This window comes from Aquarana catesbeiana, linkage group LG03 (assembly GCF_042186555.1).
Source record: "Aquarana catesbeiana isolate 2022-GZ linkage group LG03, ASM4218655v1, whole genome shotgun sequence".
NCBI lineage: Eukaryota > Metazoa > Chordata > Amphibia > Anura > Ranidae > Aquarana > Aquarana catesbeiana.
In genome coordinates, this window is record NC_133326.1 from 120,700,857 (window position 1) to 120,810,585 (window position 109,729).

At 43.1% G+C, this 109,729-nt stretch overlaps 1 protein-coding gene across 1 annotated transcript; it reads right to left on the minus strand.

The window, feature by feature from the left end:
- Positions 1-19,740: 19,740 nt before the first annotated feature.
- BBS4 (Bardet-Biedl syndrome 4) lies at positions 19,741-90,605 on the minus strand. The gene is made up of 16 exons (XM_073619097.1): positions 90,467-90,605; positions 75,322-75,361; positions 62,715-62,794; positions 62,428-62,491; positions 60,124-60,235; positions 58,772-58,844; positions 58,373-58,426; positions 58,084-58,211; positions 57,072-57,126; positions 56,015-56,083; positions 54,558-54,710; positions 42,103-42,274; positions 41,940-42,009; positions 27,634-27,772; positions 20,661-20,865; positions 19,741-20,580 (listed from the first exon to the last, which is right to left on the minus strand). Exons 1-16 carry the CDS (start codon positions 90,491-90,493, stop codon positions 20,480-20,482), a joined length of 1,542 nt encoding a protein of 513 aa, XP_073475198.1. The 5' UTR covers positions 90,494-90,605; the 3' UTR covers positions 19,741-20,479.
- Positions 90,606-109,729: the final 19,124 nt, after the last annotated feature.

Below are 109,729 nucleotides of genomic sequence, written 5' to 3' on the forward strand. Positions count from 1 at the left end.
TCTTTAGCTACAGTCATCACAAAATATACTACCACTCTGTTGCTACACCCTAATGCATGTCCAAACTACGGCCCTCCAGCTGTTGCGGAACTACACTTCCCACGAGGCATTGTAAAACTCTGACATTCACAGACATGACTAGGCATGATGGGAGTTGTAGTTCCTTAACAACTGGAGGGCCATAGTTTGGACACCACTGCGGATACTTCAACTGCCAGTGAAGACCATCAAATCAGCAACAGAGACATTCTGTCATTGCTACTTAAAGGGCCCTTACACCTTCCATGTTTAGCTGCATCTCTCATTAGGATCAGAGATTAAACAGGCTTCTCTTTCTAGAACTACTGTCTGTTTTGCTGCTTAACTTGTTTATTCTTTCAGATTATGTGCAGGTGGTATTCTACTGTACATAGGTGTATATAATATTCTGTTGTTGCCTCCTGTGTCAACTGACATTTTCTAAGTGGTCATTCGGCCGAGTTTGTGCTGTTATCCCAAACTCAGTTGGACCCCTTTTCTCTTTGTACAACCACATCTTAACTGAAGTATTCAAGTAAACATTAATAGAATATAAATGCATTGAGAGTTGTCTTATTACTTAAAGGTATTGCAATGATGTCTGAACCCAGAGTGTCAGGTGGGTTGGAAGGTTCACAGAGTCATGGCAATGCAGATGAATCCAAGCAGTCCCCTAGGGGGCCGTGCTACATTTGGGGACTCGTCCGGGATGCTATCTGCAGTGGCCAACCTAGACCAGAGCCACAGTCCGCGTGGGAGGCCGCCTCTGAATCTGCGTTTGCTTGGGGCAGAAATCAGCTCAAATGGAGAGAAGCCTTGTCCTAGAGATCTCGGGAAGTGAACAGAGAGATTAGGAGGTGGGTGAGAGCTCTGGCCCCAGAACACTGGGCTTATATTGTAGACACAGAAGTTGAGTACGACTTGGATCAAGTCTGGGTACTACTGGAGTGGCAAGAAGAGATGTGTCTAGCCAAAGGAGTGACTGCCAGAGTGATCCCACTTCAAGTGGGGGGAGAGTCTGCTGAGTGGCAGTCCCTGCCAAGGGCTCAGGAGAAGGGGCCTGCATCGGGCCGGCTAGGTGGCAGTTTAGTGAAGAATGGCACTGGAAATACCAACCAGAGTTATAGGAGACTCAGGTTTTTCTCTGGGCAGTTACCAACGCCTGTAGGGGAAGATGAGTTTGAAACCTGGATGAGTCAAGCTTTACAGGCCATGGAAGAATGGAGTGTTCCAGAGGCTGTGAAATGACAATGGCTCAGTGAGAGTCTTCGGGGCCCGGCGGCTGATGTGATCTGTAATGTGAAGATGGGAAAGAAAACTTGTGTCGCTATAGACTACATAGACACCCTGTATGCTGTATCTGGAATCACAGTCATCAGCAGAGAGGGGAGAGCCTGTCTGAGTACATATCTTGAGTAGACAGAATGTGGGGTATTGATCCCAAAGATGCTGACCAAGCTCGTCTAGTTTGGGTTCTGCAAGGAACTAGGCCAAACCACCTGATTGTATTAACTGCTTCCTGACCGGCTGCTCCTGTACATATATACGGCGGCAGGATGGCTCTCCTGCGCAAATCGCCATCTATATACGATGGTTCCTTTAAGAGCCATAACAGGCGCACGCGCTGCACAGCGGGGGACCCGATGCGCGTGGCCAGAGGGTGTGATCGCCGCCGGCCACCCGCGGGCACGTAAGCCAGAACGAGGATTTTTGTGTGTAAACACACAAATCCCTCTTCTGACAGGGATTTGTGTCTCACATGTGGTATCCCCGTACTCAGGAGAAGCAGCAGAATGTATTTTTGGGGTGTAATTTCACATATGCCCATGGCATGTTTGAGCAATAGATCATTTAGTGACAACTTTGTGCAAAAAAAAATGTCATTTTCCTGCAACTTGTGGCAAAATATCAAATATACCATGGACTCAACATGCCTATCTGCAAATAGCTTGGGGTGTCTACTTTCCAAAATGGGGTCATTTGGGGGGGGGGGGGTTGTGCTATCTTGGCATTTTATCGCCTTCATAACTGATAGGTACTCAGGAGAAGCAGCAGAATGTATTTCGGGGTGTAATTCCACATATAACCATGGCATGTGTGAGCAATATATCATTTAGTGACAACTTTGTGTACATTTTTTTTTTTTGTCATTTTTCAATCACTTGTGACAAAAAAATAAAATATTCAATGGGCTCAACATGCCTCTCAGCAATTTCCTTGGGGTGTCTACTTTCCAAAATGGTGTCAATTGGGGGTGGGGGGGGGGGTTGTACTGCCCTGTCATTTTAGCACCTCAAGAAATGAGATAGGTTAGTCATAATCTAAAATCTGTGCAAATTCCACAAAATGTACCCTAGTTTGTAGACGCTATAACTTTCGCGCAAACCAATAAATATACGCTTATTGACATTTTTTTTTTTTTTACCAAAGACATGCGGCTGAATAAATTTTGGCCTAAATGTATGACTAAAATTTTTATAACAAAATATCATTTTTTTTCCCCCAAATTTTCGGTCTTTTTCCGTTTTATATCGCAAAAAATAAAAATCACAGAGGCAATCAAATATCATCAAAAGAAAGCTCTATTTGTGAGAAAAAAAATGCAAATTTTGTTTGGGTACAGTATTGCATGACCGCACGATTACCAGTTAAAGCAGAGCAGTGCCAAATTGTAAAAAGTGCTCCGGTCATTGAGTAGCCAAATCCTCCGGGCTGAAGTAGTTAAGGAGTGCTCCCAGACACAACATAAATGCCTGTACAACACATCCAAATGCTCATTAACACTACAGGTGTGTTAATTTGATTTAAAGGGTAAGTTAACCTTTAAAGAGAAATCTGTAAGGTGAACTTACACAGGACCCCCCCCGCTGCCCGCGACCACCCCCCCACGGTTCCGCTGACCTGGACCGCGCAGCAATCTGCCGTTCTGAACCCCGGTATATCCACATCAGGAGGCCGGGCCTTAGAAATGCCTTCGGCATCCACGCAGCATCTTCCCAGCTGACGGGACGGGCAATGCCACTTCTGATTGGTCGGCGCTAACCAATTAGAATGCTCCGAAACATCCCTCCTGACAGAGTACGATTTGGACATTCAGCTGCGGGGATTTCTAAGCTCCAGACTTCGGATGCGGATATACCGGGGCTCAGGAACAGGAGATTGCCGCGGTCCAGGTCAGCGGAACCGGGGGGGGGGGGGGGAGAGGGTGGCGAGGGGGAGGTCCTGTGTAAATTCACCTTACAGATTTTTCTGTAAAGGTGAACTTACCCTTTAAAGCACATTAACATACCTATAGTGTTTAATGAGCATTTTGGATGTGTTGTACAGGCATTTATGTTGTATCTGGCAGCACTCCTTAAAGTGATAGTAAAAGCTTGTGTTTTTTTTTTTTTTTTTTTTTTTAAATAACAAACATGTTATACTTACCAATTCTGTGCAGTTGGTGTTGGACAGAGCAGCCCCAATCCTCCTCTTCTCGGGTCCCTCTTTGCTGCTCCTGGCCGCTCCCTCCTATAGAGTGCCCCCTCAGCCAGCAGCTCTCTATGGGGTCACCCAAGCTGAGTCAGAGCTCCTTGTATTCATTCAGACACTTAACCTGCGACCTGGCCCTGCCCCCTCTCTCCCCTGATTGGCTGACTGACAGCCACGGGAGCCAGTGGTACCACTGCTGTCTCAGCCAATCAGGAGTGTCCCAGATGGCTTAGACACTCGTGGACATTGCTGGAGAGAGATGGGGCTCAGGTAAGTAATTGAGGGGTGCTGGGGTGGCTGCTACACACAAAAGATTTATTATCTTAATGCAGTCCATGGGTTTTTTTATTTTTATTTTATCGTTTTTTTTCCTCTTATTTTTTTATCGTTATCATTTTTCTATTTTTTTCTTTATCTGTTTTTTATCTGTTATCTTGTTTTTCCTTCTGTTTTAAAATAAAAATGCCAGAATAGTACAAAAACCCTCAAAATTCGGGCTGAAATCGGACATGAAACAGTGAACCAGGACACACCGGACCCCTGCTGTGAGCCGCATGCTGTTCATATGTGAACCCAGCCTAAGGGAATGCTCTCACAGCAACCTAAGGCTTTTTCCCCATGTGAATATCCAAAATTGTTAACGGAAAATGTGATTGGTTGTAATAGATCAACACCATCTGTCTAAGACTAATCCTTCCTAAAGTGAAAGTTAGAGTGTATGGTGTAATTTTTTTATTTACATTTTGGACAGAGCAAGGAAGGGTTATAACCCCTGTCATCTTTTTTTCTGCTCTCTGTCTCCCATTGGGGACCAGAACTAGTGTCCCTGTTGGAATATTCCCCCTTTATGTTATTGTGACAACCCAAAATTTGGGATCTTTTCATTTTTACTCTAAGCGATAATGGTAAACAGAGCAAAAGGATAACTCTCCCTAATGGGGCACAGACAACGATAAAAAACCTGATAGGTGTTTAATTCCTTCTCTATATCCAAAGCTAAAGTATAATTATACTTGTACTTTAAAACTTGTATTTCCTAGATTGAATAATTGCCCTTCATTACCTATACTGACAGAGCTAGGTTTAAATTGTAATGCTACTTTAAGACCCCTTTCACACTGAGGTGCTTTTCAGGTGCTTGCACGATAAAAAAAAAGCGAATGAAAAGCTCACGAAAACTTATTTCCATTAAAATCAATGACTGCTTTCACACAGAAGCAGACAGCCCCTTTCTTGGCCCGTCCGTGAATACAGTGAGCCTGACCTCCAAACAGACTCAGTGGCTGGCAAATACATCCAAATCCCCCCAAAACACATCCAGGGTAGATAAGGCAAATTCCTTGGGATGTGCTGACCAGGGACACAAGAAAGACAACCCAATGTCCTTATTTAAATAGAAATCCAAGGACGGAACTATGTAAAAAGGGCGAAACACGACCTTAACCTGGGTAAAGTGAACAACAAGATAACGCCACCATTTTTGACACCCTGCGAGCAGAGGTGATAGGCCACCTTCTGAGACAGAGTAAACAGTGGAACCTCCCGAATATTTTGAGAGAGAGAGGGGCGTTTGGAGAACCAAAATCACCAAGTTCAGATCCCACGGCGGTAGAAGAAACCGCACCGCAGGAAACAGACGTCTAACCCCTTGAACAAAAAGGTACCCACCAGGGAGTGCGAGACCAGGGGACGATGAAGAAGCACACCCAGGCTGACACCTGCTCTATGGTACTCAAGGCCTATTCCTGCTCATCCCCCCCGTAAATGGAGGTCAGAATCAGAGCCACCTAGAAAGAACGAGGATGAATGCCCGGTGACTCATATCAGGATATATGTGTTTTCCACATCCAGAGGTAAAATCTAGAAGGTAGACTCCCTAGCCATCAGTAGTGTTCGAACTGCAGCACCTGGCTCATCACAGCCCGACCGTTAAAACAAGCAACTCTAAAGTAGGATGGAAGGAACAGGCCCTTGGGACAGGAGGTCCTCCCTGAGAGGCAGTCGCCAAGGAAACGTCGGCGTACCCAGACCGACGGGACCCATCCAGAGACAAAAGAATGACCAGAATCCCCGCCCGCCCCGGAGAAGGACATAAGCCACCGCTGTTGCCTTGTCCGACTGGATCCGTACAGGAAGCCCCCGAAGTCGAACCGCCCATGATCCTGATCGATTGAAGTTCAAGGATATTACTCAGTAGTCCGGATTCCACCAACGTCCAACAACCCTGAGCAGAGCTCAGTCCCAGGACATCTCCCCACCCAGACGGACTGGCATTGGTGGTCACCCTGTTCAATACAAGAGGAGAAAGGATATTTCCCCGCTGAAGAACCGGAGAGCGAAGCCACCAGACTAGGGAACCTCTGGTTTCCTGACTCAGCTGAATCCGATTGTACAGAGACCTTGGGCATCTGTCCCATTATGCCAGGATCTCCCCGAAGGAAGCTTGTATGGAACTGTGCAAATGGAATCGCCTCAAAAAAGGTAGATACCATCAGACCCAACACCCACATGCAGATCCACAGAGGAGCCCACCTGCAGGACAGTAAATGAAAAACGCAGCATGCAACTTCTGTAGTTTGTCCAGGGGAAGAAACACGCTGACCAGAGTCATCCAATGTTTTGGCAGGGACAAAGCAGACTTCCGATAGTATAGACGCCAACTGAAATCAGTGAAGGTCTGTATAGGAACTACATTACTCCTCGGGGTAATCGAGAAGTCGGAGAAGAAGATCATCCAGGCAGCCCAGGACCGCCACCCCCACTGACGTAACCATGCCAGATCCGGGGCCAACACCTCGTGAACATCCGAGGAGTGGTGGCCAGATCAAAGGGAAACCTCACGCGCTGATAATGTTCCGCATCCACAGCAAAACGGAGGAAGTGCTAAAGTCGGGCACATAACAGAATGCGTAAGTAAGCTTTCCTGATGTCGTAGCAGTCAGAAAATGATGAAGGAGTGCCACCGCCGCACAGACGGACTCAATCCTGAACTTATGTACCCACCAGGGGCGTAACTAGAAATAGCAAAATGTTGTATGGGGCCCCCCTGCAAACAGCCCACCCACAGCTGCCCTAGTGTCAATGCAGCGTGACCTGTGCCCAATGCCGCGTGACCTGTGCCCCATGCCGCGTGACCTGTGCCCCATGCAGCGTTGCCCGTGCCCAATACAACCTGGTCTGCCTGTGCCCAATACAGCCTGGTCTGCCTGTGCCCAATACAGCCTGGTCTGCCTGTGCCCAATACAGCCTGGTCTGCCTGTGCCCAATACAGCCTGGTCTGCCTGTGCCCCATACAGCCTGGTCTGCCTGTGCCCCATACAGCCTGGTCTGCCTGTGCCCCATACAGCCTCACCTGTGCAGAGGAAGAGGCAAGCCACTCGGATCAGCAGAGAGCGTGATTGCCCGCTGTAATAGCTTTCATTTGAATTTCCCGTCTTCCCAGGGCTCATTGTCACATAGCCCCACCTCTTGGCCTGACGCCTTTGATGATGTCACACGTCCCACATTGGATTGGCGTTCTGTCTATCAAAGGCGCCGGGCCAAGTGGTGGGAGTTCTAATGAAAGCTATTACATCGGGCAATTCAGCTCTCTGCTGATACGGACAGCTTGCCTCTTCCTCTCCTCTCTCTTCCCCTGGCTGGGAGAATGTGCCGGCGGTGCTCTCATCCTCACCGGGCCCCACTCGGCTGCGGGCCCCATAGCGCCCGCATGGGTCGCTATGGTGGTAGTTCCGCCCCTGGTACCCACACAAGGCAGGTCAGGGCCTTGAGGTCCAGAATAAGCTGTACCATGCCCTCCATCTTTTAGACTGTGAACAGATTTGAATAAAACCCCTGAAACTGTTTCCCGCACTGGAACCGGAACAGGAACAATCAAACTCTGCAGCAATAGGGCTTGCACAGCCCCCCTGTGGAGAACAGCAAGCAGTCTGGCGACAGACGCCCATTGGAAGCAAAAAACAAACTTTTTGGAGGAACACAGCCGGAAAATTATCTTGTAACTGGACAAACTCAAGACGTGACATGATGTCATTCAGAGTAGCCCCCCAAAATACATGTCTAAGCACCACTGAGGAAACAGAGACTCAGCAACCAGGGATACTGCGGCCAAGAGGTATAGCGGACAAACCGCAGCGCCTAGACCAATAGGTCCACCAAAGCAGCAAAGGCAGGGGAATTCTGCTCCTCCTCTAGGTATGTCAGCTGGACTCTTAGAAGCCAGAGATTCCTCTATTGGAGCCATGGTTGCCTTAAGCATCCTAGCGACAGGGGGGTTCACTACTGGTAGAAAAGTCCCCTTCTGAAGGAGAGACTCCCCAAAGTGTTACCTTACAGCAAGCGTTTTTGGAAACACAAAAGGCACTTTGGACACTCCCAGTCTTCCTGGACAAATTTGTCAAAATAAGATGGAGAAGGGAACACTTTCGCCGTGCAAGACGGCTTATCCAAAAGTGTACCAGCCCTCCACCGCAGCCACCTCTGCATCCCCCATCTTGAAGGGTTCCCGCACAGATGTAATAATTGCGACAACCAGCGCCCCTTCGTGCACTTCTGCTGTCATCCTCACTCCCTGACAGGATAGGGAGTGTGGCCACCAGCCCGCAAGGTGGGCCACGTTCGTGGCGGCAGAGCCAGATAGGATTGTTCGACAGAGGAGGTAGGGGAGGGCAGGGGTGCCTTATACAAGGCTATCTGCCTAAGCGCTACCCCAAAAAACTTGGGGGGATGGGTTTGGGCCCACCAACCGGGATCCCCCCACGGTCCACATAGGGAATGTCGACCAAGGTCCCACACAGGGGGCACCACCTAGGCCCCTCACAGGGGGCACAGACCGCCTCACGGGGGCGCCGACCCTCACAGTGCCTAGGGGCGGCCACAAGGCCTAGCAGGACGCAGAAGCTGCGGCTCAATAGGCCGCCGCAAAAGCCACAGGCTAAATTTTTTGGGGGAACCGGACCGATTCTGAGCCCTGAACAGACACTCCGAGCCCTGAACGGACACTCAGACGCCAGGCCGTAAAGCCGCAGCCTAAATTTTCGGATGCCGGCTGCAGTGCGTGGCCCGTGGGGGGGGGGACCAGACCGTTCCGAGCCGGTAGCCCGAAAAGCCACGGCCTAAAATTTCAGCCGCGGCCCGCAGGGGGACCGGACCAATTCTAGCTGGTAGGCCGCAAAGCCGCGGCCTAAATTACGGGAGCAGGACACCCGATCACCCGCCTCCTAGGCCCAACCACCAGATACAACCCCGAGGGTGGAAAAAAGGGGGACAGGGTGTCCAAAAAGCCCCTAGGCCAGAAGCCTGTGCCTCACCCGGGAAGGCGGAGAGCGGAGTAGGAGGGGGGTTTAACTTCAGCGATGTTAACTGGGAGGGCCTCCGACTTAGCCATGCTTATTTTATATCTCGCTCAAGTTCAGCATGCAGGTTCGGTAGGGAGATCCTAGCGTGGGTTAGAGTGAGGGTAATATCATCCACAAACAAGGAAATTTTAAATTCCCTCCCTCTAACCAATGTGCCCCGAATGTCCGAACTACTGTAGATAGATGCAGCTAAGGGTTCAACACACAATGCAAATAATAATAGGGGAGAGAGCAGACAGCCCTGTCGGTTGCATTAGCAACTTGAAAGGAGGAGGAAAGGGCATGAGCGTTTTTTACCTGGGATGTTGGGTTGGTATAGAGATGTTGAACGACGACAATCAGAACTAGGACGCAATGCACCAAACACAAAAGGCCAGCCAAGGCGGTAAGAAGCCTTTTCTGCGTCCAGACCAAGGATGCCGAGCCCTCCCTATTCGCCACATCAACTAAGTCTATGAGCTTTCTAGTACTGTCCCTGGCCTGACGGAGGGGGGGCAAAGCCTACCTGGTCTCTATGGATCAGGGAGGGGAGAACAGCGTTCAGACGGACAGAGAGAAGTTTGGTAAAAGAAGGGTCTTTATCTGGTTTAGGAATCAAAATGTTAAAAGATCCCTGCATATCTGGTGGGATAGGAATGTCCTGAAGAAAAGCATTAGAGTCTGCACATATGGGGAAGCAACAGAGAAGAAAGTTCTTATACTACTCATATGGGAAGCCTTCCGGGCCAGGTGCCTTATGAGTAGGTAATGATTTAATAGTTAACTCCATTTCCTCCTCAGTGATAGGTGCATTAAGGGATGAGAGGTCCGAGGATTGGAGGAGTCGGGAAATCCCACTCTGCGCAAATAATTGATGCATACGTTCCAGTAAGTCGCGAGAGGGAGGGTCATGAGGGATACCTAGGTCATTGTATAAATCAGTATAGAATTCCTTAAAGGACTGAATGACATCTTGAGGGTGAGAAAACTAGATAACCTGACCTGTTCTTAATTTGGTACAGAGCTGTCAGATGGGTTTTGTCACACAATTTTCTAGCTAGGAGAGAGTGGGCCTTGTTAACTTTGTCATTAATGGTTTTTATGCACAGCTGCACCACATTTTGCACTCTCCAGTTTTAGTAAATTAAACCCTGGTCCTGTGTAAAGTCCTGGAGCGTTTTGACATGCAATCTGACATTTCAAATCGGTGGCAATTGCCGTCAATGGCACCGTCCTAATTGGTGTGGCGCTGCACCAATTTAAGAAAGTAGTTTCTGTACTACTTTATGCAATTTCTGGCTGCGATTTACATTGACATCTGTGCAGAAACTTGCACAGAGGTTTCTGAAATCGCGGCCAAAATCAGGACTGACATGCGGGAGTGAAATTGTGGGAATTCAGCTGAACTCGCACACAGCTTCATTCCTGCAGCTCAGTGAGAACCTGGGCTTAGTGTCAGTTTTGTGTTTTCAACAGAAAATCAAGTGAAACATCTGATTGGTTGCTGTGGGGCAGACAGCAGAAAAAGATGACAGGGGTTAAAAAAAAAACTAAAAAAATTTCCCTTTGCACTAGTTTTTTTTATAAATGGTCCAAACTGATGGTCTCTAAAGGTATGCTCTCAGACTGTTTGTTTTATAACCCCTGTCATCTTTTTCTGCTGTCTGCCCCCTACTGCGGACCAGAACTAGTGTCCCAGTTGGAATATTTCCTCTTTATTTTTGTTATTGTGACAGCCCAAAATTTGGGATTTTTTCATTTTTTACTCTAAGCAATAATGGTAAACAGAGCAAAAAGGATAACTCTCCCTTATGGGGCACAGACAGCAATACAAACCTGATAGGTGTTTAATTCCTTCTCCTCTATATCCAAAACTAAGGTATAATTTTATTTGTACTTTAAAACTTATATTTTGTATATTGAATAATTGCCCTTCATTCCCTATCCTATACTGACAGAGCTAGGTTTAAATTGTAATGCTACTTTAATAGTAGATGTGCCAGCAACTGATAGTATGGTCAAGCTTTTTTTTCCTTTTCTTTTTTTTTTTTGCAGTAATGCATAGGATAATGCTTCCTGTTCTTTGCCTTTTTGCTGGTACTAGCTCCACAGTTTGTAGACTATTTAAACATACACCTTTTTCTATTGGAAAAATGTCCTTAAAATACAGAATTTAGTACACAAAGCTTCCAGCAAGAGATTATCTTTTTATCATGGACTTTTTTTTTTCCCTTTCTAGTTTTTTTAGTTCTTTCTGGGCTGCAAATGATGGAGGGATTATCCCAGGAGGCCAGAGACAACCGCTTGCATGAGGCCCTTTTAGCACTGTATTCATTCCAGTTGAGATTATTTCTGATAACCGTGTACAAGATCAGACACCTGGTGGTTGATTTACTAAAACTAGAGCACCACCGGGGGCTGGCAAGAGCACGTACCTGATTCCATGCTTGTCAGTCTTGCTCTGTGTCACAAACTGCACGCTTCTTCCAGCCCAAGCTCCAGGTAAGACCTGGGAAGGCGTTTTTTTCCTCCTTGGAATGTCCCCCCACCTGGATAGCTTCACTCCAGGAGGCAGAGGGAGCATGGCGTCAATCGGCGGTGTGCCATGCCACTCCCGCCGCCATTCCAACGGTTCTCATCAGCAGCTTTCCTCCACCCTAGCCCTCCTCCATGCGATCCGGTCAGATCGGAGCCCGCTCGTGCGGGAAACCGATCTATTTTGAAATAGATGGGGGCACGGTGGGTGGTTGGAGGAACGGGGAGGGGCTTAGCGGCGTTGGTGTGCTTCAGTGTCCACAACGCGTGCTGTGTAGCTATAGAATGCACCTTTTTTGAGGTGCATACAGCTGAAGGAAGGACACAAAGCAGACGGGTGGCATGTGAGTGTGGGTGACACAGGCATTCCCAGGCACGTTTACTTAAAGTGGAGTTCCACCCACTTTTACAACTCTTTAGCATCCCTCACTAAACTGTGCACTGTAAACGAATTGGATATTTAAAAAAAAATTTCCTCAGCACCTACTGTATATCTGCTGTATTCATTTTTCACTTCCTCCTCCCTGGCGTGGCCCATCGCATCATTTCCTGTTTGCAATGCCTTCTGGGAAGGGGCGGCAACTTCTTCTGACACTGCCGTTGCTATGGAAACCTGACCTGAAACCTATTACACTGCTTGTGCTGCACTGAGCATGTGCGAGATCTGCAAGGATGAGATCCAGGAAGAAATACAGTCTGGCTTCAGATGCCCACACTTAAGATGGCCACGGCCTGCTGTAAGTTTGTTATTTTATAAACTACTGCTATAAACTAACAAAACAGACCTTAGTTTACAGACTAACTTTACTAGAATACATTAAGCTTGTGTATTATAGGGGTATTTTTATTTCAAAAGTATAATTTCGGCCGGAACACCACTTTAAGCATCAGGCTGAGCTTAATAGCAGCGGCAGTTGTTGGACTATTGCTCAGCAGTGGGTGCATTTTTTTGGTAGTACCTCTGCATTTGTGCTTAGCACTATGACCAGAGGGGGTGGTACAAATACCACCAAAACCAAGGGCACAAAGGGGTCACCCTCTGGCCCTAAGGACCCTCCCTCTGCAACACCATCCCGACGAAAGACCTAGGGAGGCTGGTCAGAGTGAGCCATCGGGGTCATCAGAGGCTGCAATTGCTTCTGACACTTCAGCCCCTGTCTATATAACTGAGCAGGTTTTCTCCTCAGCTGAGTGGATTGGAGGAAAGATTAGTGGCTTTAATCGCATCTTCACAGAGTGGAAGAAAATGCATTAGGTCCCCTTCTACCACCCAGGATCCTCAAACAGAGGAACAGTGGGAGGGGGAAGATAAATCTCTCTTCCGAGGGATCAAGTGGGGAAGGACCTTCTTCGGCTTCACATGCTGAGAAGTTGCTGGTGCATTCTCTTACTGAAATGGTCTGCACCATATTTAAGCTACCCTTGAAGGAAACGGTTGAAGAGCCCACTTCCTGTTTGGGTTCACTAAAGTCTCCTCAAGCCTTGCGTGCCTTTCCTGTCCATTCATTACTAGAAAAGCTTATGTATTCTGAGTTGGATCACCCAGATAAGCATTTTTTCCCTCCTAAAAAACACTTTACTCTATGGAGGAAAAATTTACTAAGATGTGGAGTATACCAGCAATTGGCGCTGCTATATCCTCTGTGAATAAAAGTTTGAATTGTCCGGTTGACAATACGCAAATGCTTATGGATCCAACTGATAAAAAAACTGTAATTCCTGTTAAAAAACATTTTCTCCTTGGCAGGTTCAGTGGCTCAACCTGCAGAGGTGGCAATTGGGGTATGTCAATCCTTGAGAGACCATTTGAAACAGGTGCTTAAGGTGTTCCCTGAACAGCAGGCCCAGGAGTCAGCCTAGCTGCCAGCGGCTTTGTGTTTTGCAATTGATGCAATCAGAGATTCTATTCTTCAAACCTCTCGCCTTATGCTTGGGTTGGTACATATGCATAAATTAGCTCTTTTCGCAATCAATTCAATCAGTAGTCTCTATCCTAAAAGGAGGAGAACTTCTGGCATCAATCGACGTCAAGGATGCATACCTGCATGTACCTATTTTCCCTGCTCACCAGAAGTATCTCTGCGTTTCGAAGTAGATAAACTTCATTTTCAGTTTGTAGCCTTGCCTTTCGGTCGAGCTACTGCACCTCGAGTGTTTACAAAACTTCTGGCCCTTCCTCTGGCCAGATTAAGGACTCAAGGTATAACAATAATAGCATACCTGGATGACCTGCTCTTGATAGACCAGTCGGTAGCCCGCTTGGACCAAAGCATGGTTACCACAGTCAACTACCTGGAATACCTAGGTTGGGTCCTCAACCTAGAGAAATCTTCTCTAAAGCCAGTAAGAAGATTAGAGTACTTGGGTCTGGTTATAGATACAGCACAGAAGAAGGTGTTTTTACCCCAGGCAAAGATCAGCGCCATAAAGGAGCTGGTTCAGGTGGTCAGGGCAAAGAAGGGTCCTTCCATTCGCCTTTGTATGAGGTTGTTGGGGAAGATGGTGGCTTCATTCAAAGCAGTTCCCTATGCTCAGTTTCATTCAAGACTGCTGCAAAACAGTATCCTATCGGCCTGGAACAAGAAGGTTCAAGCACTAGATTTTCCAATGCGTTTGTCGCCAAAAGTGCGCCAGAGCCTCAGTTGGTGGAGGATATCCAAAAATCTGCAGAAGGGGAAATCCTTCTTGCCGGTTACCTGGAAGGTGGTAACAACAGATGCCAGCCTTTCAGGTTGGGCAGCTGTCCTGGAAGAGGAGTCTGTCCAGGGGAAATGGTCCAGAACCGAAAGGACCTTGCCCATCAACATTCTAGAGATTCGGGCAGCGCGTCTAGTCCTAAGGGCCTGGACATTCAGGTTGCAGAACTCTATCAGGATTCAATCCGACAATGCCACAGCAGTGGCTTATATCAGTCACCAAGAGGGCACCAGAAGTCAGGCAGCCCAGGGAGAGGTAAACCATATCCTAAGCTGCGCAGAAAAGCATGTGCCGTGCATATTAGCAATCTTTATTCCAGGGGTAGAGAATTGGCAGGCAGACTACTTAAGTCGCCAGCAGTTGTTCCCGGGGGAATGGTCCCTTCACCCTGACATCTTCCTGGCTACATGCCAAAGATGGGGGATCCCAGATGTAGATCTGTTTGCGTCCAGGTTCAACAACAAAGTCGACAACTTTGTGTCAAGAACAAGGGATCCACTCGCATGCGGAACAGATGTGTTGGTGACCTCGTGGGATCACTTCTCACTGATTTATTCATTCCCTCCTATTCTGCTGCTACCTCGACTTCTTCGCAGGATCATGTGGGAAAGGAAGTCGGTAGTTGTGGCCCCAGCGTGGCCCAGAAGATCTTGGTATGTAGAAATAGTAAAGATGGTGGTAGGGGCCCCATGGCCCCTACCACCACGTCCAGACCTGCTATTGCAAGGACCATTGTTCCATCCTACTTTACAAATGCTAACATTAACGGTTTGGCTATTAAAACCCACATTCTGAAGAATCATGGGCTTTCAGGCTCAGTGATATCTACCTTGATTAATGCAAGGAAGCCAGTTTCCAGAGTTATTTAATATAGAGTCTGGAAGGCATATGTTTCCTGGTGTGAATCTAGGGGTTGGCATCCTGGGAAGTATGTCACAGGTAGAATTCTTGCCTTTCTGCAAATGGGGCTAAAGATGAAACTGGCCTTGAGTACCATTAAGGGCCAGGTCTCGACCTTATCAGTATTGTTTCAACGTCCGTTTGCTTCGCATTCTTTGGTCCGAAGCTTTATACAGGGGGTAACGCGTCTTAATCCACCGGTTAGAGCACCCCTGAACCCTTGGGACTTGAATTTAGTTCTGTTGGGGCATTACAGAAACAGCCTTTTGAGCCGATACAACATATTCCTTTGGTCCTTTTGACAAGGAAGCTAGTTTTTCTCGTAGCCATTTCTTCTGCAAGAAAGGTATCAGAGTTGGCGGCTCTTTCTTGTAAGGAGCCATATTTAATCATTCACAAAAGATAGGAGTAGTTTTGCGTCCTCATCCTAGCTTTCTGCCAAAGGTGGTTTCAGGTTTTCACCCAAACCAGGATATTGTTTTACCTTCATTTTTTCCAGAACCCTGTTCTAAGGAAGAAAAGTCACCACATTCTTTGGATGTAGTGAGAGCAGTCAAAATCTATTTGAAGGCTACTGCTCAGATTTGAAAACAGATGTTTTGTTTGTGTTGCCTGGGCCTAGGAAAGGACAGGCAGCACCGAAATCTACTATTGCCAAATAGATTTGGCAAGTAATTATTCAAGCTTATGGCTTGAAGAGGAAGGTTCCAACTTTTCAAATCAAAGCGCACTCCACCAGGGCTGTTAGTGTTTCGTGGGCAGTGCATCACCAAGCCTCCATGGCTCAAATCTGCAAGGCCGCAACCTGGTCTTCAGTCCATACATTCACCAGATTCTATCAGGTGGATGTGAGAAGGCATGAGGATACCGTCTTTGGGCACAGTATACTGCAGGCGGCAGTATAGGTCCTCAGGTCTGATTGCACCCTACTTTTGTTTGTGTCCCCTCAGGTGGCATTGCTCTGGGACATCCCATAAGTTATTACTGTGGCTCTGTGTCCCGTGATGTATGATAAAGAAAATAGGATTTTTATAACAGCTTACCTGTAAAATCCTTTTCTTGGAGTACATCACGGGACACAGAGGTCCCTCCCCTCTTTCTGGTTACACGTGTATTGCTTTGCTACAAAACTGAGGTACTCCCGGTAAGGGGAGGGGTTATATGGGGAATTGAACTTTCTGTTTAGGGTGTGCCAGTGTCCATCACCTGAAGGTGCCATATAACCCATACAGTTATTACTGTGGCTCTGTGTCCTGTGATGTACTCCAAGAAAATGACTTTACAGGTAAGCTGTTATAAAAATCCTATTTTTCCTTTCCTTTTTTGCATTAATACATAGGATAATGCTTCCTGTTCTTTCCCTTTCTGCTGGTACTAGTTCCACACTTTGTAGGTGATTTAAATATACCCCTCTTTCTATTGAAAACATTTCCTAAAATATAGACTTTAGTACACAAAGCTCCAGCAAGAGATTTTCTTTTTTTCATAGACCTTTTTTCTTGTTTTTTTCTTCTTGTTTTTTTCCCACGCTGTGACATCGGGTCACCCCTTCACTAGTCAGGGGATTTGAAATCCCTGCGGCTTAATCTCCTAAATGTACCACGTAAAAAGTACTTATAGGAGGCATTGTAATTGGCCAATCAGGACCCGCCTAGCCCGTCCTGTCAGCGCTGGAGAAGAGGAGAGAAAGCCGCTGGGAATTCAAATCCCTGGACCGGTAAAGCGGCGACTTGATGTGTCACAGCGGGTGATTGCAGGACTCCAGGCAGATCAGCGGGTAGGGGATCCAGTGTAAGTTCACCTTACAGATTTTCTGTAAAGGTGAACTTACACTTTAAAGGGTTTTGTAAAGTCACTATGTAACTTTCCATGTATCCCCTCCAGAGTATGCTGCCATTAACAATAGTGTAAGTGTTTTTTTTTTTTGTGTCTTTTAAATGACTGGGCTAAATACCTTTTCTAACACCACAGCTGTTATGTCATGTGATGGCAAACACTTTAACCTTATCTTAAAAATTACAAGGTACCTTTTTAGATATTTTTAGTAATGGCATTCTACAGATAACTTATAGATAATTGCAGGCCTTTTTATTCCTCTTTCTCCCCATTAATTGCACAGTGGCCTTTTTCACTAAGGGCAGAGGAATCCACCTCACTTACTTCCCAAAACCCTGCGACAGTGTACATCACTGGAGAGGGAAGGCATCCACAATGCATGCGTGAGGCCCTGGTTACATCACCAATGCTTCAAGCAACCAAGTCATGGAAAAATGGTAGTTATAAGTAAAAGCAAAACAATGTTTTTTTACCTAACCGATGTAAGATGATTTCACATCCACATGATGAAGCAGCATGCTGATGTGATTTTCAGTGAAAGGTCTGCTTTAAGCATGGATCAAACCATGAACACACTGGTAGGCCATGTGCTTCCTGTGTCACATGTAACCTGTCACTGCATGTCTCTGTAGAATATACACATGCTCATATGCTGTTGCTTGGACACAGCGCGACCCTGATCTCTGTAAAGAGCCGATGATGCGGCTCTTTAACCATGTGATCGGCTGTGTCCAATCACAACCGGTCACATGTAAACACGGAAGTGCCAGTAATCGGCTCTCATCGCCTCACACTGACAGAGTGTGTGGGGAGGAGAGCTGATCAGCAGCATATCCTCACAGGGGACAGCAAAACAGGTAATCGGGGCACTGATCATCAGTCTCCTGATTACAATACAGTGCCAACAATCAGTTCCCACCAGTGCAAGCAATTAGTAGCCATTAGAATGCCAGTCAGTGCTGCCCATCAGTGCTGCATATCTGTGCCATAAATGCCACCTCATCAGCGCACACCAGTGAAGGAGAAAAATGACTAATTCACAAAATTTACTGAGAGAAACTAAGAAACTTTTTTTTTTCAAAATTTTCGATTTTTTTTTTTTAATAAAAAAAATTAAAAAAAAACAGCAGTGATTGAATACCACCAAAAGAAAGCTCTATTTGTGTGAAAAAAATATAAAAATGTCATATGGGTACAGTGTAGCATGACCACTCAACTTTCATTCAAAGTGTGACAGCGCTGAAAGCTTAAAAATGGCCTGGGCAGGAAGGGGGTGAAAGTGTTTTGTATTGAGGTGGTTACCCACTTAAGGACCGGAAGGATTTGCTCCCTTAATGACCAGGCTATTTTTTGTGATACGGCACTGCGTCGCTTTAACTGACAATTGCGCGGTCGTGCGACGCTGTACCCAAACAAAATTTATGTTGTGTTTTTTTCCCTACAAATAGAGTTTACTTTTGGTGGTATTTGATCACCTCTGCGTTTTTTTTTTGCTTTATAAACGAAAAAAAAAAAACACTACGATTTCACAAAAAATTATTTTTTTTTTACTTTTTGCTATAATATAGCAATCCATCCATTGCTATAATAAATATCCAAAAAAATGTAAAAAAACTCAATTTCTTTATCAGTTTAGGCCAATATGTATTCATCTACATATTTTTGGTAAAAAAAAAAAAAAAAAAAAAATTAAAATCGCAATAAAGTGTATATTGATTGGTTTGCACAAAAGTTATAGCGTCCACAAAATAGGGGATAGATTGATGACCTTTTTATTATTATTATTATTTTTTTTGCTAGTAATGGTGGTGATTAGCGATTTTTAGCGGGACTGCGACATTACGGCGGGCAGATCGGACATTTTTTTGGGACCACTGACATTTATACAACAATCAGTGCAAAAAATAGCCACGAGTACTGTATAAATGTCACTGGCAGGGAAGTAGGTTAAGTGTTTCCTAGGGAGTTATTTCTAACTGTGGGGGCAGTGTAGTGACTAGAGGAGGAGACAGATCGCTGTTCCTAATCACTAGGAACAGCAGATCTGTCTATCCTCCCCTGACAGAACGGGGATCTGTCTGTTTACATTGACAGATCCCCATTCTGTCACTCTCAGGAGCAATTGCGGGTGCCCGGCGGACCTCGCGGCCGTGCGCATCGGGTCCGGCATCGCTCTTGCGCGCCCCCTAGTGGTCCTAAAGCGGCTGACGTACAATGACGGCGGTTCACCCAGGAGAGCCAACCTGCCACAGTACAACCACGGCAGCTAGTCTTTAAGTGGTTAAGCTAACATCAGCAGTTTCTGTATTGCTCAGCTGCAGCAGGCATACACAACAGGGAAAATGGTTATGCATTTACAAACTGGTAATTCACAGAGTGTTAGGAATTTGCTGACAAACAGAGCAACCTACAACCACCTGTACACAAAAGATCCCTATTTGCATATTCTCATAATGTAAAAAAAGTTATACCCACACCTACTGAACTTTGACTGGAACATGCCTACACTGTGGACAGCACAAAACGATTGTTTAAAGTGGAACTGAATGCAGAAAGTTCAGATCTGGTATGTTATAGGGAAAATATAAAAATGTTGGTTGTGCATAAGTTGGATCCTGAAAATAGTATCTTTTGTATGGCACTGAAAAATAGCAGCACGTCCTGGTATGTCAGAGTGCCCACAGCCTCAGAGCTGTTTATCTTATAAATAAGAGTAAGGCATTACTCCCTATGATCTTGCAAATCTTGCAAGATTTGATGATATCACTAGTGTGCTACTCGCTGTTTTCCTTGCTGAAGGTTTTGACATGAGGAAACAAAGCCCTGCCTTTAACAAGATGCCCATCTTTACGCAGAGAAAATGTGCAGGTAAGTCATGCATGGTAAGTCAGTAATGGGGAAAGATCAACTGCAGGGAAACCTCAGGTAACAATAGTCATTTGCCCTCTGCTGCTTTATAACATTTTTATTTTAAATATACAGATAACAGTGAAAAAAAAAAGTCTGCTGTATCTGGGTATATCATCTGCATAAACTGACGGTATACAGGGCATATCATTATTTCTACCACAAATACAACACAGTAGAATAATCTGAAGCTGACCTTCTATGCAAAATGGAAGGTTTGCCCCCCTTCCTCCTCACCCCTAGCACAAATGGCTTTAAAAGCTCATCTGCAAACAGTTTGCTCCCCCCCCCAAAAAAAATAAAAAAATATTGCCTTGGCCTCCATGAAGCACTGGTGATGTCACTCTCTGGCAGAGGTGGGAGCTCAAATTCCCATTAGAATGCACTCTTTGAATGGGCTTGGGTGCACTCTTGCAGGATTTAGATCTGCAAGATCTGACATCACCAGAATGTGTATGTAATATATATATATATATTTTATTTTTATTTTTTTACAGTTTAATAATGGTTGGGGGCAGGGAGCTACTGAAAAAGCATTTGGCATGGAAGGCCTGCTTTAAAGAGGATTACAAAATGACATAAATACCAACTAAATGCCTTATTGCGTCTATATATACAATGTATAGTTTTTTGCCTCCCATAAAGGCAGCGTAATCTGTACATATATTCAACATTGTAACAGATCTAAAATCAGTTAAGTTCAGCTATGTCTTATAAAAGCATAGAGAGATCTTTTTTAGACAATCTATTTAAGCAGAATAATCACATATAAATTACAATTAGCTGGCACCCCTCTTGAAGTCTGTTGCTGAACCTGAGCTTGTAGGGTCCTCGGGCTCCAGTGGTAGGGATGGAGGTTTGGAGACAGGCGCATTGGATCCTAAAAAAATGTACGTTATGGATTTTGATTTTAGCTGTGCAGAGAGTAAAGGGTTCAGATTATTTTTCAGTGGGTCTTACCTGCTGGAAGGGCAGCCTTACTGTATCCAGCAGCAGAAGACATTGCTCTACCCAGAGCCTGATTTGACCCCAGCGGAGTCTGTTCTGTTCCTGGTCCTTTCACTCCTGCTTTCTGCTTAGCTTTTTGGTCTTTAGTCTGTTTTGTCCACACAAGACTTTCACCAACCTGCAGGGCTGCCCCTAACTTCTGAGCCATATCCACCATCTAAAGAGTCAGAAAAAGACCATGAAAAACTTGATGGTTAAATAGAGACTGTCCAGACCAATAGCACATGTATTCCTAATGCCCTGTACACACGACCGTTTTTCCCTTCGGAATAAACTCTGAAGCTTTTTCCGACGGAGTTCTGACGGAATTCCGCTCAAGCGGTCTTGCATACACACGGTCACCCCAATTCCGACCGTCTAGAACGTGGTGATGTACAACACGTACGATGGGACTAGAAAACAGAGGTTCAATAGCCAATAGCTTCCATCTCGTACTTGCTTCAGACATGCGTCATTTTTGGTACGTCGGAACAGCATACAGACGAGCGGTTTTCAGGATAGGAATTGGTTTAGTCAGAAAAATTTAGAACATGTTCTCTTTCTAGGTCTGTCAGAATTTTCGACGTAAAAAGTCCGATGGGGCATACACACGATCGGAATATACGATGAAAAGCTCCAGTTGGACTTTTTCTGTCCGACATTCCGCTCCTGTGTACACGGCATAAGTGTTCTTCTAACAGGTTAATTAGTTACTTTTAATACTTATAAAAGTTTTTTATTTCATATTTTTAGATCAGCTATTTGGATCACGTGGTAATTCCACTAACAATCAACCCCAAATGCTTTTTTTTTCATGTTACAGGATTTCAGCTGAAGTCAATGGATCCAACTCATAACTCAAGTGTGAAAAGCCAGGAAAGTAAATCACTGGAGGAGCTTAAGTGAACCTGTAGCCAGACTTTGGACATTCAAGTATTTATATAATCCTAACAATCTGTATATAAGCTTTCAAAAAACAGGCCCACACTGGCCTGTGTAACTGCAGAAAGTGTGGAGCAATTCCTCCTCAAATTTTACAGCAGAAGTAGTGATGTCATTCAAGATTCAGCAGAATAATGAACATTGTCAGTATCTCTACCTCTTTCCAACAGGTGCAGAAATAGTATTAAAAACCTGTCAAAAGTTCTAACCTTTTGCCATTAAATCCAATAAAATTACAGTGGCTATAAAAAGTCTACACACCCCTGTTAAAATGTCAGGTTTCTGTGATGTAAAAAAAAAAATATATATATATATGAGACAAAGATTAATCAATTCAGAACTTTTTCCACCTTTAATGTGACCTATAAACTGTACAACTCAGTTGAACAACAAACTTAAATCTTTTAGGTGGAGGGAAGTAAAAATAAAAAACTAAAATATGGTTGTATAAGTGTGCACACCCTTAAACTAATATTTGTTGAAATAACTTTTCATTTTATTAACCGATTCCCAACCAGCCACCGCAGTTTTACTGCGGCAGAATAGGTAAGTGTCCAATTAGGTAAGTGTCCAATTATTAAAAGTCAGCAGCTGCAGTATTTGTAGCTGCTGACTTTTATTTTTTTATTTTTTTTATTTAGTCAGAACTCTGCTTTAAATTCCAGGAAGAGATCATCACAGCCCTTCTGTTTACAGACAGTGATGTGGCCCAACTTCCCAATCCAAATGCAGTGAGCCGGCTGCATGAGAGGCATTTTCCGCATGTCCTCCCTGGTACCCCTACCCAAAGAAATCCCCAAAGAAGATGTTGTGTCTGCAGAAAACGCGGATATAGGCATGACACCCATTTTTATTGTCCCTCCTGTCCTGACCAACCTAATCTTTGCATTGGTGAATGTTTCCAACGCTACCACACACTAGTGGAGTATTACCGTAGGGTACAGCATTGCACAGTCCTAGGGCACACTTACACAGGGCCTCCAAAGATGAGATGGCCATCACATTTTGAGAGACCCTAATTTGGAACATTTACAGTTTATATAAAAGTGCAAAAAAAACAAAAAAATAAATAAAATAGTTGTGGTTTTATTTTTCTTCTCTCTCTATTTTTCTGTCTCTTATGTTCACTCTATTGTTCTCTCTCTTATGTTCTATAACTATTGTTCCTGTATTTTAGAACTGTAATTTTTTTTTACGATGTTTTATTGTATTTGCTTTGCAGGTATGGTATGTCTTACTGTTATACTGTAATGTTACTTTGTTTTATTGTTAACCATCATTTGCTTTGCAGGTACGCTATTCAGCTGCAGCACGGGCTTATTTATTCTGACAGCAACAGCATTTGCTCCCACGATACGTAAAGCCGTGACTCCAGCGCTGTAGGAGTGATTTCACCACCACAGTTAAAAAAAAGAGCATATATGCCAAAGCATGGGGGCAGGGGTGGAGGAGCGATTTGCTCCTAACATTAGTAGCGGATTGCCCCCATGCTCCGGCATATATTTTTTTTAGGCACAGATTGCGTTAAAAAAATCAAGTTGTTTTACTGAGTTAATGTTTTATCGTTACCATTGTTTGCTTTTCAGGTACGCCATTTAGCTGCAGCACTCATTTATTTATCTTGACAGCGTTTGCTCTCACGATATAAAAATTAGCGACCCTGGTGCTGTGGGAGGTGATTTCACCACCACAGAAAATGGTGCATGTATGCCCATCATTATAAGTGGGTGGATGAAGGGCGGTATTCTAATGGTGGGAATACCCACAGATTAATCTCTTTTTTTTCATGCAGCCCACAGGCTGCATGAAAAAAATAACATTACAATATATGCCCAACAAGGACCAGCAACGTACTGGTATGTTGCTGGACTTTGGTTATACCAGAATGATGCCTGCAGGTTTAGGTATCATTCTTTTCAGCCAGCAGTCGGCGTTCATGTAAAAGCAATCCTAGTGGCTAATTAGCCTCTAGAATGCTTTTACATGCAGTGGGAACGTCCCCCTCCCACCGTCTTCCATGGTCTTCTCGGGCTCTCCTGTCCCAACAGGGAACCCGAGAATGCAGCCGGTGGTTCCGCCAGCTGACCATAGAGCTGATCGGAGACCAGAACGGATCCAATCATCTCTATGGCCTAAGAAACCAGGAGCTACAAGCTCTTCATAACTTAGGTTTCACCGGATATAAACAGCGCTATTGGGAAATTGGGAGAGCATTTTATCACACCGATCTTGGTGTGGTCAGATGCTTTGAGGGCAGAGGAGAGATCTAGGGTCTAATAGACCCCAACTTTTTCAAAAAAAAGAGTATCTGTCACTACCTATTGCTATCATAGGGGATATTTACATTCCCTGAAATAACAATAAAAATGATTTTAAAAAATGAAAAGGAACAGTTTAAAAAAAAAATAAAAGCAAACTAAATAATTGAAAAAAAAAAAAAAAAAAAAAAAAAAACACCCCCCGTCCCCCTGTGCTCACTCGCAAAGGCGAACGCAAGCGTCGGTCTGGTGTCATATGTAAACAGCAATTGCACAATGCATGTGAGGTATTACCACGAAGATCAGATCGAGGGCAGTAATTTTAGCAGTAGACCTCCTCTGTAAATATAAAGTGGTAACCTGTAAAGGATTTTAAAGCCTTTTAAAAATGTATGTAGTTTGTCGCCATTTTAAAGCATGTCATGTTTGGTATCTATGTACTCGGCATAAGATCATCTTTTTTATTTCATCAAACATTTGGGCAATATAGTGTGCTTAAGTGTTTTTTTTTTCCCAAAAAAATTGCATTTGAAAAATCGCTGTGCAAATACTGTTTGAAAAAAAAAATTGCAACACCCACCATTATAATCTGTAGGGCCTTTGCTTTGAAAAATGTTTGGGGTTCAAAGTAATTTTCTACCAAAAAAAAAAAAAATTTTTTTTCATGTAAACAAAAAGTGTCAGAAAGGGCTTTGTCTTAAGTGGTTAGACGAGTGGGTGATGTGTGACATAAGCTTCTAATGTTGTGCATAAAATGCCAGGACAGTTCGACCCCCCCCCCCCCCCCCCCCCCAACGGCCCCTTATTGGAAAATATTGGAAAATAGACACTCCAAGCTATTTGCTGATTGTCTTTGCTGTTGAGTCTTTTATATTCTGCCACAAGTTTCGGGAAAATGCCAACCGTGTTTTTTTTTTTTTTTGCACAAAGTTGTCACTAAATGATATATTGCTCAAGCATGCCATGGGCATATGTGGAATTAAACCCCAAAATACATTCTACTGCTTCTCCTGAGTACAGGGATGTGTGAGACTTTTTGGGAGCTCAGCCGCGTATAGGACCCCAAAAACCAAGCACCGCCTTCAGGCTTTTTTAAAGGCGTAAAATTGTGATTTTACTCCTCACAACCTATCACAGTTAAGGAGGCCTTGAAATATCCAGATAGCACAAAACCCCCCACAAATGACCCCATTTTGGAAAGTAGACACCCCAAGGTATTTGCTAAGAGGCACGGTGAGTATTTTTCAGCTCTCGTTTGTTTTTGAAAATGAAGAAAAAAAAGAAAAATGTATTTTTTTTTTCAATTTTCAAAACTTTTTGACAAAACTCAAGATCTGCAAAATACTCAACATGCCTCTCAGCAAATAACTTGGGGTGTCTACTTTCCAAAATGGGGTCATTTTGGGGGGGGGGATGGAGTAGTGCTATAATTGGCATTTTGTGGCCTTCGAAACTGATAGGTAGTGAGGTGTGAAATCAAAAATTTACGCCCTTAGAAAGCCTGAAGGCGGTGCTTGGTTTTTGGGGTCCTGTATGTGTCTTACACATGTGGTATCCCCATACTCAGGAGAAACAGCAGAATGTATTTTGCGGCTTTTAGGGTGTAATTCCACATATAACCATGGCATATGTGACCAATAATTCATTTAGTGACAACTTTGTGTAATTTTTAATTTTTTTTTCATTTTTCAATCACTTGTGACAAAAAAATAAAATATTCAATGGGCTTAACTTGCCTCTCCGCAATTTCTTTGGGGTGTCTTTTTCCAAAATCGGGTCATTTGGGGGGGGGGTTGTGCTGCACTGCCATTTTAGCACCTCAAGAAATCAGATAGTCAAACTAAAAGCTGCATAAATTCCAGAAAATGTACCCTAGTTTGTAGACACTATAACTTTTGGCCAAACCAATAAATATACGTATATTTTTTTTTTTACCAAAGACATGTGGCTGAATACATTTTGGCCTAATTGTATGACTAAAATTTAGTCTATTAGATTTTTTTTTTTATAATAAAAAGTAGAAAATATCAATTTTTTTCAAAATTTTCTGACTTTTTAACATTTATATCGCAAAAAATAAAAATCGTAGAGGCAATCAAATACCATCAAAAGAAAGCTCTATTTGTGGGAAAAAAATGATGCAAATTTTGTTTGGGTACAGCATGTAATGCTTGCGCAATTACCAGTTAAAGCAGTGTAGTGCCAAATTGTAAAAAGTGCTCTGGTCATTGAGCAGCCAAATCTTCCGGGGCTGAAGTGGTTAAAGCGCTCAGGCTTTTTGGGTACTCTTTTTTGCAAAAACACTCCAAATCTGTCTGATTGCGAGGGCATCTCCTGTGCACAGCCCTCTTCAGATCACCCCACAGATTTTCAATCGGATTCAGGTCTGGGCTCTGGCTGGGCCATTCCAAAACTTTATTCTTCTTCTGGTAAAGCCATTCCTCTGTTGATTTGGATGTATACTTTGGGTCGTTGTCATGCTGAAAGATGAAGTTCCTCTTCATGTTCAGCTTTCTAGCAGAAGCCTGAAGGTTTTGTGCCAATATTAACTGGTATTTGGAACTGTTCATAATTCCCTTTACCTTGACTAAGGCCCGTTCTAGCTGAAGAAAAACAGCCCCAAAGCATGATGCTGCCACCACCGTGCTTCACAGTGGGTATGGTGTTCTTTTGGTGATGTGCAGTGTTGTTTTTTTGCCAAACAGCTTTTGGAATTATGACCAAAAAATTCAACCTTGGGTTCATCAGACCATAACACATTTCCCACATGCTTTTGGGAGACTTCAGATGTGTTTTTGCAAAATTTAGCCGGGCTTAGATGTTATTCTTTGTAAGAAAAGGCTTCCGTCTTGCCACTACCCCATAGCCCAGACCTATGAAGAATACGGGAGATTGTTGTCACATGTACCACACAGCCAGTACTTGCCAGACATTCCTGCAGCTCTTTTAATGTTGCTGTAGGCCTTTTAGCAGCCTCCCTGACCAGTTTTCTCCTTGTCTTTTCATCAATTTTGGAGAGATGACCAGTTCTTGGTAATGTCACTGTTGTGCCATATTTTCTTCACTTGCTGATGACTGTATTCACTGCGTTCCATGGTACATCTAATGTGATTGCTTAATTCTAAACACAGCTACATCCCCAGTAACAAGAGGGTGTGCACAGAGGACAGAGGAAACCACATTATTAAAGTTTTTTATTCCCCCCCCCAAAAAAAATATTTCAGTTTGTCCTTCAACTGAGTTGTACAGTTTATAGGTAACATTAAAAGGTGGAAAAAGTTCCGAAATTATTTATCTTTGTCTCATTTTTTTACATCACAGAAACCTGACATTTTAACGGGGATGTGTAGACTTTTTATATCCACTGTATTTGTTATGAAGCTTTAATAAGGATTAGATCTCATGTAGCAGTCTTTCGTGCACAAACACAGGATCCAAAAGTTTTTTTACAAAGTTTTTCTCAACTGTACATTTATTAACAGTAAAAATATTTTTATATCAGCTGGGTATAAAATACCTACAGAAAAGAGCAGGAAATGACTTTTACTGAAGATAGAATTAAAGGTAATTTTAAGGTTTTCTTGAATATCGTTATAAAAACTGAAAATTTTTTAAGCTAACCTGAAAAAGCTAACAATGTCCTAAATTAGGCATGTCATCATATATTTAGATCCCCTTACTGTCATATAACAAGTTCTAGTGTCTAATTATGCCGCGACTGTAATGTTGTATGTCTCTATTTTTACCTCTGGATCAAACTCTGTCCCAGTATCTCTCAAACTGTTGACTTTGCGCTCTAGTTCCTGGTATTGACTCAGTGCCCCCTTCTTATCTCCTTGATTGTACAGCAAAACTGCAAAGTTCAGATTTACCAGAGGGTCTGTCCTGGGAGAAGGAAAATCATGTCACAAAGAGAGGAAGTGTGGCGCTGTATTAACATGATAGAAAGAAATTGCAGAAATCAAACCACTAGTGGATGTCCAGATAATACAAAAACAAAACTATTTGTAGGCAGGAACTTTTGTTTCATACAAAGGCAAGTTTCACATTGGGAATTTTTTTGTGTGCAGATAGGTCTGTAAATTACATTAATGTTGCTGTATTTTGGTTAAAGTTGTTCTCCATGTTTTAGTGAAGTTTAAATACAAGCTGGTCCAATTGAACTATTTACTTCACTAACACACGCAGAAGCTTTCAGTGCTATATTAACTGTATGTACCTTCAGCCTTCATTCATAGAATACAAAGCTCCCTGTGATTGGCTGAGCAGTGCTCAGCCCGGGTCAATTTTGTTCCAGGAGCAGGATGGGATATCCCAACCCCACTGCCAAAACACAGAACTGTATACAGCTGAGGCTACATACAGTTCATATAGCGCTGACAGCTACTGCATGTGTTAGTGAAGAAAGTCGTTTGTTTGGACCAGCTTGGTCCAAATGAACTATTTAAACTTGTAGATCAGCTTAGCTTAGTTTAACTTTAGACTGGCTTCACATCTGTGAGAGATGTATTGAAATGCCATTCATGTTGACTGCAGGGAAACTGGTGATCACCACTTCTGTCAAAATTGCCCACCTCACTCATTCTGAATGTCACCTCAATATGCACCATGCAAACGCAACCCAATGCACATAAAAAAATTGTACATCCTATTTATGATATTGGATGTGTGAATATTTTTGCAGGTAAAAAAATATGCATTTATTATTTTTTTGTTGGGAACCTGTAAAGCATTGCACCCTTGATCAGCAGATCATGGATGTAATGCCACGTTCCTGCAGACTGTCTGTGTAGCTGTTTGTCCATACCTCCCAGAGTGTAACGGCTCACTAGCAGCTAATTGAGAACTACAAGCTGACAGCTCCAAAGGATGTCGGTACTTGTAGTTTTCACATTCACAGAACACTGATTGAATCACGTGGCTGGGCGGGTGGTGATTGTGACAGCGAGCGGGGGGATGGGGGGGGGGGGGATTCCCTACTCACTGTCAAACCAGAGATCAAGGGGGGGATGCGGAGGCCTGTGCTTCTGTAACATGTTATAAGTAACACCTTGAATATGGGTGTAACATTCACAAAAGGTGAAAGAGACCTTGCATTATAATAATGTAAAAACACTATAAAAGGAGAAAAACCACGCAAGATCTATGTGACAATATTGATTTAAAAATTATAAAGAAGTATTATAAAAACCAAAGTCCAAAGAGCAGCAGCTTATTTTCAGGATACACAAAATTGGAATGGAAAGGAGAAGCTGCGCTGTTATAAAGGTACAAACCAGCAATGGCTTATAAGTATCAGGATAATAAATACAGTTCAAACGAATCCAGAACAAAACACCCAGGTGAGCTTGATCCACTATGGTTGGTCTTTCTCTTATACCCTGCTGAGATACTGAGGCCCACTGGAGATCCACGGCATCAGGGGATTGCAGTATACAGACGACCTATCTGGGTATATCAGTCCGGACGTTCCTTTACTCAAGCAAAGTATATCAGTCCAGATGTTCCTTTACTCAAGCAAAGGCCTTGGCTGGGCTATAGCCATCTGCTTGCTTTTGCTTGCCATCTGGTAAGCGAGTTTTCTATTAGGTGGTGGCACTTAGTTGTGGATCAAGCTCATCTGGGTGTTTTGTTCTGGATTAGTTTGAACTGTATTTATTATCCTGATACTTATAAGCCATTGCTGGTTTGTACCTTTATAACAGCGCAGCTTTTCCTTTCCAATGTAAAAACACTATCTGTAAATTATATTCTCTTTCAATTCAACAGAATTACCCCCAGCACACTTTCTTTGTATTTTTATGTAAACTGTACATAATGTTAGAAATGTATACATTTGCACAGGGGAGGTTTGTTTTATGTGACCTTAATATGTGTGTGAAGCTTTAGACACACACAGACCTATTCAACATTTACTGAGGGTGACAGAGACTGCTGATGTCAATATCTCATGATCAAGAGAGCAGGATTTCTACAAAAAAAAAAAATTACCAAGTTGACAGTTTTGTATGCTCTAAAGGGAGATAACTTGGGAATGTTCTGTACATCACACTGTTAGAATATTTTTCCACGGAAGGTCTCCTTTAACTCGATCCCGGCCCTTTACCACGTGATCAGCTGTCAGCCACTGACAGCTGATCATGCGATATAAACAGAAGTCGGTAATTGGCTTTTTTTTTTTTTTTTTCAGCTTGAGAAGAAAAAACAAGCCGATTACCGACTCATGTAAAAGGGACACTAGTCCCACACACCAACAGCCACTGCTGCCACGCAGTGCCCATTAGCACCGCTAAGCTGTGCCTCCCAGTGCTACCTATCAGTGCATATCAATGAAGGAGAAAAATTATCTGTTTGCAAAATTTTATAACAAACTATGAAAAACTTAAATTTTAAATTTTCAGTCTTTTTTTGTGTTTGGCAAAAAATAAAGAACCCAGTAGTGATTAAATACCACCAAAAGAAAGCTCTATTTGTGTGAAGAAAATGATAAAAATTGTATATGGGTACAGTGTAGCATGACCACGCAATTGTCATTCAAAGTTCAACAGCAATGAAAATTGGCCTGGGCAGGAAGGGGCTATAAGTGCCCAGTAAGCAAGTGGTTAAATGTCATGGTATGTAAACTGCACATTTGTAAATAATGCCATAATAAAGAAAAAAAAACAGTGCTATGAAACAAAAAGACAGTCCAGTGCTTACTGTCACTTTGCTAGTAGTATTCGGTGCACTTAGCAACTAGTGACAGCATGAAAGACGGAGGTCCCAGTTTGGGGCAAGGTGATAAAGTTATGAAGAGGGGAGTAAAGGGAAAAAGAAGGTGAGAGATGGCAGAGGGAGTGGCAAAGCAGGCACAAGATGCACTTCAGATCCTGAATCAAAGAAATTCCAATGTGCACTTTTGCAAGCAGTTTAACAATAGCCCCTTAGGCCTGATTCACACCTATGCATTTTTAGTGCTTTTTGCATTTTGCACTAGTCCATTCAACATGGTTTCCTATGGAACATGTTCTGTAGTGCAAATCTGCAAAATGCACCAATAATGCATAGGTGTAAACCAGGCCTTATGTTTGGAAACATGACCAAAAGACAAAACCGTTACAAAATATATGCTGTTTTGGGCAGTGAATTGAAAATGTAAAAAAAACAGAGCATTCCATGTACTAGCAGTTATTAAGGCTAGGTTCACACTATTACAGGTGGTTGTGGGCAGGGCCGGTGCAAGGATTTTTGTCTTCTTAGGCGAAGGTGCATTTTGGTGCCCCCCCAACCATCCTCCTGCCACCGCCCTCCCCTCCATAATGCAAACCCCCACCCCTATATGGCATGTACTTTATTTGCCTGCTGATGTTACATAATTAATGTTGCCATGCATTCAGTCATGAGTCTAATGCAGTGTACATCACATTGCCTTACATTACATTCTTTCCTTGCCTTTGTGGCTGGGGAAACTGTCAAAGTTGCTTCCAGGTCAGGAACAATAAGGGTAAAAGAGTGGACGTGTCTCTGCTCTTCTCCCACCTCTATACCCGACGTCACCTGTTATGGGCAAGCAGTGTTGCCAAACCCCCAAAGTAAATTTATTGATAGAAAGCTCAAAATTTACAAACAGTGCTATTTTTTAACTGGCAAAAATCATTACATTAGAACCCCATTCAAAAAAGTAAAATGGATGTTTTTAGTGCATAGAGTCCATAGAGCTTTCCCTTACATCACAGTCCACAGAAACTGCAGACATGGCACAAGAGATGATCAGACATAGCACAAGAGACGATCAGAGACTGCGGACATGGCACAAGAGATGATCAGACACTGCCGACATGGCACATGGGAGGTCAGAGACTGCGGACATGGCACATGGGATGTCAGAGACTGCGGACATCTCACAAGAGACGATCAGAGACTGCAGACATGGCACAAGAGACGATCAGAGACTGCAGACATGGCACAAGAGGACGATCAGAGACTGCAGACATGGCACAAGAGATGATCAGAGACAGCATACATGGCACAAGAGATGATCAGAGACTGCATACATGGCACAAGAGACAATCAGAGACTGCATACATGGCACAAGAGACAATCAGAGACTGCATACATGGCACAGGAGACAATCAGAGACTGCGAACATGGCACAAGAGATGATCAGAGACTGAGGACGTGGCACATGGGAGACTGCAAACATGGCACAAGAGACAGTCATAAAGCTAAAAGCAGCATTGATCTTGCTTACTCTACCTTCCACAGTGATGATCTGTGCTGTGCCACTCGCGCTCTGCCTTCTGCTGGCCCCTGGCCCCTCCCCTTGGTCTCACTCGGCTCCTCATCTCACATGGCCTCCAGTTCAGCAGCGATTGTCTGCTGCACTGGAGGTAATTGTGTCCCTCTCTGCTACCGTCCCAGGGGACATCAAGACATGTAATCAGGGCACTGTTACAATAACATGCCACCAGTGCCAGCAATCAGTGCCCATTAGTGATGCCAGTCAGTGCTGGCTGTCAGTGCCGCCTATCAGTAATGCCCATCATTGCGGCATATTAGTGCCTCCTCATCAGTGCCACCTAATCAATGCCCATAAGTGCCGCCTCATCAGCGCCCATCAGTGAAGGAAAAGAATTAGTTATGTAGAAAATTTACTGACAGAAACTAAGAAAAACTATTTTTTTTCGGTCTTCTTTTTTTTTTTTTTTTTTTAAATTTTTCGGTCTTCTTTTTTTTTTCCTAGTAAAAAAATAAAAAGCCCAGCAGTGATTAAATATCACCAAAAGAAAGCTCTATTTGTGTGAAGAAAATGATAAAAATTTCACATGGTTACAGTGTAGCATGACTGCGCAATTGTCATTCAAAGTGCGACAGCGCTGGAAGTTCAAAATTGGGGGGGGGGGGGGTGAAAGTTGACATTGCTGACCTTAGAGACCTGCTGGATGTTCTGGAGAGAGGCCACTGCCTTGTCAAATTTCTGTAGTTTTTCTGCCGGGAGAAAAACCCTCAACTAAGTAGAGTCTAGCAGGTCCCCCGGGTAGGTAATGTGCTGAGATGGAATCAAGCTGGACTTTTCCAGGTTCAGCAGCCACCCCAGACCTGTCAGGATTTTCTTTGTCAGTTCCAGATTTCTGGTTAACTGCTCTGGAGATGCTGCAAAGAGGAGCAGGTCATCCAGATATGTTGAGACTCCTTTGAGCCACAGAAAGGCCATGGCTTCTGCCATGACCTTTGTGAAAATTCGAGGTGATGAGGATAGGCTGAATGGAAACGCCTGAAACTGTAGATGGATTATTTCTCCCTCTATGCTCACGGCTAGACAGAGAAACTTCTGGAAAGCTTCTGCAATAGGGAAATGGCGGTAGGCGTCCTTGAGGTCTAGCGACACCATGTAGCAACTCTGGGGTAGCAATGCTCTGACCATAAAGATCGATTCCATACAGAACCTCTTGTAGTATACGGCCTGGTTCAGGGGTTTTAGGTTCAGGATCAGTCTGTATTTTCCCAAGGGTTTTTGCACTACAAAAATGTGTGAGTAAAAACCCCCACCTTCCTCCCCCTTTGGAACCTTGCAAACTACATTTTGTTCCTCCAATTCTTTTAATGCCTCCAATAGGGTCTCGGCCTTCTCCACACACCTGGGAAGGTGTATGACGAGGAGTCTTTGTGGAGGTGGTCTCGTAAATTCCAGGCGGGAGGAAGGCCCGAAAAGTAAATCTCCCATCAATGGGATCCCACACAGTTTAACTTTAGAAGCACTATCGCCCGGCCACGTTTTTAGCCAGAGGGCTCATCTGGCCTAGGTGGCTAGAGCCACGGTTCTGGCAGACATGCGGATGCATCCGCTATATATGCCACTCCTCGCAGAATAGTAGGAAAGGATGAAAATATAGTTTCCTTGGCGGTTCCCGCTTCAATATGAGCCTGAATTTGGGAAAGCCAATGATCTGGGTTACGGGCCACCACTGTGACAGCCATTTCCAGTTTCAGATTTCCTATGATTGATTCCCAGGTTTTCTTTAGGAGGTAATCCATTCTTTTATCCATAGTATCTGCTAGAGCATCCATATCCTCAAAGGCCAGATCTGTATGTCTGGAGACCTGGGAGAAGGCAGCGTCCAGTTTGGGGTTTTTATTCCAGATGGACGATGGATCTTCTGAAAACAGAAACCTTCTTTTCAAAGATCTAGAGAAAAAAGGTTTCCGTTCAGGATCCAGCCACTCTTTCTTTACTGTTTCCACCAGGACATCATGGGCTAGGAAAACTTTTTTCTGTTCCCCCATGCCCCTGTACATCTGGTCGTGGAATGTCAGGGGTTTCTTATCCACCTGAATTCCAAGGATAGTGTAAATTGCCCCCAAGAGGTCCTCTACCTCTTTCAGGGAAAGCTTATATCTTGAAGGTTTCCTGGACTCCCTGTCCTCTCCCTCTGATTTCTCCTGGGAACTTGAGGTATCACTATCCGGCTCTTCCCTAGTCTCCTCTCTGAAGGCCCCAGTAGCTCCTTCTGCCGTGGCAGTGGCGGCTGGTTGGGAAGGTGCAGAGCCCTGTGCTTGTGGAGGGGTTGTAATTTGGGGTGCAGGTGAGGGATTTATAGGAAGCTGAAACCCTTAAAACAAGGATTTAAATGACTGAAAGGTGGCAGAAAGTTCTTTCACTGAAGCCGCTAAAACCGATTCTTGCTCTGATGCCCTTTCTCTGACTAAAGCATCTATACAGTCTTTGCACAATACTTTTGTCCAAGGGTATCCCTACATAGGGTATCCCTACATAAGGGGCACTCTCTTTTAGAGCTATGTGATGATCTTGATTTCTCAGTAGCTTTCTGAAATACATGGAAGAACAAATAAATAACATCGCTTTTCACCCCTAGTCATACAGGTTACAACCCTGGGGAGTGCTGCAGGTCTTTTTAAAAAGGTAAGGACCTGAGCCTTCCTGCCCCCCCTCTGACCACCCAGAGGGACACCCCCCCACTACAAGAAACCATCCGTGGAGGGGGGGGATCCTAGATAAAGAGGATCCCTCCCCAGCGTACCCCTACCTTTGGATGGCTGGAGCTAACACCGCTGTGCGCTGTCTGGGCATCCGCTTCAGACATGGCCAAGCTGGTGGTTGCTGCTGTGGAGTTTCACGCTGCCTGTGCTGCTTTTCCGACTCCTCTCCAGACTGCGCCTGGCCCACTATCAGCACCCTGACCTGGAAACCGAAGTCGCGGGTCAAAGGGAAACATCTGCCCTCAGCCGTCACTCGGCCCGCCTGGTTCCAATGTGGCCTGCACCCGTGTACAGGGAGAGCAGAGCTGCCTCCCTGCTGCATCCCTGTGAATGCGATAGTGGGCCCCCGGATCTTCCGCCCTCACTCGGTGAAGATGGGATGGCGAACTGTGCGGTCAGGTATGTACCTCACCGTGTCCCTGGGAGCGCCCCGGCCTCCCCTACAGGGCTTCAAAGCCACAGTCTTCCTGACTGTCTGGCCAGGTTCTTAACAGTGTCTCCCCACCGGAGGAAACACAAACAACTGTAGTCCGGCAGGGGGAAGTGGAATTTTATGGGCTGGTGCAGTGTTTCCTAGGAAGGGGAGGAGCCAAGGTCTCTCTCATTGTGGCTGTCCTGAAAGAGGGTGAGGGAAAGTATTTGATCCCCCTGCTGATTTTGTACATTACCCACTGACAAATAAATGATCAGTCTAGAATTTTAATGGTAGGTTTATTTTAACAGTGAGAGACAGAAAAACAACAAAAATATCCAGAAAAACACATTTCAAAAAAGTTAGAAATTGATTTGCAATTTAATGAATGAAATAAGTATTTGATCCCCTATCAATTAGCAAGATTTCTGGCTCCCAGGTGTCTGCTATACAGGTAACAAACTGAGATTAGGAGCACTCACTTAAAGTGAGTGCTCCTAATCTCACCTTGTTACCTGCATAAAAGACACCTGTCCACAGAAGCAATTGATTAATCAGATTCCAATCTCTCCATCATGACCAAGACCAAAGAGCTGTCCAAAGATGTCAGGGACAAGATTGTAGACCTACACAAGGCTGAAATGGGCTACAAGACCAATCGCCAAGCAGCTTGGTGAGAGAGTGACAATTGGTGTGATTATTCGCAAATCAAAGAAACAAACTAACTGTCAATCTCCCTCGGGCTGGGGCTCCATGCAAGATCTTACCTCGCGGAGTTTCAATGATCATGAGAACAGCGAGGAATCAGCCCAGAACTACACGGGAGAATCTTGGTAATGATCTCAAGGCAGCTGGGGCCATAGTGACCAAGAAAACAATTGGTAACACTACGCCGTGAAGGACTGAAATCATGCTGCGAATGCAAGGTCCCCCTGCTCAAGAAAGCACATGTACAGGCCCATCTGAAGTTTGCTAATGAACATCAGAATGATTCAGAGGAGAACTGAGTGAAAGTGTTGTGGTCAGAGGAGACCAAAATTGAGCTCTTTGGCATCAACTCAACTCGCCGTGTTTGGAGGAGGAATAATGCTGCCTATGAACCCAAAAACACCATCCCACCGTCAAACATGGAGGTGGAAACATTATGGTTTGGGGGTGTTTTTCTGCTAACATGACATTTTCCAAACCTATTTTGGGGCCCCATATCTCGGGCCCACTTGCTGCTAGGAACCCCAGCTTTGGATATGTTATGGTACCAGGACAACTTCACTGCATCAAAGGGACGATGGACGGGGCCATGTGCCGTCAAATCTTGGGTGAGAACCTTCTTCCCTCAGCCAGGGCATTGAAAATGGGTCGTGGATGGGTATTCCAGCATGACAATGACCCAAAACACACAGCCAAGGCAACAAAGGAGTGGCTCAAGAAGCAGCACATTAAGGTCCTGGAGTGGCCTAGCCAGTCTTCAAACCTTAATCCCATAGAACATATGTGGAGGGAGCTGAATGTTCGAGTTACCAAACGTCAGCCTCGAAACCTTAATGACTTGGAGAGGATCTGCAAAGAGGAGTGGGACAAAATCCCTCCAGAAATGTGTGCAAACCTGGTGGCCAACTGAAAGAAATGTCTGACCTCTGTGATTGCCAACAAGGGTTTTTCCACCAAGTACGTGTTTTGCGAAGAGGTGAAATACTTAGGAAGTTTACAAACATTTTAGAGTGCATTCATAGGAACTCTTCTGTACATTTATATAAAATCACCATCTCCTCACATAACATCATTCAGTTGTTCTCGGCTCTCCTCCGTCACTTTAGTCTCAAAATATATTTTGCATATAGTCTCCACATAACTCAGTTGCACCCCCCCCCCTTATTTCGCTGCAGTGACAGTTAAAGGAGAATTCTGTCCAGAATAAGATCAACTGGGGTCAGGCCAGGCGTATTCAACCAAGGAGACCACACCAAATCAAATTTTCCCGGACGGCCCCTGTGCTGGAAAAATCTATTTTTCTAGCCTTAATGTAACTCCCATTTGGGTTACCCATTCTTTCAGAGTGGGAGGCTCAATCGCCCTCCAGCCCCTGAGAATTAGTTTGCGGGCTTGGAAAAGAGCCCTCGTGATAGCCTGCTTAGGATTGTCCTCAATTGAAAGGTCATCTAGTATGCCTACAATGCACTGTTTGGGGTCTAGTGGAATGTTAACTTGAAATACCTGATTAATGGTCGCAACGACTCCTTTCCAATAAAGATGCAACTTTGGGCACTGCCATAGTAAGTGGATAAGATCTCCATGATCTCTAAGGCAGCAGGGGCAATTTGTGTTTCCCTTCGCAGTCCCATCCTGTACAGTCTGGCAGGTATAAAATGTACCTGCAAGACGATAAAGAGCTGGGACAGGCGTTGCGCTGTGTTGAGAGAGCACTGTTGTATGGTGTGTAGTGCCTCTTCCCATTGGTCCTCTTCAAAAATACCCATTTCTCCCTCCCAGTAGACCACCACTTTAGTTGGAAAATGGCTTTGATGTATGGCCATGAGCATAGAGTAAGATCTGGAGATGAAACCTTTAAAGTGGGACACTTCTACCATGTAGTGGAAAACAGGGGCCAGGGATAGTATCCAAGGTGCTCCGCCTGCCTGTGTTCTCAACGCATGATGTAGTTGCAGATAGGAAGAATACATGGATTGGGGCAGCCCAAATTTAGCCTGTAGTTCTGGAAAGGAGCCAGTCCATTTTACCGTCCATAAAGATATGTACTAAGGGCGTGATACAATATGATTTCCATCTTGCAGCACACGTCAGGGGCTGCAGCTCCCCATAGTATCGGTTGTCCCAAATTGGGCTGTAGCCGGTAAAACCATTGACCTCCTGTAGCTGTCTAGCTTTGTTCCATACCTTTTTCATTAAAACATATGGGGGATAAAGTTTATTAGATTTAGTAAAAGCCAGTGCCCCCAAACCCGTAGCTACATTGCGTGTTCCTGTGACCTGCGTGATAAGGGCCATTGTTGGGTCCCCTCCGTCCCCCTCCCTGGTGTTCTCCTTGGGGATAACACGGGCAATGTGTTGGAGCTGGGCTGCTATGTAATATAGCCATGAGTTGGGTAGGGCTAGCCCCCCAGCCTCCTTGGGTTTTTGGAGTTGTTCCATTTTAATCCTCGGGGGTCTATCAAGCCAGATAAATTAGCGGAACATGGAATTGATGATGCGGAATATCCCAAGTGTAACTACCATTGGTGTATTGTGTAGCATATACAGGAGTTGGGGCATGAAAATAATTTTAGTTAGGTTCACTCTGCCTACCAGTGACATTTTTAATTTAGACCATACTTTAATTTTGTCCTTAATACGGCTCAGTAATGGGCTGATGTTGAGGGAAACAGTCTGTCGGCTGCGGGGTAACATACACTCCCAGGTAATTGAGGGGTGATTGGGATGTCCCGGAGTGTGGTTCCCTGACTGTCGGGGTAGAGTCTAACAGCATAATCGATGATTTAGTCCAGTTGATTACTAGGCCCGAAAAACTCTCCAAATTTTTTAATGATTATCATGGCTTCCTCCAGGGAGCCCTCTGTATCGCCCAATAATAGCATAGTGCCATCTGCATAAAGCATTACCTTTTCGTGAATCTGTCCATATTTAAACCCTGTTATTAAAGAATTAGAGCGGATCAAAGCTGCCGTGAAATACTTATTTCACTCATTAAAATGCAAATCAATTTATAACTTTTTTGAAAAGCATTTTTCTGGATATTTTTGTTGTTATTCTGTTAAAATAAACCTACCATTAAAATTCTAGACTGATCATTTCTTTGTCAGTGGGCAAACATACAAAATCAGCAGGGGGTCACATACTTTTTTTCCCCTCACTGTATTTCATCTGATGTCAGCGAGCACTGATTTTCCTACTTTTAGTTGGTGGTTTGTTTGCAATATAAACACCATGTGAATCGGTCTGCCCAGGAGCCTCTCAGAGTATTACAGGCTGTCGTAAGCAGAGCTGGATGGCACCCCCTGTGCCTTCCACCCACACCAAAACCCTGGGATCTCATGCACAGAGGCTAAACTCCCAGCGTGCATGAGGCCTTACAGAAAAGAGACTTTTATCAAATTACTCATTTATAAATTATAATAAGTTACCTGGACAGCATAAACAACTTTAACCACTTCCGGACTGCCCACCATCGTTTTACATAGGCTGTTTGAAGAGGAGTATCATTGTAATGGCAGCAGCTAGCTGCCATAACCCCGGTATCCTCTTCTTCAGTGAGTGGTCAGATAAAAGTGGTCTCTGCGGCGGATTCACCATAAGATCACTTTTATCGGCGGCGGGAGAGGGGCCCTCCCCCATCCCGCCGCACTCCAGTGCCCTCCGCCGCTTAACGGAGCCGTCGGCAGTGGTGGAGGCGATCGGATCTTCACCCACGTCTCCATAACAATTAAGGGTGGAAGCGACGTCAAAACATCGCTTCTCCTCCATAGCTCTTAAAGGCCATTTTTTTTTAAATTATTTTTTTAAATGACTATTTTTTTTTTTTTATTGCATTTTAGTGTAAATATGAGATCTAAAGGTCTTTTTGACCCCAGATCTCATATTTAAGAGGTCCTGTCATGCTTTTTTTCCATTGTAAGGGATGTTTACATGCCTTGTAATAGGAATAAAAGTGACAAAATTTAAGAAAAAAAAAAAAGAAAAAAAAACAGTGTAAAAATAAAAGGTAAAATAAATAAGAAAAAATTTTTTTTTTTTTTTTTAAACGTGCCACGTCCTGACGAGCTCGCGTGCAGAAGCGAAACGCATACATGAGTAGCGCCCACATATGAAAACGGTGTTCAAAACACACATGTGAGGTATCGTCGCGATCAGTAGAGCAAGAGCAAAAATTCTAGCCCTAGACCTCCTCTGTAACTCAAAACTGCAACCTGTAGAATTTTTTAAACATCACCTATGGAAATTTTTAAGGGTAAAAGTTTGTCGCCATTCCACGAGCGGGCGCAATTTTGAAGTGTGACATGTTGGGTATCAATTTACTCGGCATAACATTACCTTTCACAATGTAAAAAAATTGGGCTAACTTCACTGTTGTTTTATTTTTTAATTCAAAAAAGTGTATTTTTTCCAAAAAAGTGCGCTTGTAAGACCGCTGCGCAAATACGATGTGACAGAAAGTATTGCAACGACCGCCATTTTATTCTCTAGGGTGTTCGAAAAAAAATGTATAATGTTTGGGGGTTCTAAGTAATTTTCTAGCAAAAACGTTCCTGCTTTAAAAGCAGGTTTAACCACATTTACACGCGTTTAGCTGAATTTAAAGTGTCTAATTGGATCCTGGGCGCACATAATTTTATTTTCTCTAAATACACCTAAACTGACCACACCTAAATGCAGGTAAATACAGAGTAAATGGCAACATTGAAAAATCATTACATACATTTATATGCATTGCCAAATGTCCTATACATGCATATAAATGCAGTAGGGATGCACTGATGCCAGTATAAGTGTAGATACCAAGCATTTGCGCAAGTATCGGCACTTGAGCAAACGCTCCTGAAACTGATACCTTGCAATTTGCATCAATACAAAATGAATGGGTGCAAATTGCACTACAAAGAATCACATGCGACTTGAACAGAAATGCAGTGCGATTCCTGTCCGAATCGCTGGCAATTTCCCCCACCACTCGTGTGTGTGTGTGTGTGTGTGTGTGTATAGAAAGAGAAAAGCACCATCTAGTGGGCAGTTTATTAAAAATTTTAGAATTCACAGTACATATCTACACAAATACAAAAAAAGAGAGAGTCGCCCTGGGACTTTAAATTTAAAGTCCCAGGGCGACTCTCTCTTTTTTTGTATATGTATATAGGGATGGAGGTGCATCACTGGTGACTGCAGACCTTTTATTTTAATTTTGCACATATCTGGACAAATGCAAAATCTTCATAGGTGTCCCGGTCCAGCGATGATGGCAAATCATGGCCGCAGGAGGTGCTCACAGGGCTGGAGATGTATAGGCAGTTCGCCCCCAAGCCGACATCACTTCTGCCCTATACCCACGGGGTCCCGGAATTTCTCCTCCAGTGGCCATGATTTGAGATCATCGGCGAGACCGGGACAACTATGAAAATTTTACATTTGGCCAGATATGTACTGAGAGTTCTAACATTTTTAATAAACTGCCCACTAGATGGCACTTTTCTCTTTCTATACACACACACAAGAGCAGTGGGAGAAATTGCATGCGATTCGGACAGGAATTGCACCGCATTCCTGTTCAAATCGCATGTGATTCTTTGCAATGCGTTTTGCACCATTTTTTTCTGTTTTGAAGCAATTCGCACTGCAAAGTATTGGTACTCGGTATCAGCGAGTACTTGACTGAAATTATCGGTATTCGTACTCGATGCAACCCTGAAATGCAGGTTTGACAGTGCCAGTGTGAGTGTAACCTGAAAGTGGTATAGGTCTACACTTGTTCGGTTGCTTTGAAAGTGGTGGTTTGGATGGAAAAAACATTTTTAAAATGCCCTGAAATGGAAAGTTTACAAAATTATAGTTGTAAATGGCATAGTTTACCACCTGAACAGGCTTCATTATGAGTTCTACTTATCAGTAAAAGCTTAGAAGATCCTTTCACAAGACACAGGTGACATTATGTTCACTCACTGATCCAGACCGGCAGCCTGCTGATATGAGTTCTTGGCATTCTCTGTATCATCCAGGTATGTGAGTGCCACTTAAAATAGAGAAGATATAGAGTAAGCATAAAAGCAGATACTGATCTGGGAACCACAGCGATGCAAAGCGTGACATACTGATTGTTGCTCACCTGCTAACAGCATGTAAAGTGTAGCATTCCCATGATGTAGGGATATAGCTGCACTAAGGAAGTGAAAGGCTGAGGTATATTGCTGCATGCTGAGATGAACCAGCCCAAGGTTATAGAGCACTCGCCAATCAAATGGGGAAAAGTAAAGTGCACGCTTCAGACAGCTGATGGCCTGAAATAGCAACATCAAAATCAGAGATGAGTGAATAAACCGCAGCAACTTCCTGACTGTACCATACTGAATGAATCCATACACTGAACTACAAGCAAAGTTCTGTCTCTCTGCGGATAACTTTTAGTAAATAGAGTAAAGAAAATGCAGGTTTTGATGTCCATAGTCAACCAATCAAAATTTAGCATGATATGTTACTGAAATTACCTTTTCGTGGCTTACGTATCTAAAAAATAAGATGCAAAAAGGAAAAAAGGGAAGAATACCCCTGTCACTGTTACAATGCAGCTAGGAAATTAAAAGCAATATATTGACTGGTTACCATAGGCAACCATACTTTTCACGTACCTTAGGTTTTATCAGTTACCCTACTCCCTTTTTTCCAGTCCTATAAAATCCTGGTACAACATGATTGCTCAACGTACACTACAGTTGGTGATAATCTCTGAAATACTTGCACATTTCCTTTGAGTTATCAGCTAGACAATTTCCTCATAAGAAAGAAGCAGTTGCTGAAACTCTCACTTGATCAGTTCTATATTTTGTATATCGTATATATAATATATAATGAAGGTTAAGAAGATTTTACATTAAGTTTCTAAATTGTTGGCATGACCGTGAGAGGGGGATCTGAGCATATGAATGGCACCAAGGAGGATATGACATGAGCACTGTCATAACTTTCTAGGAATAGGAGGTCATTGTGTTCCATTGAGTTTTTTCTTTTTCCACAGGGTGTGGGATTTATATAATTAAAAAGTGGTTGTATCTAAGGGGTAGATCTGAAAAGAGTGGGAGCTCTGCTGATTTTATCATCCAATCATATGCAAGATAAAATGCTGTTTTTTATTTTCCTTGCATGTCCCCCTCAGATTTACAGCAACTGCACTTTCAGTGCAATTTCAAGTGTAGTTTGCACTTGTAGTGCAAAGTGGATTTGCCTTTAGTAAATAACCCCCACAGTGTCAATGTTTTTAGTCATAAAGAGATGGACATGGTCAGCAACAATACTCAGGTAGGCCGTGGCGTTTAAACAATGCTCAATTGTTACGAAGGTGCCCAAAGTGTGCCAAGAAAATATCCCCCACACCATTACACCACCACCACCCCGAACCGTTGATACAAGGCAGGATGGATCCATGCTTTCATGTTTACGCCAAATTCTGACCCTACAATCTGAATGTCGCAGGCATCGTTTTTCCAGTCTTCTATTGTACAATTTTGGTGAGCCTGTGTGAATTGTTGCCTCAGTTTCCAGTTCTTAGCTGACAGGTGTGGCACCCGTTGTCTTCTGCTGCTGTAGGCCATCTGCTTCAAGGTTTGATCTGTTGTGCGTTCACAGATGGTATTCTGCATACCTCGATTGTAAAGAGTTATTTGACTTACTGTTGCCTTTCTATCATCTCAAACCAGTCTGCCCATTCTGCTCTGACATCAACAAGACATTTTCATCCACACAACTGCTGCTCACTGGATATTTTCTCTTTTTTGGACCAGTCTCTGTAAACCCAGTAGATCAGCAGTTTTTGAAATAATCAAACCAGCCTGTCTGACACCAGCAACCATGCCACGTTCAAAGTCACTTAGATCCCCTTTCTTCCCCATTCTGATGCTCGGTTTGAACTTTAGGAAGTCATCTTCACCACATCTAGATGCCTAAATGCATTGAGTTGCTGCCATGTGATTGGCCGATTAGCAGCTTACGTCACCAAGCAATTAACAACTTGCTTACTGGGCACTTCAACCCCCCTCCTGCCCAGACCAATTTTGAGCTTTCAGCGCTGTCACACTTTGAATGACAATTGCGCGGTCATACAACACTGTACCCAAATGAAATTTTTATCATTTTTTTCCCACAAATAGAGCTTTCTTTTGGTGGTATTTGATCACATCTGGGATTTTTATTTTTTGCTAAACAAACAAAAAAAGATGGAAATTTTTGAAAAAAAAAAAAAATCATGTTTAATAGTTTGTTATAAAATTTTGCAAACAGGTAATTTTTCTCCTTCATTGATATGCGCTGATGAGGTGGCACTGGTGGGCACTGATAGGCTGCACTGATGGGCACGGATAGGCACAGATAAGGCGGCACTGATGGGCACAGTTAAGGCGGCACTGATAGGCACAGTTAAGGCGGCACTGATGGGGACAGATAAGGCGGCACTGATGGGGACAGATAAGGCGGCACTGATGGCCACGGATGGGTGGCACGGATGGGTGGCACAGATGGGTGGCACAGATGGGTGGCACGGATGGGTGGCACGGATGGGTGGCACGAATGGGTGGCACGGATGGGTGGCACGGATAGGTACCACTGATGGGGGGGCACTGATGGGTGGCACTGATGGGCACTTATGGGCACTGGTAGGTGACACTGATGGGCACTGATAGGTTGCACTGATGTGGGTGTTGATGGGTGGCACTGATGTGGGTGCTGATGGGTGGTACTGATGGGTGGCACTGTGGGCACTGATGGGTGGCACTGTGGGCACTGATGGGTGGCACTGTGGGCACTGATGGGTGGCACTGTGGGCACTGATGGGTAGCACTGTGGGCACTGATGGGTGGCGCTGATTGTTGGCACTGTGGGCACTGATGGGTGACGCTGGTGGGCACTGGTAGGCAGCACTGCTGCCTATTGCCTTGTGTCAGAAGATCGCCGTGATCGGGACTGATGTCCCGATCACGGCCGCCGGTGATCGGGTTTTTTTTTTCCTCCTCGCGCTGTCAGCGCGAGGAGGAAAAATAGCCGATTACCGGCTCTGTTTACATCACATGATCAGCTGTCATTGGCTGACAGCTGATCATGTGGTAAGGGGTCGGGACCAACCCCTTACTCTGATCTGTGATCAGGCGAGTCTCATAGACTCGCTGATCACCGAGCGCGCCGCGCGCGCCCTGCAGGGGGCGCGCAGGCCGCTCATGCACGGGACGACGTCAATAGACGTCGTCCCGGCAATTTAGATCCGCGCTGTTGACGTCATTTTACAACGGCCCGGATCTGAAGCAGTTAAACAGGTGTACCTAATAAAGTGGCCGCTGAGTGTGTGTGTATATGTATATGTATATATATATATATATACACACACACTGTATATCACTCATAGGTCTGGCAGAGGAGGTAGATAAAAACAGCAGCATTTTTTTTATTATTATCAACGCTTCAATGAAGCTCAGTCCATCTTTCTCAGGACACTATAAGGCTCAGTTCACATTAGTGCGGGCTGTCGTGTGGCCGGGTTTGCTCGGGCACGGCAGCCTATTCATTTGAATGGGCTGCTGTGCCACGTAACCACACAAAGCGCATGCACTTTTTTAAAATTGCGGCCTCAGGGAATGCTCGCTCAGATGCGTGGGGCTGCCACACAGAATGAATGGCAGCCCCATGCATCTCGCAAGAGCAGCATGATTCAGCTGCAGGTGGTTGCAGGTGCAGGAATCAATGCAATCCCCGGACCCGCAACCAGAACGCACACTGCAGGCTAGTGCGGACCTTGCCTCACATGACCAATAAACTCAAAGTCCCACCCACCAAAAACACCCCTCACATAGTATATATAAAGTACTGTTGAAAAGTCTTAGGCAGGTCATAATAAAATGCTGCAAATTAAAAATGCTTTCAGAAATAGAAGTGTTAATAGTTTATTTTTATCAAAATGTAAAGTAAATGAACAAATGATAAATCCAAATTAAAATCAATATTTGGTGTGACCACCCTTTGCCTTCCAAACATAAATTCTTCAGTTCTTCTAGGTACACTTGCAGATCTTCTGTGGGTTTAGGCTGCCTCAAATCCTTCTGTGCATGGTTGAGTGGTTTATCCTTGTTTCCATGTCCTATGCACGAAAACATAGGAACTAGGGGGGGAAAAATGTCAGTAAGTGCTCTGGACTGTAAATAAATAAATGTAGCGCTGTGTGTAAAATTATAAATGTAATGTGCAAATCTCTAAAATAAATAAATCTTGCATATAAATGAATAGTCCATAAAATGAAAAAATGAAGAAATAAAACATGAAAAACTCTTCTTGTGATCAGTGTATCCACACAATTATACCACAGTGATTGTTTGTCCTCAAAGGACTACTGAGGAAGGCCTGTGATTGGCCGATTCACGTCTAGAAGGGAGGAGCTGATAGTCACGTCCAGCCAGACACTGTGTATGTGGACACGGTGGTGCTACTCTGGAGGTTTTTATGTGATTTTAAAAGTTTTTATCTTGTAAGTGCAACTTGTCTGTTTGGGGGCTTTGAATAAATTTGTATACGGAGAACACTATGGTCTCTATACTTATTATTTACATGTCCTGAACTCATGGAATCTTGAGCCAAGCTGGGAGATGATCCGCTTCTTTGGATATTAATGAGCTGAGTTACCATTAAGAAAAGAGCCATCTGGATTACCCACCACTGATGATTGGGAAGAGGAAGTGAGAGCAAAGAGCTCGTGGGGAGATCCGCATATGAGTTTTGACTCATCTGGGAGGTGAGCGCGCATTTTTACTGGTGGTGGTGTGCACTCCTTTTGAGGACGAACAATCACTGTGGTGGAATTGTGTGGATACACTGATCACAAGAAGAGTTTTTCATGTATTAGGTCTTCATTTTTTCATTTTATGGACTATTCATGTATATGTAAGATTTATTCATTTTAGAGATTTGCACTTTACATTTATAATTTTACACACAGCGCTACATTTATTTATTTACTATCCATTTTGAAATTAGTGTGGTGTACCACTTTTTTTACTTGTGGCGCTGATTGTTTCCTTGTCAAAAGAAGTTTATTGAGTATACAATGTTATAAAGATACATAAAGTAAGTTTACAAGGATCTATAAAGTAAGCTCATTGTTTTACAGTAGGGTTTATATAGGTAAATATCATGAAATTTCAAATATTAAACATTGGGTTCACGTAAACCTAAATTAAAGATATATATAATTTCCTTAGTTACTTTTGTAGGTATTTAAATGATTTATACCTACTATACATATTGTTTACAAGTAGAGTGTATATAGGTCAAATAAATTCTGATAATGAGGTTTAATCGTAAGGTGGAGAAAAGGAAAGAGAAAGAAGAAAAAGGGTTGAAAGGTAGAGGTATGGTCCACAAGGTTGTCCCGCTCGTCAGTTTATTATTCTTTTTAGTTCTCTGTGAAGCCTTAGAATGGGTGTCTCTGTAAGTCATTTAATCTGTTACCATGGCAACAGGACAGAGTCATTGAAGTTTGACAGGAACTGTTGTTTTATCCAAGGATGCCAAAGTTTTTCAAATTTTGGGATTTGATTTTGATCGATGGCTACCATCTTAGCATGGGACATTGTATTATTCATTCTGTGAATTGTTTCTGCTAGTACCAATGTAGGAGATTTCCATGCCTTGGCCACTGTTTGTTTTGCAGCCGTTATTAGTTGGATCATAAGTTTGAATTGAGAGAGTGTTAACCATTCCGGTTTTAGATTAAGTAAAGTTAAATATGGATCTGGTTGTAATATTTTTTTAAATATTTTAGATGCAATCACGAAGACTTCCTTCCAGAAGGTTTAGATTACTGGGCACGTCCACCATATGTGTAAATATGTGCCTATTTCTGGGCATCCTCGAAAACAAAGAGCTGAGGTATTAGGTGAATATTTTGCCACTCTAGCGGGTACAAGGTACCAGCTAGTTAGGACTTTATAATTTGTCTCCAGTGCTAAGATGTTGGGTGAAGATGACTTAGATGTGAACCATATGTTAGACCAGTCCGTGTCTTCTAAAGTTCGTCCCAGGTCCTCCTCCCACCTCTGAACATAAGAGGGTCTATTAAGATTTGCTACTCCATATAATTGATTATAAAGTGATGATATTGTACCTTTAGCAAATGGATCTTTTGTACAGATTAATTCAAAAATGGATAATTGGGATAATGGTGTATCCCCCTTTAGGAATGGTGTATAGAAATTTTTGATTTGGAGATATCTAAATATCTCAGAGTTTGGTAGATCATATTTTTCTCTAAGCGATGGGAATGAAAGGAATGATTTAGATGCTATGAAGTCATTTAGTGTCTGAATGCCTGATGTTGTCCAAGCTTTAAAAGAATTTGGGTAGATCCATGCCGGATAAAAGGCCGGATTTCTGATAAAAGAAAGGAGAGGATTGTGTGGAGATTGTAACTGATATTTGTTTTTTAGTTTATCCCAGAGAGATAAGAAGTGTTTAGTTATGGGATTATGAATTTTAAAGCGGTCTTTAGGATCAAGCCATAATAAATTTGATATTAATAGAGGGTCATTTTCTGAAGCCTCTATAAATACCCATAATGGGATTTCCTGTTTTGCATGGTATTTGGACAGACTGGCCAAATGTGCTGCTCTGTAGTAGTTAGTAAAATTAGGGTATCCCAGGCCTCCTTTATTTTTGGGAAGATGTAGTGTGAGTATAGGTATACGTGGTTTAGAAGAGCCCCATATAAACGAAGTTGCTCTTTTTTGTACTATTCTCAAAAAATAGGAAGGAATTGGAATAGGGAGGACTCTGAATAGATAAAGCAATTTGGGTAGAATAGTCATTTTGATTGCATTAATCTTCCCTATCCAGGATAAAGGAAGTTGCGACCATTGTTTTATTAGATTTGTGATCTGTCTTAATACAGGAGGATAATTGGTTGAGAATAAGTCAGAATGAGATGCTGTTAAATGAATTCCAAGATATGGGATTGATTTTTCTGCTCATGTGAATGGGAGTGCAGCCCTAGCCGGGATCAATTCCATGTTTGTGAGTGAAATATTAAGCACTAGGCATTTCTTAGGATTAATCATAAGGCCGGATAGGGCTGCAAATCCATCAAGAGCTGGTATTAAGTTAGGACCAGAGACCTATGGTGATGATAGAAAAAGTAATATATCGTCTGCAAATATACATAATTTGTGTGTAATACCTCCTACTTCAATGCCAGTTATAGTTTGGTTTGTTCTGATGTATTGGGCCATGGGTTCGAGTATAAGGGCAAATAATAAGGGAGATAATGGGCCAACCTGTCGGGTACCTCTTTCGATATTAAAGGCTTCAGATTTGTATCCAGCATATTTTATATAGGCTTTGGGTTTATTATATAATGCTTTGATCCATGTTAAAAAGTGGGGTCCAAAACCCCATTTTTGTAATGAATATTGCATATATTGCCAGGATACTGTGTCAAATGCCCTCTTAATATCGAGAGATAGAAAACATAAAAGGGATTTTCCGTTTTTTAGCAATATGTGCCAATAACACTGCCCTGCGTATATTATCACCTGCCTGTCTATTTGTCATGAAGCCTACTTGATCTCTATGTATTAATTTTCCTATAATGCTATTGAGGCGTTTTGCTATTATTTTTGCTAATAATTTAATATCGAGGTTTAACAGAGAGATAGGCCGATAATTCACACAGGAAGTATCATCAGAAAGGGGTTTTGGGATCATACAAACAATTGCCATTAGTGTTTCTTGCCAAAAGAATGTCCATCTAGAAGTTTGTTAAAAGTTTCAGTGAGAATGGGAGAGAGTATTTCTGAGAATGTTTTATAGTATAAAGCCGAGTAGCCGTCTGGGCCTGGTCTTTTGTTAAGTTTTAGGTCTTTTATGGCGTTAGCAACTTCATCTATAGTTATAGGCTCATCCAAACTGCTTTTTTGATTCTGAGATAACTCAGGTAAGGTTATTTTTGAGAAGAAGGATTCAGCCTCTGTAGGATTAAATTCATTGTTTGTCTTGTATAAAGTTGCGAGATGTGAGTGAAATTTATGGACTATTTTAACTGGATTACAAGTGTAAACATTTTTTGATAATTTCAAAACGTATTGGTTTGAAAGATTTGTTAGTTGAATTTAATGCCCGAGCCAAATATGTACCTGGTTGGTTTGTATTCATGTAGAAATTGTGTTTGGAGCGTTTGAGGGATTTATCAACTGACTCAGTGAGAAATAGATCGTATTCCAATCTAGATTTTTCCAGATGAGATTTTGTACTCTGAGATGGATTATCTTGAAATGATATGTAGGCTGCATTAAAATTGAGTTCTAGTTTTTTTGCTAGATTTTTGCGTTCCCGTTTAAATAGTGCCATTTGTCTTTGTATTGTACCACGCAAGACAGGCTTATGAGCTTCCCACAGTGTTATTGGGGAGATGTCTGTTGTATTATTAATTGATATGTATTCCTTTAAAGCTTGTTCAAGGCCATCTGATGTAGTGGGTGTTTGAGCATTATGTCCGGTAAGTACCACGTTGGGTCATGCGCTTTTGGTATGGCTGAGGCTATAGTAGTGTATACTGCATTATGGTCAGACCACGGAATCGGAATTATATCTGATGCAATAATTTCTGGTATCATTCCTATTGTTAGAAAAATATGATCTATTCTGGTGAAGGTTTGATAAGGGTGCGAGAAATAAGTGAATTTCTTTTTCATTGGGTTACTTTCTCTCCACGAATCTACCAGATTGTATTTGGAAAGAAGTTGAGAAAAAGGTAATCTAGAGGTTATTTTGGATGGTGTAAAAGGTGATTTATCTAGAAATGGGAGGAGGACCTGGTTCAAATCCCCACACATTATCACTGTTCCTATTTTGTGTGTATTAATCACTTGTAATATATGTGAGAGGAATGGTGTAGGTTGTTTGTTAGGAGCGTAGTAGGAAATCACTGTGATTGCTGTATCTATTATATAACCCATGAGTATCAGGTATCTACCTTCTGGGTCTTTAATTTCTGATGATAAGATGAATGGTGTGGATCGGTGAAATGCAATTAGAGTTCCCCTTTGCTTGGTACAGGCAGAAGCCGTGTAAATTTGTTGATAAAAAGGAGAAATATATTTTGGAGTAGAATCTTTGGTGAAGTGTGTTTCTTGGAGGCATACTATGTGAGCCTTCTTGTTATGGAAAGTACGGAAGGCTTTGGTCCTTTTTTGAGGGACATTTATTCCCTGAACATTCAGGGAAAGTATATTCAGTGGTGCCATGGCAACAGATCAAATAGTTTTGACTTACTTTTTGTTATGCAGAGCTGACTGCGCAGATCAACCTGTGTGGACTGAAGAGATGAATAGATAGAAAAGAAACCAGTGAATTCTGGAGTAAAGAGTAAACAAAAAACATATGAGATTAGATGATCCATTGTATAAATTATTTTTTGCAAGTAATCACAATTTACCCGTGAAAGAGAATAAATATCTCTCTCAGGGGAATAAGTGCCTTCGTCACACTCCCACATAATATGGTTGGGAGAATGAGGAGGAATAATGGGGGTACACGGATCTTCCGTTTACAGGAGAGAAGTGCTATGTCAAAAGAAATCAAAATGATGTTTCATTAATTGGAGTGCAGAATATAGTTTTTGTTGAAATTATTTATTCCAGGGTGGTTGTATATGGTTAGTCTTGCCCTAGGCTAAAAAATTCAGTTAGAAAGGTACTGTTAATAACTTTGGTATTGATGAAGATAGTTTGAATTATTTGGGGATTTTAACCCTTTTAGAGTAAACAATTACATATTTTATTCATATGCAACTGTTTAGACATGTTAACTCATAAAATTGAGGTTGTATTGCTTCAGATTAGAATAAACAAAAACATAATTCTAGGAACTAGTTAGGTAATAATATATTTGTTTTAAGAAAAGAAAGAAAAAGCTTCCATTACTTCTGGATTATTGAACATATTTGTCCTAAAAAGTAATAAATCTATTGTTATTACCTGATAATATATAACTGAACAAGAATTTCCTTATTTCACTTATATATTCTAAGGCTATATGAATCAGAAGTAATAAGAAATATAACTGGAATGTAACATGATCCCACACAGTGTGTGACTATCAGAATGCAGTTACATTCAGTTATAAATACAGGTTTTTTATAGAGAACCATCTCTTAGTATAATAAATGAAGAGATATCAGGAATTAGGATGTCAGTCCATTGAATCTTCTTGGTCCATGGATGATGTGGCATAACGGCCTCTTTTGTGAGAATGATGATTCCCATTTTGTTCTGAAATTTTCTGAGTGCTGCCTGAAGGTGAAGATGATGCCATTCTTCTGCGTGTGGGAGAGTTGCTGCTTGTGGGTTCTGTCAGATTTAATTTTAAAAGGGTTTGTTGTAGTTCATCTGCTGATCTGCTTCTGTAAATTGTACCTTGGTAGTTAAATCTGACTGAAAAGGGGAAGCCCCATTGATACATAATGTTGTGGCGTTGCAGTTCCATTAGTTGGGGTTTCATGGATCGTCTTTTAGTAATAGTAAGTTGGGATAGGTCAGCAAAAATTTGAGAATTGTATCCTTGAAAATTAAGTTCCTTTTTTTCTCTTGCAGCAATTAGTATTTGTTCTTTCGTTCTGTAATAATGAAATTTTGTGATTATATCACGTGGGGGTCCATCTTTCTTTTTGGCTGTGAGGGCTCTGTGTACTCTGTCCAGTTCTAAACGTTCAATAGGGATATCTGGCTTTAGTTCTTGTAATAAAGCAGTAATAGTAGATTGCAGGTCTGTCACAGTTTCAGGTATTCCCCTTATGCGCAAGTTTGAACGTCTGGCTCTATTTTCGTAATCTTCGAGCTTAGTTTGAAGTATTAAATTCTCTTCTTTTAATTGTTCCAATTCTGTTATATTTACTTGGGTTGTAATTTCAATTTCATCCATTTTTATTTCTAAGGCTGTGGTGCGGTTTCCCAGCTCTCTTATTTCTTTGGTTAGGCTTTATGTTATTTTGTCTGAGGTTTGTTTTAAAGCCTTATGAAGCATCTTTTCAAATTGTAATAATATTACTGGGGATGCTGAGGAGGCTTGTGGAGAAGTTTGTGAGAGGATTTGTTCTGTATCTGACTCAAATGGAGAGTCTTGCTGTGACATTTTCTGTCTGTGAGAGCGCCCTGATGCTGTATCTTGTGAGGTGACTGGAGCTGCTTCAGCTGCAGTGAGTGCCTGTGAGCTCTTTGTGAGGTGATTTTTATTTCTGCCACGGTTTCCTCCCAGTACCATATTTCCTGCCCAAACTTTCACAGTTTGTTCCCTGGGGCAAAAAGGTTCAAATGGATACCTTTTGAGCCTGCAGGCTCCGCTTTGTCCTTCTCTTCTCTCCTCAGCGGTGCGGAGCTCTAACAATGCATGTCTGCTCTGCTAGGCTCCGCCCATCTCCCTTGGCGCTGATTGTTTCATCTTTTAAAGTGCTCTGGACTGATGAGTCAAAATTTTAAATATTTGGCTGTAGCAGGAGGCAGTTTGTTTACGAAGGGCTGGAGAGCGGTACAATAATGAGTGTCTGCAGGCAACAGTGAAGCATGGTGGAGTTTTCCTTGCAAGTTTAGGGCTGCATTTCTGCAAATGGAGTTAGAGATTTGGATCAGTGGTGTCCTCAATGCTGAGAAATTCAGGCAGATACTGAGCAATCATGCCATACCATCAGGGAAGCGTGTGATTGGCCACAAATTTATTCTGTAGCAGGGCAACGGCCCCAAACATACAGCTAATGTCATATAGAACTATCTTCAGGGTAAAGAGTCCTGGAAGTGATGGCTGTGCCCTCACAGAGCCCTGCTCTCAACATCATTGAATTTGTCTGGGATTACATGAAGAGACAGAAGGATCTGAGGCAGCCTACATCCACAGAAGATCTGTGGTCAGTTTTCAAAGATGTTTGGAACAACCTACCTGCTGAGTTCCTTCAAAAACTGTGTGCAAGTTTACCTAAAAGAACTGATGCTTGTTTGAAGGCAAAGGGTGGTCACACCAAATATTGATATGATTTGGACTTCTATTCTGTTGATTTACTTTACATTTTGTACACACTATTATATTTACAGAAGGTGGACAGCACCAGCACGTAAAAAAAAGTAATCTATGCACATAACATAATAATTCATCCATAATACAAGGGGGTTACAGCACACTGAGCATAAACTTACAGCTTCAAATTACCGGTAATATAGCATCAGGCATTCCTGACATTTTTAATCACAATGTATTAACCTGCATCGTGCAGTAGAAAAATTACATGGAAAAAGGAAGCATATAATGTGTAAGTCACAATAAATTAATGTAAATGTTACAACTATAACTCAAAATTTATACTTAGTAAAAACACTCTGTTGTTCTCTGTAATTGTTATCCAAATAACATTCTGGCACATTTTTGTACTATCTCAACAAGTCATAGTATTCGCATGCCTAGAGTTCTTTTTACGGAGTTTATCTTTTCTTTACCGGTTTTGTTAGAATATCAAAACGATGAAAACCTTACATTAGTATAGGAAAGCAGTCTTACCGCTACATACTTCTTCTTGCCATAAAAACACATGCCAATATTGTTCCACAAGGGGGAGCTCTCTGGGACACTGGCAGCAGCTACGCGATACTTGCTAAGAGCCACATCATAATCACCATGGGACTGCATCATACAGCCAGCTGCTAATATGCCCTTTAAATGAAAAAATTAAAGTTACGTTTTCGGTCTCACAATTTAAGAAAAACATTTTTTTCTAATAGTTAATATTAATACTGCAAACTAAACATTGGGAGCTTTGCATGACTGCATGTCATTTTAATTATATGAAGTTCAAACCTGACATTGCTATTTCAGAAAACAAAGTTATATTGACATGCGTTGGGAATATACTGCATGCGAGTAAATAGCCACAAACCAACTACTGTATACTATATAGGAGGAGAATAAAGATACTAATATTAGTGCCAAATATAAAATAAATGCAGAAGCTTAAAGGCATAATTCACTTTTTACCAAAAAGCTGCCTATGCAGGAAGGGGGTGCCTGTAGATTAAAAACAAACAAACTGTGCAGCTTTGACCAAAGTTGAACAATGCCCTTGCTATACGTGTAGGCCATTTACATATGTCCTGAAATCTGACTGAGAAACTACCAGAGAACTCATCCTGCCTTGTTGCTAGGACGTTGCTAACAGATTGCTAGCTCTTACTGTTCACCTGCACCATCTCAGGAGCGAGCTCACAAATACTGAGCTCAAAGCTACTGTGTCAGGGGACAGAAACACATGAGGGGGGTTTCAAATAAAACGACTGTAAAGTCAGAATTTTTTTTTTTATCTTAATGCATTCTATACATTAGGATAAAAAAAAAAAAACCTTCTGTGTGTAGCAGCTCCCCCCAATACTTACCTGAGCCCCATATCTGTCCAGCGATGTCCATGAGTCCCTCGGCTGTCGGGGACTCTCCCTCCCGATTGGCTGAGACACGGCTGTGGCGCCATTGACTTTCATGGCTGTCAAAGTCAGTTAGTCAATTAGGTGAGAGAGGGGGCAGGGCCAAATGGCTCGGCTGCCCCCATAGCAAGCTGCTTGCTGTGGGGGCACTCGACAGGAGGAAGGGGTCAGAAGTAGTGGAGAGGGGCCCAAGAAGAGGAGGATCCAGGCTGCCCCCGTGCAAAACCACTGCACAAAGGAGGTAAATATAACATGTTTACTTTGTTTTTTTTAAACAAGACTTTAAGGTAGGAGCTTGCTTCTGTGATGGTGGAGGTTAACAGTTATAGCAACATCCTAGCAACAAGGAAGGGTGGGATGATGCAATCCCTGGGAGTTTTTAAGTTGGGCTTCAGGAGGTATGTAAATGGCCTACACCTACAGTAAGGGCATTATTTAACTTTAGTCAGAGCTTCACAGTTTGTTTTTGTGTACGCCCCCTACCCGCATAGGCAGTTTTTTGGTAAAGGCGAACTATGCCTTTAATTGCATACATTTTCTTACCTTATAGTTGGTGGGGTCATATGTCAAAGCATTCCCAAGATATTCAAATGCTTTCGGATACAAACCATTCTGTAGTAAAAAAAAAAAAAAAAGAAAAAGATGAGTATTTGTCCCTGATGAAAAGAATCTTTGTTAAAATATTTTATTGACAAAAAGGAAATGTACAGAAAATAGCCTGAAAGATACTGTACATAAAAACTTAACAAATTAAACAAAATCAAGAAGAGAATAGAACATTTGGTGTAGAAGGGCTTTTCTCCTAACAGGCTGGGAAGGGTAGGCAAATGCCAGAGCATATTCAACAAAATAACAAAAGGGGTAAAAAGTTTGGAGGCTAAGAGGTGTACAAGTATAGGGATACCCCAAAACAAGCTCTAAAGAAAAGTACTAGCGGCAGTTTGGCACATCGACATGGGGGTGTAACAAAAAGCCTAAGAGTACTGGGACACTGTAGTTTGGGGTGAACGGTAAAGGCATGGCCAGGGGGGGGGGGGGTGAGAGAGGGATCCCCTTGGGGGGGGGGGGGGGGGTGTGAAGGAATGGTGACAGACCTAAGCGTAGGGTAGGCAATTAATGAGTTGAGGAGCTATGGGCGTAGTAGGGTTTCATTGAAACCGGGGGGCAGGTAGTGAGTCACCCATGGGTTCCAAAGCTTCTCTGATGGAGAGATTCACACTCTTTGTTGTCCAGACTTTTACAGTTGTCACCATAAACAGGAATATTGATGAAAAATCTTCCATGGGGGACAACTCTTCCAGGACATTTCCCCTTACTTTTGCATCTTCAGAACAGAAAGTGAAAAAAAAAATCTCCTCAACAGGACAGCAACCCCCCTCCCCCAAAAAAGAAAAAACTGATAGAGGTACTAACTACCCCCCTGACTCCATCCAAAGTAATAAAAAACATGTTGGCTATAGATACACTTTAGGACTTATTTAAAAAAAAAAAACATTAGAATTAGTAGCAGACAGGGTTCTTTGAAAAGAGTCATCATGACCAACAAGATCTGTGCTGAGAATTACTGGGTTGATTAGGTGGATGATATTACTGGACTCACCTGTAAATACAGCAGCCCTAATGTGGTTAACAGCTCTGTGCTTTCTGGAGATAAACTATAAAAATAAACAAGAGACTCTAGTATAAGTTATGCAACAGACATTTTTCAAAAAAACAAAACAAAAAAAAACAAACAAAAAATAAACACACCACTCCCAAGCATATGGTTTCCTGGAACAATTTATGATCGCTGACCCCTATGCTGTGCAGTTTCTATGCGCATGACTAATGCCAACCATACACTAAACAATGCAATTGTTTAATATAATAATCATTTAAATAAAATAATTGCAACATGAAGAAGATGAAACAGACACTTTGATAAACTGTTTTGCCGTGTACACACGGGTGGACTTTTCGACCGGACTGGTCCGACGGGACGAATCCCTCGGACGATCCGGCCCTGTGTGGGCTTCATCGAACCTGCAGCGGACTTTTTTGGTCGAATATCAGACGGATTTTAGATTTGGAACATGTTTCAAATCTTTCCGCCAGACCCAGTTCCTATCAAGAAATCTGCTCGTCTGTATGCTAGTCCGACAGACGAAAACCGACGCTAGGGCAGCTACTGGCTATGAACTTCCTTATTTTAGTCCGGTCGTACGTCATCACGTACAAATCCGTCGGACTTTGGTGTGATCGTGTGTAGCCAAGTCCGTTCGTTCGAAAGTCTGTCGGAAGTCCGCCAAAAGTCCGTAGAAAAGTCAGTCGGAAAGACCGTCGGACCTTTGATGCCGAAAAGTCCGCCCGTGTGTGCACGGCATTAGCCCTTATAAAGGAACAATTGGGCTAGCCATAAAATAAAAAAAAACTGATCAAATATAAGGTCGATCTTATTACTGTGTTAACCAATCGCTTTAGACTGAAAGGTTTTTTGAAATGACTGAATTTATAATCGATCACATATTGTTATGTGTGCATCAATGAGCAAAACATTTTGCATTTTCAATCTATGGGAGTGTGACATTATAAACTGAATCCAATTTGACATTAAATTTCAAGTACATACTTACTGCAGTGCCTGCAAATAGGTCTGAATAGCATTGTCTGTATCTCCCTCCATTAACTGGATCTTTCCAAGGACCATTGAACTGAGCTCTTGTCTGTGCATTTGTAGGGCAAGATTCAGCTGCTCCTTACTCTGCGGAGAAAAAAAAAAAACACATCATTCTGATTAAAACTGTGTGCTAGTTTCACAGAAGATGCCCCAGTGGCCACGGCACCAACTAGATTTTGTTTTGATTTTCCAATCAACAGGAAATACATATAAGCTGAATCCTGAATCGACACTGAGTAAAGTACCTTGGCAAAGTCTTTCAAATATAGGTAACATACTCCCAAATTGTGGCATATCTCCTATGAAAAAAATGTGCAAAACAAAATCAGCAACGGCTGTAGAAATAAAAAATAAAAATAAAAAAAGCATTCAACATTTTAATAATAAAACGGATAGATAGATAGATATACATCAACTCGGTATCATCCAGATATTGAGTCTGATTGGTTAATATGCAAATTATGTAAGTTCACACATAAATGGCCCCTAACTGTACATGTCTGGACACTTGCACAAAACTAAGGTTGTACCACTTAATAAATATAATATAATAAACATAACATGCTATTGTAAAGTATTAGCAGACAGCAAAGGAACAGGGTTTAGGTGGCATAAAAAAGACATTTTATGGTCTAATAGCATACCCAGTCCTTATTATTGAGCCTTGCCGCCTCATTGTACACTTCAACTGCTGCTCTGTGCTTCCCAAGTAAGAACCTAAATTTATTCATGAGAAGATAAACAGATCACAATAAAGATTCACACATGCATAAAATGCCACAAAAATATAGGAGGGACACAGATATCACCTATATTCCTCCAAAACCTTAAAGAGGAAGTAAACTCCCTCTGCTTAAATTTACCTATAGGGAAGCCTATAATAAGGCTTCCCTATAGGTAGTAAAAATATCTCCTAAACCTGTACAGTTTGGGAGATATTTACATTGAATGCAGCCCATGACATCACTGCCACATGTGCTCTGAATGTACAGCCCACGGGTGCCGTTCCTTCCGAGCCCGTGCAATTAACGGCAGCTCCCGGGCGTGACGTCATTGCGGCTCCGGCAAATCACAGCGATGGAACCCAGAAGAAACTCCGGGTAAAATGTCAGCCATCTCAGCGGTGTGCAGGGACCGCTGCAAAAGCTTCATTCTAAGGTAAGTATTTCATAATGAGTTAGTATGTGATGCATACTAGCTCATTATGCTTTTGTCTTGCAGGGGTTTTTTTCCTGAGGTTTGCAACCTCTGTAATGTGAACCTGTGGCCACACAATGAACATTCACATAATTACATATCATTATAAAGACACCAACACTTTGCCATCCATGGAGAGCACAGTGTATATACGCCAGTGACATCACTGGCTGTTTCACAAGTAACGGTGCACGTTTAGGAGATATTTACAGTGCCCACAGGTGAGCCTTATTATATATAAATAAAAGGACTTTACTATCACTTTAACATGTGTGGTGAGTTTTACCCAGCAGCCTACCCCTACCTGTTGTGGACAGCTAAGTGCAGTGGAAATCAAGTTATCAGTTTGATGTGGTGTGGGAACACTGTGGTAAGCAGATATTTTTCTGCACTTATTAGGATATTCAGTTAGGAAACAAAAAATAGTTGACTCCAGGGCTACTTTACAATGAAACAGGATAATATATACTTTGTGCTAACTCTTTGCGTAACTTCAGACAGCAACATTGGCAAATTAGCTATTTATTTTGTGATTATATAATTATAATTCTGAGTAACATGGATATCAAGACTGCAGCAAGGAGTATGGCATGGAAGTGCTGACAGAGGATCTTGTTTATGGGGCAGCCAAAGTCAATTATTATTATGAAATCAATCATCAAATGTCCAAAACTCCCGCAGATTCTAGTCAATACTGAATTTTCATTGCTGTGCTGAATTAGCAGTACAGGTGAATGTGAAGTGATTGTAAGAACAGAAAGACGAGTATGATGGCAATGATAAATTAGGACCGTCTTACAGGGATCGGGCTACTTGTTTCAGGTTATCCTGACTGGTCGGATTCAAGATTGAACAAGTCTGGAAAAGTTCAAGGGACTCCTGGATCTTCCCTTCCAATCTAAGGATCAGTGCTAGAAAGACAAAGCAGACTTCAGACTTCAAACTTCAGACTGAAAACAAGAAAGATTGACAAAAGAAGCCACAACAACAATAATCCTAAAAGAAAAATTAAAATAGCAGAAAACCCAAAATACATATACTTTGTTAAGTGCAGGTTCACAATGATAGCGTGAATGACATTGTGCGAGTTCAGCTGAACTTGCATGATGTCAGTCCTGACTTTGGGGGCGATTCTAGAGACATCTGTGCGGGTTTCTGGGGGTTTCACACCCCAAAGTCGCCAAAAGTAGTACCAGTGTCGCACCGATTCCAACGGTGCCATTGCCGGCAATAGCCATGTCAAATCACATGCCAAATCACTGCAATGTCAACCAGGGCTAAAAGGTACTAATAACATTCGCAAATCATATTTAAAATATCCATACCTACAAGCACTTTTTTAAATCGCTCACATTTTCTATAATTTCACTTTAAACCTTATGCCCTGTACACACGGTCGGATTTTCTGACGGAAAAAGTGCGATCGGATTGTGTTGTCGGAAATTCCGATCGGGTGTAGGCTCCATCTGACTTTTTCTGTCTGAATTTCTGACACACAAAGTTTGAGAGCAGGATATAAAATTTTCCGACAACAAAATCCGATTGTTTAAATTCCGATCGTGTGTACACAAATCCAATGCACAAAGTGCCATGCATGCTCAGAATAAATTAAGAGACAAAAGCTATTGGCTACTGCTCCATTTATAGTCCCGACATACGTGCTTTACGTCACTGCGTTCAGAACAATCGAATTTTCCGACAACTTTGTGCGACCGTGTGTATGCAAAACAAGTTTGAGCCAACATCCGTCGGAAAAAATCTGATTGATTTTGTTGTCAGAATGCCCGATCAATGTGCGATCGTGTGTACAGGGCATTAGAGTTCCATGTTATCAGCCATTTAAGGTGAAATGAGGTTCATCCAGATGCAGCAGTTTCCTTTTATGGGCTTACTGATCTGAAATATTGGTTTGCACAATAATACCTTTATCCTAAATATCTTTATATCTGATCATTTCTTAACATTTAAATGTTGATCCATATATGATGATAAATCTTTTATATGAGGCTGCTCTTCTAAGAATATAGAATTTATACTGCTGTAGAAGTTCCTTCTGCGGTGTCAGGAGAAAACACCATAAACATTACACATATAAAGTGAAGTTCACAAAAATATAATTCATGCAGTATTTTCATTACTGTATTTCTTTGGGGATTTTTCAATCCATTAAGTGATGCACTGCACAGTTTGGCTGCACTTACTGCACACATGATATTAAATCGATTTTTTAGGAATCTGAATTTTAAAAGTCCACATACCAAGATTTTTGCATGGGTTGTTGCCCCTTCAAATATAGCCAACTTTACACATACTGCAGTGACCTCTGCTTTTCAGCACTGGATCAACGCAGGTCACCACTAGGGCACTTTTAAGTATCCTTTTCACAACACAACTTTTGTGTGATGTGTGGTGTGGAAAAATACAGACATGATGCATTTTTCTGCAGCACACTGGATGGTAGTGTAGGTCACTGCTCTGGAATGTTCACTTTGTGCACTTCATATATAGTTTAAAAAAAAAAAAAAAACCACAACAACAAAAAGGGATAAACAGTGCTTTGTGGTGCAAAATGCAAGGCATCGCTGTGTCTATTAGGTAGGGCAAGAAAAGTAACTGTTTAAGATGGTGGTAAAAGTATTGCTCGAGGCTGGGTTCACACTAAAGCACAGAGCAGCTCACAGCAGGGGTCCGGTGAGTCCCTGTTCACCGTTTAAGGTCCTTTTTCAGACTGAAAGTTTGGCTGAATTCAGACCTGAAACAGACCAGAAGATGCACAGGACTCCTGTGCAATTCGCACCGGAGCCGCTCCGGAGATGTGTGAACCGGCTCCATAGAGAGCCGGCCACAATCTCCTGACATGCGAATTGGATGTGGGAAATCCACATCCAATTCGCAATAGTGTGAACCCAGCCTTAGTCTCAAATCGCAGAGCTTTATAACAAGGATAAAAATCTTTATTTTCAGCCATGTGTATGTAATTTCCGAACATACATTGGACTTTTTTGCAAAACTGTGTAGTTAAATAATGAGAAAATAAGGCTGTAAACAGTTTAATGCCCACATAAAAAATATGGCGTATGGTTCATTAGTTAGTTATTCTCACCTTGTACATATACAGCATATTCACACACACCCTCTGTTGCCTGCAGTTGCTCTCTAATCGCAACCTAGAGAAATAAATAATACACAGCTAAATTTATTTACAACGTAGTGATGTTGAAGAGAGTGGTTGAACATACATAATCAGTAAACCACAACCATAACCAGACAAGTCACCAATTTTCTAACTGAAAGAAATTACACTTGCAGTAAATAAATATATCCTATAATTATGTAGAATGAATCTTATACACTTCATGCCAATGTTCACCTACACCTTTCATCCCTCACCTTGCAGGCCTCATAATCCTTCCGGACATAGTGTAAGTGGATAATCCAGTTTCGTCTTTCTAGGATAGGGAGGTCTGGAGCTTAGGAGAAATACTTAGTTAAATGGGATTCCAGTACAGAAACTTTTTGCTATTGAACATATTATAAATAATTATGAATCAGTGAATGACAGAAATATTTTAAAAAATGTAACATTTAAAACTTACAGAATAAATGATCCTACTGGTGATAGCAGAACTAAAGATGTAATTGAAATATTCCATCCACTCAAATGTGATATTTCAACAGTATGCAGAGTCTGGGTGGCTTCTTCTATCCCTTGGTGACTCCCCAGTAGTGGGATATCCTCATTGTAGTAACCAGACATTTTTCTATCTAACTTGAATGCTTAAAGTGTTACTAAAGTGCTGCCCTAGGCAAGACTAAAATCAGGCATCCCTTCATCTGCAAGCTCCACCTCTTGAGAGACAGAGAGAGATCACCGACCCCCCCCCCCCACGCTACACCAGGAGGTTCCCCCATCCTTCTGCCTGGGGGCGGCGTTGCCCTCCTGATAACACAGACTCTTGGGTGCACTCTGCACATGCTCAGTTTGGTATGTATTGCTAGAGAGTTTTTTGTTTTCTTGGAAGGGTACATGTGATCAGCACAGAGCCAATAAGTACTGTCTAGACAGAGGGTCGGGGGTCCTGTAGCCTCATAGGACAGTCAGAGTAGAATGAAAACTCCTCCTACAAGCTTTAACCAGACACTGATAGAAGTTACAAGACTGCTATATACTGCTGATGAGAAAAGTTATTTAGCAGTTTATATTTACTAATTGCAATTTTATGTTCGGTGCACTGTGGGAGACCAGATATAGTGAATGCAGGGTCCTGGGTTTAGTAACACTTAAAGGTTGTCCCTACTACATAATGCTCCATGGTATAAAATATATCAATATACATTCAACATAGGGTTTGAGACCTCTTTCTACAGCAAATGTGCAGGTTATTGAATGCTTAAAGTGGAATTCTGTGCTAAATCTCTAAAACTATTCTTAAAATTGCTCCCTCCTCCTCCTAACATCTATTCTGGCTAACAAATGTAAGAAAAATATGTATACTTACCTATTTTCAGGCAACTTCGGTCACATGATCCCTGAGTCAGCCAGTGGCGGCTCTAGGGAGGGAGCAGACCATGGTTGCGCCATCTAAGCCTTTAGGTGACATCACCATGGTCGAGTGTTCTCTCCTCTCCCCTACAGCCTTCGCCAGACCAGAGCAGCCTGAAAATAGGGAAGTATACAGATCTTTCTTACACAGGTTATTTGGAATAGGTGTTAGGAGGGGGGAGGAAGCATTTTCCTGTTTCAATATTTTTATTGAAAATATTTTCAAAAATAGGGTCCACAATGCAGGTGGAGCATATCAAAACATTAAGAACAGGTATAAGAGAGAAATCAAATATTATACCACCAGTTATTTCCGACACAAAGGGGTGCCATATAAATTCAACATAAAAGAAAAAGGGTTCTCATAGAGCAAACAGCAATCCCACTCAGAAACCCTCTCCCACTAGGGAGAACATTAGAACCAGTACTTTGCCACCACCTTCCGGCATGGGCCGTGAGTATACATAATGTGCAGCCACAAGTGGAAGCAACGCAACTAAATCATAAGGGAAGTGCATATCCAAGAAAGAAAAAAGGGTTTGGGGGGGGGGGGGGGGAATTAGAAGGAAGAGAAGACAAAGAAAGGAAAGGAACAAAAGAGAAAGAGGGGAAGAAGAAAGACAAAGCAAAAGGCGAAAACAGGACTCTCCGAACACCCGCCTTCATTCCTCAGTTAGCTGAAAGTTGGAGATACTTAATCCAAGGATCCCAAACACGGTCAAACTTAGCAGTCTTATCCTGCAAGATACTGACCAGCTTTTCGTTGAGCATGATCCATGTCAGCTTATTTTTCATAATAGCTAGATCTACCACTTTCACATAATAGCTAGATCTACCACTTTCTTCCAAGCAGTCGCTATAGCGATTTTCGCCACAAGAAACATGAAGTGAGTTAAAGTTTGAACATGCTTGGGAGCATCAATGGCAGGGTCATTGAGAAGAGCCACCTTAGGGTTTTTAACTATATTCACCATTGTCACAGAATTGATCAGAGAGTGAACTCTAATCCAAAACTGGCAAACCTTGGCACAGGTCCACCATATGTGGAACATCGTACCCGGTTGACCACATCCCCGAAAACACAGAGAGGAAACCCCCTGGTACATCTTCGAGAGGCGGTCTGGCGGAGGAAGCATTTTTAAGGTTAGTTGAGCATGGAATTCCACTTTAAGACCCCTGTTCATTTTTTTTGCCATCAGTTTCCCATTGAAGGGCCTTCCCTTCACATGCTGACCCTTTTTCCTATCGGAAGATTTTCCCCTCACCTCCTGTTCCTGTGACAACTCACAAATGTTGGTCTTCTGAGTGGGAACACAGACAGCAATAAAATCCTGACATAGATTCTAAACCTTCCTAATTCTACTCAAAGCTTAAAGTAGTTCTAAGGCTCAAGGTTTTTTACCTTCTTGCATTCTATGTGCGCTTACTTGGGTGCCCTCATAGCAAGCTGCTTACTGTGGGGGGCAGGAGGGAGGGGCCAGGAGCGCCGGGACCCGAGAAGAGAAGGATCGTTGCTGCTCTGTGTAAAGCCATTGCACAGAGCAGGGAGGTATGATGTTTGTTTTTTTTTTAAATAGGATTTTTATAACAGCTTACCTGTAAAATCCTTTTCTTGGAGTACATCATGGGACACAGAGCCTTAAGTAATTACTTAATGGGTTATAGGCCACCTTCATGTGATGGACACTGGTATACCCAATCCAAGAAGTTCACTCCCTATATAACCCCTCCTCCTTCCAGGAGCACATCAGTTTTTGTAGTAAAGCAATATACTTAAATCCCAAAAAAGAGGGGAGGGACCTCTGTGTCCCATGATGTACACCAAGAAAAGGATTTTACAGGTAAGCTGTTATATAAATCCTATTTTATTTATTGTACATCATGGGACACAGAGCCTTAAGTAATTACTTAATGGGACGTCCCATAGCAATGCTACTTGAGGGGGGGGGGGGAGAGACACATCCCGGGAGGGTACCCCATAACTTGAGGATCTATACTGCTGCCTGCAGCACACTGCACCCAAAGGCGATATCCTCATACCTCCTTACATCCAGCCGATAAAATTTTGTGAATGTATGCACTGAAGACCAAGTTGCGGATCTAAGCCATGGAGGCCTGATGACGCACTGCCCAAGAAGCACTAACCGCTCTGGTAGAGTGCACCTTAACTTAAAAAGGGGGAATCTTACCCCTTACATCATAAGTTTGATATATAAACTTGCCGAATCCACTTAGCGACAGTGGATTTCAACGCTGCCTGTCCTTTCTTAGGACCCTCTGGCAGAATAAATAATACATCAGTCTTACGAATCTGAGCAGTTGCCTTTAAATAGATTTTCACTGCTCTCACCACATCAAGACAATGTAGTGACTTTTCTTTCCTGGAACATGGTTTTGGAAAAAACGATGGCAGGACAATATCTTAGTTCAGGTGGAAACCTGAAACCATTTTTGGCAAAAAGTCTGGACGAGGGTGTAACACCACTCTGTCTTCATGATAAATCAAATATGGCTCTTTACAAGAAAGAGCAGCCAATTCCGAAACCCTCCTTGCTGAGGATATAGCAACCAAAAATACCAACTTCCTTGTCAGAAGGACATGGGGAATATGTTGTATCGGTTCAAATGGCTGTTTTTGTCACACAGACAAAACAAAGTTCAAGTCCCAAGGGTTCTAGGGAGGTTTGACGGGCAGATTAAGCTGTGTCACCCTTGTATAAAACCCCGGACTAAAGAATGAGTAGCAAGTGGTCTTTGAAATAAGACAGATAAAGCTGAGACTTGGCCTTTAATAGTACTCAAGGCCAGTTTCATTTCTACCCCTAATTGTAGAAAGGCAAGAATTCTGCCTATGATCTATCTCCGAGGGTGCCAACCCTTGGATTCACACCAGGAAACATAAGCCCTCCAGACTCTATAATATATATTTCTGGAAGCTGGCTTCCTTGCATTAATCAGGGTAGAGATAACTGACCCTGAAAGCCCACGTTTCTTCAGAATGTGGGTTTCAATAGCCAAGCCGTTAAATTTAGAGACAGTGAGGTAGGATGGAATATCGGTCCCTGGGAGAGCAGATCTGGCTGTAGTGGGAGGGACCATGTGCCCTCCACTGCCATCTTTACAATTTCTGCATACCATGACCTTCTGGGCCATGCTGGTGCCACCAGAATTACCGGCTTTCTTTTCAGCTTGATCCTGCAAAAAAGTCGAGGCAGCAACTGAATAGGGGGGAAATGCATAGATCAGTGAGAATTGATCCCATGGGGTCACCAACGCATCCGTTCTGCATGCGAGTGTATCCCTTGTTCTGGCCACAAAGTTGACTAACTTCATGTTGAACCTGGACGCTAGAAGGTCTACGTCCGGAGTCCCCCATCTTTGGCAAACAGCCTGAAATATGTTGGGGTGAAGAGACCATTCCCCTGGGAATAACTGCTGGCGACACAAGTAGTCCGCCTGCCAATTCTCTACTCCCAAAACGAAGACTCCTGATAGGCACGGAACATTCCTATCTGCCCAAGTTAGAATATGGTTCACCTCTCTCTGCGCTAAGAGACTTTTGGTACCCCCTTGATGATTGATATAGGCCACAGCTGTGGCATTGTCGTATTGAATCCTGACAGGACAATCCCGTAACCTGAAAGTCTAGGCCTTTAGAGCCAGATGAACTGCCTGAATCTCTAGGATATTGATGGGCAAGGTTCTTTCGGTTCTTGACCACTGTTCTTGGACAGTTGTCTTTTCTAGTACTGCTCTCCAGCCTGAAAGGCTGGCATCCGTCGTTACACTTTCCAGATGACTTGTATGAAGGATTTTCCTTTCAGCAGATTCTGGGTTAGTAACCACCAAGTGAGGCTTTGGGACACTCTTGGGGACAGCCGCACTGGCAAGTCTAAAGCTTGAATTGTTTTGTTCCAAGTAGACAGGATACTGTTTTGCAACAGTCTTGAATGGAACTGGGCATAGGGAACTGCTTTGAATGAAGCCACCATGGTTCCTAGCAACCTCATGCAAAGGCGAATGGAGGGATCACCTTTTGACCTGACCATCTGCACCAGCTCTCTTATGGAGTTGACCTTTTCCTTGGCTGTGTCTACGATCAGACCCAAGTGCTCCACAGCCTTTTTAGCTGTATTAAAGAAGTTTTTTCTAGGTTGAGAATCCAACCCAAACTTTCCAAGCAATTGGTTGTAGTGCGTACGCTTTGCTCCAAACGAGCCATGGACTGGTCTATTACCAATAGATCATCTAGGTACGCTACGACTGTTATGCCCTGTACCTGGCTAGATGTGGGGCCAGCACTTTTGTAAACACACGGGGTGCTGTGGCTAGCCCGAAGGGCAGGGTTACAAACTGGAAATGCTGCTGTTCTAACTCGAACTGCAGAAACTATTATGAGCGGGAAATATAGGAACATGCAGATATGCATCCCTGATGTCGATAGATACCAGAAGTTCTCCTCCTAGAAGGATAGAAACTACTGACCCGATCGTCTCCATGCGAAAGGAGCGGATCTTCAGGAACTGATTTAGATTTTTTAGATCTAGAATGAGTCTGGCATCTCCATTTGGTATCGGTACCATAAAAAGGTTTGTTCTTTTGCGGGGATCTGTATGATCACCCCTTGAGAAATTAATCGGTCTAGTGCCTGAAACAGAGATTGTCTTTTCTCGGGATCTTTGGGAATGCTTGACCTCAGGAAATGAGACGGTGGAAAGTCTCGAATTTCCAGCTTGTACCCCAGCTTTACCGTGGAGGTGACCCATCTGTCCTGAATTTCCTCTTTCCAGACTTCTGAAAACTGCAGAAGTCTTCCCCCCACCTTGGTGAGGGGGGTTGCCTCTTCATGATGAGGCTTTAGGATTCTTTTGAGCCTGGGCCTTACCCTGAGGTTTTCCTCTAGAGTCTGACAACGGAGGCCGTCGCCACTGCCTAGAGGCGGAAGCCCCTGGCGCAGGGGAAAGAGCCCGTTTAAATGAAATCAATTTTCTTTTGACTGGCAAAAGAGTACTTTTCCCCCTAGAAATTGGATATATTTGTCCAAGTCTTCTCCAAATAGTCGCTCCCCATGAAAAGGGAACCCAGTTAGGTTTTTACATGGTGCTTCAGCTGACCAATTTTTTAACCACAGGATTCTACACATATGCAAAAGCATAAGCGTAAGGTGGGATGCCTGGTGAATAGAATTTCTATTGGCATCTATGGCAAAGCATAATGCTTTTGGTAGTTCAGCCAAATCCCGGCTTGTTGTACAGGAAGCTCTCTAAGGGCCTGTTTAAATTGGTCCTTTAGGGATTGCAGACGCCTATTGCAGCGACTGCAGGCTGAGTAACGGCACCGGCCATGGAAAAAGTAGATTTTAACAGGGATTCCAACTTTTTACCTTTTGGATCCTTAAGCATTTGTGCATTGTCTACAGGACAAGTTAGGCCTTCATTCACATTGGAAATTGCAGCGTCAACTGCTGGTACTTTCCATCTTTTGGAGAATTTCTCCTCCAGGGGATAGAGAATTTAAAATCTCTTAGAAGGGAAAAAATGCTTATCCGGGTGATCCCATTCAGCAAAAATAAGCTGTTCTAGTAATGCAAGTGCAGGAAACGCATGCAAAGGTTGAGAAGGTTTTAAGGAACCCAAGGAAGAAACCAAGCTTTCAGGGTAGCATGAAAGTGGAACAAACCATCTCCGTAAGAGTTTGTATCAACAATTTCTTAGATTGTGAGGCTGAAAAAGGTTCATCTACCGTTGTTTTCTCCACAGAGGAATCATCGGTTTGTTTTTCCTCCTGATCAACTGAGGGTAACACCTCATCCTGTGCCCACTGTTCCCCTTGCAAAGGTTCTGAAGTGGGGGAGGGGGATCTAGCACGCTTCCTATCCATTTGAATGGAGGATGCGATTAAAGCCGCTAATCTTCCTTCCATACCCTGCAGGGAGGAGGAAAGGACATCTTCAGTCACGTATACAGGGGCTGAGATGTGAGAAGCAGTTGCACCATCAACTTGTTCCAATGGTTCACCCTGGCTTGCCATAACTGGTAATTCAGGCGAGGATGACAGCGTGGAAATGCGTCTCGAGATCCTAACACCTGGGGGTGAAACCTTTAGTACTTTTTTGGTCTTTGTGGTGTCTTTTTTGGTAGGCATAGTCCTAAGCACAAAAACAGAGTAGGCCATCTGCAGATGAATTTGTTAACTCCTTTTTGGGGGGGCTGCAGCATGAAGGAGTTAATTAACACTGACGCCACTAATGCAGCCCAAGGGGGTTAATTAACTGCCACTTGTCACTAATGCATGAGTGACAATACACATTAACCCCTTCATGCTGCATATTACAAATACCATTGGTTATTAACCACTTGCTAACCCATCACAATACATACACTGCAATGGGGTGGTAGCTACAAGCACTGCAATGTACCCATATGCCACTGCCTGTTTCAGCCTAGGGTCACACTGTAGTGAACACAGACATCGCATGTGATTCGCACCTGCACTGCGGTGCCGATCACATGCAATGTCTGTGCAATGCGAGTTCAGCCATACAGCTGTATGGCTGAACTTGCATTGGATTCGCACAGAAAGGGTGCAGGGACTTTTATTTTTCCCGCACTAGAATCGGATCACATGGGTGTTCTCACCCATGAGATCTGATTCCTGTCTGAATCCACAGTTCACACTGCGATCTGCGAACCGATCTGGGGGTGTCATTAACATTGTATTGATACCCGCAGCGGTTCGCAGAGGGCAGTGTAAACTGCCTGTGGGAGAGATGCGATGTGGGAACCGGCGCTGGAATCGCACTGGTTCTCACATCGCTACAGTGTGAACCTAGGCTTAGGGTTTTGGGTGCATGCCCCTGCTTGTCTACTCCCGTGAGACAGTGGGAGTCTGTCAGCCGATCCCGGCCAAAGATTTATGGCCGGGACCTATTGACTGGCTGTGTCCAATCACAGCCCAGAGCCCTGTGTTGACAATCAACACAGGGCTCTGTACAGAGGGAATGTTCACTTTCAAAGCAGGGAAAATAAACAAATCAGTCTATGGTAAAAATCAGTACACACATTACACATTGTTAGGCACACAATTAACCCCTTGGATGTCCTAGATATTAACCCCATTGTAGCTATTGTCATCAGTACAGTGTTGGTGCATATTATTAGCAGTGATCAGTGTATAAGGCTACATTCAGTACCTAGGTGTTCTGGAGCTTCTTTTGGGCAACAGGTGTCCTGTAATTTTGTCGCGATTTGTCGGGGGGACAATTGCCACAAAATCGCACCACCTTTGATAGTAATGGGATCGCAAGCATGTCTGTGCGGCGATTTGGGAATTGCGTGCAGAATCACAGTGATTCCGGCCCACAATCCGGAACGCCTAGGTGTGAACTGAGCCTTAGTGTCACTGGTGATGTCAGTGGCAGTTAGTCAGTTCCCACAAAGTGTCAGTTACAGTTGGCATCACTATCACAGTCCCACTATAAGTCACTCCTTCTTTACAAATGGGGGGGGGGGGCGCAGTTTGCCATCTTTGCCCTGGGCACCAGAGGACCTCCGCACCCCCCCCCGGTAAGGGGGGTACACCGCTGATGTCCCCCTAACCCCTGGTCCTTTCAGAGGAGAGAAAAAGAAATCATTTGGCAGATTTCTTTTACCTGAGAGGAATCTCCCTGCACTTGCTGCTGCAGCCATACACAGACTGACTGAGATTTACAGTGAAGACAACAGAGTAAGGTATGTGCATAGACTCCCTCTAGTGGAGAATTAAGGCATGACAACATTTTTTCCCAAATGGAAGAATACATAGGTGTTTTTAGTACCCAAGTTTCTTCCCTTACCTTATCCCCGCCACAGAATTTGCTGAATTAACAGACAATCAAACTTTCACCCATCACGGCGGGCTGCGTTTAGCAAACCTTCAAGGACCGGGTCCCTAAAACGGGGTTCCAACTCCCTTGGACCTGTAAAGCACCCCATCAGGAAAGCTTTAGGTAATGTAGCAAGACCTAAGCCCTGGGGTCCAGCCCTACAAAGAGAGGTGTTACAGGCAAAAACCTTGTGCTTCGGATACGAGGTCCCAGGTACCATCCTTTTAGGCCTCAATGGCACTTTGGATGGATCCGGTCTAATGGAGGCTATTTAAATCAAGCATGGATCCCTCCTGGAGCTCCTCAGAGCACATCTTCACTCGTGACCAACACCTTAGAAACCGGCAAAAAAACTGATGTGCTCCTGGAAGGAGGAGGGGTTAAATAGGGAGTGAACTTCTTGGATTGGGTATACCAGTGTCCATCACCTAAAGGTGGCCTATAACCCATTAATTACTTAAGGCTCTGTGTCCCATGATGTACGATAAAGAAATGCCTTTATTATCACTTTAAAAACATGTTGGCTTACACTTTTAGCATTTTGATAAAAACCCATTAAGGTCAGATCATTGCTACTGTTTGAAAAAAAATTATATATTATGCTCAATAATTACAAAGACATTTTGTAGCTCTTCTATCATTTCAAATACATTTACACTTGAGGTGATTGTTGCTGTATTAGTGCAAATATAATTACTAGGGTTGCACCGATACCAATACTGGTATAAAGGCTAATACGGTCAGGGGCGGGAGGGGGGGGGCCTCGGAAGGTATTCTGCACTTTCTCTGACCTGACCCTGATGCCTGGATGCCGACGCCCCCGGATGATCTGGCTGCAGAGAGGAAGCGCTTGTAGTGGGAGATGTCTGTGCTAGAGCTGGCCACTTCACATTAGTACAACAACGGTAAGGCATGTGCACGATGTAGCTTTTAAGGGAGGGGGGAGAAGATGAAGGCAGTAGAGGAGGTGTGAGCACGAGTCAGAGTTGAGGAGGGGTGGATGAGGGATCATGTGGATGAGAATACAGTGAAAAGGAGTGGTGGGGGAAAACTGAACACTGCACTCTGCATGTAATGTCCCTGGACCCTGCCCTCCAAACCACCTGTACTGTGCCCACCAGCTGCCACCTCTGTTCCCATGCTTCCCAATGACGCTCCCATACCCACCATCTTCCCCTAGTGATCACAGCCTTTTCCATCCCAACTCTCCCACCCCACAATCCCTATTTCACCCCACACTCAACTACCCTGCCCTCACCCAACTCCCCAACAACCTTCCCGCTCCCAAACCACCCCCCCCCCCCACCTACTCTTCCTAGGCGATAAGTATCGGTAATTGGTATCGGTGAGTACTTGAAAAAAAAGTATCGGTACTCGTACTCGGTCTTAAAAAAGTGGCATTCGTACATCCCTAATAATTACACAAGTTTTTTCTGTCCTATACTAGAGCAGGGTTGTTGTGGAACTACAAGTCCAAAGAGCCATTGCATGATTCTGACAGCCACAGGCATGACTTCCTGAGACAGAGGCTGAAGGGATTGATACGGAGATCCTGAAACGCGTCAGCCGAAACAAAAAGGAGACCAACAATTCCAATTATATCAACTGTATTGTTTTATCTCTATTTTGTTTATTGCTCATTTGGTTATGTATGCACTTATTAGTTTTTAATACTATTTCAATAAATTTTGCTGTTTCTATACATATCCTGATATTCCTAAATCTTTCTATATAGTTGCCTTAAAAGTCCTCTGTGTACTCTTCTTGGGGGACACTTTATCTTTTTTGTAGTTCTACATATATTGGAATATCACACCTCCTGACTAAATTGTTTGAGTGGGGCACTTCTAATGTTTCTTAACCCAAAAAGGAGCAAGAGTTGACAACTCAAGCACAGCTTTCCCCAAATATGGGCAAACCTACAATTGACATGTTAAACGTTAAAATGTCACAGGTTTTTGATTTTTTTTTTCCTTTACAATTTTAAAGAAAACGTGCTAAAGAACCATGTGGACCAGGGATATGCAATTAGCGGACCTCCAGCTATTGCAAAACTATAAGTCTCATCATGCCTCTGGGTGTCATGCTTGTGGCTGTCAGAGTCTTGTTATGCCTCATAGGACTTGTAGTTGTGCAACAGCTGGAGGTCCGCTAATTGCATATCCCTGATGTAGACCATTATCGAAGACCCTGCCTCTAAACATGTTAATCCACTGGCTTCAGTTCTTTTATCGTGCCTGACATGGATCGTATGGATATGAAATACAATGTAGAAAGGAATATAGGATTTTAAAATTTGACCATAGATTCACTTTCAGACCATCTCCATCTAAATCCCTCTGTTGGCTGCAGTGTCGAAGCTCTTAGGATTTATTCTGCTGGGGAAATTACACTTACATACACCATATTGTCAAAAGTATTGGGACGCCTGCCCGATAGAACACCCTTGGGATGAATTAGAGCGGAGACTGCGAGCCAGGCTTTCTTGTCCGAAATCAGTGCCTGACCTCACAAATGCACTTCTGGAAGATTGGTCAAACATTCAAATAGACACACTCCTAAATCTTGTGGACAGCCTTCATAGCTGCCAAGGGTGGGCCACCTCAGTATTGAACCCTGTAGACTAAGACTGGGAAGCCATTCAAGTTCATGTGTGTGTAAAGGCAGCCGTCCCAATACTTTTGACAATATAGTGTATGCGCCCCTGTCACAGGGACAGGAAGTGAGGGGTAATTTCTTCAAAAGCAATAAATATTCCTATGCACCTATTTCCTGTTCTAATGACATACGATGTGTGAGCATAAAGCAAGTTATGACCCTTTCCCACTACAGATAATAACGTCTTTATATGAAGAGGGCAGGGACAGTCAACCCTTAGCACCGCGTCCCATATAGAAAATACACAAAGAAGAGGGAAATGGGGCAAAATTACCCCTGGGACTTTTAAGGTGCTTGAGAATTGAGGTATGTAAAGTAAAGAAAAAATGTAAATTTAACTTTTTGATATTATGTACTAAATTGAATTAATAAAAGATTGTTTTATATAGTCAAACGTTGCATACATTTTTTCTTTACTTTACATACCTCAATTTTCAAGCACCTTAAAAGTCCCAGGGGTAATTTTACCCCATTTCCCTCTTCTTTGTGTATTACAGATAATAACGGATGACTTTAGAGAATTTTTAATTTAAAGTACTGTGTATCTAAAGCCAAGTAGGGAAAAGTGAAACCCCCCCATCAGGTTTTTTTTTTTTCTGCCCTCTGTCTCCCATTGGGGAGACTACCCTTTTAGATGAAAGTGAGAAAAAAGTACTCTTGGGTGTCCCCAATGGAAAATGTCTCCTCTATTCCAGTTTCGGTGAAAACTGGATTTTCCTACTTTTTCCAGTCCTGGTGACAATAGAAACATGACAGGTTTAAGTAAAACAAAAAACCTGACAGACTCTTCCCCACTCTTATCCAAAGTAACAAAGAAAGTTTTGGCTTAACATACGCTTTTAAAATAGTTGTTTCAAAGACTCACACATGTCCTGGGGTTTGCCAATATCAGTACAACTCCGACTAATAGTATTAGAATTATGATACAATACCTTTTTTAACACGAGGTTTTCGTGAAGGATCTGCTGGGACCTTATTAAAAAAAAAAAGAACGAAGAGCTTAACAGGCGGTACAACAGCATTTCACACAATGAAATGGAACTCATGGAAATTTATGGTACAATCTGAGATATGCATATACATTCACTTCATGTTTGGCCAGAGTTCAGCTTTATAGTATATGCATAGTTAAAACTTTTTTCTTTTAGTTCTGGGTGAAGCAGTGAAGAGTTAGAACCTCTGTTGAGATTTTAGGCCTCATTCACACAGGCACAAAAGTGTCATACAGCATGAAAAGCACCCTTTATAAACCAATGACAGGCTGCGGCTGTACTGTGGTAACTGCACATCCAAGCTTTACCGTGCAGAACTGTCTGACTCCAGTGACATGCATCCATTCCTGTACGCAGATGTGCAGTTACCGCAGCAGCCCGTCATTGATTTGTGCCGGCAGCTGTGTGTGATCTAGCACTCCCGGTTGGAGAAATAAGCTTGTTTATTTTTACAGTGTATGTCCCTCTGCGTCCATGTAAAGGATCCCTTACTGTTATCTGGGTCTCTATTAGAACGTTTTTCCCCACCCTGTAATAACTGTTTCAACAGGCAGGTAAGCGAGGGGAAATCTACAGCAAAATAGACAGAAATAACTTTTAGCAGCGAGAAGACTACATCCCCGGTCAGATTTATATTCCTCTCTGTGTGTCTGTTGCAGATTTTCCCCCACTTCCTGGCTTGCTACTCCGACAAGGGATGAGCCTGAGCTATACTAGGAAGCTGTCAAAGTCGACAGACATTCCCTGCCCCACAGACATATGTACAGCACTTTAAAAAAGTATTCATACCCTTGAAATTTTCCACATTTTGTCATGTTACAACCAAAAATGTAACTGTATTTTATTAGGATTTTATGTGATAGACCAACACAAAGTGGCACATAATTGTGAAGTGGAAGGAAAATGATAAATGGTTTTCAACAATTATTACAAATAAATACCTGAAAAGTTTGGCGTGCATTTGTATTTAGCCCCCTTTACTCTGATACCCCTAACTAAAATCTAGTGGAACCAATTGCCTTCAGAAGTCTCCTAATTAGTAAATAGAGTCCACCTGTGTGTAATTTAATCTCAGTAGAAATACAGCTGTTCTGTGAAGCTCTCTGAGGTTTGTTAGAGAACTTTAGTGAACAAACAGCATTATGAAAGCCAAGGAACACACCAGACAGGTCAGGGATAAAAGTTGTGGAGAAGTTTAAAGCAGGGTTAGGTTATAAAAAAAAATATCCCAAGCTTTGAACATCTCGCGGAGTACTGTTCAATCCACCATTCGAAAATGGAAAAGTATGGCACAACTGCAAACCTACCAAGACATGGCCGTCCACCTAAACTGACAGGCCGGGCAAGGAGAGCATTAATCAGACAAGCAACCAAGAGGCCCATGGTAACTCTGGAGGAGCTGCAGAGATCCACAGCTCAGGTGGGAGAATCTGTCCACAGGACAATTATTAGTCGTGCACTCCACAAATCTGGCCTTTATGGAAGAGTGGCAAGAAGCAAGCCATTGTTGAAAGAAAGCCATCAGAAGTCCCGAATGCAGTTTGCAAGAAGCCATGTGGGGGACACAGCAAACATGTGGAAGAAGGTGCCTTGTTCAGATGAGACTGAAATTGACCTTTTTGGCCTAAAAGCAAGACGCTATATGTGACGGAAAACTAACACTGCACATCACCCTGAACACACCATCCCCACCGTGAAACATGGTGATGGTAGCATTATGTTGTGGGGATGTTTTTCTTCAGCAGGGACAGATAAGCTGATGGGAAGATGGATGGAGCCAAATACAGGGTAATCTTAGAAGAAAACCTGTTAGAGTCTGCAAAAGACTTGTGACCCTAAATATACAGCCAAAGCTACAATGGCATGGTTTAGATCAAAGCATATTCATGTGTTAGAATGGCCCAGTCAAAGTCCAGACCTAAATTAAATTGAGAATCTGTGGCAAAACTTGAAAATTGCTGTTCACAGACGCTCTCCATCCAATCTGACAGAGCTTGAGCTATTTTGCAAAGAATGGGCAAAAATTTCACTCTCTAGATGGATGTGCAAAGCTGGTAGAGACATCTCCAAAAGTACTTGCAGCTGTAATTGCAGGGAAAATAGGATTTTTTATAACAGCTTACCTATAAAATCCTTTTCTTGAGAGTACATCATGGGACACAGAACACTAAATAATAACTTAATGGGTACATCGGCATCTTCAGGTGATGGACACTGGTATAACCAATCCAGGAAGTTCACTCCCTATATAACTCCTCCTCCTTCCAGGAGCACATTAGTTTTTGTAGCAAAGCAATATACTTTAACCCCAAAAAGAGGGGAGGGACATCTGTGTCCCATGATGTACTCCAAGAAAAGGATTGTACAGGTAAGCTGTTATAAAAATCCTATTTTCTTTATCGAACATCATGGGACACAGAGCCCTAAGTAATAACTTAATGGGACGTCCCATAGCAATGCTACTTGAGGGGAGGGAGACAACCTGCAGGGTACCCCCAAACTTGAGGACCTATACTGCTGCCTGCAGCACACTGCGCCCGAAGGCGATATCCTCATACCTCCTTACATCCACCTGATAAAATTTTGTGAATGTATGTACTGAAGACCAATTTGCGGCCTTACAGATCTAAGCCATGGAGGCCTGGTGACGCACTGCCCAGGAAGCACTAACCGCCCTGGTAGAGTGCGCTTTGACTTGAAAAGGGGGAATCTTACCCCTTAAATTCTAAGTCTTTATTATAACTTGCCGAATCCACTTAGCGACAGTGGATTTCAACGCTGCCTGTCCATTCTTAGGACCCTCTGGCAGAATAAATAAGACATCAGTCTTTCTAATCTGAGCAGTTGTCTTTAAATAGATTTTCACTGCTCTCACCACATCAAGACAATGTAGTGACTTCTCTTCCCTGGAACATGGTTTTGGAAAAAACGATGGCAGGATAATGACTTGGTTCAGGTGTAAACCTAAGACCACCTGGACGAGGGCGCAACACCACTCTGTCCTCGAGTATATAATCGAATATGTCGCTTTACAAGAAAGAGCAGCCACCTCCTTGCTGAGGATATAGCAACTAAAAATACCAACTTCCTTGTCAGAAGGAATAAGGGAATATGTTGTATCGGTTCAAATGGCTGTTTTTGTAACACTGACAAAACTAAGTCCAAGTCTCAAAGATTCAAAGGAGGTTTAACTGGCGGATTAAGCTGCATCGCCCCTTGCATAAAAACCCCAGACTAAAGAATGTGTAGCAAGCGGTCTTTGAAATAAGACTGATAAAGCTCAGACTTGGCCCTTAATAGTACTCAAGGCCAACTTCATCTCTACCCCTAATTGAAGAAAGGCAAGAATACTGTCTATGATATACCTCTGAGGGTGCCAACCCTTGGATTCACACAAGGAAACATAAGCCCTCCAGACTCTATAATATATAGTCCTGGAAGCTGGCTTCCTTGCATTAATCAAGGTAGAGATCACTGACCCGGAAAGCACACGTTTCTTCAGAATGTGGGTTTCAATAGCCAAGCCGTTAAATTAAGCAATCGTAAGGTAGGATGGAATATCAGCCCCTGTGAGAGTAGGTCTGGCCGTAGTGGAAGGGACCATGGACCCTCCACTGCCATCTTTACGATTTCTGCATACCATGACCTTCTGGGCCATGCTGGTGCTACCAGAATTACCAGCTTTCTTTTCAATTTGATCCTGCAAAGAAGTCGAGGCAGCAACTGAATAGGGAGAGATGCATAGATCAGTGAGAACTGCTCCCACGGGGTCACCAACGCATCTGTTCTGCATGCGAGTGGATCCCTTGTCCTGGACACAAAGTTGACTAACTTCATGCTGAATCTGGACGCTAGAAGATCTATGTCTGGAGTCCCCCATCTTTGGCAAATAGCCCAAAAAATGTCAGGATGAAGAGACCACTCCCCCTGGAATAACTGCTGGCGACTCAAGTAGTCCGCCTGCCAATTCTCTACTCCCGGAATGAAGACTGCCGATAGGCACAGAACATTCCTTTCTGCCCAAGTTAGAATATGGTTCACCTCTCTCTGCGCTGAGAGACTCTAGGTGCCCCCTTGGTGATTGATATAGGCCACAGCTGTGGCATTGTCAGATTGTATCCTGACAGGACAATCTTGTAACCTGGAAGCCCAGGCCTTCATAGCCAGACGCACTGCCCGAATCTCTCGGATATTGATGGTAGAGCTGCACGATTCTGGCTAAAATGAGAATCACGATTTTTTTGCTTAGAAGATAGATCACGATTCTCGCGGTGTAACAACATCTTTCACATTAAAACAAAAAAAAAATTGGGCTAACTTTACTGTTTCGTTTTTTTTTTTTGTTTTTTTTTTGTTTTTTTTATTCATTGAAGTGTATTTTTTCCCAAAAAATTGCATTTGAAAGACCGCTGGGCAAATACAGCGTGACATAAAATATTGCAGCAATTGCCATTTTATTCCCTAGGGTCTCTGCTAAAATACCGTATTTATTGGCGTATAACACGCAGCGGCGTATAACACGCACCCCAATTTAGGAGGGAATTTTAAGGAAAAAAAAACTTTTAGGAGGGAAGTTGAAGGGAAAAAAACTTACATTTAAATGCCCATCATTGCAGCCTTCTCAGTGCAGCCTTGCCCCAGTGCAGCCTTGCCAGTGCAGCCATGTCAGTGCAGCCTTCCCCAGTGTCCATTGCAGCTCGCTGAGCTTCAAAATCGCTGACCGCGATTTGAAAATGGCGCCGCCGGCGCCGAAATACACAGAGTCGGTCCTCGGCTCTTCTCGGCGGCTCTCGTTCACTTTCGGCTCCACTCGGGATGGGCGTGACGGTGGGCGGAGCTATCCGAACCTAGCCGAGTACACTCGGCTAGGTTCGGGCGGCGCTCGAGTGAAGCCGAAAGTGGCCGAGAACAGGCACTGTGTATTTCGGCGCCGGCGGCGCCATTTTCAAATCGCGGTCGGTGATTTTTTAGATCTGACAGGTCAGGATTGCAGAGGATCGGCGTATAACACGCACCCGCGATTTTCCCCTGATTTTAAGGGGAAAAAACTGCGTGTTATACGCCGATAAATACGATATATATAATGTTTGGGGGTTCCAAGTAATTTTCTAGCAAAAAATATTGATTTTAACTTAAGAAAGAAGTGTCAGAAAAAGATTTAGACTTTAAGCGGTTAAACTTCCTGCATTTACATGTTGTTGAAAACTTGGCAGACTGCCTGGATTATTTATTTACACAGAGTTCTATCCCTTTGATCTAAGAAGGAAGCTTAGTAACAATGTTTCAAGTTAAAAGACTTGGCAGAATGCTTTCTTTTGACAGCTGAGTGAGCAGATAAAGTCTCTCCACTTGTTTATATGAAAGAATCGGCAACCTCTGCAGGAGAGATTGTCAGCGGGGGTGAATCGAGATCATGATTTTTTAACGATTAATTGTGCAGCTCTAATTGATGGGCAAGGTTCTTTTGGCTCTTGACCACTGTCCCTGGACAGTTGTCTTCTCTAGTACTGCTCCCCAGCCTGAAAGGCTGGCATCTGTCGTTACCACTTTCCAGATAACAGGTCTGAAGAATTTTCCTTTCAGCAGATTCTGGGTTAGTAACCAACTGAGGCTTTGGGACACCCTTGGGGACAGACGCATTGGCAAGTCTAAAGCTTGAATTGTTTTCTTCCAAGTAGACAGGATACTGTTTTGCAACAGTCTTGAATGGAACTGGGCATAGGGAACCGCTTCAAATGAAGCCACCATCTTTCCTAGCAACCTCATGCAAAGGCGATTGGAGGGATAGCCTTTTGACCTGACCATCCGCGAGAGCTCTCTTATGGAGTTGGCAAGAATACCTTTTTCTGGGTTGTGTCTATGATTAGACCCAAGTACTCCAGCCTTTTTATCGGTTTTAAGGAAGATTTCGCTAGGTTGAGAATCCAACCCAAACTTTCCAGGTAACTGGTTGTAATGCGCACACTTTGCTCTAAATGAGCCACCAACTGGTCTATTAGCAATAGATCATCTAAGTACACCAAGACTGTTATCCCCTGTGCCCTTAACCTGGCTAGAGGTGGGGCCAGGACTTTTGTAAACACCAGGGGTGCTGTAGCTAGCCCGAAGGGCACGGCTAATAACTGGAAATGCTGCTGTTCTACCTCGAACCGCAGAAACCTTTGGTGAACGGGAAATATAGGAACATGCAGATATACATCCCTGATGTCGATAGATGCCAGAAGTTCTCCTAGTAGGATAGAAACTACTGACCTGATCGTCTCCATGCGAAAGGAGTGGATCTTCAGGAACTGATTTAGATTCTTTAGATCTAGAATGGGTCTGACATCGCCATTCGGTTTTGGTACTGTGAAGAGGTTTGAATAAAACCCAAAACCTTGCTCTTCTGTGGGGATCTGCATGATCACCCTCTGAGCCATTAACCGGTCTTGTGCCCGAAACAGAGATAGCCTTTTCTCTGGATCTTTGGGAACGTTTAACCTCAGGAAACGAGACAGTGCAAAGTCCCGAAATTCCAGCTTGTACCCCAGAGTTACCGTGGAGATGACCCATCTGTCCTGAATTTCCTCCTGCCAGACTTATGAAAACTGCAGAAGTCTTCCCCCCTCCCTGGGGAGGGGGGGGGGGGGGGGGGGCGCCTCTTCATGTTGAGACTTTAGGATTCTGGCCCCAGGACTTCTTTTGAGCCTGGGCCTGACCCTGAGGTTTTCCTCTAGAGTCTGACAGCAGATTCCTTCGCCACTGCCTAGTGGAGGAAGCCCCTGGCGCAGGAGAAAGAGCCTGTTTAAATGAAGGGCGTTTATACTTTCTATTGACTGGCAAAAGAGTACTTTTCCCACTAGAAATTGTTTGGATGTATTTGTTCAAATCATCCCCAAATAGCCAATCCCCATGAAAAGGGAACCCAGTAAGGAGCTTTTTACATGGTGCTTCGGCTGACCAATTTTTTAACCACAGGATTCTACGCATATGTACGGGCATAAACGTAAGGCAGGATACCTGGTGAATAGAATCTTTAATGGCATCTATGGCAAAGCATAATGCTTTTGGTAGTACAGCCAATTGCCAGGCTTGTTGTGCAAGAACCTCTTTAAGGGCCTGTCTAAATTAGTCCTTTAGGGACTGGCAGATGCCTATTGCAGCGACTGCAGGCTGAGTAACGGCATCTGCCAAGGAAAAAGCGGATTTTAACAGGAATTCCAACCTTTTATCTGTTGGATCCTTAAGCATTTGTGCATTGTCTACTAGACAAGTGTTAGACTTTTATTCACACTGGAAATCGCAGCGTCAACTACTGATACCTTCCATTTTTTGGTGAATTTCTCCTCCATGGGATAGAGAACTGAAAATCTCTTTGGAGGAAGAAAAATGCTTATCCGGGTGATCCCATTTAGCATAAATAAGCTGCTTTAGTAATGCATGGACAGGAAACACATGCAAAGGCTGTGAAGGTTTTACAGGACCCAAGGAAGAAACCAAGCTTTTAGCAGACTCCATTAGGGGTAGCATGAAAGTAGAACGAACCATCTCCGTAAGAGATTGTATCAGCAATTTCTCAGATTGCGAGGCTGAAAAAGGTTCATCTACCGTTGTTTCCTCCACAGAGGAATCATCGGTTTGTTTTTCCTCCTGATCGCCTGAGGGTAACAGCTCATCCTGAGCCCACTGTTCCCCTTGCAAAGGGTCTAAAGTGGGGGAGGGGGATCTAGTACGCTTCCTATCCATTTGAATGGAGGATGCAAATAAAGCCGCTAATCTTCCTTCCAGGCCTTGCAGGGTGGAGGAAAAGACATCTTCAGGGCTAAGATGTGAGAAGCAGCTGCACCATCAATTTGTTCCAATGGCTCACACTGGCTGGCCATAATTGGTATTTCAGGTGAGGATGGCAGTGTGCGACTGGAATTCCTAATGCCTGGGAGTGAAATCTTTAGTTTTTTGGTTTTTGTGGGGTCTTTTTTGGTACAGATAGTCCTAAGCCCAAAAGCAGAGGTACTATTAAATTGCACTACTTGCTGAAAATAGTCATGACAGAATGATGCCTCTATTAAGTTCAGCCTAGTGCTGGAAAAAAATGTCCTTCCTTTATCAGGAATGCCAGTGCCCCACTACTCCTGTGTCCCTGTGTGCAGCCTGCTTGCTTCTCCTCGCTATCAGCGGAGGAGAGACTGCTCCAGCTGATTGTTTAAGCCTGTTTGTTTGCCATGCGTCCTCGTGAACGTTACACGGCGCTGTGCCTAGGCCCCGCCCCCTAACCCTCCGGTCCCTTCAGGGATGGAGAAAAAGAGCATTTGGCAGATCTCTTACCTGAGATAAATCCCCCTGCGCAAGCTGCTACGGCCACACACAGACTGACACTGAGCTTACAGTGAAGACAACAGATTAAGGCATGTGAATAGACTCCCTCTAGTGGAGATTTACGGCATGACATTTTTTCCCTTAAAGAAGAATACATAGGTGGACTTTTTAGTTCCTAAGTTTCTTCCCTTACCTTATCCCCGCCGCAGGATTTGCTGAATTAACAGTCAATCCAACCTTCACCCATCACGGCGGGCTGCGTTTAGCAAACCTTCAAGGACCGGGTCCCTTTTTATCAGGGTTCCACTCCCTTGGACCTGTAAAAAGCACCCTGCCAGGAAAAGCATTTAGGTAATGTAGCATGACCAAAGCCCTGGGTCCCAGGATCCAGCCCTGCAAAGAGAGGCATTACAGGCTAAACCTCATGCTTCATATACGAGGCCCGAGTACCATCCACTTTGGCCTCAGTGGCACTTTGGATGGATCCGGTCTGTGGAGGCTATTTAAATCCAGCATGGATCCCTCCTGGAGCTCCACAGAGCACATCTTCACTCGTGACCAACACCTCAGACACTGGCGAAAAAACTGATGTGCTCCTGGAAGGATGAGGGTTTATATAGGGAGTGAACTTTCTGGATTGGGTATACTAGTGTCCATCACCTGAAGGTGCCTATATAACCATTAAGTTATTACTTAGAGCTCTGTGTCCCATGATGTACGATAAAGAAAGGTGGTTTCCACAAAGTATTGACTCGGGGGGGCTGAATACAAATGTACGTCACACTTTTCACATATTTATTTGTAAAAAATTTTGAAAACCATTTATCATTTTCCTTCCACTTCACAATTATGTGCCACTTTGTGTTGGCCTATCACATTAAATCCCAATAAATTATAAATACATTTTTGGTTGTAACATGACAAAATGTTAAAAATTTCAAGGGGTATGAATACTTTTTTAAGGCACTGTATGCAAGGGGCGTGTATATGTGCAACTGTGGGGTGGGGAATGCCTCCGATGCCTAAGATTGGCTGTCGGCTTTAACAGCTTCTTAGTGGGATTGCTGAGGCGGGTTCGGACTCGTGTCTGAACATGCCTGAGCTCATCCCCAGTGGCGACATAGGGAAAAAACTCAGAAGATGCAATCTCCTTTAGATTCAATATACAATCTTTATACCATCAACTTTTGAATGACCAATCAATTTGTATCAGGCAGGCCCTTGCACTAGATAGTTGATGGTAGATCTAAAGAATTCATCAGATTGTATAGTGTATGGTCAGTAGCGAAGAGTTTAGTTGTGATGGGATCCTAATCCAAACTCACATTATTGAGCCCGCCAGGAAGCTGTTTGTACTGGGCCAATCATCTGCGACTGGGGCATTCCCTGCCATACAGCCACATGTATAAATGTAAAAAGAGGGTGGGGTGGTTAGTATGGGGAAGAGCATGGCTGTGGGTCAGATGATTAGCCCAATGCAGGGACAGCTACCTGGCAGGCTTGTTCAAACTAGGATGTGGGTTCAAACTAGGATCCAATCATGCCTAAACTCATCACTACTGACCATATGCTACACAATCTGATTGTACAGATTTCTTTAGATCGACCAACTACTTAAAGCAATGGCTTGTTTGATTTTATATGATTTTTATGATTTGTTTAGCTTGGGTAAACTTAAAGTGGAAAAACCTCTAACTATAACTAGTCTTAAAAACATTCCCTCCTCCTACCTGTTCTGCCTAATCTGTATACTTACTTATTTTCAATCTGGTCTGATACTGTCATGTGATCCTGCAGCTCTGTGTAGGGGTTGTTTGACAGCGGCTGTAAATTCCGGGCACCATAAGATGTCACCCATAGGCTATCATGTCCCAGGGGAGCTGGAGCTGCGGAGTCACGTGACCAGAACTAATAATAGGTAAGTACACACATCTTTTTTTATACAGGTTAGTCAGAATATGAGGGAACATTTTCAAGAATATTTATAGTAAGCCTCGGTTAACACTGGGACGACTTGTCAGGCGACCTAGTCGCCTGACAAGTAGCGTCCCGTTCTGTGCAATGGAACCGTTCTAATCGGAGCGACGCAAGTCACTCTGACTTAGAAAAAGGTTCCTGTACTACTTTGGGGGCGACTTAAATTGAATTATATACAGGAGTCGTTTTGCAAGTCGCCGCTGAGTCGTGTCCTGGGTCGCCTGAGGCAGTCGCGCTGCAAGTCGTGCTGCCTCAGTGTGAAACGACCCTTAGGGTTTCCATCCACATTAAAGGAGATTGTGCAATCAGATTGTAGTGTGCATGGGTGCCCTAAAGGGACCTAGGAAAAGAATAAAAACCTGACAGGAGTTTTAATTTTAACCAAAACAAAGAAAAAGTTTTGGCAGAACATACAACTTTAAAGAAGAAGTTTGGGGTTACTAAAAACAAAACTACATACTCACCTCTATGCTGCAGCTGTTCCCCATCATCTCTAAGACCGAGAACATAGAGATCACATGACGGCCAATTGCTCAGTTCTCGGTCTGCTCGGAGCTAAGAGCAGTGACTGTCAGTCACCACTCTCTGCTCCTCCAGCGCTCATTGGAGTGTTGGGCTGGGGAGGAGGCGGGTGGAGCCAGCTTCAGCTCTCAGCTGCACACTAAAAGCTGAAGGCAGTTGTCAACCAGACAGCTGGGTCGATCCCGACAATGTGCTCTGGATCCTTCCAGAGTCTGGAGCAGTTCTGTGACAGCTGACAGAAGACTTTAGCCCACTTTTGAGTGACAGGAGAGCAAACTTAAGTGCACTCCTGTGAACCAGAAGAGAAGTAAGGCCCAAAAAACTTTGATCATACACCTCTTTAAAGTGGCAATATTCTTTTTTTTTTTTTTTTATCTACAGGTAAGCGTATAATAAAGCTAAAATGAATATCACCTACATGTGCACTGTTTAGGAGATATTCTAGCAAGTTTCAGCCGGTGATGTCACTGGCGCATGCGCTCTAAAAGAATGGCATAACCGTGCCATTTCATCAGAGCTATGTGACACGGGAGTGATGTCATTACAACGTTGCCAATCAGACAGCCGCAGTCACTGAACCCAGAAGGAAGACCGGGTGAAGATGGAAGCCTCTGCAGCGCTTCATTTTAAGGTAAGTCTTTCATAATGTGCTAGTATGCGGTGCATACTAGCAAATTATGATATTGCCTTGCAGGTGTAAACTTTTTTTTTTCCTTACAGAGTTTACTACTGCTTAGAAGTTTAACTTTAGTCAGAAAATTAAAGTGGTTGTTAAGCCACTCTGTTATCTTTACACAAACGTCCCTGTTTGCTAATGACAAGTGTTCCAATATCTGTGCTTTATAAATAAAATGCTGTTCTATACCAGATTTGAGGGCGCCAGCTCTTCACTCTCCTGATCTGACAGGTACAGTGAGAGGTGCCCAGAATTCCATGCTGTCAGTTGGGAGGGGAGAAGGAGAGAGGTGGCTGGTCACGTGAGCACCCAGTGGCACTCTGAAATCAGGTATAGAACTGCATTTTATTTATAAAGCACAGATACTGGGAGACTGGTCATTAACAAACAGGGAAGTTTGTGTGAAAAATTAAGAGTGATTTTAGCAGCAGGAGGGGAGAGGATGGCACCTGTAAGAGCTGACAGGCAGGGAGGGGGAAGAGGATGGGGGAGAGCAGAAAGGAGAGCTCCGAATGACAGAGGCACGTAAACTGACCACGGTGTCAGGAATCAGCAGCCATGAAAAACTGTGGTCAGTTTACAGGGGAGAGTGCAGAGCCAGGCAGGATCAGCCAGGTATTTCAGGTGATACAGGGGGCCAAATTACTTAGCACATACACTGTGCTGTAGAACAAGCTTTAAAGGAACAGGCGCAATAATTTTTTTTTAAGAAGTAATAAACACTTTAAGTCCTTCTAGATCACTTCAGGCTGGCCCTTATTGCAGGTGTAGCTATGGAAAATATTAAAAATAGATGCCTATGCTGTTTGCAATCCAGTAATACACGGTCTCACCCTGTTCTGTACATGCTGAGTTGCTCTACAATTGTAGGCACTGCTGAATCTGTAGAGGCCGATCTGCTGACATCCTTAAAGCGGAATTAGCCACTTGCCCACTGGGCACTTATACCCCCCTTCCTAACCAAACAAACAATTACTCAGTCATGCAATACTCTACCCATATGAAATTTTAGTCCTTTTTTTCACACAAATAAAGCGTTCTTTTAGTGGTATTTAATCACCTATGCGTTTTTTATTTATTGCGCTATGAATAAAAAAAGACCGAAAATTTTGTAAAAAAAAAAAAAAATGCATTTTCTTTTTCTGTTATAAAATTTTGCAAATTTTTCATTATAAAAATTGATCATCCCTGATGTACTGAGGGCCTATATCATTTCTTGAGACACTAATAAGCCAGGAAAGTACAAATACCCCCCAAATGACCCCTTTTTGGAAAGTAGACATTCCAAGGTATTTAGTAAGAGGTACGTTGAGTTTTTTCACGTTGTAATTTTTGTTCCACAATTCTTTGCAAAATTAAGATTATTTATTTAATACATTTTTTTTTCATAAAATTGTCATATAAACAACAGGTTATTTCATACTTCCAATTATACCCCAAAATACATTCTACTACTTCTCCTGAGTATGGCGATACCACATGTGTGAGACTTTTACACAACCTGGCCACATACAGAGGTCCAACATGCAAGGAGCACCGTCAGGTGTTCTAGGGACATACATTTACACATTAAATTTCCTGATAACCTATCAGGAACTGAGCACTTACTGATGGGCACTGTATTGGCACTAATGGGCATTTTAGTGGCACCGTAAAGCACAGATGTGGCACTGATGTGCACTGTAGAGCACTGTTGTGGCACAGATGTGCACTGCTGGGCATGGATATGGCGCAAATGGGGCACCGATATGGCACAGATGGGGCACTGCTGGGCACTTGCACAAGAAAAAAAAAACCTCAAGAAGCCTAATGCTGCAGCTTCACCCTCCTCTGCTCACACAATCGGTGTGAGCAGCAACAAAAACCGGGTGTGACGCCAGTTTGTTTACATTGATCGCTCCATCATTGGACTGAGTGATCACGTGGTAAAAGGCTGCTGTCATTGGCCCTTTATGGCGATCCGTGATGTGCCAGGTCCCCGTGAACCTGATGAGCACGGACAGCCCCATGTGTGCGGAGCTATCCGACCACGCTGAAGCCGTCATTTGGCTATGGCCTGGTCGGTAAGCGGTTAAACCCTCCTATTCTTTAACACCAAGGAAGCTGCTTCAGTTTGATCAGCAACTGCCATGAAACTGCACATGTGATCAGTTATGACTCCAGCCATTTGATGGTTTGACAGATTGGTTGAGGACACAAGCACAGATGAAAACAAATCACGGCATTCCAGGAATGTACCTGTTTTTTAAACCAGTATATCAATGGGTTTAATTCCGCTTTATGATTTACTGCTGTTCAGGGGCTCTGGGCTTCAGCAAAATGGCAGCCTCCAGGAAGAAAAAACAGAAGCAATGCTGGAGGCAATTTACAGCCACACTAATTTTGGTAGAAAAATTATTAATGTGGAATGTATGTTCCTTGCTAAAGAACATTATTTCTTATCAAGTTTTTATGGGTAAAGGTCTGCTTTAAGGACATGTTCACTAAGGATGAGCTCCGGCATGTTCGCACACTCCACGTGCAGAGCCCGCCAGGAAGTCGGCACGGCGCTGTGCTAATCACAGGCAGGGAGACATTACCCGATCTCTGCAGCCGCACATCGGGAAAATATCTCACTGCCTGTAATTAGCGAACTGCAGTGCCGACTTCCTGCCGGGCTCTGCACGTGGAGTGTACAAACACGCCAGAGCTCATCCTTAATGTTCACATTGGGCAATGTGGAATCCCTTGCAGCATCACCACAATTCTGCCCACGATTCCAAATCGCTGCAAAAGTGCAATGCGCGCTTGGGTGCCGTTATTCTTAATGGCACCCCAAACGCAATGCAATTCTGCTACGAATGTCTCGTGACAGAATAATGCAGAAAAATGGCGCTAAGCTTGATGCTAAAATAGAAGCAGGAACTTCTCTAGGGTGACAAATGTACATAAGGCATTCAAGTGAATGGGCGGCCCTACACGCAAAACACGGAACCACCTGTAAACTGCGCTTTTAAAATTGCAAGCAAGAGCGCTTGTTCCCGCAACGCGATATGTGAATGGGCGAAGTATGGAAGGCCAGCAGTCTGCACTTATGGCAGTATTTCTTCAGTCCTCAAGGCGCCCCAACAGGTCATGTTTTCAGGATTTCCCTCAGAAGAAACGGCTGTGGTAATTACTAAGGCAGTGAAACTGATCAAATCACCTGTGCAAAATAATGGATAGCCTGGAAACATGACCTGTTGGGGCGCCTTGAGGACGAGAAATACAGGTCTATGGAACGCTCCCCAGGTCCTGGGTCGTCAGCATGTGCGGAGGGATTGGAGTAGGGATTAGTGTAATCAGAGCTGACCTCACCATAATCCACACACTGTATGTATAGAAACCACATACATCCTGCCTATTAGTCATTTACTGTATATGAAGTCTAATAGATTTTCACCGACCAACACAACACACTCCTTCTAATAACATCAACTCCTCCTCCTTCTCTATCGCCTCACCACTACTACACACTACAGCCCGCTTTATCCACCATTACTGGAGTGTACTATATTCCATAGATCTCTGCAGGGGCATCCTACACCCCGCTCCCCCTTCTACAAAGAGGGCTGCATAGGGGGCGATCTAGATTACCGTCTTTAGCGAATCCTCCGCCATCATTATCGGGATAAAGTAGCGGTTTAGTCTCCAAGGTAACTAAAGGCACATCACTTCCGGTGTGCATGGTTGGAGAGATCCCTCCGGGAACAGAGTATTCTGTAGAGACGTTCCATAGCAATGAGCGGCGCTGCTCGTCATGTGACCCGTTCTGTCAGTCACAGGGCTCAGCAGAAGCAGGCTTTGCTCTTCAAGACACACATCCCATAGCTCCCAATTGTCCCTGATTTGGAGCAACGTCCCTCTGTCCCTCATTCCACCTCATTTGTCCCTCATTTTGGTCTTATCTATATAGTTGTATATAAAATTCACTTTTTATCTTTCAAAAAGTTTTTCCCAGTGCTAAACCTTTCATCTAATTTCTAAATTGCTGCATTTGTACAATTTAAAGAGGAAGTAAACCCTCTCTTAAAAAAAAAAAAAAACACCCTGCAGGACAAAGGCATAATGAGCTAGTATGCATAGCATACTAGCTCATTATGAATTACTTACCTGAGATCGAAGCCCCCAAGCGACCCTCGTTCACCTCCTCCGTCGCCGCCACGATACTCGGAGTGACTTCTGGGTATCGCTGCTCCGGTGCTGTGACTGGCCGGAGCAGCGATGAAGTCATTCCGGTGCATGCGCGCAGGAGCCGTCAGTGACGGCCTGGTTGCCTTCACTAACGCCACGCTCAGTGCGCCTGCACCGCTGTCTACGGCGTGCATGCACCATAGACATCGGTGCCCGTTTTTAGGAAAATATCTCCTTAACCGTGTAGGTTAAGGAGATATTTCTTGCACCTACAGGTAAGCTTTAATCGAGGCTTACCTGTAGGTTAAAGTGGTCTGTAAGGGTTTACAACCACATTAACAGCCAATATAAAGGAATAGTGGTAAAAAAAAAAAAAAGTCCTTGTGGATTTAATTAACCTTTTTTTTGATTAATTCTCCTTTAAGGGGTGTGGCAGGGGACGTGTCCTATGCCTACATACATTTGTTAGTAGGTGTCCCTCATTCCCATCTCAAAATGTTGGGAGGTATGTACATCCGGCTTTTTAATTTTTATTTCTATTACAGCAAAATAATTTATTATTAAAGATAAATGTCACCTTCAGTCTAGCAGTTAGCTGAAAGTGAGCTTGTATGTAACATTGAAGGAAACCTATATTGAGGAGAAAATATGGAGGCTGCCGTTGCTGAGCTTCCCTTCTTAACCACTTCAATGCTGGGCACTTTCACCTCCTTCCTGCCCAGGCCAATTTTCAGCTTTCAGCACTGTCACACGAAAACGACAATTGCGTGGTCATGTAACACTGTACGCCTATGAAATTGTTATCATTCTATTTTTTCCCCCACACATAGCATACATGCAAACATGGCATAGCACACTCTGGAAGTCTTTTATAAAAACAAGCATTGTAAATACCTATTTAGGGTGATCTTCAGGGCAGTCACATGACTCACGGCCGTTGTATACATCCGATGAATGGCTTCTGCAGGAGGAACCGGGTTCTCCCTCTGACATCAGCTGGGGAGGTCACATGGTTGCTCAGCCCCTCCTGCAGTAGCCCTGGAAACCGGCCGAGAGTCACGTGACCGGCCTGAAGATCATGCTAAAACTGTATTTACAATGCTTGTTTTTATGAAATACTTGTGTGCTATGCCTAACTATATTAGAGGGGCTTGCAATGACATTTTGTAAACTTTTATTTGTACTAATAGCAGCGGGGATGGGGGGGGGGGGGGGGCGAAGACAGATACACAGACACAGCTGACAGGCAAGGAGGAGGGGGTGGGGAGAGCCCAGAGCAGGGCTGCGGATGACGGAGGGACGTACGCTGACCACAGTGGTCAGGGCTCAGCATCCCTGATTTTCGTGGTTCACGCAGAGGGGGGATACAGGAAGTGGCAGGTTCATGGAGGTTTTTTTTTACCGTTTAGAGGGGGGAAGATTACACAGCACAAGCATTGTGCTGTTTAATTTGCTTTAAGGGATTAGGATCTGTAATTTTTTTTTGTTGGGTCAAATACTTTAATCCCCACTGGGTTTTCTTTATTTTTTGCTAAATTAACGAAAAAAGACCAAAAATGTTGAAGAAAAAAAAATAAAGTTTTTCATAGTTTATCAAATTTTGCAAACGTAATTTTTATTCTTCACTGGTGGGCACTGTTGGGACTGCATTGATAATCAGAACACTGATAATCAGTGTAGATGTCCCTTTCACACAAGCCAGTTATCGGCTCTCCTCTCCTCACACTGTCAGCGCGAGGAAAGGAATGCTGATAACCGGCTTGTTATCACATCGTGATTAGCTGTCCTTGGACACAGCTGATCATGTGGTAAAGGGCCGATGTGATTGGTCCTTTACCCCGAACTGTGATCAGCTGTGTCCTAAGGACGCAGCGACCACAGAGGGCGCCGCCTACACCGTAAGTCTGAAAGACGTCTACAGCGTGGGCAGGAACCAGATGGATTACAACACCTGTTAGGTTTTATTGCTGTCTGTGCCCCAATTAGGGAGATTCACTCTCTATATATGTCCTGTTTACCATTATCATCGAACGTGGATGAAAATCCCGGGTTGTCCCAAAAATAGTAATAGAGGGGAAATCTTTCAATGGGACCAGTTCTGGTGATCTGCCAAGATTCCCTCACTTTGGAGGGATTTCCTATCACTTTCTGTTTTGTTTATGGGACAGGAAGTGAAGGGAAATCTCCCCAATGGAAAACAGATGAAGGAAATAAAACTAGCAGGGGTTATAGCCCTCTCTTACTCGATTCAAAAAGAAAAAAGTTCTGCCTTTAGGACTATTTTAAAGCTCAGTTCCAGGCAACTAAAAGTGATGTCTTGTAGCAGGAGTGTGTCTACACTACAAGGGTTAATAGCTTGTTTTGTTTAGGGGAGAGGAGAAACTGTTTTACTTACCTGATCCTCTGCTCCCCAGTAGATGGCACTCCCCCACACTCCAGCAGTAGACTGTCCCTTGGCGTCCACATATCCAATGCAAGGCTTTGGTTTTTATGATGTCAGGACCTTAGACCGCTAGAACGTGGGGGAGAAGAGGTTACAGGGACCAGTCTGGCAGAGGGGAGGAGGGGAAAGACTAGGTAAGTAAGTTTTATTATTTTTGTTCCCCTTGACCAATGTTTCTCAACCTTTTTTCATTCATGGCACCCTTTGAGAACATGCAAAATCCTGAGGCACCAGTTTATAATGCAGGTCCTCTGTCACATCAGAGCCTCCTGTCCCCCCCCCCCCTCCTTTCACATTAGAGTCCTCAGCCCTCCCCTTCGCTCATCATATCAGTGCCCATCTGTCACACCAGAGTTCTCAATACCCCCCCTTTTCAAATCAGAGTCCTCACCCTTCCCCCTCTTTCCATACCATATCAGGCAGCATTCCTTGCTCACTTCCTATGCAGTCTCCTCCCCTGACCCTAAACTTCTGACTCGTATTACACTGGACCACTAGTTCAGCCTCATGTGCCATGTTGGCTTCAGATTATCTTTGTACATGGGTCTGCCTTGTGGGCGCAGCACCTCTCAGTCCCTGCCATGGAAACCAAAACTACAACCACCATACCATACCATCCTGGGAAGATGGCCCCATCTGGGACCCCTATTTGGGTACTCAGCCCTCCATTATTTTTTTTTCTTTCACACGTAAATAATTTTGTTTTCATGCATCCAATGTCTTTAACCACTTCAAGACAGGGCACTTATACACCTTCCTGCCCAGACCAATGTTCAGCTTTCAGCGCTGTCACAGTTTGAATGACAATTACGCGGTCATACAACACTGTACCCAAACTAAATTTTTATAATTTTGTTCCCACAAATAGAGATTTCTTTTGGTGTTATTTGATCACCTCTGCGCTTTTTATTTTTTGCTAAACAAATAAAAATAGACCGAAAATTTTGAAAAAAATAAGTTTTGCTTTTGTTTCTGTTAAAAAAATTTTGTAAATAAGTAAGCTTTCTCTCTGATGGGCACTGATAAGACGGCACTGACGATGGGCATTGATAGGCGGCACTGATGGTCACTCATGGGTGGCACTGGTGGGCACTGATAGGCGACACTGATGGGCACTGAAAGGCTGCAAAGATGGGTTCTTATGGGTGGCACTGCTGGGCACTGATACACGGCACTGATAGGCATCCCTGGTGGCACTGGCAGGCATTGTGAGTGGGCACTGATTGGCAGCTGCCTGGGCATTGATTGGCATTTCCCTGGGGGTCTAGGGGGCATACCTGGTGATCCTAGGTGGGATCCGAGGGGGGCTGTGCTGATAATCAATCAGCACAGACTCCCCCTGTCAGGAGAGCAGCCAATCAGCTCTCCTCTAGTCGTGTCTGTCAGACGTGAGTGAGGAAAAGCCGATCACCGGCTCTTCCTATTTACATCGTGATCAGCCGTGATTGGACACAGCTGATCACGTGGTAAAGAGTCTCCATCAGAGACTCTTTACCTAGATCGGTGTTGCGGGGTGTCAGACTGACACCCCGCAACAATGATCGTGGCGATGCGCGCCCCCAGGGGGTCATTCTGCTATATGGCGGGCGGCAAGTGGTTAAAGGAGAAGTATAGCCAAAGATTGTTTGGCTGTACTTCTCCTATTGATCACACGAGTGCAATTTGTTTTGCACTCCTGTGGCCCGTTTTCAGCAGAGCGGACTGACGTCACCAATGTCAGTCCAGGCACTGCATCATCCTGACTATGGAGTCTAGATCTGCCAGGTGCCTGGATTGACATGCGACTCAGCCTCTTAGCGAGCCGCTAAGAGTCCGAGATGGCCCCTCCGCTCCCCTCCACAGCCCAGCGCTCCAATGAGCGAGGAGGGAGAAGAGGAGAGAGTTGTGACTGACATACAACTGGATGGCTAAATTCGTATTGCACAGACATCACATGTGATCTGCACAGCAGGGCGGGTGCGAAGCACATGCGATGTCTGTGTTCACATGAGTGTGAACCCATACTCAGAGCTTGAGTAAGACTGGCCATACATGGATCGAAATTCAGTAGGTTCAGTAGGGACTGGCAGAATTTCATTCCATCCTATTCAACAAAAGTCTGTCATTGGATCAAAAAAAAATAAAAAAAAAATTGTATTCCCCAAGGGCTTTTATGCAGCTTAGAAGGAGTCAGACAAATGCAAAGGATATCAAAAATTAATGAATTTTTTTGTTACAAAATTAAAACCAACATAGTGCTTAAAATATGAACTCTGGTACAAATACAGTATATCCCCAATAAATGAAAAAATATTGATAACCCTAAATGAGCACAGGCATTAGCTATAGGATACAAAGAATTTCCAAATAGTGATCTTGCCAGAAGGAACCGCAACACGCTTCAATTAAAAGAATCACAATTTTCATCAGGAGATTTGGGGTATCTAAATTAGAGACACATGACTTTTTGGTATCCTTTGTCATTCTTAGCTGCATAAAAGCCCTGGAATACAACTTGTTTTTTTGCGTGTCAATTAGGGTGACCAGCACTTTCTTTCTTCATGTGGGCCCCTCATTTTATCGATGGAGCAACTTCTGTCAAACAGTAATGTTGGAAAACTTTTGTCAAATAGCTGCAGTTGCTGATCGGTCCATTTTGACAATGGAGAGTCCTGCTGTCAGAATACATTATTTGGGGGGGGTTGCTCCATCCACCGTACCTGTGTGGATGGAGGATCTGTTCGTTTTTTTTTTGTTGTTCAGCCTTCTTGCTGAAAAAAAAGCAAAAAACAGATTATCTATGGCCAGCTAAAATAAGTTCTATATTCTTAACATACGTTACGTCTAAATTAGCATTAATTAAACAAGGGCAAGGATGTGATGCAAACATAGGTATAAAACACAAGCCCTTCTGCACGCTATTCTGGGTAACCCTAACTGAGGGGAGGATATAACACACTGTCAGTTCAGCAGTCATTAGTAGCCCACTCTACTCCTGCTGGACAGCTCGTTGGGGCCTAAAACAGTATGTTAGCATGCTTGGGTAGTGTTCCTTTAAGAGCTGATCTAATATACAAATGTAGTGCAAGGTTGGCCAGCAGCCTCTCACCAACTCCCTGTCAGAACCAGGCAAGATGTCCCCATCTTTCAATATCCTCAGCGACCGCCTCCTTAGCTAGACAGCAGGTCCCAGCATCCAGGGTTCATTCCACTGCTCCAAAATGGCAGCCGCTCTGTCTCAACTGCTCTCAGATACCACCGCCCCTTCACTGCCTCTGCTCCTTAGCAAGATGTTTTCTCTCCTCTCACCCCAGGTACAGCAGGTCTGTCTCATTCTCTCTGTTCCTTCATCCTCTTTTCATCACAAGAAAATATTTGAAGAGTAACTCTACCTTTGTTGAGAAAAAAAAGCATACCCATCTGGGTGATCTATGTACATGGCAGGAATTTGAACAAACTTTGTTGCAGATTTCTGCTTGTTATTCTGAAGAAAGAGCAGTTTGTTTGTCGGTGTCCACGTACAAAGAAAATGTGAATGAAAGTGAGTTTTAATTACTGATCAGCTGCTGCACTGGCCATGCTCTAATCAGGAAAGTGGCAGGTTCTGAATTCCTTTATACATTATTACCTTAACTTAGGGAGTATCTCACCAAAAATGAATTTTTTGTTGCAAAGGATGAAAGGATGCCCCAAATCTGATTATTATTTTTTTAATTGTGATTTTTTTTCCCCACAAAAGTGGAGTTACCCTTTAAAAACACTCCCCTTCCTCCACACCACAGTAATTGAGAGTTGTAGTCTAATAACTTTATATACAGGCCCTTTTCATGCCACAGTCCTTAACACCTCTCCTCAATCTCCAACAGTTCATGTCCTCAGTTCACCTACTAGTGGAAGGAGTGCGGCTTAACAGCAAAGCAGCACTGTACACAGAAAAAGTCAGTTAGGTCCAAGTAGCTGCTCTTCTATCTGAGAGCATTGCAGACTAGGGTTATACACTCGCCTACCAAAAGTCTTTGGTCCCCTAAGAAACAGCAGGAACCAGTGCAATGAGCTAAAGATAACATATCCAGAGAACAATAAACAGGACATTAAATTAACACATTTACATTATGCGTAATTGACCCTGGATGTCAAGCTAATGTACCCTGCACAGGGAAGAGGCATTGGAAACTCCCACCAAGGTGTCAGGAAGCGGGCTAGAGTCACTTTCCACCAAAGTGTTAGCGGAAAGTACTGGCATCTCTTGAGACCTCCCCCTTGACTGATGGAATAGAAGTCTCCTACTGTCTGTCTTTTGCATCAGACACTTGTCCATTGACCAAAACTGGGGGTGCACGTTCTTTGCTAAAGGATCACTCCTGGAGGCAACAGGAGCCAAAGGTTGCCTCACTATGTGTGTTCTTCCCAACAGAGACCTTGTCATGAACCCTGGTGGGTGGAAATGGCCAATGTCTCCAAGGTTCCGAGCTGTCCAACAGCTAACATTCAATTACAACTCCATCTGCAAGTAACCATCACAAGGGTGCTTCTCTGCACCAATGCCTTGAACCTGTAAATCCCCCCTGCAGAGGCATATACTTCAAGTGCTTGTAGAAGTCTCTAGTCAGCAAAGTCACTTGGGCACTTGATTCAAGCAGAGCTCTTGTGTAAATTCCTTTCACTGGCAGCATGGGAGAAGGGCCTATTAAATCATTAGGGACTCTGGGAATATCAATTTACATAGCAGGTCTAGTCAACTGGATCTGTTTCTTTCTTCTAGTGCCCAATGCAATGCTTTCAACAATGTTTTGGAGATTGATGAATATCTCTCTCTTGTACAGCATAACTTGATAAGGAAAGGCATCTCCAGTTGTCTCTTTGGAGCACCACATATAGTACTTAGGTCTGACTGTCACTGCCTCCCCTTTCTTCCCTGGTGGAGCAGGTCTGTCACAGTATCTCTGGAGAATGCCCCTTACTCTTTTCAGCTCAGGAAAATATTTAAAAACACTTCCCTTCTTCCACACCACAGTGTAACTGGGAGTTGAAGTCCAAGAACAAACTATAATACAGCTTAAATCTATTTCCTTGTATTACATTTCCCACTGTCCTTCACACCTGTCCTCAAGAGTCTTCACCAGTTTATTACCTCAGTTCACCCCCTAGTCACGAGGGGTGTCCAAACTTTTTTGAAAGAGGGCCAGATTTGATGAAGTGAACGTGCATGAGGGCCGACCATTTTGCCTGACATTCTTTGAACCATTAAAATTCAGTCTAAGTGTGTTCGTCTGAGCACTAACACACTGCCACCAACAAGAATTCTCTTGTCTTTGTGGCTGCGTGTTGAAGAGATGAGCTTGAGTGTGATATTTGGCTACACCATATTTATCGGCATTTAACACACACCTTCACTTTAAGAGGGAAGTATCAGGTAAAAACGTAATTTTTAAATAAAGAACTGTGAAGCAAAATAAGGGTCAGTGCCCATCTGCAGCCCCACCATTGCCATGAATGCAGCTTTACCATTGCCAGATATGCAGCACCCCCCTTGCAAGGAATGCAGACTCACCATTGCCATCAGTGCAGCCTGATTGATGCCCATCTGCAATGTCGGATGGAACGGGGAGGGGGCAGGATAAGCGCCAACAGATTATATACAGCAGAATCTGTTTTCTCGGAGGCCTCTTTAATAAAGTCCCACCCTCCTTGATGGACAGAACAATCGTCCAATGGAGACAGGTCTTTCTATTACAGAGGTCGCCGTGCAAACAGGAAATTCACCTGTACGGATGGTCCCGCCCCCTCCAAGGCAGCCAGCATATATATCTTTTGTGGTCACAAAAGATATACATGTCCAAATCACCAGTTGGGCCATTCGAAACCAGAACTCGGGACATGCCTGCCCTAGTGGATGGAGGGCAGCTTAACACTAGCTGCTCTGTGTTCTGTGACAGCAGCCAATCCTAAAAACTGTCTCTAAATCCTGAGAAAGCATTGGAAACAGGAAACTGGCAGTAAGTTCCAGATGCTTCTTTCTCTGCCAGCATTACAGACTGGGGTATACTTTATTATTTGAGCACAGTGTGACTTTAATAGACAATTTTGCACCTTTTTTTGTATGTTTGTTGACCCCATATTTTTTCTAGGTGGGCCTGTGGAATTTTCAGCCAGTCATTATCCTTTTCCCAAGATGATCAGCGCCTGCATCACTCCTCTGCTCCATAGACAAAAACACACATTTGTACAATTTAAAATTGATGTTCATTGAAGGACACAAGTCATATACGGTCAGGATATACTGCCACCTAAAGGATTTGACTGGCAAATTAAAAAAAAATATGTAGGCTACCCCAGGATAACCCCACCCATTTCCAGCATACCTCAGTATCTCAACTCTGCTAGCAAACATCAAACCAAGCTAGCATTTTTTTTTCTTCAATCAAGATTCCTCTATATTTCAGTACTCAAGCTAGTATCCATATACAGCTATTTGGAGCATCTCTTCCTCAGCACAGCTTTGGAGTGCCATAAGCAAACCCCACTGCACTGGACATTGTGGTGCTAACCTGAAACTGACCATCTAGCACTGGGTTCCATAAAAAAGGTGCTTTCCAGACCCTCTTCTAGTAAAATGTTAGTTGCGGAGCACTTTGCAGGTGCAGAGCTGTTGGCATTTTCGCTGCACTTGCCCTGTCTCTGAAGACTTATGCCATGTACACACGATCAGACATTTCGACAACAAAATCCATGGATTCCAACGGATGTTGGCCGAAACTTGTCTTGCATACACACGGTCACACAAATCTTGTCGGAAATTCCGATCACCAAGAACGCGGTGACGTATAAAATGTATGACGAATCGAGAAAAATGAAGTTCAATAGATAGTGTGGCTCTTCTGCTTGATTCCGAGCATGCGTGGATCTTTGTGTGTCAGAATTGTGTACACATGATCGGAATTTACAACGGATTGTGTTGTCGGGAAATTTAAGATCCAGATCTCAAATTTTGTGTGTTGGAAATTCAGATGGAAAATGTCCGATAGAGCCTACACACGGTCGGTATTTCCGAAAGCTCCTATCGAATGTTTTCCGTAGGAAAGTCTGACCGTGTGTATGGGGCATTACTCTATTAGTAGGCTGAACAGGTTGAGCACCAGGTGCTACTCAATTGTTGGAACAACTGAACGCCATTTTTCACTTTCATGATCCCTGCTCTCTTTGCCACCATTCAACATCAATTAAGTTTCTCTCTGCTGCTGCTTTGCAAATAGCTACATGGAACTTTGATCTATGGTCCATTCCTACTGTTCGTAAGCTACCAGCTGTATAGGTTTTTGTGAGCTTCAGAAGACTTGCATCACTGCTACAGGGTCACAACATATCTGAATCTAGGTACTGCATGGACAGTCTCACTGCAAAGGTTGATACATATGGATGGAGGGCCCTGGTTAAGGTAAAAGGAAAAAAAAATACCTTAGGGAGAAAGGAAGCTCTGGGTCTCAAGACAATTTTGTGTAGAATTGGATAAGGTTCTTTACAAACAAGGCACTTAAAGCCCTGTACGCACAGGCAGAATATCAGGGAACATTTTGCAGTTAAAAAAAAAACATTCTGCAGTTGTGTATGTCAGTCTGTCCAACAGAGGCCAGCTTCTGTCAGACATGCATGCTGGAAAATCAGTTAGCGCTCTCAGCAGATGGCTGGATTAACCTTGCATGGTAAGAACAGTGTCTCTGACTGGAGCTGTCAGCTTTTTTTTCATGCAACCTTCTGGGTTGCACAAAAAAGAACTGTAGTGTGTACAAAGCTTAACTCAGAAAAACACCTCACAGAAATGATGGCATTTAGGAAGGCAACTTTGTGTGAGTCAACAGGGAAATATTCCTGAGGGCAGATCTCTGAGGTAGAGGTAGGACTATATACACAACACCTTGTACAGATTGGTGATCTTTGAAACAGGATCACAAGGTCTGAAATCTGCCCCTTGATGGTAAACAGGGCCATATGTTGCTTTAGACCAGATGTCAGAAGAGTTATAATCCTTCCCACGGATTATTTCCTGGGATGAAATTTTCTCGCCCTGCACCTGACAAAGTATGCTTTCAATATGAGATTACTTTGTGCAGCATGGATTTCCTAGCTTTTAGGAACTACTGAATCAAGAAGCCCCTTACCCCCATCTCTTAGGACCTGAGATTCAGAAGCATAAAAGACAGGGACCATGAAGCAGGGACTCATGGCAGGCAACCTGTGGGCTCTTCCAGGTCATCTGGACCTTCTGTCTCAGGGAACAGTTTAGGCAGTTGTAATTGTTCTGCAACCACACCATCCTGAAAAATAGTGTCATATTGGTTATTCACCATCCTAATCCAGTTAGCTGCAGTTTGACATACAGAAATAGCAACAAGAGCTGTTTGCAGGGCAGGGTTATTTAGGAGCATCTCAAATTTTCTTTCCACAGAATCTTTAAAAGACGAAACATCTTTAATAGGTACAGTTAGATGCTTGTTTAGGAGAGAGACGGCAGGGTTAACCACAGGAATAGCTCACTTTTTTCAAACTCTTTTTCCACTAGCAAAAAACTCAGAGTGCAGTAAGGTTGTAGAAGTCCTCAAAAGCTTGCCACTGTCCAATCACCTGGAGGTATGAGCCTATCACCCATGCCGTAGGAATAATTTATCAGTGTACTGTTCAATTAAGATAAGGGGGGTAATAACGTGGTGGACAGAACTCTTGATAGTTTTCCTAGCTTAGAATAAAAAGAGACCTATCATCTTATGTTGGAAGAAGCAGGCTCTTCCTCCCCTCTCCATTTGGAAACAGCGTGTTAATACTCCTCTACCCCTCTATAAAGATAAGCATTTGCACAGAGGCTGCCCGGAGAAAAAAAAAAAAAAAAGTGTGGGCTAAATGGCTGGCAGAACCATCCACTGCGATGGCTGACAAGGCCGTTTGTCTTTTTCCTACTTGACCCTTTTTTAGGGCATCAATGGTGCCATCGTGGAATTATATAATGTTTGAAGGCTGATACACCGCTATGTATACCTTGAGTACAAGCCATGTTCGGTAATTGTTTTCACCTTGCCACACTACTGGATATTCTTTTCATATTGTATAATGTTGCTCTAACTGAGCCCCTGTGGGGGCCTACTGGCTGGAACTGTGTAATAGTGTTTTTATGTCAGGTACGTTTTTTTGTACCATTATATTTTTCTTATATGTAAATAAAAAGATTTAAGATTTCAGGATCTCAGGTGCATAAGAAGCCCAGCTCAGCAACATGTAGATAAAGTTCTAATTGAAGGAAAAAATATTTCCAAAGAGAGTAAAACATTACAAGTTAAAATGGTAAATCTTTTCTTAATAGTGAAAATACATCCATCCTCCGAGGATACAAAAAAAAAACAAAAAAAACCCCAAAAACCTACAGTGGGGACGGAAAGTATTCAGACCCCCTTAAATTTTGCACTCAGTTATATTGCAGCCATTTGTTAAAATCATTTAAGTTAGTTTTTTTCCTCAATGTACACACAGCACCCCATATTGACAGAAAAACACAGAATTATTGACATTTTTGCAGATTTATTAAAAAAAGAAAAACTGAAATATCACATGGTCCCAAGTGTTCAGACCCTTTGCTGTGACACTCATATTTAACTCAGGTGCTGTCCATTTCTTCTGATCATCCTTGAGATGGTTCTACACCTTCATTCGAGTCCAGCTGTGTTTGATTATACTTATTGGACTTGATTAGGAAAGCCATACACCTGTCTATATAAGACCTTACAGCTCACAGTGCATGTCAGAGCAAATGAGAATCATGAGGTCAAAGGAACTGCCTGAATAGCTCAGAGACAGAATTGTGACAAGGCACAGATCTGGCCAAGGCTACAAAATAATTTCTGCTGCACATTACGGTTCCTAAGAGCACAGTGGCTTCCATAATCCTTAAATGGAAGACGTTTGGGATGGCCAGAACCCTTCCTAGAGCTGGCCGTCCGGTCAAACTGAGCTATCAGGGGAGAAGAGCCTTGGTGAGAGAGGTAAAGAAGAACCCAAAGATCACTGTGGCTGAGCTCCAGAGATGCAGTCGGGAGATGGAAGAAAGTTGTAGAAAGTCAACCATCATTGCAGCCCTCCACCAGTCGGGGCTATATGGCAGAGTGGCCCGATGGAAGCCTCTCCTCAGTGCAAGACATATAAAAGCCCGCATGGAGTTTGCTAAAAAAAAAAAAAAAACACCTGAAGGACTCCAAGATGGTGAGAAATAAGATTCTCTGGTCTAATGAGACCAAGATAGAACTTTTTGGCCTTAATTCTAAGCGGTATGTGTGGAGAAAACCAGGCACTGCTCATCACCTGTCCAATACAGTCCCAACAGTGAAGCATGGTGGTGGCAGCATCATGCTGTGGGGGTGTTTTTCAGCTGCAGGGACAGGACGACTGGTAGCAATCGAGTGAAAGATGAATGCGGCCATGTACAGGGATATCCTGGGCGAAAACCTTCTCCAGAGTGTTTAGGACCTCAGAATGGGCCAAAGGTTTAGCTTCCAACAAGGCAATGACCCTAAGCACACAGCTAAAATAACGAAGGAGTGGCTTCACAACTCTGTGACTGTTTTTGAATGGCCCAGCCAGAGCCCTGACTTAAACCCAATTGAGCATCTCTGGACCTAAAAATGGCTGTCTACCAACATTTACCATCCAACCTGACAAAAACGGAGAGGATCTGCAAGGAGGAATGGCAGAGGATCCCCAAATCCAGGTGCGAAAAACTTGTTGCTTCTTTCCCAAAAAGACTCATGGCTGCATTAAATCAAAAGGGTGCTTCTACTAATTACTGAGCAAAGGGTCTGAATACTTAGGACCATGTGATATTTCAGTTTTTCTTTTTTAATAAATCTGCAAAAATTTCAACAATTCTGTTTTTCTGTCAATATGGGGTACTGTGTGTACATTGAGGGGAAAAAATTAACTTAAATGATTTTAGCAAATGGCTGCAATATAACAAAGAGTGAAAAATGTAAGGGGGTCTGAATACCTTCCATCCCCACTGTAAGATACAATAAAAAAAACTGGGGAGTGGGAAGGGTACTACAGCCTTTTTGCTTGCCAGTGTCCATTTCCTGCTGAACAAGGGCAGTATGACCAAAATATCTCTGAACAACAGAATCATTTGTCTCTTAACTTTTATTTTTAATTGAAGATTGCTAAATTCAAAACAAAAAAGCTGCATACTCCCCAGCCTACATTTTAAAGATAATTGCAGGATATGAAAATAAATAAATAAAAAAATCATACTTAAATAAGTGGATGCAGCATCGATTCAATGCTGCATATGTTCCTTGCCACCTCTATGCCGAGAACTGTGAGATAAAAGACCACTTATCGATCCGCCCCCAGTTAGCAGAGAGCTAGTGACTGTCAGGCGGGAGTGGGAGTGTTTGGCTCTGGCTGTTGGTCAAGCATCTGGTGGATCCAGACATTAAAGTAAGGATCTCTTCAGAGCTTGGACCAGCTGAGTGATGTCAGCTGAATATGGGTTACCAGAGTGCCAAATAAAATAGGGGCAAAATAGCTTTGGCCCTACTTCTCCTTTAAAATTGAAACAAAGCTAATAGCAAAACTATAAAAATATGTAATGTAACCTTAAAAGTTATGCAACACAGCTCCCCAAGAGCATCTAGTTCCTCAGCAATCCGTTAAAACTTACCTTTAAAGGAGCCAAGACCTTTAATATAATTTTTTATACATCTCTGTACAGTACAGTGCATGGTTCTAAGTGCTTTATAACCCAAGGTATGATGTTAATCCTGCCCCTCTCCTTCTGCCGCAGCTGATAGTATAACAGCTATGAAGATGATGTCTGATTTATAGCTGCAGCTTGTCTCAGCTGTGAGCACTTTTCCAAGCAGCAGCAAAAGGAATGCAGGGAAATGTGTAAGCCAGCTTCTGCAATCGTCTTGCTGTTTGTGTGTGGAAAGTGCTCACAGCTGACACAAAGAGCAGCCTCCTTACAGTGGTTGTCAGATCAGCCATGGCAGAAAGGGGGGGGGGGGGGGGTCAGGTTGGCCCTCCTAACTACAGTTAGAAAGTACTTAGAAACATGGTACAATGTTCATCACCTATACAGGGCATCGTTGTCATCCTTGTGTCCATTGTGACTACAGCATGATACAGTGATGTCATAGAGGGGTGACAACACAAGTGCTGCATATCCCCTCCCACCACAACCAGTGGAATGAATGGTTCCTTCTAATTAACCAGTTTGCCTAACCACTAAGCCAGGGGTCTCAAACTGGCGGCCCTCCAGCTGCGTCGAAACTACAAGTCCCATCATGCCTCTGCCTGTGGGAGTCATGCTTGTAACTGTCAGCCTTGCAATGCCTCATGGGACTTGTAGTTTTGCAACAGCTGGAGGGCCACTAGTTTGAGACCCCTGCACTAAGCACACACATCTAACTGCAGCATGTAGTTCTTGTCCATCTCCTGCCGGATAGAGGAGTCGGCACTGTTCGCTCTCATCCCCAGATAAGTGACTTGGAAAGTGCAGACATCTTTGAATCAATATAAAAGCTATTTAAGAGGTCAAACAATGACAGCTTATATAGTTGTGCTCATAAGTTTACACACCCTGGCAGAATTTTTGATTTCTTGCCCATTTTTCAGAGAATATGAATGATAAAACAAAAATTTTTCGTTCACTCGTGGTTATTGTTTAGCTGAAGCCATTTATTATCAACTGTGTTTACTCTTTTTAAATCATAATGGCAACAGAAACTACCCAAATGACCCTGATCAAAAGTTTACATACCCTACTTCTTAATACCGTGTATTGCCTCCTTTAACGTCAATGACAGCTTGAAGTCTTTTGTGGTATTTGTGGAGACTATCTTCTCAGATGGTAAAGATGCCCATTCCTCTTGGCAAAAAGCCTCCAGTTCCTGTAAATTCTTGGGCTGTCTTGCATGACTTGCATGTTTGAGATCTCCCCAGAGTGGCTCAATGATATTGAGGTCAGGAGACTGAGATTGCCACTCTAGAACCATTACTTTATTCTGCTGTAGCCAATGACAGGTCGACTTTGCCTTGTGTTTTGGATCATTGTCATGTTGGAATGTCCAAGTACGTCCCATGCGCAACTTCCTGGCTGATGAATGCAAATGTTCCTCCAGTATTTTTTGATAACATACTGCATTCATCTTGCCACCAAATTTCCTATGCCTTTGTGGCTCACACATCCCCAAAACATCAGCAATCCACCTCTGTACCTTTCATCATAGGCCTAGTTGACTCCTCTCCAAATGTAGTGTTTACGATTGTGGCCAAAAAGCTCAATTTTGGTCTCATCACTCCAAATGAGTTTGTGCCAGAAGGTTTGAGGCTCATCTCTGTGCTGTTTGGCATATTGTAAGTGGGATACTTTGTGGCATTTGGGTAGTAATGGCTTTCTTCTAGCGACTTGACCATGTAGCCCATCTTTCTTCAAGTGCCACCTTATTGTGCATCTTGAAACAGCCACACCACGTTTTGAGAGAGTCCTGTATTTCACCTGAAGTTATTTGTGGGTTTTTCTTTGTATCCCAATTTTCCTGGAAGTTGTGGCTGCAATTTTAGGTGGTCGACCTAACTGTGGTTTGGAAGACAAAGACAATTCCATAGCTCAACTCACAGTTTTGTAACTGTGGTTTGGTTTCAACAGAACCCCTCATTTTCCACTTCTTGATTAGAGTTTGAACACTGCTGCTTGGCATTCTCAGTTCCTCCTGTTTTATACAGTTCAACTTCCTTTTCCAGCAGATCCTTTGACAATTCTTTTGCTTTCCCATGACTCAGAGTCCAGAAACGTCAGTGCAGCACTGGATGAAAGATGCAAGGGTCTGTCATGGGTCCAGAAACTCACTTGACCTTTTTTTTATACACACACACTAATTACAAGCAAACAGATCACAGGTGAGGATGGTTGCCTTTAATAGCCATTCAAACCCCTTTGTGTCAACTTGTGTGCATGTTATTAGGCCAAAATCACCAGGGTATGTAAACGTTTGATCAGGGTCATTTGGGTAGTTTCTGTTGCCATTACGATTTAAAAACAGTAAACAGTTGATTGATTAAAAAAATGGCTTCAGCCAAAAAATAAACCACGAGTGAAAGAAAAGTTTTTATTTTATCATTCATATTCTCTGAAAAATGGCCAAGAAATCGAATTCTGCCAGGTTATGTAAACGTATGTGCACAACTGTATTTCTCTCAATACAGGTTTCATTGAAGGCTGCTGTCAAGTGCTTTGGCCTTGCTTGCATCAGGAGAGTAGTATTATTGCAGTTTAACAAAACTCGCATCTATCTGAAGCATCGTTAAAGTTTCTAAAGGGAATTATCAAATCATTTAGTACAAGACGAAGGGTTATGTACCAAATGTAATTAAAAGTATACATTGGATTTCAGTTTAGTAAAGCACGATCAGCTGCATGTATTTTTTTTTCACTTATTTCAGAATCAAACAGTAGATTTCCCTCAGATGAAACAGCGGTGGTAATTACTAACGCAGTGAAACTGATCAAATCACCTGTGCAAAATAATGGAAATCCTGAAAACATAACCCGTTGGGGCACCTTGAGGACTGGAGTTGAGAAACACTGGAAAAGACCATGTATAGTCACATGTTCAGCCTTGACACTGTTTAACATAGCACAGCATACTTGATATTGGAGTATGTAATGTCTTTCCTCATGCCACCACCTCCCAGGATGGGAGCTGGGTAAAGTATAATTGAATTATTATAAACGTACCTTAATCCAGCACTGTCAGCACATAACAGGCACATCCAGGTACCTATACATCAGGTCCCTAAGCAATCCTGGGGAATTCAGTAATGGGATGACAAGGATCATGGCCCCAACCACTTCCTATTCCCTGTGTTGCACTATTGGCCAGCAATGCTTCCAACAACAGTGATAAGCCAATAGGAAGGACAGGGACACACTACCAACTAATCTCTTCAAACGGATGCTTAGACTGAGAAAGGGACTTAAGGGGAATAGAGATAAATATGTAACATTTAAAAGGATAAGTTCACCTTTGTACAAAGAATAAATGCACATCTTTTTGCAGATTAAAAAAAAAATGTGCATATATTTTTTTTTTGTATTAGGAGCCTGTAAAGCATTGCACTAGTGATTAGGAGATCACTGATGCATGCAGGTCTTCTGCACACTGTCAGTGTATCTGCTTAACCATATGGGTAAGCTCTGTGAATGAATGGCGCGGCCGCACTGCTTTCAAAAACTGGCAGCTAGAATGGGGAACTTCTTCTTGTACTGCTGACACAGGGAGGGGGTAGGAACTGCAGCACTAGGAACATGCTACATGTACCACCCTAAAATCAGGTGGAACATGTAACATGTTCCCAATGGTGCACTTGTTCTTTAAGGCTTCCTTACAAACCAGCAGGCTTGAGAAAACCAAAGGCTAAACCTGACCAGCTTCTCTGCTAATGACAACAGCACCGTGAAGCAAACTCTTCAGAGTATAGGCCTTACTTGCACACCATGTGTTTTGATATTGAACCCTGCTCCCAGGTGACAGGGATTGTGAAGAGAAACATTACTCACACTGCTCAAAATACAGATCATAGCATGACTTGGCCAACAGCCTCTGCATGAAGCATATCATCATGATTTCTAACCTTAGCTACAGTTTCAATCACATGACAACATTCAATTTTAAACTCCATTAGGCTTATTTTACAAGACAGTGCAGTAATGCACTGCTTTGCAAATTCATTCTTTTGTATAGTAACATTGCCGTATCACTTTCCAAGCAGATGACCAGGTCTGAGATATATGGCGGTTCTGCTAATATACCAACCAATTTCCAACAACCCCGCTTTGTATGAATACTTTTCAAATGCTGCACAAAAAATGTTTTTTGCCATCACTCACAGCCACAAAACTTGCTACAATTAAAAAAAAACATGTATTTTTTTTCTTGCTGTATCATTCTTCATGTGTCTCAAATATTTCTTCAATCCTTATTGCAAAAAGTAAGTATATTATGTTTATCTATACTTTACAACACCTCTTCAAACTTTTACAGAGCTGCAGAAAAACTGCAGCAAAAAAGAAAAACATTCCCCACCCCAAACACTCCAATCATTCAATAGAGAAGTAAAAATGAATAGACTCCTAATGTAGAGCAGGCATCCATCCTTCTGTACAAAGCCTCATTTGTGTATAAATTTCTGCTTCAGCCAACCTGGCCAAGTTCAGTGCAAAAGCTGCAGCTTGAATTCGCTCCTTGAAGTTAGAATGGCAAACAGAT

Excerpts from the sequence above, each read along its gene's own strand:
- BBS4 (XM_073619097.1), bottom strand. The coding sequence starts at position 90,493 with ATGATGGCGGAGGATTCGCTAAAGACG. Across the intron at positions 58,845-60,123 it reads AAACAAGTAGCCCGATCCCT|GTTCTTACTTGGGAAGCACA; the intron begins GTAAGACGGTCC and ends GAATAAATTTAG. Across the intron at positions 58,427-58,771 it reads GGCTCAATAATAAGGACTGG|GAGATATGCCACAATTTGGG; the intron begins GTATGCTATTAG and ends TTTTTTTCATAG.